Source organism: Phyllostomus hastatus, unplaced genomic scaffold (genome assembly GCF_019186645.2).
Source record: "Phyllostomus hastatus isolate PE091 unplaced genomic scaffold, TTU_PhHast_1.1 phas_scaffold_501, whole genome shotgun sequence".
Classification (NCBI taxonomy): domain Eukaryota; kingdom Metazoa; phylum Chordata; class Mammalia; order Chiroptera; family Phyllostomidae; genus Phyllostomus; species Phyllostomus hastatus.
In genome coordinates, this window is record NW_025334033.1 from 458,989 (window position 1) to 580,099 (window position 121,111).

The window sequence follows — 121,111 nt, forward strand, 5'->3', positions numbered from 1 at the left end:
GGCATATTAAATACTTTTAAAATAAACTGCAATGTGGCAATTGAGCTGAGCATTAAGCATGTTAAGGATATTTTTCCTCTGATTACTTATTCAAAGTTGACAATTTGGAAAATAAATAACACAAGGAAAAAAAAATCACACGCAGTTTCCCCACGGGGAGAGAACCATTATTAACATTTTAATATACTTTTTCTTACATGCTATTCATTTTTGCTATTTAATTTAGCCTAAAGCAATACTCACAGGCACGAGGCAAAACAAAAACAAAAACAAAACTCAGTAACAGTATAGAAAGGCATACAACTGAAAAAAGTTGTTAGCCAAGTTCACTGCCACCAATCCAATGCCAACAGGATGCCCACATTTGGGATGTGGTGAAGGGGAATTTTATTCAAGTGAAGCTGCTCAAGAGTTACAGCTTCTGCATTACAGCCAAAGAAGGGGAAATACAGTTTAAAGTGTGCTCCACAAAACCTTGGTGAGGCTGGCTTATATAGAATGAAGGTCCTGCCTGTGGTCCCTGAATGATACATTTCTATGCAAATGAGGCCTCCAAATTCAAACAGTTTGATTGGTCCAAATAGCACTATTTGCAATTGATCAGTACTGCTCATTCTGATTGGCCATTACTGGGCTGCTCAAATTAGTCTTTATTGATGTGAATAAGGGTATAGCTGTGAGGTTCCAATTGAATTGAGAAGATTTTAGTCTCATTGGTTCAAATACAATACCAGGAGCTTCTTTGTAAGAGTCAGATCAGATGGTTAGGAATACAGTGCAAGAGGCTTGGCTGCCCAGTTTGTGGTTTTTCTCTGAAATGCAATGTGGAGTGCATGAGAGGCCCTCTGCAAACAACAGCTGCTAGACCCTCATTATAAATTTGGGCCCAGTTAACCATAAGGAGTCCTTTTTTCTTTTTAGTTTTGTATTGATTTTTAAAAATTTATTGATTTTAGAGAGAATGGGAAAGAGGGGGAGAGAGAAAGAAACATTAATTTGTTCCTATTTGCATTCATTGATTGACTCTGGTTATGTGCCCTGACCAATGATCAAACCCCACAACCTTGGCATATGGGGATGATGCTCTAACCAACTGAGCTATCCGGGGAAGGCCACAGAATCCTTTTGACAGACAAATTCCTTCTTAGGGCTCAATAAAGTAAACATTTCACTCCCCAAATGTATGTTGAAATAAATTTGTAGGCTCAAAATGGAGCTGCTCCTGCCAGGGTGTCCCCTCAGCAAACCTGAGTTTCCTCTGCTTGATCAGAAATCCAGTCCTCTAATCACCAAGGGCCACACAACTCTTGGCACTTTGTTTTTCCTTGATTTTTCTAAGATCAGATAATCAACTCCAGATATTATACCTTGTTTCTGCTTTGCCCGTTTTTAAAAATTTATATTTTTATTTTAATTGTTGTTCAAGTACAGTTTTCTGCCTTTTACCCCATCCCAGCTCACCCCCCAGCCCTCCCCACCTCCCTCCCATTTCCACCCCACCTTGTAATTGCCCATGTGTCCTTTAGACTTGTTCCTGCAAACCCTTCCCCTTTTCCCCTGAAATTCCTCCCCCACCCTCTGGTCACTGTTGGCCTGTTCTCAATTTCAGTGTCTTTGGTTATATTTTGCTTGTTGTTGTTTTTTAATTATATTCCTGTTAAAGGTGCGAGCATATGGTATTAGTCTTTCACTGCCTGGCTTTTTCCTTTAGCATAATGCTTTCCAGTTCCATCCATGCTGTTGCAAAGGGTAGGAGCTCCTTTCTTTCTGCTGCATAGAATTCCATTGTGTAAATGTACCATAGTTTTTAGTTTCCTTGTGAATCTCTCTAGAATTTGTAACTAATTAAAAATGAATGCATCAAACTGTACGCACATATACATATATCTCTTAAAATGTATACAGGTATATTTGCATTATCAAATGTTCTGCACCTTGCTTTCCCTAACAACACAGAAATCTCCCTCATTCCTAGTAGAGCTGGTCCTCCTATTCCATTGCCTGGACAACTGCTATAATATAACCAGAGGGACTAGCAGGGGCCAGACGACCTGAGTGAGTTGGTGGGAGACAAGCCATTTCAGGATGAAGGAAATCAAGTCCACAGATTGAGGTGGGGGGAGGGGGAGACAGAGTAGGCCAATTTGATTGCCATGTATAGGATGAGGGGGCCAGAGGATGGGTATTTCAGGCTAGCATTTTAGACTTGCTTTACTTTTTGTACTGGAGAGGAATAGGGAAATTAGTAGGTTTGGGTGAGATATGGGTTGTCTTAAGATGGGCTTGACAGGCCAAGTGAAGTTTTCCAGGAGGGAGTCTAGAACTGAGAAGAGATGAGGTTAGAAAAACTGCAAGGCTGATTAGTTTTCTACACATGGCTGTGTCTTCACCGTTCCCTCCTCGCTCTAAGAAAACTTTTTATCTACACCTAACGATGGAAGATTCGCTGGGTGATTCTCCTTACTCCTAGGGCCTAAGCTAAGGCAGATCTTCACGGGTGCGCTAGCTACAAAAACCCCACCCTCCTTCCCTGCCCCCGCGCAGCGGGAATTCTAAGATTTGGGAGGTCCTTCTATACAGCGCTCCAAGGAGCGAAGATAGGATACTGCAGCCGCCAATCACACCTCTCAGATACCCGGATGTGAAGAGGTACGCGATACAAAGGCGAGTTTTTACCCAGCGCTTCCTCAAGTGCAGTGGCCAATAAGCATGTCTTAAGACATGAATGACAGGAAAAATAACCAGTTATAAGCTGGTTTTTCTCACGCATGTGGAAATTCTTTTGCTTAGCCTAACCCACTACTGGTTGTGATTGGATAGAATTGTGAAGGGCGGTATAATTGTCTAATTAGAAGCGGGAGCGAGAAATAGTACAGCCAATAGGAAAATTCCCAGTAGTGGGGCGGGGATTAGGCCTTCTCCTCGGCGGCAGAGGAGACTCGGGGGCCATTTTGTGAAGAGACGAAAGCCGAGCAGTTGTGGCCGCATTTCTGACCTCCATCAGCAAACGTCTACTCCGCGTAGTACCCGGGAGTAGGAGATTCAGAATCGAATCTCTTCTCCCTTCTCCCTCCGGGTAAGTGGAGAAGACGGAAGCAGGGGAGACGGCCTGGATTTCTTAAGGGGGGGGGGCGCTAGGGGGTGTTCAGGGAAGGCGAGGGAACCTTCCCCTCGGTTATCAGGCCTCCATTTATTCTATTTTGCAGTAGGGGATTAGGTTTTATGCGGAAGACAGTTTTGTAGGCCTCCGCCCTTATGTAGAGTTAACGTAGCGTGCTCTAGGCCACCGCCAGCAGGGGAAATCCCTTTTTTTCGTTTTCTGTGTTAACGGCTGCTTCCCTTTCGTGTTCTACGGCCATGAGGACTCGAGAGAGATCACGAAAGGGAAGATCGAGACTGGTTAATGCAGTTGAAATTCATATAGGGCTGATGCCAATTTAAAAATTGGGCGGGGTTTGGGGAAAGAAAATTACCAAGTAGACGTTGCACCGCAAGCCTCTAAATTCTAGAGCGTACCGCAGGGCATAAGAATAATATTATAACAATAGATTTAGGTATTTTACTGATGAATCTTTATTTTACTTCTCCCTCTGAGAAAATGATGGGCTCGAAGTTGTTTTTAATTGTTTTTTCAAAAGATTGTAATCTCATTTCTATATTAACAGTAATAATTAAAGCTGACTTTTTATCTGCAGGTTACAAATCACTTGAAACGTAAGTTAGTGGAACTTTGCTTGAGGTAGGTATTACTATCTTTCTAAGACAGAAACTAAGGCATAAGGTTGTTGGTTGCCAAGGTCGTATTAAATCAGGAGCAGAACTAGTAAGGACTGTGACCACTAGGTTAGTAGTTTTACCCAGCTATTGGAATACTAGGCATTGAAAGTACTGTATTTGAATCCTTACACGAAGTTAATTACAGCTACCACTGGCAGTGACTGGAACTTCCCAAACTTCATTTGGGAAAAATACTTAAGAGAATTGTATTTATTAGTATAAGGTCCTAAGATGATAAGCTTAAAGTTTAATTTTCAGGATATTTTGGCATTAATTTTCCAAACTACCTAAACGGGCAAGATTCATAACTGTACTTTCAATTAAGCAAGTATCATAGTGCCTACTTTTTGCTAAGTTTATCAAAATCACAGAGGTTACTAAATAGTATCACATTCCCTTGTACAAGAAATCACTTTTTAAAAAATCATTGGGTAAGATTGAGTTGATTCTAATTTTCATGTCTTAGTTTCACAAATAATGTTATTAACAAGTGTAAACCAATACTGCAAAGTAAATTCACCCCTTAAACTTAACTTGATAAGAACTAAAAGTACTCTTTTTCTAGATACCCATGCATTTGTTGATTCTTTACCTTGTAGATAATGTAATAGGGATCAAAAGCATTTCCTTAAACCTCAACATGTATATTATTACATGAGCTTAAAACTAAAGTTTATTACTGAAGAATTGTTAGAAATGAGATAAGGGTGGTAATTGCTTAATTTAGGTAATTGTTTACCTAATAAAAGTAATGTTACAAATAAAGAGTATTGTCGGGAATTAATATTTAAGAGCAGTTCCTGGTGAGTTGAAATTAATTGAGGGGTACTTTACTTGCCTTGCTTGAGGTGTTATATCAACATGTACCAAGGTAACAATTCCTTTGAGTTAATGTCCACCTGGAATGATTTGGCCACAGACTTAATATCTGAAACAATTCTAGGTGTTTTCAAGTAGGTGTGCATTAGCAACATTTACATGTTGGACCTAGAGGAAGGGTTTAAGAAGGATGACTAAATTACAGGTCTTCTGACCTTTCTGATGCCACGGGAATGCTTGGTGGTGTTTCCTATTCCTTCTGTAGAGAATTCAAACATAGCTTATATTTGTAATTAGGTCTCCAGAGGGTTTCAGATAGCATGCAACCTTGTTGTGGATGGAATTACTGTTAGGAACAGACAAGTAATAAATTCCAAAATAATTACGATTATTCTAATCATAAAGATTATTTTAGCTGGTGAAATTGTGAGATGTTAACTGGGGAGTATAACAGTTGAAGGAATCTTGAGCTAGGAGTTAAGAGAACTGAATTTTATTCTTCCCCTGCTGATTATCTGTCAGGCAAATGAGTTAAACTTTTTTGGATTTCAGAGATGTATCTGACACAAATGAGTTACAGGTGTAAGAGATTAAAATAGAAATTTAAGCAATTTCTTTTTTAATTTCTGGTTTCTATAGCTCATTTGTTGCCAGAAGGCTGGAAATGATATGAAATAATTTTGCTATCAAGGCAGTTTTTGTATGTCATTAATATTAACTGCCGTTAATAAAAGTATTTCAGTCTTTAATTTTATTAGTAGTTGTCTTTGGGACAACTTTATAAGTATTTGTTCATATGTAATATGTATATGCATTCATTCTCATTGGGATCAGGGAAGATTATGGTTTTGTACATAATTAAATTTGCTAGAGAATTGGATTGGTGAGAACCAGAACTACTAGATGCATAACTGCATGTGTTCTTTTAGATACTGGAAATTTGGGGGTTATATAAAGGGGAAAAGGATTACTGTACTATTGGTGTATTTACCATGATAGGTTATAATTTTCTTGGATTTATGTGAATAATAACAGGAACACATACAAAGCCTTGGTGCCCAAACCTGCTGTCAGTACACTGGAAGGATAAGGCACTTTGTTTATAAAGAATTAGTCTTTAGGTTAATAGAAGTTCCTTGTTAAAGTTTAGTTAAAGTCTTCGCAGGTCTTAAATATGTGCTGATAACAGAATCAGCAAGAGGACTACTTAAAATATTCTGGGCTCTTTAGCCCCAGAGTTTCTAATTAAGTCAGTCTGGAGTGGGCCCTGAGAATTTGCATTTCTAATAAGTGCCATGTGATACTAGTTGGCAGACCTTTTGAGAATACCCCTTTAGAAGGGATTCAGACCTCCCAGAGGATTGTCAAAGTACAGTATAACTATAACTTAGGTATATGGTTATTTACAAAGCATTGGAATTATGAGCTAAAGTAGTTTGTTTTTTCCAATCTCACCCAAGGATACGCTTTTAATTTATTATTAGACAGGAAGGGGGAGAGAGAAATATCAATTGGTTGCCTCCCATATGCACCCCAGGGATCTAACCCAAAAGCTAGGTGTGTGCCCTGACCGCGGACCATACCTGCAGCCTGTAGGTATAAGGCATGACACTCCAAACAACTGAGCCTTCCAGCCAGGGCAAGTAGTTGGGTGTTGGTTTTTTTGTTTGTTTTGTTTTGTTTTTGTAATGAGTGGTAGCTCATTAATTTATCGTAACATCTTGGGAGACATGTTCTTGACTTTGAAAGATGTCAAAATTTTTTAATATTAACTGCTTTTTAAGTTTATGTCTTGTGACGCATGTGCAAAGAATTTGTAGATGAGCCACAGAGTGAGTTTACATATTACGAAAATATTAAGTTCTTGGTTCAGGCTATGACTCCAAGAAAGGCCATTGACTAGACATTCCAAACACTGATTTGAAGGAGTTAACATTCAAAAGGGTGTCCATTTTTCTACAACTTTTTCTGTAGTTTGTACATTTCCAACTTAACACATCAATCCAAGGGTAAAAGTAACTTACATGTTAGGCCTGAACTGGTCTACTTTAAAAAAATTTACAGTTAAAATTTTAGACTTACAGTACCTATTCCCATTGCTGTAGTTAAATTTTTTAAAAAATTTTATTTTTAGAGAAGGGAAGGAGAAAGGGAGAGAAACATTGATGATCTTTTGCCTCTTGTACACAGCCTGTACAGGGACCATTCCCTGACTAAGGACCAAACCCACAGCCTAGGCACATGCCCTGACTGGGAATCAAACCAGTGATATTTCACTTTGTGGGACAACACCCAACCAACTGAGCCATACTAGTCAGGTCTCAGCTTAAAATTTTTTAGTTTACTGACATTTGGAGATGAGGATAAAACCTCATGGCTGAATATTGAAATGTAAGTGCGAGTAGTTCTTTCTTATTTACTCAAAGACCTACAATCTCAATGTATGTAAATCTTGTTTTCACTGATGACACAGCCAGTCTGTCATGAATGTTGTCTTATAATTCATTCTTGGAATTAGCTACATATACTAGTCTATAATAGTGGTACCACAGAAACAAGAAATTTCTTAAGGAGCATAATTTATTTTTCAAATGTTTTATGACATTAAATATTTAGTAGCCATAAAGATTTTTTCCCCCTTCATCTCTGGTTTTTCATTCAGTGACTGGGATATTGTGCTCCTTGTTTAAAGCATCTTGTTACTGTAGAGCCTATCAGGTGTTGTGATTTGTTCACTGATTGGATTTGAGACTAAGTGGTATCTTATGCATCTTCATGGTAGGGCATTTTCCTTCAATCTATATTGTAGGGAAAACTACATGGACTTAAAAAAACCTGTGAATTTGCTTACCTTCACTAATCTTTTTTTTTTTTTTAAGATTTTATTTATTTACTTTTAGAGAGGGAAGGGAGGGAGAAAGAGAGAGAGAAACATCCATGTGCAGTTGCTAGGGGCCATGGCCTGCAGCCCAGGCATGTGCCCTGACTGGGAATCGAACCTGCGACACTTTGGTTCGCAGCCCGCGCTCAATCCACTGAGCTACGCCAGCCAGGGCACCTTCACTAATCTTGATAAGCTCACTTCTTTATTTCTGTTGGCCTGGTTTTTCCATATTTCCCTTGCCCAAACTCGGGATCAAGATGAATGTTTGAACTAAGACCTTATATGAGACCCTTAAGGGAATACATGTGCATATTTTAATTTTAGTTACCTGCTTACTGATTTTGGAGAATTGTGGAGACAGTCCCTGGTAGAAGTGATTCTATAGAGGCTCTCCCCATCCCAGTGAATGTCATGCTTTACCAAAATGTGTTAGATGCAGTCAGTGGACAGATGTTTCTGTCTTGGGGTTTAGGGCACAACATTTCTGAGGAACTCTGACTCAATCTGTCCCTTCTCCTTTCACAGGGCAGCAAGGCGAACCCCATCCCTACTCACTGGAGCTCAGCTTTGATTTTTAACCTCCCTATCCCACCCTTCCAGAACACACACATTCCCATTCCAAACTGATTTTATTAAAAAAGACAAAAATCCATTTTAAACATAATGATGCAACTTGGTGTGCACTACGGCAAATTTACAGGTGTTTTTTTTTAATTGTTTCCAAAAACGGGACTTGGATTTAAGATGTAATTTTTAAAATTTCTATTTCTATTTTTCTGCAGCAGTTGGGTTAGAGGAGGAGTCTTTTAGCCTCTCATAAACTGACCTCTCTACTTCCTCGTGTATTTTTAAGATTGATTGATGATGTGGAAAGGGCTTTGCTTGTCTGCTACTGAGAACTTTACCCTTGCGGTTTTTGTGGAAACTGCTTTTGGAAAGAGAAAAGAAATGAACTTTACTGACTTGACATTTTTGCACCTCCCGTTTTTCTAATCTGGGCTATTTTTATTTTTGTTTTTTTACAGTGAGATTTTTTTGATCTTCAGCTACAGTAAGTTATTCCAATTTTTTTTTAACATTTTTCCTGACTTTCCGCTGATTTCCTTTTTATTGTTGTTACTAGTTACTATTATTTATTATTATTATACTTATGATGGTGATGATGGTGATGATAATGACTGATGATTTTTAACCCGATTAAAATCCAGTTTTTCTGAATGTTCATAAGAATTTCTCCAGCCTCCTAAATGACTTTGGAGTTTTGCATCTTGGGAGAGAAAGTGACGGCATTAGCATTTTTAAGTGGATTGATCACATAAACCTTTTCTCTCCCAACCCCACCCTTGCCCTCATCCCCTTCCTCACGCTCGAAAGAATTTTACTGGCTGTTTAAGTCTGTGATCTTATTTTTCCTGATCTTTAACTTAACTGTTTTAGAGCATCTCTGGACGTCTGTATTTTTAATTTTTTTATTTTTGTTTTTTTATTTTTAATCTTTCATTTGTTAAATTTTTAAACTGTGCTTCAATAAAATGTGTGTGGTACTACTTAACACCTATGAAGGTGATGGCATTTTCCCAGAAAGCCATCTTCCTCCTGTTTCCCTTGAAATCCCATCCTGATTTTCCTGTACACTACTACCCCTTCACAAACCACAAGCTGCAGCAACATGGATGCCCAGCCTGGAGCAGCAGCAGCCAGGATGACCTGGAGCCAGGGGGGCCTTCGGAACAGATGCACACCCTTCCTGGGTGATGGTAAGAGGTGTGAGGTCCACTGGTTTCATTGTGAAGACTGGGAAATAACACCAGTGTAAGTTTAGTTGAGGTGTAGGTGATAGCTTCTGGGAATTTTAGGGTTAATCCCTCCGTGTGTTTGCGAGTATCTCAGACATGTTTCCAAGGGAGGCCACTACAGTTTTTTTTGTAAACTAATGGAATTAGGAGTATCTAGGTAACTTGGGCTGACTGAGAATTTTTGATAATTGAAAAAAGCAGCTGCACGTTTACATATACTTAATGAAATGGCTTGTTTTAATGATTAGCAACAAAGTGGTTCTGTACTGAACCACTGTCTTTCTGTTGCAAATTAATAAAAATTTTCTGTCATTTAGAGTATTTCTTGGGTTTGTGACAACAATTTTGGATTGTATTCTATTGAGACTACTTACTAAAATTTAACATGAATCAAACCACAAGCTTGCTGTAATATTAAAATGCTGTCTCACTGGAAGGTTTTTTAAAAAGAAAAGGATAGGAGGGCTTTTTAACCTCACAAAGCAGGGAAATCCCTTTAATCTTTGTATACAAATCTAGGAAGATCTAGGGTTGACCTCTTTCAGTAATGACTTGTGGCCTAGCTAGATAATGGGCAATAAAGTGTGTTCCTGAGGGTCATAGGAAGGAGTGAATTTGGGCTATTCACAGGAGTATTGTAGAGATTAGTAAGAATGTGGATAGCCAGAGTTAAGAATTTTTGTAACCTATAGTATTTTACTGACAACAGTGGAATATTTCGATAACTCTCTCTAATAGATTTTGAGCTGGGGCAGAATGATTTTTAAAGGCACATCAGTGCTGTGGTACTAGAATCACGTACTTCCCTTGTACTGAAATGGTAAAATCTAGTTAAAGTGAACACTGAAGGCAGCCTTAAAGGAAGACAGAATGGAGGAAAAAAGTTAGGTAAAATTTCCTGAGGTTATCTGGAAAAGGAATGGAAATTTATCTTTTATTAGGACCAAGTTTTATTAATGCTCTCTATTCTCTGAAATCTGTTCAGCCGTTCTCTGTTACTGTGTGGCTGCTGTTCACTATAGGTTTAGTTTAATTTAGTCCTTTTTAATTCTACCAATGCATTACTTTATGGGTCATATTATTCTGGTTTTGGAGAAACAAAAGGTGTAATAGTCTTAGAGACTCGGTCCTAGGGAGGGAGACAAATGAGTGAGATTTGTCATATGATTGGAGGTAAATACAGAACCTATAGAAACATGCAAAAATGGGTGCCTAATTATTAAGAGGCCAGGAAACACTAAGAGAAAGGGAGCTAAAATGAGTTTTAGAGAAGGCCAGATTATAAATGTTTTAATGTCATGCCAAGGAGTTTCTATTTTATCCAGGAACCAGTGGTCAGCTATTGAAAGATTCTAAACTGGGGAATGACATTAGATATTTTGGTGTGGAAATGGCTTAGAGGAGAATGAGATTTGAAGTAGGTGATAAATGAGGAAGATACTAAACTACAAGGAAGAACAATGATCCCAAAAGCAGTGGTATTTGGATTAGAGAGGATGAGTAACTTCAGGAGGATCCTGTGGTGGGTGTGATGTGAAGAGTGGGGGATTTGGCTTGATGGCCAGCGTTCCAGCTTCTGGGATGAGAATAGTTGCTAGGTAAACAAAAGGGTTAGGGTTAAGAGTAGGAGAAAGCTGTTTAAACAATGATCTTTGAGATGCTCATGGACACTCAAGTAGAGATGATACGTTCATTAAACATGTGAGTGCTTATTCTGAAAATCATTAGGCATGTAGAGATGACCAAAACATACTGTCCCCTGCCCTCTTTGGTATTACAGACTATTGAGGAGAGAAATAGTGAAATAACACTTTCATAATGTAGTGTATTTTGCCATGTATAACCACTTACCTGTGCATAACACACACCCACATTTTCGTACACATTATACATGGGATTATTGTACCCATTTATAGTGTGCTTCCTTATTTTTTCCTCAAAAAATTGGGCAAAAAGTGCGCGTTGTACATGGCAAAATACGGGTAGTTCCACGAAGTGAAAGGACAGGGTGAAATGATGGTAGGGGGATCAGATTTACAATGTGGAGGTGTGAGTTTTCCACCAGTGAAGAGACCCTAATGGAACTGATGGAGAAATGGAAATCTGTAAATGGATTACCATATCTGAATGCATATAATGAGAGAAACAAGCCTCACAGCAAGAAACACTGCTGGAGAATAGTTGCTAAAAATGCATAGGATAATACCAGGCATAGTGTACAGGTCCTAATCAGGTCCTGTTTAAGACCTAGGTTATCTGTTGAAGGACTTGGGATAATGGAGAGATCTGATATCTTTGGAATTTCCTTCTGGCTGTTATCTGGAGAATGTTAGTAATAAGGACAAAGTACAAGTATTACAGTAAGTTACAAGACCTACTGGAGTAGTTGATCACTTGAAAGTAGTGATCCTAGGCCTGAGGTTACTTGCCCTTATTTTTCAAATGAGTTTTCTTTGTATTAATTAGGGAACATAATTTATTTGAAGAGGGTAGGTTGGTCAGGCTGTTTCTTATTATTGGTTGTTTCTCTGTTGGGTGTCAAACTCATTTTCACCGAGGGCCACATCAGCCTCATGGTTGCCTTCAAAGGGCCGAATGTAGAGCCTCTTGCCCCTAGTTAAGGAGTAGTTACACTTATACAGTCCTATTATTTTGGCCCTTTGAAGGCATCTGTGAGGCTGTTGTGGCCCCCCTGTGAAAATGAGTTTGACACCCCTGCTCTTAACAACTTGGATCAGGCATGATATAATTGTTTCCCAATAGAAAGGAAAAAGGGGGTAGAACTTGAAATCCTTTCTTTTGGATGTAATAATCTGGACATTTTACAATGTGTTCACTTAATCTGCATAACCTTATGTAAATAATATTCACATTCTGGAGATGTGAATGTTGAAGTGCAGAATTTAAATGATTACATAATAAATGGTAAAGCATGGGTTCAGTCCAGACAGTTAAGCCTGGAGATTTCAACTTTTAATCATACTTGATTGACTAGTTTACATATGAAGTATTCAGTACCCCCCCCCCCAAAAGAAACTGCTTTGGACTTTTAAAAAATCTTTAAAGGGTTTTAAACTAAATATTGTTGTATATTTTAATTCACAACACTTTCAATGGCATGAAGAAGTGACAGGTGATAAATTATTGAGGTTAGGTAGATGTAGCTTTGTGGTATAATTTTACAGAATTTTTGGATTTGACAGCATTCTTTTAGAGAAGTAAATGTATCTAAAAATTTCTTTAGTTAATTGTATTTATGGGTTTTTGCAACAACCCCAGAGGGATGTTGCTAAATCCACTGGTCATTTTTTAATCCTCATCACACTTGACCTGTTTGTGTGACCTTACTAGTCAAGTCACTTTTCTCCCTGAAATATTTTTTACCTTCAGGTTTTTCTTCTCCCACTTGGAGTTCCTTCTGTGGTTCAGTACTTCCACTTCCCTTTTCTATTCACACTCCTTGGGTCATTTCATTCAGTCACATGATTTTACGTGCCATCCGTAAGCTGACGATCCATCTATTTTATCACCAGCTTGGGTTTCTATTTTGAATAACGCATAGACTTACCCAGTTACTTATCCACTCAGACTCTTGAATGTTAAGTATATTAACTTAAAAGTCCAAAACTGGGACTCATGCTCTTCCTTCAGACCAATTGCCTCTGCGTTGTTACCCACTTCAGTTCATGAAACTGCAGTTTTCATGACATTTAGGCTAGACTTTGGTTCGCCTCGACTTTTTTTTGTCCAATACCTCATCTTTGGCCTTGTAGAAAATCTTGTCAGCTTTTCCTTTAAAATATAATGAATTCCCCACCTAGACTTCCATTGCTTGTTCCATTTTCAAGCCACCATTGTCTTTTGTGCATTGTTGCAATAGATTTGTTTCTTTTGCCCCTCCCCACCAGTGTAGATCAATCCTGTTAGAATGGAATGCTTGAAGTTATATAAATGTCTAATCACTGTTTACTTGAAACTAATACAATATTGAATGTCAGCTGTGCTTGGGGGGAAAAAATAGGGGAAAAGGTATTGCTTGCCAGATGTATTACCTGAAAGAGTTTCTGCTTGAAACTCATGTAATAGCTGCTTATTTCAGCCTTACAGTCAAAATTTTTATTGTGATTATCAAGACGCCCTATGTGATCCCTTGTGCCCCTCCTCTCTTACTAATAGTACTTTCTGCTCCAGTCACATGGCCTTTTACTGTGTCTTGAACACGCTAGATGTTCTTATCTCAAAGCCTTTCCTTGGGATTTTCTTCCCCCAGACATTCATAAAGGTTCTCCAATTTTAAGTACTTAAAAGCTATGGGTGATATTTTCCCTCGTAGCGCTTCAAGCTTGCCCCTCCCCCCAAACACACTAGCACTTTTATTTATTTATTTTTTTTAAGATTTTGTTTGTTTATTTTTAGAGAGACGGGTAGGGAGGGAGAAAGAGAGGGAGACAAACATTGGCCTGCAACCCAGGCATGTACCCCGACTTGGGAATCTAACCCAACGACCATTTGATCTCCAGGCCTGCTTTCAATCCACTGAGCCAAACCAGCCAGGGCTATACTAGCTCTTTTACTAGATCACCTCTTACAGAACTTTATTTTCTACTGTGTAAAATGGGAAACAACATTGATTACCTCTGGGCAAGGGAAAGGACTTAGGAAGGTGGAAGGAAACTTGCTCTGTGTGCTTAAAGACTGATATTATAATGAGCAACACAGTGTTATTTTGCTTCTAATTTAAAAATTTGTAGAAATATTTCAATTCTTTTAGTATTCTGGGTATAAATAGTATAACTGCAGGCTCTGTCATAGGGTTTAATAGCAATTTTGGTAATTTAAAAATAGCCTTAAACGAGGTTTGGCTGTGATGAAATGAGTTAACATTTGAGGGCATAGGCTGCTGCTGTGTTATGTGTGATGGGGCTGTAATCAAAATTTGGGTGAACTTTTATCATTTTTAAAAACTTACATTTGCCAGTGAGAATGTATAGCTGTTTCTAAGAGATAGCCATAACAAATTAGAAGGACATCTGACTTCTTCCTGCCTACCTAATATGATTTCCAATTTCACCAGTCTGAAATATTCTTCCTTTTTCCCATTTAGGTTAACTTACGACTTTTGATTTGATTTTAGAAATGAAATATTGTAGCTCTGGGAGTTAATGGAATCAGTCTTTGGCTTTTCTGACTAGTTCAGAAAAAAATTTAGGAATAGGTTAGTGGAGTACATGTTAAATGGAATTTTTCTAGTCCCCTTAGTAAAATTCTGTATTCTGCAAATGATGTAATATTCATAGTGCACTATCATTCCTTGTATTAATCCTTTAAGCATAGTCATCTTCATGTATTTTTTTTATTTTGGTATTAACTTTAAAAACTTCATGGCTAAAATCAGGGTAGGAAAGTGTGCCTTCCAAAGAAAAATGTTCCCATTTTCCTTGAAAGTGTGTTGGCTTCTTAAATTGGAATTATGTATTTATTTGTGCTCTAAGTTGTAGTTTTATAAGAGGAAGACTAATCAACTGACTTAATATGATGTGAGGTTTTAAAAGAAAGTACTCCACCTTTATTTTACCTTTAAATTAAGCAAGCATGCATGCTCATATAACATTTAGAAAATGCAAACCAGCCACATAAAAGGGACATACTTCAAGCAGCCAAAAATAAAAGTTTGGGGTTTTTGCATTTATAGACTTTTTTAAAAAGCCATGTCATACAAAGTAGCATTTTTTTACTTAACATAAACATAATATTAACCTAAGATCTCTTAAAATTTTAATAGCTACATGTGCATACATAGTACCATGTTGCCTACTTGTAGTACGGTATTTTACTTAACTAAAAGTCTATTGTTGAGTCCTTATGGTTTCCCACAATATTTCCCTTTTATAAACAGTTTCATAAACAGTTGTACAGTCTTAAACTGAAATTTTCTAAATGCTATTATTTTGTAATCCCCAGAAATAATTGTTCAAGGGCATGCATGTTCTAAAAACTTTTCAGTCTAGGTTGCTTTCTGAAAAGGTAATAAGTTTATCCATTTACTGGCAATGTGACTACTAATACGTACTTTTTCAAGTTGAGGGGAATACACTTTATTTTTTATTTTTTATCCTCACCTTAGGACATGCTTATTGAGTTTAGAGAGAGGGTAAAGGAGAGGGAGAGAGGAGGGAGAAACACTGGTGTAAGAAACATTGGTTGTCTCTCGTACATGCCCTGATGGGGAATAAAACCTGTGACCCTTTGGTTTATGGTGTGGCGCTCTGATGACCAACTGAGCCGTACAGCCAGGGCATTGACTACTAATTAATTTCTACTTTTGTGAATTATCTGGATCTTTTGCTTATATTTACAGGGTTAGACACTGAATTTCGGTGTTAGTAGTGTTTGATAAATACAAATTGAAGTATAAGAATGTTTTATCGGTAACAGATATGCGAAGTGAAAAATTGTTACCAGGTTGAGTATATTTCTGTGTGTAGTTTGAGATTCACATTTAATTTTTATTCTCAGATATGTGTGCATATGTTTGCTGCTATCTTAATTTTATTGTGAAAAATTTCCAAACATAAACAAAAGACAATTTTTCATTCTTTAACAAGCCCTCAGTAATCTCGTTTCATCTATACTTGCATCTACCCCTCATATTTTGAGGTAAATCCTTCATATATTTCATCAGTATTTCAGTATGTATTTTTAAAAGGTAAGGACTTTAAAAACATAACCACAATCATCATTTCACACCAGAAAACCCCCCAACTTTTAATAAATATATTGTAAGCCTAAAGTATTATTTTGAGGACTGAGTATGGCATTCCCAATTGTGTTTTATTTCAACAGGAGTGGTAATATGGATAATGATGGTTTTTTGCTTACATGTTTTTTACTTAGTCCTTTCTGGAATTTGGGGAGTTTTGTTTACTAGAGATAAGTTTTTAAATAATTGAGAAAGAATCCCTGACCAGGTAGCTCAGTTAGAGTATTGTTTGATATGCCACGGTTGAGGGTTTAATCTCCAGGCAGGGCACACATCCAAGAAGCAATCAATGAATGAATAAATAAGTAGAACAGAAAATTGTTTCTTCTAAATGCAATTTTTAAAAAGTGAGAGAATTGTGGCACTGTTGTCTTCATACTGGTAGATAAAAATCAAGTTCAGGATAACAAAAGATAGAATCCTGCTATATATGCATTTTACTGTTAACTATACAAGTTCAGAGTATAATTATATGTTTTGGCTGCTTAGGTCTGAGTGATGGAAAAAATACAGTAATTTAAGTTAGATTTACTTTTTATTTATTTATTTTTTTAGAGCGGTCAGGGAGCGCAGGGGAGAAGGGGAGAGAGAACATCGATCAGCTGCCTCTCACAGGCCTCCTGTTGGGCCTGCCACACACCTTGGCGCATGTGCCCTGACTAGGAATTGAACCAGTGACCTTTTGGTTTGTGATACAATGCCCATCTCACTGAGCCACACTAATCAGGGCTGGATTTACTTTTTAAAATTACTTACTTGTAAAACATTTCTTTTAAAGAATTTACTTTTTTTAGAGAGAGGGAAGGGGAACTAGAAAAGACATGGAGAAACATTGATTGGTTGCCTCTCATACTCCCTGACCAGATATGAAACCTGCAACCCAGGCATGTACCTTGACTAGGAATCAAACTGGAGATCTTTGGCTTTGTAGGACAGTGCCCAACCAACTAGAACAAACTTGTCAAAGCTCCTTATAAAATTTTTTGTTGTTCTGGTCCAAAATTTGTTTTCTTTAAAGATTTATTTATTTTAAGAGAGAGGGGAAGGGAGGAAGAGAGGGAAAAACATCAAGATGTGGTTGCCTCTCATGCACTCCCCACCTGGGACCCGGCTCACGATGTAGGTATGTGCCCCAACTGGGGACCAAACCAGTGACCCCTTGATTCGCAGGCCACTGAGCCACACCAGTGAGGGCACTGGTCCAAAATCTTTTATTCACAATTATGAAATTTAAAAATATATGGCAACAAAGTTTTTCATTAGTTTAATAGATGGGGAGACCAAACCTGACCTCAGTTGATGTGAGATTGTTTACATTTTAGTGGCTCTGCATATCTATTATGGAAATGTTAATGTAAATGCTTGATTTGATAGTTGGGTACCTCCCCAATCCCATTTGGGTGTCACACAGCAAGAAAGCATAATATTACATTAGTAATATATGAAAAAATTCTGATTTTTCTGAACACGTCTCCAAGGCACCATGGTAGACTGGAAAAGTATACATTGTTGGAGCTGAATACTCAGTTTAAAGGAGTTTACTGATATAATTGAAGCTTTCTACAAGATGTTAAGGAAGTGGGTGTGTTGTGAATAAGTATTGTTGAATTTTGCTACTCAGAGTATGGTTTGTGGTCCATCATCATCACCATCACCACCATCACCACCACCACCACCTGGAAGTTTCGTAGAAATACAGAATTTCATACTTCATCCTGGAATAATTATGGGCACATTTAAAGAGAAGCACTGGTCTATGCCACTTCGCTCCTTTTTATTGGTTACTTAGGAATTAGAAATTTTGGTGGACTTCCTGGCAAGAATGTTTTTGATGTTTGAGTGAGGGGATTTTGAGAATCGGACTGTAGCCACATTTTGTGTAAATTTGAAATAATACTGTACAATAAAAAGACAATTTTATAGCCCTGGCTGGTGTAGCTCAGTGGATTGAGCGTGGGCTGCGAACCAAATCATCGCAGGTTCAATTCCCAGGCAGGGCACATGCCTGGGTTGCAGGCCACGGCTCCCAGCAACCGCACATTGATTTCTCTCTCTCTCTCTCTTTCTCCCTACCTTCCCTCCCTAAAAAATAAATAACTAAAATCTTTAAAAAAAAAAAAAAAAAGACAATTTTACATGCAAAATTTGAACTAATGACTTCTCCAAATTACAGGTAGAATTAAGAATTGAGTAATTCCAAACAGGCAGACTGGATAAATGGTGATGACACTTAAGCTACTAATTGGGAATAAATGCCATGTTGAAATATGTGTATTTTGAATGTTCTGTGCTCTTGGGCAAATCATATGCAGTACCTGGTAAAATGTGATAATTTATAATTTCTTGGTGATAAATGATAGCTAGAAAGAGTCATATTTGAAAAATAATCTTGTAGTTCAAGTTGTGGCTGTGACTATAACAGTTATGACCATTTTTCCTTTTCCCCAACTATTTAAAGAAAATTATCTAAACATAGAAAACAGTATAATGAATTTCTATCTACCTTCCACCTAAATTGCCATGTTTGCCCCCCCCCCTTTTTTTTAATTTTATTTATTTTAGAAAGGGGACAGAAAGGAAAAAAGAGGGAGAGAAACATCAGTTGGTTGCCTCTTGTATGCATCCTGTCCAGGGACCAAACTTGCACCCCAGGTGTGTGCCCTGACCTGGAGTTGAACCAGTGACTTTGTGGACAGTGCCCAACCAATTGGGCCACACACTGGTCAGGGCTGCTTTTCCTTTTGATGTATTTTGCTGAACTATTGAGAGGAAAGTGCTAATTTAAGACAAAGACCTAATTTTTTTTATTATCGCCTAAGGACAATGCTTATTAATTTTTAGAGAGAGTGAAGGGAGGGGCAGAGAGGAGAGATGTATGCATTGGATTCTTTCTCCTACTCTCCCCAACTGGGTAATTGAACTTGCAACCTAGGCATGTGCCCCAACTGGTAATTGGACCCTGCAACCTTTCAGTTTTCAGAATTTAGCTCAAACCAACCAAGTCAAAAAAGCCAGGGCAAAGAACTAATTTTTTTTTTAATCCTTGTCTGAGGACATTTTTTTTAATATATTTTATTGATTATGCTATTAACAGTTGTCCCATTTCCCCCTTCACTCCCCTCCACCCTGTACATCCTCTCCCACCCACATCCCCCCCTTTAGTCATGTCCATGTGTCATACTTATAAGTTCTTTAGCTTCTACATTTCCCATACTATTCTTACCCTCCCCTTACCTATTTTCAACCTACAATCTATGCTACTTATTCTCTGTACCTTTTCCCCCTCTTTCCTCCTCCCACTCCCCTGTTGCTAACCCTCCATGTGATCTCCATTTCTGTGGTTCTATTCCTGTTCTAGTTGTTTGCTTAGTTTCTTTTGGTTTTGCTTTAGGTGTGGTTGTTAATAATTGTGAGTTTGCTGTCCTTTTACTGTACGTGTTTTTTTTAAACCTTCTTAGATAAGTCCCTTTAACATTTCATAAAATAAGGGCTTGGTGATGATGGACTCCTTTAACTTGACCTTATCTGAGAAGCACTTTATCTGCCCTTCCATTCTAAATGAAAGCTTTGCTGGATAGAGTCATCTGGGATATAGGTCCTTGTCTTTCATGACTTGGAATATTTCTTTCCAGCCCCTTCTTGCCTGTCAGGTCTCTTTGGAGAAATCAGCTGACAGTCTGATGGGAACTCCTTTGTAGGTTACTGTCCCCTTATCTCTTGCTGCTTCTAGGATTCTCTCCTTCATTTTTACCTTGGCTAATGTAGTTATGATGTGCCTTGGTGTGTTTCTTCTTGGGTCCAACTTCTTTGGAGCTCTCTGAGCTTCCTGGATTTCCTGGAAGTCTATTTCCTTTGCCAGAATGGGGAAGTTCTTTATTATTTGTTCAAATATGTGTTCAATCTGTTGCTTTTTCTCTTCCCCTTCTGGTGCCCCTATAAGTCGGATGTTGGAACGTTTAAAGATGTCCTGGAGGTTCCTAAGCTTCTCGTTTTTTTGAATTCTTATTTCTCCATTCTTTCCTGTTTGGTTGTTTTTTTTTTTTTTCCCCCTCTGGTCCACTCTATTGTTTTGAGTCCCAGTTTCCTTCCGTCATGTTGGTTCTCCGTGCATCTTCCTTCATCTCTTTTATGGTAGCCTGCATTTTTTCACCTAATTTGTGCCCAAAATAAACCAATTCTGTGAGCTTCCTGATCACCAGTGTTTTGAACTGTGCATCTGATAGGTTAGCTATCTTTTGGTCACTCAAAAGGATGAGTCCTGGGGCATTGATCTGTTTTTCTGTTTGAGACATGTCTCTCTCTTTTTTTTTTTTTTTTTTGGTCTGGTCGCTCTTGTTACGGTGAGGGGTGGAGCCTTAGGTGTTCACTGAGGCTGGGCACCCCAGTCGCCAGACTGTGACATTGTATGTGGGTGTGGGGGTGGGGGCGGAGGTGGGAGGGAACAATGGCGGTAGCTCCGTTCTCCTGGGACCTCAGTCCCTTCTCTCGGATCCTGGGTTGTACACTCTGCCCTGGTCCACAATCGTCGCCTCACTGGGTCCGCCAGCTACCGCTGGCGTACTCAGGGTCCACCCGCTGAGATCTTGTGCGCCCCAGATGCCTTAATGCGCTCCCTCCTTGTTGCCTTATGCACCCAGTTCTTCCTCTTCTCTGGGAGCCATGACCCTATGCTGACCCTGCGCCTGCTGCTTGTCTCCGCCCCTCCTACCAGTCTGGATGAACGGGTCTACTTCAACTTGTTGGCTGTCCAACTTCCATTCAGATAAATTCTCTGTCAGTTCTGGGTGTTGTTCTGCCTATAAATTGTTGTAGTTCTAATTTTGGTTGTGCGTGGAGGTACAGTGTGTCCACCTATGCCTCCATCTTGCCAGAAGTTGACATTTTTTATTGCATTTAGAGAAAGATACATTTTTGTGAGAGAGAAGCATCAATTGGTTGTCTCTGCAATCTAGGCATGTGCCCTCATGGGAAATCGTGATGCTCTAGCCAACTGAGCCACAACTGTTAGGGCCAAAGACTTAGCTAACCATGAATATCTAAAGCAGGGGTGTCAAACTCATTTTCACCAAGGGCCACATCAGCCTCACAGTCACCTTCAAAGGGCTGAATGTAAATTCAGCTCCTTAACAATTAACGAGTAGTTACATTTATATAGTTGTAAAATTATTTTGACCCTTTGGGGGCAACCATGAGGCTGATGTGGCCCCTGGTGAAAATGAGTTTGACACCCATACTCTAAAGAGACTACTCTTCCCTTGAGTAGGTGCTTGTACACTGACCATTTTGCTACTCTTCTTGTTTACATGTTTTCAGTTATATTAGAAATTATAAATCCTTCATATATTTTTGTTTATTCACAATTTTTGTAAATTGATTAGGTCCTTTTAATTTCCATTCAAGATTTATTGATATTACTGAAGTAATTTTGAAATGTTGATTTTAGGGGATTTTTTTCCCTGTGAGAAGCAGGAAATTTTACATGTTTCTAATATTTATTTGGTTTAGATTTAGGGGTTTGTTGATGGGGAGTTTTACTATATAGAAGCTACTTCAGTTAAGAATTTGATGGACTCTAAAATGCTGGGGGGTTTTCCACTGAAGTCTGATGCAAAACTGATAGAAATAGGTGACTAATATTCAATAACAGCAACTTGATTGTGAAGATTGAGAATGTAGAGAGAGATAGCTGTGTTTGTTAGGACTTTAAATAAATGAGAGACCCCAATTATTGAATACAATACTCTGAAATTTTTGGTGCCCTGGAGATGATTATTTTCTTGATTGTATATAGTTCTGAATTGCTTTTGAGGAAAGGAAGTGAGTGCTTGACTTTTCCACCTTCTGTTTTAAGAGTTTATAGAAAAGCTTTGCAGACTGTAGTCCAAGCTATTTCTCATAATCATTACATTCCAGGGTAGCATTAAGGTGTCTTTGCATAGTGAAAAATTATAAAAGCAATATGTCATTAAGGAAAATTTTGGGGAAATTAGTGCTTAAACTTCACAATCCTACCACATCATGAGATATCTAACACTTTAGTGTATAACCATCTAGATAACTATATTATTGCATGTGCTCTGTAATCTCTTGAACATCTCTCAGTGTTAATATGTTGTCATTTAAAAGTAATTTTTGCTATTAGTACACAATTGAATTGATGTGCTGAAATGAAATTAATTTAGCCAGTCCCATTGTCATGCACATTTTCTAATTTTTTACTGTTAATATGGCCACATTCTTGTTTCTTTCAGATGAGCTCTCAAAAGTGAGATTATTCAGTTAAAGAATATGCAGAGTCTTCAGGCTTTTGAATAAAAAAAGTTCAGGTGGCCTCTGAAAATATACCAGTTTATACTGTCAGAAATAATGTATGAAAAGGACCGTTTTAATTTAAAATGGTTTTATTTGGTAGGTGAGAATGGTATTTGGTTTCATTTATGTTTCATTTATAGTGATGTTGAATTTTTAAAAATCTCCATGAACTTTTGGTATTACTTGTTAGTCACCTGTTTTTGTCTCTGGCCCAGTTTTTGTGGTATGTACCAATAATAGTAAATGATCTAGTAGTAGCAGCAGCTGCAGCAGCAACACTTGAAATGTACCAGGCTCTATGTCAGTGTTTTCTGTACCTTCATTTATACCCATCATGTGAGACAAATGATACTCATTTTACAGTTGAATGATCTGATTTTTGATGGGATTGGCTTGCCAAGGGAAGTGTTTGAGCTTGGAATTGAAACAGGTCTGTTTGACTCCAAAGCCTCTGAACCCATAACTGTAAGGATGTATTTGTTTAATTTTTAAAAAAGGTTTTATTTATTTTTAGAGAGAGGGAGTGAGAAAGGGAGAGAAATGTCATTGTGTGGTTGCCTCTCATTCCTCAGGGTATGTTGACCAAATCAGTAAAGGATATGTAATTGGGGGAGACTGTTAGTATTACACACAATAAAATCAAAGTCTGAAATTTTCTTTAAGCTAGAACCAGGGAATAGGATAGATATAAGATAATAAAATGGTATTGGAAATGTAAAATTCTGTCCTGTGCTTGATGTAAAGAAACTCAACAAAATAGTTGTCCAAATGCAGGAACTTAACATGTTTTAATAACCGAACAAGAATTAAAGGTTTTACTTAAGAGTGATTTCTGCATGTGGTGACAGTGCCCGAGTTGGCAGAACTAATAGCATCTTGATAGTATCCAGAATGTGTTCCACTCCTGCAAGAGCAGCCACTTTGGACTACTGTGTTCCAAAGGACATTAACAAATGAAATAAGGTATAATAACTTATTTTCATAGAAAATGGTCAGGATAATGAACAGTTTGAATGAGATATTTTAAACAAAGGAAAAATAATTCAATCGCTTATGAATGGTTAAAAGAGAAGAGCTAAGCCAATTAAGTTTTAGAATTGAGTTTTCAGGTTGTGAATTCCTTGGCTTTTCTCGCATTTGAAGAGGCTTGGTCAACAGTGAATGAGCAGTGATGTTTTAAGGGAAATTTAACATTCTTTGAAGAAATTAGAAGGCACTGAGCTACATAATTTAGTTTTTGTATCATTGAAATTCTGGGAATGTTTTTTGTAAAGACCTTCATTTTAAAATTTTTCTTGCATTATGTTACCCATTTTTACTTTGAAAGGAAGAGTTTTTTGTGTTTTGTTTTGTTTTTTTAATTACAGAAATGCTCATTGAAGAAAAGTTAAACCTGCAAGCAAAATATTTACTTAAAACCTCAGCACTAAGCCCTGGCTGATGTGGCTCTGAAAGGTCACTGGTTTGATTCCTGGTCAGGGGGTGTGCCTGAGTTCAGGGCCAGGTCCCTAGTTGGGGGTGGCTGAGAGGCAACCATTTGATGTTTCTCTTCCTCTCTTTAAAAAACAAAACAAAACAAAAAAAAACTTCAGCTCTGAGAGATAACCACTGTTAATATTTTGAAGTTTTGGTCTATTCTTTCTCATGGATAACTATTTACTTACTAATATGTTTTATACTATATTTTTACTAGTATGGAATTATTATTATTTGTTTTAGAGCTTACATTTTAAACATTTTCTACTTGGGAAATTTATAACATGTTTCTAAGTGGCTTTCAAATATTTTTTTTGTCACGGGATTTTCAAAACTTAGAGTCACAGTTTCTCTTTCTATGCCAAACATAGAATCACCTAAAATTTATTTAACATTGTCAATTGCTTAATTAATACAAGTAAGTAGACCCTGCCTATTGTTTGGCACTTATCCTCTAAGAATTTTCATGTGAACCTACAGAAACATGTACTGGTTTACTTAGTTAGAGCAGTGGAAGTGCCTGTTCCCTTCTGCACCCCATTCGATTTTCATTCTTTTGTTAGCAAATTTGACAGGGAAAAAAATGTAATTTTGTTGTTTTCTAGGAGCATGTTAAATTGTGTGACCTGTCATACATCATTTTTCTATTTGCTATAATAGGATCTTTAAAAATTATTTGAACAGGTAATGTGTTATATGTACATGTGTAAAATAACACCGTTCCCATTTCAGCCTCTGTGTTTTGGTAGCAGCTGTCTAGATTGGTGTGTTTGCTGTCTACACCCCCCCCCCTTTTTTTTTTTTCTGAGTGGTTTTAAAGTTACAGGCTTAGTATTTCACTTCGTTACTTCAACATGGTTGTCTCCAGGTACTATCAAAACAAAAATTAACATTAGTTCAATATTATCTTGAATGCAGTCCATGTTAAAGCTCTAGTTGTCACAAAAAAAAAAAAAAAAGTTCCTTTGTTTTAATCCCGTATCCAGTCAGGTTGCACATATTGCTTTCTTAATCTAGTAAAAGCCCCCTACTGCCTTTTTGAGGAATTGCAACCACTCATGTTATATAATGTCCCCACAAACTTGAAGTTGTCTGTTTTTTTGCCGGGGGGGGGGGGTTGTTTGGTGTTTTGTTTTTTTTGTTGTTGTTGTTACTACTACTTTTTAGAGTGAGGGAAAGGGACAAAGAGCGTCACATCACATGTGAGAGAAATGTCAGTCAGGGCATTGCTTCTTGCACATGCTGTGCCCAGGCACCAGATGCACAACTCAAGGCACATGCCCTGACAGGATTCAAACCAGCAGGTAGTCTTGAGCTTTTTGGGACAATGTCCTACTAACTGAGCCACACAGGTCAGAGCTGAAGATGTCTGTGTTCCTGTATGTATATTCAAGTCAAATGTTTTTCCAAATATCACAGAGGTGGTAGATATTTCTTATTTTTTTCACATCAGGAGGCATGTAAGTGATGACCTCCATGTCCCCATTCCTTTATAATCAGTCAGTAATTTGTTGGGTAATACTTGGAGATCATATAATTTGTTTACCGTGACACAAAGTTTCAGTCAGTGATTTTAGCATTGACATTGACATTTGCCTGCATCAATTGTTGATGTGATGTTTACCAAACATATTTTTAAGTGGCATTTTTAAATCTTTTAATTTCAGTATTTTCTTAAAGCAGCTTTTTGTGCTTATGATTTGTTTTTTCTGCCTTTTATCTGTTATTCTTATATCTTTTGGGGGACTCCTGAGATTTTTCTTTAGGGTTTAATGTATAATTTTTTACATTTAAACTTTGATCCATCTATAAATGGTTTTGGTGCACAGAGTGAGATTTGAGATTAGTTCCCCACCCCCCTTATTTTTGGATGGCTACTTGGTACCATTTACTGAATTAATCATTTCCCCTATTTATAAAATATTTTGAGTATTGTCTTAGTTTTACTTAAACTTTTTAAAAGGCTTTATTTATGAGAGGAGGGGAACGAGGGAGAGAAACATGGATATGCAAGCAGTTGGTTGCCTCTTGTACGCCCCCAACTGGGGATCTGGCCTGCAACCCAGGCATGTGCCCAGACTGGGAGTTGAACCAGTGACCTTGAAGTGCACAAGTGGGCACTCTGTCCACTGAGCCACACCAGCCAGGGCTTAGTTTTAATTATTAAAATTAGCAGTTAACATAATTTATCTAAAAATTGCCAACTTTGGTGTGTGTGTGTGGACTGGAAATGTCCTAAGAATACAACTGTATGCTGTTTTCTCATTCTGTAGTCTTAGCATGATATTCTACCTTGAGATCATGTCTGGGTTTTGTTTTCTTTCTTTCATTCTTTTTCTTTCTTTCATCATATCTGTGTTTTGATGAATAATAAGCTTTCAGGTTGGAGCAAATTAATGTACCTTGTTCTCTTTGTAGACATACAGGCAGGTCATTGTTGGCCTCTCTGAAGAGGCCAGAAGGAAATAGTTGATGTGCAATAAAGATATACATAGATCCCTGGCTGGTGTGGCTCAGTGGATTGAGTGCTGGCCTGTGAGCTGAAAGGTTGCTGGTTCAATTCCCAGTCAGGGTACATGGCTTGGTTGCTGGCCAGGTCCCTGGTTGGTAGTGGGCGTGCAAGAGGCAACCACTCATTGATGTTCCTCTCCCTCTCTTTATCTTTCTCTTCCCCTCTCTAAAAATAAATAAATAAAATCTATTGTTTTTTAAAAAACGATATGCATAAAGAAAAATTATGGGCTATATAAATATGAAAGTAGTATGGGAAAGGGTACCAAAAAGGATTTAAAGGGACAAAATAAGAACTCTTTAAGTGTCAAAGAACAACAGCTCAGGTCAGATGATGATGCTGTAGGTGGAGCAAATACAGTGTCGAAAAGCTGAGAAGCTGTTGACAAATTGTGAAAGACAGTGTAAAATAGAAAGTCTTTGGACTCAAAGATCAAACGTCTTTTTAAAAAATGGCCAACTCATTGCTGCCATCTAGTGACACTTTGTCTTTTAAATCATAAGGAAATAGATTAGGCATATGGCAGTTGCATCTAATTTGAATTAAATGTAGAGTCTAGTCTAGGTTTTAAGAGATAGTAATGAAATAAGGTAGGATTCTAAATTTCCTAGTCTGTGGCAAGTTACTACATTTTTTGCTCTCTAGTATGATTTAACATCTGATAAAAGCCATACTTGGTGACATCTTCAGTTTCTTTTTTTGAACCAATATATAATGTTATATGAGTAAGTACAATGTGATTAGTCTGGGAATAGGGCGAACAGGTAGAAAACTGGCTGAAGTGTCCAGTAGAATCATCTTACGGCTTGTTTACTTACTTTCTGCTCCCCCTCACTTGCAGTAAATATGCCCAGATACAATATTGAACACAGTATAACTAAGTGGCACTGGTTTGTCAAGTATTTATCTTCCATCCCCTCAATCCCTTTCCACTAAAGATGGCATAATAGTTAGTGGCCAGTACATAAAGGCAAGGGAGCTGAAGGCTTGATTCCAATTATAAATTGATTTGGCCCAGCTCCCAGCAAATTCCAGGACCTTTGTAACCCGTGTTTCTGGACCATTTGAACCATGTATTTCTCATACTTGTCAGCTCAGTCTGCCTTTCCTACCTTGCTTGGTACCTCTTCCTGGCAGAATTTTCTTGACATTTAATGTAAACTTAGTAATGACTAGTTGTTATAAATATTTCCCAAGTGTTTAGCTAGATTAACAGTCCAAGAAAGGGTTGCCTGTCTTAAGAGGGCAGTCAGAATAACTCAGACTTGAGAATGAACATCTGGAAATACAATTCAGAGTTTTGATTGTAGGATATGACTGGTATGTTAGAAGTGTAGGAATCAACACATTTCTGTATCCACTAATCTTGTCCTTTACACTGCCACTAAAATCTGTTTTTATTGCTTTTACATAAAATATATGATAAAATAGACACATAGATTCTTTGGTGTGTAATAAGGCAGTAAAAGTAACTGAATACTCCTGGGTTTTAACTTTTACTATCCAGGTAAGAAAAGCCTTAGTGATTCTTTAATGATAAAAATCATGGGAATAAGTACCTGGGGTGAAAAAAAAATACAGTAATACAGACACATGCATGCACACTCAAGTATGAGAGGCTTTAGTGCTGCCACTCAGTAACCTTTAGATAATAGTCTCCTGCCCGCTCCCCCGCCCCCCTTTTTGTACCCTGGCAGAATTCTGTTTTTCCGGAAACCATATCCTCTTGATCTCCACAAGTGAATTAAACAGGATGTAGAGTAACCAGGGGGACATTTTATGTATTGACTTTACTCAACTAATTTTAAGAAAGAAACAGATTCTGTTTTTTAATTCTATGCTCTTTAATATTGAGTTTAAGAAATAATGACTTTGTCTTAAAATGAATTTGACTTTAAAGTGGCTGCTGAGAAAACTTAAAGGCTGTAACTAGACTACTTTCATCTTTGAAGAATTAGAGTATGTAGGATGTGCAAGAAACTTTGGATAACTCAAAACACGGGAGAAGTTAGAATTTATATACTATATACTAGACCTGTGAACTGTACATTATTCTCCATCAAGATACTAGACTATTGGTTAATGTTAAAACTAATTCATGTAGATTAATGTCATTTCATTATTTTAAAGCATTATTAGACCATTAGTACATATATTGGTACGTTTCTCAAAACATTTGAATGCTTTTATAAAACAAAATTTTAAAGCCAGAATTTTTGTTTTAGATTTTATTTATTTTTAGAGAAGGAAGGGAGGGAGGGAGAGAGAGAGAGACATCAATGTGCTGTTGCTAGGTGTTACGGCCTGCAACCCAGGCATGTACCCTGGCTGGGAATCAAACCTGCGACACTTTGGTTCTTAGCCTGCGCTCAGTCCACTGAGCTACGCCAGCCAGGGCTTAAAGCCAGAATTTTTAATATTTGTTAATAATTAACCAGAAGCAGCGTACCTACAGAACGTTTTAAAATATTTTTGCTGTGTTTCCTAAGCACAAAATTTTTATATATATATATATATATATATATATATCCTGTTATATATTGTACAACTGTGTATACTGCTTTCTGACTTAAATACTTTTTCACAATTTCCACATTTAAAATGATTTGTAGATTTTCTAAAGACGGCAGTTGCTGGTAATTAGACTACTGGATTATTAAACATTTATTTTTAAGATATGTGTGTAGAATATGACTATGTGCTACATATGTATATAAGATAAAAAGCAAAAATTGACCCATTCCTTCTGCAGCTTGCTTTTACATTTGAAATCTGATGTATTTAAGACTATGCCATTTGGTTGGATTTTTAAGCTGGTCAGAGCAGTCTCTCCCATTTTTCCCTTTCCAAGTACTTTAAAAAGTTAGGAGAAATTAGCCCTGGTTGGCGTAGTTCAGTCGATTGAGCGCGGGCTGCGAACCAAAGTGTTGCAGGTTTGATTCCCAGCCAGGGCACATGCCTGGATTGCAGGCCATAACCCCCAGCAACTGCACATTGATCTCTCTCTCCCTCTCTCTCTCTCTCTCTCTCTCTCTCTCTCTCTCTCTCCCCCTCCCTCCCCCCCTCTCTCTCTCCCTCTCTCTCTCCCTCCCCCCTCTTCCCCCCCCCCCCATCTTCCCTCTCTAAAAATAAATAAATCTTAAAAAAAGGAAAAGAGGAGAAATTGACCTTCTTTGTCAGGGCAGATTTTCCAAAGTGTAAACCTTTATGACCCATGAAGCAATCTCAAATATATTCATTTCGATCTGTACCATTTCTATTAGTCTATTTTAAAAACACTATTGAATTATTATAAAGCAAAGTCCCTTGTAACTACTACTTAAGTTGGGAAAAATAGAACTTAGCCAGCAAGGTTTATACTTTAGAATGATCCTGTGACAGTCCAGAAATAAATGGCAGAACACTGAAAGAAAGAAAATGTGATCCAATGATTTTACACCCAGCAAAACTAACGTACAAATATAAGGAACAAAGGCAAACCGTAATAACATGCAAGAACTGAGAACCTATTCTTATGAGTTCTTTCTAAGTAATATATTTGAGATAAACTTGGGACATCATGGTACCTATAAGATAGAACTTACAAATACCACAAAAAGACATGTATAGAAGGGTCACGCATGAGTCTAAACAAGTCTTTTGTCCTAGATTCTTATGTCAGGATATACAGATGACAGAAAAGTATGTAGAATTGTACTAAGTATGAAATTTCTGAAAAGGTAGACTGGGAACTGCAGGTCAAATGCTCTGGAGTCTTCAACATACAAATTTTAAGTTAAAGGGATGGGAGGGGAACTTATAAGGAGTTTTGAAAGACATCAAATGTTTTAATGTTAGACTGTACTGTCCAGGAATACACATTTAGATGATAGAATTACTTAAAAAGGAAGAAAGGGATAAATACAGAGCAGTAGTTACTTTTGGGAGAGAAAAAAGATTGAGAATGAAATGATGGATATGGGGCTTCTGTGTTAGGTTTAAGATTACAATTGCAGAAACTAAGCTGTTCTTGCACCATTGAACCTTTTTACTGCAGTACCTTGTACTCACTATTGGATCAGGCAAAACACTCCTTTTCTCAAAATTGGTTCTTTCCAATAAATACTAGCAGGATATTTTGGGACTCGATTTCTAGGTCTTTTAATTTAGACTCCTAGTTGCTTCTTCCTCAGTCAGTGATAAACCATGCATATTGGCTTGCTTTTACCAGCTTGCATTTTGGGAGTTTTAATTGTGATACCTTGACACCAGAGTTTGTTGTAAATACTGTCCATGGGTTTTTGGCTTTATTATGTGGTTGTTTTTATGTAAGGATTCAGAAACATTCCAAAACTATGCCACGCTGTTGCTGCTTTCTTCCAGGAGTCCCAGTAGTTTATGTGCATTTAGGGTATTTACCATTTTTTTCTACCCCAAATAACCAGAGATAGGGTGAAGTATGACCCAAAATCATTTGGTTATCTCTAAAACTTTTGGAAATCTGTTCTTTCTCTTTAATAAAAGTTTAAACAATAGTACTGCCCTGACCGGTGTAGTTCAGTGGGTTGGACATCATCCTGCAAACCTAAAAGTTGCCAGTTCAATTCCTGGTCAGGGCACATGCCTGGGTTGCAGGCCAGGCCCCCAGTTGGGGATGTATGTGTAAGAGGCAACCAGTTGGTGTTTATCTCCTTTCTCCCTCCCTTTCCCCCTCTCTGTAAATAAATAAAATCTTTTAAAAGTAAATAAACAGCAATACCACTAGAATCATCTGTTCCTCTTTGCTTCCTAAAGTGGCTCTGGTGCCTGGTACTTAGCAGATTCTCAAGAAATGTACAATGAAGACAGAGTAATTTGTAGTAATTACAGAGTAATTTGTAATTTAATTCTTTAGGAGGATGTGTTTCTAGGAGTGGGATTAATGGATGTTTGGGGTTCACTTGTCTTTACTATTGTTCCTATCTTGATTAATTCTTATAGTAACTATGGGCATTGAAAGCTAAACTATTGACCTTAGCCCAGCTTTTGAAACTGGGATCATATTATTTTTTCATTAACCATTCATGATTTTTGTATTGAATTTGGAAACCATGTTATCAAAAAAAAATGAGAAAGTCCTATCCTTAAATTTAGAAATGACAACCATTGGTAGTACCTTTTTATTTTGTTTATATGGGAGAGAGACTGATTTGTTCCACCCATTAATGCATTCACTGGTTGATTCTTATATGTGCCCTGATTGGGGATCAAACCCAGAACCTTAAGGTATTGGGACAATCCTCTAACTAACTGAGCTACTGTGCCACGGTTATTTTGTATACCTGCGTGTCTTCTCTACCAGTCTTTTCAAATAGGGTTCCTTGAGAGAATTGAGCCCTAATACATTAAGGCAGCAATTTGCCGAAGCACGCTGGTGCACCACAAGAATTTTTAAAACATGAAATACCTGACTATTTAGTTGGGGGTACTGGCCTCAAATGACAACAGCCAGCACAGTAGCCGTCCATTGTGAATGAATCAAAATTATACCTTTTTTTTGTTGTTCAAATTGACTAAACTATTTTTTGGTGTGCCACAGAATTTTAGTAATTAATTAGTTTATATGTGCCATGAGATGAAAGAGGTTGAAAATCGCACCCTAAGGCATTTTTCGTATGTAACGAATTTTGTTCTGTATAACTTGGTATTGGCTATGTAACATATTTGTGAAAATTGAGAAAACAGTTATTCAAAGCCATTTCTGATTTGTGGTTCAAAGAAGTATATGTGAAGGGGATGAGTATACATGAAAGGGATATAAATTTAATGTCAGTTCTTTGGTGTTTTCACTTAATGTTCAGTATGCTGGTGGCAGGTAGAACTACCCTGTTTGGTAGGTTTATATTTTAATTCTCAATGTTACAAGGATTTTGGGCAGTCAAACTCAGGTTGAAAGGCTATGGGTGATTCTCACTGCCTACTGTGGGTAAGTTTGTATTGTTTAGTCTAAAAAAAATGATAGGAACTACTCTTTATAAAGCTATAGTTTAGAAACAAAATAGATTGTCTTTTGAATTTCAGAGAAAATAGGATGGAAAAGCAGTTCTTACATCTTTCAAATTAGTACTGCTTATGAAATGACTATATATTTTAAGGGTCAGAATGGGAAGGGTCATGTATAATTGATGTTAACTGCTTATTATATATGTATATATGAGGCATTTTAACAATCCATGAGAACTAGTTTGTTGTGATTTCTCTTGAGGATTGGAAAAATAACATTAGGCACTGGTATCTTTAATCTTAAAGACTGTTACTCTAAATCTAAGGTGGATCTATCATAATTTTGAGTTGAGTTGGTGGTTGAGTGGCAGGGGCAGGAGACATACAAAAGCTAAAACAATGCCAAAACATTAAGATTGAACCTACCATACATAAAGATAATTTTTGTTTCAAAATGGCCTGTGGAAATGTGTGCTCTTTTCCTTAGTTCCTGTGGCCTTTTGATTTCATGCAGTGTTTGTTATCACCATCCAGTATTATTACATGTCCCAGCTGTATTTTGTAGGTTATTACATAAAAAGGAAGTAAAGAGCCATCACATTCTATAAAAAGATGATACTATACTTCAGGTATCTGGCATATTGTAAATCAATTGAAGTTCCTGGAAATAAGTATTTCCAGAGTGAATGAATTGCCTTTTTCTAGTAAGGTTAATTATACTTGAAGGGTATAGTGTCAGTTGTCCACATTAATCTTAACTAATGGTTTGTGGGCAGAATTTGGAGTTTTTTTTATATCTTTGGGAGACTGAGACTCTTTAGTAAAAGCAGTGTGCAAGAAAATGGAATTGTTGATGACAAGCAATGGTTAGATTAACATGACTGGCAAGGTAAAAAACAAGTAGAAATTGTTAGTAGAGAGCTTAGGGCATTCTAATTTGCTTGAGGCCTTTAAAACAGAGGAGTCATTTGGAATTAATGTTCAAGAACATTGTGTTGCCAAGAGTCAATGAAGATTCTTTTGTCCCCTTAAAAGGATGAGTCTAGTACTGTTCAAATATACTAGAGAAGGGAAAATTGAATTTCTGTAAGGGGATATATTCAGGGGATGTAAAATATGAATAGTAATAGACTGAGGTTGACTGCTATTGCGCTCTAGTCACAGTGGTTCAAAATAAGGGTAGAGAAATTTTTATCTTGTTTTTAGCATCTTTTCACCTTTATGCATTTTTTTCTTCCAGTTTCAGCTTTGTGAGGAACCTTATCATCAAAGACAATGGCCAGCAATGTTACCAACAAGACAGATCCTCGCTCCATGAACTCCCGTGTATTCATTGGGAATCTCAATACTCTTGTGGTCAAAAAATCTGATGTGGAGGCTATCTTCTCAAAATATGGCAAAATTGTGGGTTGCTCCGTTCATAAGGGCTTTGCCTTTGTTCAGTATGTTAATGAGAGAAATGCCCGGGCTGCGGTGGCCGGAGAGGATGGCAGAATGATTGCTGGACAGGTTTTAGGTAAGATCTGGGTTGAGTTAATTTTTTCATTGATTATATAATTCATATATAAGAACTTTTCTGTTTGTATTGTTCTCTCTCCCATGCAATAATTTTAATAGCCTGAAATATTCTGGATGTTGTGGCTGACTTCAGTGTAATAAGAATGTTAGGTTTATAGATATAATGGGCTAAATATGGATTTTATTTGTTGTTATGCCATGTTGAGTAGTTGAGACTAGATAACCCTCAGTTGGTAGTCTTGAGTAAGATAGAGGAGGCAGGAATGCTATTTCATAAGGTACAGTTGCTGCCGTAATAAATGGCTATGCCCACTGCTCACAGTGGACTGGAGGAAGACCATATAACCTCTTCACTCATGGGCTCCAGAGTCAGATTGCTTGGCCGTGTATTGGGGCTTCACATTGTATATTGGACAGCTTATGTAGTTTGGCTGAGTCTTAAATTTTTTTTAAGATTTTATTTATTTTTAGAGAGGGGGAGGGAGGGAGAAAGAGAGGGAGAGCAATATCAGTGTGTGGCTTCCTCTTACATGCCCCCCACTGGGGAGCTGGCCCGCAACCCAGGCCTGTACCTGACTGGGAACCAGACCAGCGACCCTTTGGTTTGCAGGCTGACACCCAGTCCACTGACTCACACCAGCCAGTGCTTAAATTTTCTCTTCTGTTAAAATGGAGTTAGTAGGACCTCAGAGTTTATACTTGGGGTTGTTAGGATAATTTAGATAAATTTAAAGAATTGAGACAATTTGTGAAAAGCTTCTAGTAGTTCAACATGTTTTAGCAGTGTAAACTCTGGTTGTGTAGTTTTAGATAGTAGTTCAACCAGTAGTCTTTTCTCTGATGTACCATGTTCAAATGTTGAGAAATGAGGTCTGAGCTCTGCTTAGATAGTTTATACTCTAAACTTTAGACCTCATTACCTATTAAGACTGTTACAGATCCTAAGTATGTTTCTAATGATTACAGAACTTCATTTTCTTGAATTTCTTTTTAATCCTCATGCAAGAATATGTTTATTGATTTGAGAGAGAAAAGGAGTATCAATGCAAGGTAGAAACATCAGTAAGTTGCCTCTCATATGTGTGTACCCTGACCAGAAATTTTTGAATCTGCAACCTTTTGGTGTATGGGAAGATGTTCCAGCCAACTGAGCCACCTGGCCAGGGCTCTGGAATAATTTATTAATTGCTTATGAGTTTCTAGGATTTGTTGTCAGTCGTATAATCTGATATAGTTTATTATTTTCTGGGATGTGAGTATTATGGAAGCTGAAGTGTTTGTAATACAAGTCCATTTCCGGTCTTTGGAATACTGTGGTGGCTTAAATTTTTGTTTTGTTTTCAGCATTTTCCAGGAGTTTGTATTTAGTGTAATTTTTTTTTTTTTAAGATTTTAAAAATTATTTTACTTTTAGAGAGACAGGGAGGAAGAAAGAGAAACATCAGTGTTTGGCTGCCTCTCGTGCGCCCCCTACTGGGGAACTGACCTGCAACCCAGGCATGAGCCCTGACTGGGAATGGAACCAGTGACCTTGTGGTTTGCAGGTCACTGAGCCACACCGTCCTGGGCTGTATTTAGTGTTTTAAAAATGCATAATGTACAACAAATTTGAAGTCTGACTTCATATTTATCAACATTTACATAGCTTCTCTTCAGGTTGGAGTAAATTTTTTTCCCCTTAAGCATTCCCTTGTTGATGTTTCCCTATAACAGATCTCAGAACCTCAGCATTTCATGATTATAACATTTAATAAATGTTTACAACAAACAAAGTGTAGAAAAGTCTCAACAGCTTTTGAGACCATTTTGGTCTGGATTTTTGGTTGTAGATTTTTGATGACTTATTATAGCTCTTTCACTCTAGAATACAATTTTTGTGTGATTTGTATTTTATTTACAAATATTTCTCAAATGCTATATTTTAAAAAACCCCAGTGGCAGTGGATTGCAACCCAGACATGTCCCCTGACTGGGTATCAAACTGGTGACCTTTCAGTTCTCAGGCTGGCACTAAATCCACTAAGCCACACCAGCCAGGGCAAAAAACTTATAATCCTTAACATTCAAGATAGAGCAGTTGTGATTGAGAATACACAAGAAATTTTCATTATCATTTGTCCTTCACTCAAACAAAGTACAGGAAAACTCAATATATAAACTTTGACATTTATAAAATTGTTGTGGTAGAAATGAACTAAGACAAGTTTTGTGAGATGTCTGAAAATAAAGCCACATTTTTAAAATTAATTTCTCTCATAGAAATTTTTAACACCAAAGCAAGAGAAAAAGCAGCCTGTATGTTATGTACGTCTCTCTTAGATGAACAGATACCAACATGTGGCTGATCTTATGTTTATCAGTCTTTTCTGTTTTCACAAAATTTTTTGTTGAGTGTTTTTAAGACTTCAGTATATATCTAACAAATGAAAACTTTTAACAAAATGCAAACCCCACTTCCATACACACATTAAAATATTTGTAGTGACATTTAATCTGTTGGAGGAGTCTCTAGTGTTTTCCCCCAAACTAAACTGATTGCTTCCTTGTGACATTATTTTTTCTATTCCTGTTTTGTATAGTGATCTGGAGTGATGTTGTCCGGTAGAAACAATGTGAGCCATGTATATAATTTTTAAATTTGTGAACAGCTTTATTAAAAGAAGTAAAATAACAAGTGATAATTATTTTAGTAATATACTTTAACACCCAGTACACCCAAAATATTGTCATTTTGTTATGTAATCATTGAAAAATGTGATTGGGGCATTTCACATTCTCTTTTCATACAAAGTCTTTGAAGTCCAGGATGTATACTTCAGACATAATATATTTCAAATGTTAAATAGCCACTTGTGGCTAGCAGCTTACTGTCTTGGAGTCTGCAAATCTAAAGACTTGATTTAATTCAGATTCTATTTCATTTGCTGAAAATATTTAATGGGTAGTGTTATATACTTCATACTGTACAACATCAGATGGCCTAACATGGTTTATCATTTTTGGTGAGATTAAGAAAAATTTATCACCTGTCTGTGATGAAGTTCCCCATGCTTAGGTAGTTCATTAGGGGTTTCAAATAGATTTTCTAATCCCTTTTGCACTACTGTAATTTTTGTAAACTGAACAGCTTGTTGTTAATACTTGATTTTTCAGAAAAACTCTTCAGCCCTGACTGGTATGGCTCAATGGATTGAGTATCAGCTTGCGAACCAAAAGGTCGCTGGTTTGATTCCTAGCCAGGGCTCATGCCTGGGTTGTGGGCCAGATCCCCAGTTGGGGGCGTGTGGGAGGCAGCCAATCGATGTTTCTCTTGCTCACTTTCTCTTCCTCCCATCAAAAATAAATAAATAAATAAAATCTAAAATAAAACAAAAAAATACTCCTCAAATTGGAAAGGCAGGATAAATCTTTTCAAATTTTGGTGTAATTAGTTGATGCTTATAGCATCCTTTAAATATAGTCATTGCTTTCGCTTAGTGTCATTATGAATTCATGTATTTTAAATAGGTGTGCTTTTAGTCTGTTGCAAATTATTCTTAGGAGCTCAGAATATTTTAGCCAGTGGATCATCTTTAACTTGGTCCCTGTATCCTTGAGACTTTCCTAATGGAATAATGTATTATTTCCTCGTTTTCTGGCACCACAAGATATTCCAGGTCATGTGGTATGTATCTTGACCTTAACTTGGAATTTGCCACTTTTGCCAAAGAACCTTGGCTCCTTTTAATGGGAATAATTTAGAAACCACTATCTGTGTATCAGGAGTGTTTATTTTTACTGCATTTGAATTGCTACTGGCTAGATTCAGTGAGCAGACTAGGGGGTACTTAACACTTTTTAAGAAAACATAATTTCATGTGTACTTTGTGCCACAGTTTTAAAGTAACTGTACCTATATTTTTACTAAAATTAAAATTACTAAATACAATTTATGTATGACTCAGTACTATAGTTTCAAATCACATGAAATAATTTCTCTATTAGATTGTGTAATCAACCTTGATACAGTTCTATTTTAAAATTTTTACATCTTAAAATTGTTTTTTAAAAATTTTAATTCTGTAATGTTATAAAAACTTATGATTCCAAAGTCAAAACTGTAAAAGCAGAGTTGTTACAAACTTTAGATGTTAAAACTTAGATATGAGTTTAGTGAATCAAGAAATTAAGACTATTAATAAGTTGTTTAGTAAGCAAATAGACAGTGTACTGACTGTCTTTTTTAATTTGTCATTTGATGAACTGAGTTTTGGAGAGCCTAGCCATTGGCTAATTGATTTTTGACGAAATTGCCTCCTTTGTTAAAGAAGGGATTCCACTGAACTCTTGTTTGGTAGGCAGTGGATAGTAGGGCAAGTAGTTGGCCACTGGCATGGGTATTTTAAAAATTAATGTTGTAAATAGAAATTGGGGTTTTCCCTTTGCTTTTTTATTTCCTTTTTCTCTGTGTGTGGTTTTGTACATGCATATATAAAGGGTTTTTGTCCTTCATTCCTCACTGGAGAATATGTTTGTGGATTTTGAGAGAGACAGAGAAAGACAGAGAAGCATCAATTGGTTGCTTGCCATATGTGCCCCAACTGGGGATCAATTCCACAACCTTTTGGTATACAGGACAATGCTTCCAACCCACTGAGCCACCCAGGCAAGGCTGCATAGTCTTAACAAGCATTTTTTGTGCCAGTTTACCGTTGATTCTACTTTTAAGAATAAAGATTTGCCTTCAGGAGAATTTAAGGGTATCATACATTAACCATATTAATTTATGAACTGCCATATAAAATCTCTGGAATACATTCATTTTTAATATATTTGTCTGTGCTAATTTAAAATTCATGGAATTATTCCTACAAAGGCAACCATTAATTATTGATACTTTTCTCCTGTGAATAGTAACAGTGAACAGAATGGGGTTCTCTGAATGGTGACAGTTTCATTGAAGTAGGAGCTGAGGTGGGGAGGTACCAAAGATATTGTGTTACATGTAATGAATGCTTCTTTTGCTAGAGAAGAGAGGACAAAGGAATGGAAGATTAAGTCTTAGCCTTATAAGAATTCTTGAATTTTTTAAGTGTAATAAAGAAAGATGAGAGACAGTGTTAGACTTTTGATTTATATGACTTATGTACACTTAGAAAGCTGTATTATGAGAACTCCCCTATCCCTGATTTATGAGTTGTCACTAAAATTTTTTGTTCCTGTTTTTTTGTTTTTGTTTTTTTCAGATATTAATCTGGCTGCAGAGCCAAAAGTGAACCGAGGAAAAGCAGGTGTGAAACGATCTGCAGCGGAGATGTACGGGTCAGTACCAGAACACCCTTCTCCGTCCCCTCTACTCAGGTCCGGAACTTTATTGTTTATAACTGCATTGTGTCCATCAGTGGGCATCTTCTCTATCTGTTTTTCTGGGTGTGGGGAGGGTTAACTATCGTATATTTTTCTGAGTAAAAGTAATGCTTTATTAACTTCTTGTTAATGTACCTCCTTTTTGCCCATTTCCCAGAGAATTATTAGAATTCTTTGGTATTTTTTACTATTAAAGAGTAATTTGGTATTTATAGCACAAATTAAATTCTTTAAGAGGAGTTTAGCTTCTAAGAAGCTGGGGAGTAAGAAAGGGAAGAAGGTGGCCTAAGAATGTTTAATTTACTATTGTAATTTTCAGTGTTCTTATTTTTAGCAATTATGCTATGTGTTGAAATTTTAGCTAACTTTAGCCTATATTTGCTATTTGGCCACTGCATGCTCAGTGGCGTAAGGTACTTGAAATTTAATGTTGTTATTTGAATGATTGTGGATTATTCCATGCTAATCAGTTGATCTGTTTGTTGTGGTTGGTTTGGCATGGGGGTTTTTTCCCCCATCTGCTGTTGTGAATTGATATTAACAGCTCCAAATTAATACTTTTTGTTATTCATTTTTCAGCTCCTCTTTTGACTTGGACTATGACTTTCAGCGGGATTATTATGACAGGTATGTTCAAAGTGTTTTGTTTTGTCTATCTTGGTAAAAAGCCACCTAGTGAGAACCATTTTATTTTTCCATTTTGTAGTAATGAACATTCCCTTTGTAGTAATGAACAATACAAACATTTCAAACAAAGTCCCCTCTTTCTGCCAAAGCAAAATGAAAATACTTTCCTGCAAATTGTCAGAGGTAGACTAGGTAAAGTGACATTTCTATTGGTTTCAGAGAATTAGTATATCTTTCAGTTGTATTGGAACATGTCCAATATTTTGTGGACTACTGTTTTTCTTGACACAGCAGATGTTTTTTGTTTTGTTTTAATTTGTATGCCAAATAAAAGGACTAACTGACTTGCCTAATGATGAAATGGGACTTAAATACTAATGTAGTTCCATTTTCTTTTCATTAATTCCCTATTGCGTACTTGCCACTTAACTTTGCTTTGTATGGCATTACAGCAAAACTAAAGTTATTCCTACCCTTAAATATTTTATAGTGACCTTTAAGCAATCCAAATAATACAAAATAGGATACAGTCAGAAGGTATAGTGAATTAATACAAATTTCTTTAGGAGTTAAAGTGTTAAGATTTGTATTACAGATTGGAGAATGTGGTAATCTAGTTTTAAAAGGTAAAGGAGTTTGGAATAATGATTATGATTTTTTCTTGTGCCTTCAGAACAGCATTAATATTTGTTGGAGAGTCCTGAGAAATAAAATTAGAAGATGTATGAGTAGGGATAGGTTATGGGTGGCTTTTGAATGATGGATTTAGATATAGGGATTAATTATTGAGGAATGGCACGATATGCAAAAAGGATTGGTATGACATTGGCTTCTGATATATTAGTCGTCATGGAATGTTAAGGAAACATTAGGTCTGTTTGGTTTGGTACTTTTGAAACTGCATTATATGGAAGTATTTGAGCTTATTCATACATTGGACTTGATAAATGAACATGATTTTCCTCTCTGAGAAATACTACATAGACTATGGTAGTTACTAAAAGGACACAAGAATTAAGACTGGCAAAATTGTTTGGGTCTCCATTGTATAATTTGAATCTCTTTCATACAGCACCAAGTGATTATTTCATTTGTCCTTAGAGATTTCTTCAGATTTTTTATGTTTGAACACATTTTGAAAAATAATTGGATTTGTACTTTGAAAATAATAAAATATAAAAATGGCAGGCCTTACAGTTGAGAGAACAGATACGGGAAAACTTGGTCACTGGTAGAGAAACTTAAAGGCCCTGAAACCTAGTGAGTGTGTCTGAAGCAGCTGTTTTTTACCCCACTCCCTTCTTGCACATAGATCTCTTGGCTACATTTAAAAGATACTTGTGCTCAGTTACACCTGTAGAGATTTATATACAGCTGTTCTAGGTAGGCTCTTTATGAGTGTATTTTTTCAAGCCCCGAAGGAATTCTGTGTCCAGGTAGGATTGAGAATCATTGTTAGCAAAGAAAAGGAAGTTTTATTTCTATGACTTTTACCCTATTTCTTGATGTCATGGCTTCTTTTAGGAAAATTTTAATACATGAATTTTTAAAAATTTTTTATTTTATTTTTTAGAGAGGGAGAGGGAGGGACGGAGAGAGAGAGAGAGATCAATGTGCAGTTGCTGGGGGTCATGGCCTGCAACCCAGGCATGTACCCTGACTGGGAATTGAACCTGTGACAGTTTGGTTCGCAGCCCGTGCTCAATCCACTGAGCTACACCAGCCAGGGTGCTACACTAATTTTTTAAAAATAATTTCTGGGGTATCATGGAGACTAGCATAAGAAACTCCATGTTTAAATTCTGTGTATAGAAATTTTAACTAATTCTATCTCCATGAGAGTGGTCTTCGGAAATTTTTCTTTTAGTTGTCTTAGTAAGGCAGCAAAGCTTTGTCCCTATCATCTCACTGTAAATATGTTTGGGGAAAAAATCCTTTTAAGTGAAGAATTTCACAAAACTTGATAAAAAGATACAACAAGGAATAGCGAAGAAATTAAGATGTTTGTAGAACAAAATCTTCACATTGCTTACCGCTGCCTTTTAGTTCTAAAAATTGGTGGCAACATACTGTTGGCCTCACTCTTCAATTTTTAAAGAAGAGAAAAAAATTTCTGAAGGCTAAATGGAGCAAGCAGGCAGAGCTGTCAAAGAGCTGATCAAGTAGTTATCTGTGGTGGGAAAATGAATAGGTTTAGTGAAGAATGGAAAAACTACTCTGGAGAATGGTGTTTGTTTCCTCTCAAGTCGTTTTGAAGATACTTTATTCACAAATTAAGGCTAAGATTTTTGTTATTATCCTAGTGATCCTAAATCAACTATCTAGGAATTTTTATTTAAAAAAGATGGGAAATTCTCTCTGAGATACTGCTAAAAGCTCTTGAGCCTGGCTATGTTAATGGAGATTAAATTATTGTCTACTTATTCACTTTGGTTCTAAGCATGTCCTTCAGAATATGAAATTCACATACTAAATATTTTAAAACAGATCTGGCTTTACTTTAGATGATTTCTTTATTCAGCTTTCTGGGGTCTTGAGGTTTAATGCCTATTGTTATGTTTAGGAAGGCAACTGATAATGAAGCAGAGAGAAGAACACCTGAGAAATCTAGAGACTTGTCATTTAACAAAACAGATCATGACCAAAGCCATATGCATCGTATTTTTCAGACTATAAGACACACTTTTCTTTCTTTTTTTTTTTCCCTTCCCCAAATTTGGGAGGAATAATGGTTGTTAATGCTGCTGTTGAGTTCTGTTTACATTTACATTGGTGAAATATTGTGTTATTTATGTTACTAAATATTTTACCACATTTTTTGCTTCAAAATTTTTTTCCTATTTTCCTCTAAAACCTAGGGTGCGTGTTATGGTCCGAAAAATACAGTAATCTGATTTTTTTTATCCCTAAAATGGAAATAGTGCCTACTAATACAACTGCTATGGAGACTGGAGAAAACATAAAAGATGAGAAAATTGCATTATAATGACCTCAAAATATTATTTACATTCAGGAATTCCCAGTCATTTTAGAGCATGAGGATTTCTGTTTATCAAACGCCCCACAGATTCTTACATGCTAATGGTACTACATATTACACTTCTGAATTAGTATTTTATTAACCCTATTAATACATTATTACTACTATATATTTTGTTGACACTAGTTACATATCAAAATGAAGGGAATCATGGACACCCCACCATTCCCCCCCAAAACTAACACCTTTAGCATAATTAGGGTTCTTTATGTATGACAACAGTTTTTTAAAGTAATGCTTAGTGAAATGAAGAATGGTTGGCATTTGTTTTTTAAACATCCTTTTTAATAGTTATTTCATTTTTATTCTATTATGGAACATTTTCAATTCAGATATATAAAAGAACAGTATAGCAGTAAAAGCTAAAGACTACTTTTATAAACAAACACTATCATTTACACTTAAATAATAAAATCCCTTAATCTGATCAATTTTGCAGACCTGGTTCTGCAGGTTGTATTTTGTGTTGTTCATCATGTTCCTCTACCAGCTGTATTTCCTATGAATTAGTAGATAAATTTGGAGGCTTGATCAGATTTGTGTTGTGTTTTCTTTTTTTCTTTAATTATGATTATTATTGTTTTCTCTTTTTTGGCATAGTGGAGTTAGGGGGAGTAGACCAGAGTGCTTCATAAAGGTATCATGCCCTGTAAACATTATTAGCCTGAGTTTTGACAGAAACTTGAAGAATGTAGGCATTGTTTTGTGAGGAGAAACAAATTTTAAATGTAAGGGAAGTTATTAATGACCTTTTGTTAGGAGAATTGCAGTGATTTGTATTTTTGCTTGGATATTAATGGGTGTTAGTGATCAAGTCCCAAAGATTGTAAATACCTTTAAAACTGGAGGATAATCAAATGATAAAACTTAGATCTGAGTTGCTTGTATTTTAATATGCTATCTTCTGAGAAGGAGACAACAGAGGATTAGATTCTGCTGCTGCTTGCACCTGCAGTAAGGTTATTGATTTTTGATGGGGATGGGGAGTTAAGAACTATTAACCTGAAATTATTAAAATTACCTTAGTTTGAGCTGTGGCTGGTGTGGCTCAGTGGATTGAATGCCAGCTTGCAAACCAAGAGTCACTGGTTAGATTCCCAGTCTAGGGCACATGCCTGGGTTGCAGGCCAGGTCTCCAGTAAGTGGGTGTGGTGCATGAGAGGCAACCAAATATTGGTGTTTCTCTCCCTTCCCCTCTCTAAAAATAAATAAATTAAATAAATAAATAAATAAATCTTTGTTTTAAAAGATTACCTTAGTTTGGAAGAATTTTTAATGAGAGTTTTTGTTATTACCATCTTGTGGAATTTTGAATTCCAGTTGTTACAGCCATTTCTCAAGTTACAGGTGTGGAAGTTAAGAATTTTAACAAATTGTCAATAAATGTGAAACTACCATTTTAAATAGATTTATTAGTATCTGACACTCAGATGTACTGTCAGCTATTTCAAGTATTTTATAAACTCTTATCATATATAGTTTATAATTACCCAAAGATTAATTAACAAACATAATTTTTTTTGTGGTAGGAATATAAGCCCAAAGTAGCCTTTGCTTTTAGGATGAATATTTGTGGGGGGGGTAATTTATTAAATTGGGCGAGTTACATAAGTCACCCTTCTGTTCAAAACATTATTTATTGACGTTAAAAGTCTGCTAAATCTAGAAGCTCCTGACAAAGATCCAGTTCCATTTTATGTCTTAGTTGAGAGTCTGTTGCTTCTAGAAAAACTGTTGCTTGAAGCAGCTCTTGAGAGAGAACTTCTGTGAGCAGTTTCTTTGAAATAACTTTGCAGTAGTTTCTTTTTCAAATTCTTCAATTTCTGTAGTTAAAATTTTTTCACATTAATTTTCATTCATTCACTTATTGATCATTAGAAGGCAGTATAGTATTGTAGGTGGTATAGTATATGCCAGCACACCATGATTAGAAAGAGGAATGAATTTATATCTGCTCACAGATCAAATATGACATGTAAATAAATGACCAGCAATATAATATACAGTGAGGATAGTACTGTGAAGTTAACAGGGGCTGTTAATGTGTCATGCATTATACAGGATTGTCTCATAAAAAGATAAATTGTGTTATCCTGCCCTGGCTGGCGTAGCTCAGTGGATTGAGTGCGGGCTGAGAACCAAAGTGTCCCAGGTTTGATTCCCAGCCAGGGTACATTCCTGGGTTGCAGGCCATAACCCCCAGCAACCACAAATTGATCTCTTTCCCCCTCCTCCCCTCCCTTCCCTCTCTAAAAATAAATAAATAAAATCTTTAAAAAAAATTGTGTTATCCTTTGGGTAGCAATAAGCTTCCCTGTTGAGATTCAAAGCGCCCCATTTAGTTTCACAAAGGGCTATATTTGAACTTGCCTTTGGTGTAATAAGTATAGGGGGCTTTTAAGCAGAAAGGGTGAGGGTACAGCTTTAATTAAAGATGCAAAGTTGTGAATATCTCTGGTGTGTTTGGGGAGGCACCCAGCTATCGTTGGAAAGAATGAGGGTTGTAAGGGGCTACTATCTATGGCGTATTAAGGAGTTGTGTGCTTAGAAACAGCCCAGTGGCTAGCAAAGAGAAATGGAGGAGGGGAAGGTGTTAAGTATTGCAGTTATCATTGTAATTGTTGGAATGGAAAGGTAGACTGGTCTTGATGTGATTTATTGGGTTACAGTTTTGCAAGTGGGTCCTTTGGGGAGAGAAGTCAAATATAGCTGAGGTTTTCTTTTATGACTAGGTTTATGCCATTAAAGGTTACATCAAGGAAAGTTAAGGGACTTGAGTTGTTAAGAGGTGTGGGAAACCAGCAAATTCTTGTTGATTATTACCCTACAGGTCTTTTCCAGGAAGGTATACTGATCAAAAATAGAGAAAAATAGTTTGTACAGTGCTGGACACGAGTTTCCATTGAAAGGGCAAGATGGGTGGAAGAAGCTAACCATCATATTCCTTAAACTAATACTTGAGGCTTTATTTTGTTTTAGGCACACAAAGCTTTGTTTATTTTTGCATTTTTTTTATGTTTTAAAGATTTTATTTATTTACTTTTAGAGAGGGGGGAAGGGAGGGAGAAAGGAGAGAAATAGTAATGTGTAAGAGATGTATCTATTGGTTTCCTCTCAGCTGGTGACCTGGCCTGCAGTATGGGCATGTGCCCTGACCGGGAATTGATCCAGCTACCTTTTGGTTCACGGGCTGGTGCTCAGTCCCCTGAGCCACACCAGCCAGGTCACAAGAGTTTTAGGTTTTAGATTAAACCAATTTTATTGAGGTTAGAGGAGCTATTATTTTGCACCCATCCCTGCCCCTTTACATTTTTCTGATATTCCTGAGCAGCATTGGACTTAGTAGTTGGAAAGCTATGTGATTCAGAGAACAAGAGGGTTCTTGCCTCCTTGGAAAGGCTAAGAGATGCCTCTTCATGCATCACTTAAAGTGACATAAATATCACTTTAGGCATAAGGTAAAATTTTACATTTGCTCAGAGCCCCCTTGTTGGTTGTATCTTTCTTGTAGGAACCTGATTATGTTAACAGGAGGATTTTAGATGAGGGCATAAGATTAATTATTTCAATATAAACTTGATTATATATGGACTTAATTTTTTGACAGTGGTATGTTCTTTATTTCACTTAGCAGAGTTGTTTTCTTATTTCTGTTGTTTCCTAGATTCTTGTAGTCAGGAGACATTTTTTGAAGGGTATGGATTTGAACTTCAACCAGAAAAGCTGCTATTTGGCCCTGGTGTTCTGGTTATATTACTATCTAATTCAAAGGTAGCTTCTGCTGTTTTAGGAATCTATTGTATTTTAGGTCATTCTTTCATCCAGATAGACCTTGTCAAGCTCTATGATGTTGTATCCACCCCCTCCCCCTTTTAAAGATTTTATTTATTTTTAAAGAAGGGGAAGAGAGGGAGGGAAACATCTGTTAATTGCTTCTCCTGCCACCCTGACTGGGGACCAAACCTTCAACCCAGGCATGTGCCCTGATTCTCACCAACTCCCCCCAAATTTGGCTTTCTTGGGATATATAATTCACATACTTACAAAAGTCATTTTAAAATACACAGTTCAGTTTAGAATATTCAGAGTTGTGCAGTCATGACTATGATGTAATTTTAGAACATTCAGTATGTCTTTTGTGACTGATTTCTTCCACTTAGAATAATATTTCATGGTTCAGCCATATTGTACTATGTATTTGTACCTCATTCCTTCCTATTACTGAGTTGCATTTTATGATATGAATGTTACCACATTTTATTTATTTACTCATTAATTTATGGATGCTTGAGATGTTTCCACATTTTAAATAATGCTGCTATGAATATTTGAATGCACATTTTTGTGTTGGCATATGTTTTCATTTCTCTTGAATATATACCTAGGAGTAGAATTGCTGGGTCTTAAGATAATTCTGTGTTTAACCCGAGGAACTGCTATACAGTCTTCCAGTACATCTGTAACATTTTATGATCCTATCAGCCATGTCTGAGAGTTCCAATTTCTTCACATCATTGCTGACACTTGTTTTATTATCTTTTTTAGTTAAGCCATTCCAATTCAAAGATTAGTATGCCATTGTGGTTGTGATTTGTGTTTTCTTAAAAACTTGATGCTGAGCGTATATGTGTTCACTGGCTGTTTATTTTTGGAGAAATGTATTCAGATCCTTGGCCTATGTTTATATTTGGTCGTTTTTGTGTCATCATTAAGTTGTAAGGCTTCTTTATATATTCTGGATATAACTTAAATTTTTTAATTTTTTTATTTAATCTTAATTGTATATTTCCATTACCATTTAATCCTCTTATACCCCCCCCCCTTCCCCCAGCAATCACCTCACTGTTCATGTGTCATTTTTCCTTTTAGCTTAATCCCTCCACCCCACCTCACTCACATAAGTTTTTGGATATATCTGACACAGTTTTGAAGTTTATTACTGTTTTTTAGTTGTTTATAGTGTCACCATTCTGCTTTGTGATCCTAGGAGATGTGTAACTATCAAATTATACTAAGGACATTAATTTGGTTTGTAAGGATTATATATTATAGACTGAAAAAATAGTCTTCTAGGTGCTCTTTGGAAGTTACGTCGAGGCAGTAGATAGATGTCTTTGGAAGCAACAAACTCGGAAGCAGTACCGTTGAGTAGAACTTTCTGGTGATGTAAATACTGTATCTGCACTGTTGGTGTGGTAGGCATTACCCACATCTGGCTGTTTTGCACTTGAAATGTGGCTAGTGTGACTGAAGAACTGAATTTTCTCTTTAATTTACCCACGTTAGTAGTGACTACTCAGGTCTAGAATGCTGCAATTGTAGTCTTACTGGGTTGGGTGAATTGTGAATAGTGTTTAGTGTGAGAATTATAATGACTAAAGACTGCCCTTCAGGCAAGAAGTTAGAGAACCCAGACTGCCTTTTCAGAACAAAGCTGACAAGGACTTTTGAAATAGTATCCAAGAAACTAATGGGTTTTTTCCCAGGAAACGCAGAAGGTACAATTCAGATAAATAGGATAAGATTGCCCCTTTAATGAAGTGTGCATGTGTCAAAAGGGCAGAGGAATGAATTGACAAATGTTGATAGTTTAATCATCCAAGGAACAAGAAACAAAATATACTGGAGAGAATTTGACTTATTCTTACAGTGATATGTGTATTATTTCTGAGGCTAATGGAGTTTAACAAGGAGAACAGATTATTATGGTGCAATTAATCTGTGGAAATTTGTGTTTGTGATTTTCCTCAGAAGAAGCAGGACATTATAATAGTCTCAAATCACATCCATTATAGACACAAAGCCTGATTTTTATTTTGCAGTAAATAGCTTGAAAACTGATCCAGTTTTATGGAAGATTATTTATTTGGCTTATTTTTTATGAGTTTTCTTAGGGTAAAACACCCAGTAGTCTTTATACTAGATAAAAGGCAAACTAGTACTCCCAGAAGTCCAGCTGTAAGGATAGGTTGGGCGTGTTATCTGTTATTGATGATGTAATTTGTGATTAATTCTTTTCTAGAAGTCAGTTTAGGAAATTGCTGATTTTCTCAAATATTTGTTAAGACCTGGCTTGTGTGTCTTAGTGGTTTGAGCACCAGCCTGTAAATGATCCAAGTCGCCAGTTTGATTCCTGGTCAGGGCATATAGCCTGGGTTGCAGCCCAGGCCCTGGTTGGGGACGTTTGAGAAGCAACAGATTGATGTTTTTCTTAGACATCAATATTTCTCTCCCTCTCTTTTTCCCTTCTTTCCCCTCTCTCTAAAAATAAAAAAATCCTCCCACTGCCCAAAAAACCCCAGTAAATATTCGTTAAGAACTTAATATGAGGCATTATTGTGTGCACTAGGTATACTATAGTGGAAGGCCTATGAGAAAATGAGTGTGTTGAACACAGCATGTAGAGTATGTTAAGCTGTTAAATATCTTCAGGTTTTCATCTGAATAAGATGAGAAGCCATTGGTGACTTTTGAGCATAGGATTGAGGATCTTTTTTGTATTTTAACAAAATTATTCCGAGAAAGAATGGCTGATGAAATTATCTAGGCAAACATTTGAGGTAGGCCCAGGGAGTGACAGGAGTGGTAAGAAGTGCTTGGATTTTAAAGTTAAGGTAGATAGATTTGCTTACAGATTAGTATGAGGGCTAAGGAAAGATCAAAGATGTCATCAAGGTTTTAGCCTGGCAAACTAGAAACTTGGAATGTACAGGCACTGATGAAGGAAGAACACTGAAAGAACTAGACTGAGAGGTAAATCAGTTGTGGATGTGTTAATTTAGGCTCCTTATTAGACATGTTTAAGAGATGTTAGGCAGGCAGTTGTTTCTGCTTATAAAAGTCATGCAATCATAAAGATGAGTACAGATGAAAAAGAGATTATGGCAACTTTACAGACCAGGAAGATGAGGAATAAATAAAGATGGCTGAGCATCCCACCAAAAAAAATTTTTTGGAGAAAAACCAGAAGCACGAGTATCCTGGAAGCTATGTGCATATGTGTCTAAATAGTAGAGGAGGGTTAACAGTTTTATATAAATATTTAGAAATGTCTGTTTGTTTTAGCAATTTGGAAAACATTGGTGACTTTGACAAGAGTAAGTTTTAATAATGGTGGGGGCATACACTTTACAAGAAGATTCAAGAGAAGAAAATGGAAATACAGAAAATGGGACAACACAAAACTTTTATGTACAATAAGATACATGCTTTCAGTGTACAGTTTTGACATGCATAGCCATGTTACTTGCTGGTGAAGTTAAGTTACAGATGGTGCCATATCTCCCAAAAATTTACCACAAAGCTCCTTTGTTGTAGTCAACTTTATTCTATTCCTTGGCAACCACAAACCTGTTTTCTCAGCTCTTCAGAAGAACTTTTATTATAAATTAAATGAAAGAAGGACCTCTTTTGATAAAAAGAGAATATAGGAATGAATGGACTTATATGTTCTTAATATGATGTATAAACAATATTCTTCATAAATACTTCTATAACTGGACCACTCTGTTCAAGACATAATCTTTGTACAAGATTCAAAGTGTGACATTTTGGAGAGTGTGTGTGGAGAACATCATGACAAATGAGTGATGTTGTAAATCATTGGAAATTTAAGGAGTCAAGAAATTATCTGGATGGAAGGTTTTGTAAGCAGAAGCAAAGCTAGGAATTTTTAAAAATATGTTTCTTAACATAGTGTTGGGTCCAGTCTCGTTTCTTTTTCTTTTTAAGATTTTATTCATTTATTTTTAGAGAGGGGGAGTGAGGGAGAAAGACAAGGGAGAGGAACATTAATGTGTGGTAGCCTCTTGAGCATTCCCCTGCTGGGTACCTGGCCCTCAACTCTGTCAGGTGCCCTGACTGGGAATAGAACCAGCAACCCTTCGGTTCATAGGCCAAAACTCAATCCACTGAGCCACACCAGCCAGGGCCAGTCTTGTTTCTGAAAGGATTGGTCCTAGGATTTAAAGCAACCTGTGTATTATTACCCAAATTAGTTTTTGTTTAGAAATTGTTCTGCTGAATTTTCAAATTGTTTTCTCATGAAACATTTAGTTTCACGTTAACATAGCTTCTCAATCAATTCAACAAGACAAGTCATTGCATTTTCTTAAAGATGCAGCTTTTTTTTTTTTTCTTTTAATTTGTAAAAGGGCATGCATCTTCAAATGAGTACACGCTTAACATTTCACTTTTGTGGACAGCTGTTGTAAATACATCAGTGGGATAGTTTTTAATCAAATATGTCTTTGAATTAGCAAACATACCTCTCAGTACTAATATCACCATTGGTTCTACATCTTTTGGGGCTGCTCATTGATTCCTGCTCTTCAAGGAGTGTGTGTTCCTAAACCTTGATCATTATTCTTTGGGTAAGGTTCTTAAACCTACTGAGGCAGTAGTAACCTCTGTTTCCATATTTATTCTTTAGTTACATTTTTTAAAAATAGTCTGGGTGCCCTTGTATATGGAATTAGGATCCTGTACTTCACATCATACTGGTTATTATTTAGTCCCATTATCATTTAATTAAGCAGTACTTGCTGTTTTTAATTTAGCTATCATGAAGATAGATGATCGATCTATATCCTTAATGCATTATTGGGTAAAGGCAATACAAAGTTGAGGAACATAGCTCTGGCTGGTGTTACTCAGGTTTGGCACCGGTCTGGGAACCAGGGGGTCGCTGGTTCCATTCTCAGTCAGGGCACATGCCTGGGTTGCGGGTCAGGTCCCCATTGAGGGAGGCATGTGAGAGGCAACCACATATTGATGTTTCTCTCCCTCTCTTTCTCCCTCCCTTCCCTTCTGTCATAAATAAATAAGATCTTTATTGAAAGAAAAATAAGTTAAGGAACATAAAGTGCAACTGCAAATTTTCCTTGGCAATTGGTACTCCATCCATAGGTTACATTAGCAAAACACGTGTAACTTAATGCTTGTTTTCAGTTTGCATTCTGTAGAGCTCAGCAAGGCCAGCATGTTTGTGAAGGGATGCTTCAAAATAACTTTAGACATTGTCTCTTAATTTAGAGGAAGAAAACCACAAATTATTTTAAAAATTTGATAATTCATTTTTTTAATTACCCTCTCTTTCTTTAAAGATTTTTATTTTTAGAGAAAGGGAGGGAGAAGGAGAAAGGGGGAGAGAAACCTCAATGTGTGGTTGCCTCTCGAGTGCCCCCAACTGGGGAGCTATCCTACATCCCAGGCATGTGCCCTGATTGGAAATTGAACTGGTGACCCTTTGGTTCCCAGGTCTGCGCTCAATCCACTGAGCTGCACGAGCCAGGGCAAAAAACTTGATAGTTCATTTTATTTTTAGACACAAGAGAAGAATTTTAATGGCATCATGAAAATGGGGAGCATTGGGTCCTTTGTTGACATGTAATTTTATATTTGTATTGTAATATAAACATGTTGTATAGACATTTTTAGCACATTTTTTCCTTATATAATGAAGGCAAAGTCAGTCAATTCACTTGTAAGTTGAACCTTTGAGAGTTAATGAAATAAATACTATTGAAATTATATTGGGGGAACTTCAAAGTTTTTGGTTTTTATTACTTTGTATGTTAAAAAGAATTTTTGTTATGTTCAAAGATACCAGTTATTAAAGGTGTTGATACTTGAACAGTTTGTTTTATCCTCATGTAAGACCATGCTGATTGATTTTTTAGAGAGGGGGATGCAGGGAGGGAAACATCGATGTGAGGGAGCAGCATTGATAGGAGATGGGCTGCCTCTTGTATGTGCCCAGACTGGGGACCAAACCCCGCAACCCAGGCATTTGCCCTGACCAGAGATCGTGCTCACTACCTTTTGGTCTGTGGGACAACACTCCAACCAACTGAGACACATCAACCAGGGTGACACTTGAACAGTTTTAGAAACTCTGGTATTTGTGAGTATCATAAGTTGATATTCTTCTCATGCAATATAACTGCTTAGATTCAGTCCACACAAGGCCAGATATAAATAAAAGTTGAAAGTCCTTTTCTACAAAATTATGTAATACAATTATATAATGTTAAGGTTGTGTTCTGAAGGTTTACTCTGAATGATATTTTGGGAAATCTATCATTGTAGATTGTCACAGGTTGTAGCACATTGGCAAGAACCAAACTTACAAAACTTTTACAGTAGCAGATCTAAACTCAGTGCTTTAGTTTAATTTCAAACTTTTTTTTTAGAGAGAGGGGAGGAGGAGAGAGAGAGAGAGAAACATCAATGTGTGGTTGCTGGGGGTCATGGCCTGCAACCCAGGCATGTACCCTGACTGGGAATCGAACCTGCGACACTTTGGTTCCCAGCCCGCCCTCAATCCACTGAGCTACACCAGCCAGGGCCTAATTTCACACTTGTTAAAAATATATATATTTTTATTGATTATGCTATTACAGTTGTCCCATTCCCCTCCCTTTTATTCCCCTCCACCCTGCACACCCCCTCCCACGCACATGTCCCCCGTTTAGATCATGCCAATGGGTCATACATGTAGGTTCTTTGGCTTCTGCATTTTCTGTACTATTCTTAACCTTCCCTTATTTTCTACCTACCATTTATGCTACTTACTCTCTGTATCTTTTCCCCCTCTCCTCCTCCCCGATAGCCCTCTCCTGCTGATAGCCCTCCCCTGCTGATAGCCCTCCATGTGATCTCCATTTCTGTGATTCTGTTCCTATTCTAGTTGTTTGCTTTGTTGTTTTGTTTTTGGTGTGGTGGTTAATAACTGTGAGTTTGCTGTCATTTTATTATTCATATTTTTTATCTTCTTTTTCTTAGATAAATCCCTTTAACATTTCACATAATAAGGGTTTGGTGATGAAGAACTCCCTTACCTTGACCTTATCTGAGAAGCACTTTATCTGCCCTTCCATTCTAAATGAAAGCTTTGCTGTATAGAGTTTTCTGGGATGTAGGTCCTTGCCTTTCATGACTTGGAATACTTGTTTCCAGCCCCTTCTTGCCTGTAAGGTTTCTTTTGAGAAATCAGCTGATAGTCTTACGGGCACTCCTTTGTAGGTAACTGACCCTTTTTCTCTTCCTACTTCTAGGATTCTCTCCTTATCTTTAATATTGGGTAATGTAATTATGATGTGCCTTGGTGTGTTCCTCCTTGGGTCCAATTTCTTTGGGACTCTGAGCTTCCTGGACTTTCTGGAAGTCTTTTTCCTTTGCCAGATTGGGGAAGTTCTCTTTCATTATTTGTTCAAATAAGTTTTTAGTTTCTTGGTCGTTGTCTTCTCCTTCTGGCACCCCTATATTTGGATGTTGGAAGTTTAAAGATGTCCTCGAAGTTCCTAAGCCTCTCCTGATTTTTTTCGAATTCTTCTTTTCTTCATTCTGTTCTGGTTCAATGTTTATTTCTTCTGCTCCAAACCGTTGATTTGAGTCCAGGTTTCCTTCCCATCACTGTTGGTTCCCTGTACATTTTCCTTTGTTTCTCTTTTCATAGCCTTCATTTTTTTTCATCTAATTTGTGACCATATTCAACCAATTCTGTGAACATCCTGATTACCAGTGTTTTGAACTCTGCATCTGATATGTTGGCTATCTCTTTGTCGCTTAGCTGTATTTTTTCTGGAGCTTTGATTGTTCATTTGGGTTCTGTGTGTCTGTGTGCTCCTTACATAGTAAGCGGAGCCTTAAGTATTCACCAGGGTGGGTACCCCATGTTGCTGCCTTGTGGCGTTGTATGTAGGGGAGGGGTCCAAGAGGGAACAATGGAGATTGCTCCACTCTGACAGTTTTCAGTCACTTCCTTGGCTACCCACTAGCAAATTGGGCCCTTCTGGTGCTGATTCCTGAGTGGGTGAGTTTGTGTATGTTCTAGGACCTGTGGGTATCTCCAACGAATTCTCCTGTGAGGCTGGGAGTTTGTCCCACTGCAGCCTCAACCCCCGCTGGTGGTGACAGTCAGAGGTTTGAGGCTTTATTTCCCCACGCTGGAGCCCTGGGTTGTGTGGTCTCTCTTGCTTCCCAGTAGTTCCTCCTGATTTATCAGGACACAAATGTGGGACTGCCCGTTCACCAACCACTCCCTTGCCGGTCCACCAGCTGCAGCCTTCCCTGCCCCACACCACAGTCTGCTGTCTTCGCTGTGTCCACCAGCTGCTGCCTTGCCCACCCTGGTCCTCCAGCTGCTGCCTCCCTGGAAGTCTTCTCTGCCTAGCTGCCTGTCTCTGCCCCTCCTACTGTTCTGGATCAGTGTATCTTCTTTAACTCCTTGGTTGTCGCACTGCCATACAGTTAGATATTCTGGCAGTTCTGGTTGTTTTGTTTGTTTGTTTGTTTGTTTTTAAATTGTTGTTGCCCTTCTTTTGGTTGTGCGAGGAGGCATGGTGTGTCTGCCTATGTCTCCATCTTGTCCGGAAGTCTAATTTCAGACTCTCTTAAGTGAACTTTTAGTGTGCTGCTTTTCATCTATACTTGCTCGTCCTTATGGCTAAAAAGTTTGTGACAGGAATCTATCATCAGTTTGGGAGTTTACATCAGGAAAACCTGATCTTTTGGCTCTTAAACTTCATGAACTTCAGCAGTTATGTCACATTGTTTTCTTTGGTTTTCTCTATGTGTTCCACAGATTACACTGTGCTCCTTTTTTTTGTCCACTGGAATCATGTTTATCTTCACTTTCTTAAAATCATTTTAGTCTTACCATGGATTTGTGTACATTTTTCTCTGTACCTCTCTAAATATAAAGCATGTTTCTCAGAAATAAGCACATTGTGTTTTATCTAGATTTGGTCCTGATTAGCTCAAATAGAATGAAATATTCCTTTTGTTTTTGTATTAGTGAGTTTTGTTTTTTAACTTTTTTATGAGTACATTTGTATAATTTTAGCATACAATTTCAGGGATTCTCAGACATTCTAAAGTCCAAATAAAGTACCCTATAACAACAATCCCTTTTCTAGGATCATCAGAGGCAAGCAGTAATAAAATCACGTGCATTTTTAAACTGAATTTGATAAATTAGTAAATACTGTACTGGGGAGAAAGTAATCTTACTAGGTTGCTCTTACCTGTAAATTATTTCATGTGCGTTTTTTTGTAGGCAGTAATATCTGACAACTAGTTTCTTAAATTACCTACTTGATAATTAATATACCTAAAATAACTTTTAATGTATCTAAAATTTTAAGACAAAACATCTATGGTATGTTAAATAAATGTCCCCAGGAGAGTATAGATTTTCACTAATAATGTTGATTATAGTTGTTCATTGGTAGTGATTGAAATGTATTAGAGTTTTTGAGACCCAAAGATCATTGTTGCATCTAATCATTTAAGAAACTTGCCTTTGAAAACCTGTGATTTTCATTTAGTTAGTTAGTTATTTTTTATTCCAGAGAGAGAGAGCGGAGTGGAAGGGGAAAAGAGGGACAGAAACAGCAATGTGATAGAGATACATCAGTTGGTTGCTTGTTGCACACGCCCAAACCAGGGACCAAACCTGTAGTCCTTCCTTTTGCAGGATGATGCCCAAATTAACTGAGCTACCCTAGCCAGGGTGAAAACCTGTGTTTTTAATAAGTGCCTTGTAATGTTTATTTTAGCTTGAGAGTCACATTGAGGTTCTTTGACTTATCTGTTCAGATAATAAGTAGCTAATATGTGTCCTGAAATGTTTTAATTTCTTTAAAATGGTATTTTAATAATTTCATTCTGACTAGATTTTATACCAATAGTGTCCAGATTTCTTATTTAGTATGCAGTCATGGTTCTCTTGGGCATTGTGTTTGTTCTGGTAATAACGAGATTTTTATGAAGACTTTTTAATGACTTGGGATCTGTCAGTAAGGGATCAGCAGCTGCTGCCTTATGTGGCTGGCTTACTGCATGGCTTTCTCATAGGAAAATGGTTGGTTACTTAATTTGTAGCTGGTTTTGAAGCTGTCATACTGAGCTTGCTATTACCTATCTTTGAAGGGTTATCACAGTAGGTATGGTTTTTGTCTTTGTTTTCTCAGCCTTGTGTTTTCAGAACCATGCAATTCAACATTTTTCGAGACAAAGTCAACTTTTGTGAAGCAGCAGTTCAGTTCTTTGGCACTGAAAGTCCTTCAGCATTACTGGTTGATGTTTTTAAATATATTTTTCTTTTAAAACTAGAGTGTTTGGCTCCTGTTTGTGTTCATGGAGTCTTGCACAGACTCAAAGCTGCATTTTGTGCCTCTTGTTTTAATTATATTTTATTGATTATGCTGTTACAGTTGTCCTGATTTTTCCCCCTTTCCCCCCACTTCACCTAGCAAACCCAATTCCCTCAGGCAAATAATCCCACCATTGTTGTGTGTATAAGTTCTTCGGCTACTCCATTTCCTATACTGTACTGTACCTCCCCATGGCTATTCGGTACCTACCTATTTGTACTTCTTAATCCCCTCACTTCCTGACTCATTCCCCCACACTCCCCTTCTATCTGGCCACCGTGAAAATGCTCTCCATATCCATGATTCTGTTTGCTTAGTTTGTTTTTTAGATTTCAATTGTTGAAAGATACGTATTTTTTGCCATTTTTTTGTTCATAGTTTTTATTTTTTTCTTAAATAAGTCCCCTTAACATTTCATATAATAATGGTTTGGTGGCGATCAACTCCTTTAGTTTTTTCTTGCCTGAGTAGATCTTTATCTACCCTTTGATTCTAAATGACAGCTTTGTTGAGTAGAGCACTCTTGGCTGTACGTACCACTAATTTCTCTTGTTGCTTTTAAGATTCTCTATTGTTAACCTTTGGCATTTATGATGGGTCTTGGAGTGGGTCTCTTTGCATCCATCTTGTTTGGGACTCTCTGTGCTTCCAGGACTTGCATGTCTATTTCCTTCGCCAAATTGGGGGATTTTCTTTCATTACTTTTTCACATAGAGTTCCAATTTCTTACTCTTTCTCTTTTCCTTCTAGCAACCCTGTGATGCAAATGTTGGGCCTCTTGGAGTTGACCCAGAGGCTGCTCATACTATCCTCATTCTCTTTCTTTCTTTTTTTTTAAAGAAGCTTCTTTATTCCCTTTAGATTTTATTTATTTATTTTTATAGAGGGAAGGGAGGGAGATAGAGACAGAGAGAGACAGAGACAGAGACAGAGAGAGAGAAACATCAATGTGTGGTTGCTGGGGGTTGTGGCCTGCAACCCAGGCATGTACCCTGGCTGGGAATCGAGCCTGCGACACTTTGGTTTGCAGCCCGCGCTCAATCCACTGAGCTATGCCAGCTAGGGCTCACTATCCTCATTCTTTAGATTCCTTTTTCTTCTCCTTGTTCTGATAAGTTGTTTTTTTGCTTCCTTGTGTTGCAAATCATTTATTTGGTTTTCAGTTTCATCCATTCCACTGTTGTTTCCTTGTGAATTGTTCTTTATTTCAAACAGTATCCTTTATTTCTGACTGGATCTTTTTTATGCTGTTGAGGTCCTCACTAAGTTCCTTGAGCATCCTTACAACCAGTGTTTTGAGCTCTGCATCTGATAGATTATTTATCTCCATTTTGTCTAGCTCTTTTTCTGGAGTTTTGATTCTGTCCTTTCATTTGAAAGGTGGCCATGTTTCTTTGTCTCCTCATTTTGGTAGCCTCCCTGTTTTTGTTTCTATGTATTAGGTAGAGCTGCCTTGATTCCATGTCTTGGTAGTGTGGCCTAATGTAGTTGGTGACCTGTAGGGTCCAGTGGCACAGTCTCCCCTATCACTCAAGCCATGTACTTGAGGTGCATCCTTCGTGTGGGCTGAGTTCCCTGTCTTGTAGTTACACCTTGATTCCTGTTGGCAGGTCAGTGAGAAGGATTTACTCAGACCAGTCAGGTACAAGGATTGGCTGTGACCACTTACTACCACCTCTACCCTCCGTGGAGGATCAACTGTGCAGGGGCAGGGTGGTGGTACTCCTGTGGTCTATAGCTGTCCTAGCCTTGGGGTTTCCCCAGTGATGCAGGCCAGGGTCATCTCTCAACTGTGTTTTGCCTTGGGCCACCCTGTCTGGCTATAAAGCAATCCAAGATGGCTGCTACTTGTGCTGGATTTGGAGATTCCTAGGTGAAGCTGAGCTGTGAATCTAGTCTGGCTGCTGCTAGTGGCAGGCCTGGGACTCACAGAGTTGGAGAGGATTTAGGAAGTTGTGAAGCATGAGCCAAGACCAGCCATTCGTGTTGAAAAGCAGCTTGGGTAGGGGCAGAGTCTCTGGGGAGCTCCAAGGAGGGCAAAACCGTGTTAGCCAGGTTGCTGGAATCTCAGATTTGGCACCAGCTTGCTGGCTCTGTGCGGGGAGAGTTTAGAAAAGGGACAATGGCCTCTGTTCACCTTGATGCCAGAAACTTCATTCAGTTCTCCCTTCATACCACTAGTGCCTTTCAAGTTACTACTGCAGTGCTGGAACTCAGAGGGAGTGAATCTGAGTAGGTGAGTCCCTGTGTGGGCTCTTTTTTAAGAGGAACGGCTTGGGACATCAGCACTTTCTTCCACCAGCTTCTGGCTGCAAAATCCAATCCCCATTGGTTTTTGCAGCCAGAAGTTGTGGGGATTTATCTTCCTGGCACTGGAACCCAAGTCTTGGGGGTCTGGGGGGATTGAGACTCCTTGCTACTAAGATAACTCTCCCAAGTTTTATCTACTACTGCTCATGGAGTGGATACTATTCTGTTTCTGCACCCTTCCTCCTAGTCTGGATGGATGTGATTTATTCAATTCTATAGTTGTCAGACTTCCATTCAACTCTATTTCTGGTTGTTCTGAGTGATGGTTGTTCTAAATTTTAGTTGTAATTTTTATGTGGTTATGTGAAGAGGCGAGCCATGTCTTATCTACACTGCCATCTTGACCAGAAGTCCTGTGCCTAGTTTTTATTACGGCTTTGTACCTGAGTCAGGTGAAATAGTGTGGTTCAAAAGAGAATTCCAGTGCCATGAAGTATAGGGAATCTGGAATGCCTGGCTCACTGGTTTGGAGGCTGGTACCAATTAGGGTGAGTGGGTTGGGGGAGGTAGGTTAGATTTAATCTCTTAAATCCAGTAGGACTGGGGTATGAGCTGTTTCATGCCCCAAAATCCAGATAACTAACTCACTTTCATTTACTTCTAGAAATTATTTTTCAAGTATTTGTCTTGCACAAAGGACAGTGATTGCTGAACACTTGATATTTTAGTTTCTGAATCATACTCAGGAGAATTTAGGTCAAAAGAGGAAAAGCTCTATAAAATAGTGAAAATTTGTGTTAATTTCCATAAATTGATTAAAACTGACAAATTAACAGCTTAGTTGACAGTTATCTACTGAGGAGAAATTAAGTGCCAAAGCCTTCCTGCTTTTGAAGCACAGATTTTCTTATTTCCTGGTTCTCAGACTTAAGTGTTCCTTATTGGAGCTTAAAACAAGACATTATGTGAAGGTTTTCTTAACCTTCCACATCATGGATTCTTTGGCACATGGCAAGTCAAGTACTGTTTGGTTTCAAGGGGAAAATGGTAGGTTGGTCAGTGCCTAAAAACTGCTTAAATGAAGGCTAGTCAATCATTTTATCACTTGTTTTACAGTGTACATATGTTCTTTCTTAAGAAACTGTTCCTGTCACAACCACTCCTAGAAAAAGATAAAGTATGACTGTGTTGGAACAGGATGGAAACATTTTAGATTGGGTTGAAAAGAATACAGAACTATCTATGGTTCTCTGCCTGTAACAGTTTCAGAACTGTTGAATATATCACGTCTGTTCCTTAAAACATTTGAAGTTAGGTAGAGAAGCAGTTGGCAGATTGTTTTTATTTTATAGAATACCTGGGCTTTGGAGTTTAGTTAGTTACTAGAAGGTACAGCAGAAGATGATTATTTCCCCTTACTGGTGTGTCTTAACCTTCTTGTGCTGCCACAAGCTTTTGTAGAAATGACACGGAATGTAGAGACTGTAGAATTGGTGTTCTTGTAAGAAGTTTTTGGTTAAACTTTGAAGTTTGTCTTTACCAAATATACCAAGCTGTAACCTGGGAACTTGGGTGTATCTTCAGCAACTGCTGGGATTCTTACCAGTGGAAGCAGCAGTTCAGTAACCAGTGATTTGATTTGATTTGATTTATTTTATTTATTTTTTGGAGAGCAGAATGTGTGCTGGGTAATGGATTTAGGTATTAATGATTAGTGAATAGTGAATAAGACTGACAATATTCTTTGCCATTTTGGAGCTGAGTAGAGCTTATGCTTAAATGTTGTTAGAATTGGTAGTGGTATTTTATACCCAGCTAACATGCATGAGGTGGCTGTTTGTTTTTATAAACCAGAAATGGTTAATACTGTCAAGTTTTTATATGGTTCACCCTAATAGTCACTAGTAATGATGATTTTTTATGCTTCTGTGGTGCAGAGATTAGGAATTTAGCTAATAATATGTCTGTTCACAGACTCAGTTAATTACAATCCCATTTTGTATGTATGTACTTTTGGCTTACATGAATTGTTTATTGTAGCATATATATGAAAAGAATAAGGGCAAGATAAAGGCCATTCACTGTAAAAAAAAAAATAGCTTTGTTAATACTACAGAGGAACCTTTTTTATGTCCACTGCATAAGGCCATCCAACCATATCATTTGGTGTTTGTGTGTATATATAGTATTTTCTTGAAGAAAAGTAGCTTAGGTATTTAAAATACCAAAGGAAAATTTTACTGGCCTTTTGAATGAAATTAGCAAAAAAGAAATAATTTAGACTATATAATAGATATTAATTTATTTTATAAGTCACTGCTCTTGGATCTTGCTGACTTAATTTAGTTGTGAAGGCATTCTGTTTTCTTCTTATCCAATAGGATGTACAGTTACCCAGCACGTGTTCCTCCTCCTCCTCCTATTGCTCGGGCTGTAGTGCCCTCGAAACGCCAGCGTGTATCAGGAAACACCTCACGAAGAGGCAAAAGTGGCTTCAATTCTAAGAGTGGACAGCGAGGATCTTCTTCCAAGTCTGGAAAATGTACGTATTATTATCACACCTTTGTGGTATTTCTTCTGTGTTGAAATAGGGAAAATAATGCCATTACTGTGCAGTTTTCTGCAAATGCCTTTGCATAATCAAAATAATAAAAGAGAAGATAGTGATTAAGGGAGCAATTCTAGACTGCCCTCTATCTTTATAACCCTGGTAATTTGAATGAAGTTATTAGACTTCAGGGAGTTGAGGCACCTGTTAAATTTATCAAATATATGTCAGTAAAACTGTACTGAGAACGTATTTTAAATGGGAATTAAGGTCTTGAGCAAGGCGACAAAAGTTAGAATGTTACTGGTAATGAAGTAAGCACATTAGATTCTGTTTTCCTTTTTCAACTATAAAATACCAAAATGTCAGACTGAGACAGTCTGACACTGGTGCTGTTTCTCCCCAGGCATCTCCTGTTGACTACTGGTGTATAATGTAGTGGGAATGTGTTTGATTACTGGTAGCTTCTGGTACACTTGATTCTTACCTATTTTTGTTTATATTAAAAGTGAAAGGAGATGATCTTCAGGCCATTAAGAAGGAATTGACCCAGATAAAACAAAAAGTGGATTCTCTACTGGAAAGCCTGGAAAAAATTGAAAAGGAACAGAGCAAACAAGGAGGTAAATGTTACTGCTGCTTCTGGGTATAGAGTTGGGTTTGTACCTAAGAGAGTTGAAAGTATCTGTTGGAATAGTGGGGTGTAAAGCAATTGAATATGAAACTTGGGGAGTGTAATTGGGGAAGGGCATTTGTGTGGGAGGATTTAGACTTGTGCTGCAGTTCTGTGATTACTAGTGGGGATTGTCTACATCCTGGGGACATTACTTGGCCCTAGACAGACTTGTCCTTCTCATCCGCAGTAGAGATGAAGAATGATAAGTCAGAAGAGGAGCAGAGCAGCAGCTCCCTGAAGAAAGATGAGACTAATGTGAAGATGGAGTCTGAGGGGGGTGCAGATGACTCTGCTGAGGAGGGGGACCTACTGGATGATGATGATAATGAAGATCGGGGGGATGACCAGGTGAAAACCACGGGAAAGGAAAGAAAGAGGTGGTGGAGGGGGGATCAGGGACACATGGAGTGCCTCTAACTCCATCCTATTTGTGTCTGTTTCTCACAGCTGGAGTTGATCAAGGATGATGAAAAAGAGGCTGAGGAAGGAGAGGATGACAGAGACAGCGCCAATGGCGAGGATGACTCTTAAGCACATAGTGGGGTTTAGAAATCTTGTCCCATTATTTCTTTACCTAGGCGCTTGTCTAAGATCAAAATTTTCACCAGATCCTCTCCCCTAGTATCTTCAGCACATGCTCACTGTTCTCCCCATCCTTGTTCCTCCCATGTTCATTAATTCATATTGCCCTGCGCCTAGTCCCATTTTCACTTCCTTTGACGCTCCTAGTAGTTAAGTCTTACCCTGTAATTTTCGCTTTTAATTTTGATACCTCTTTACGACTTAACAATAAAAAGGATGTATGGTTTTTATCAACTGTCTCCAAAATAATCTCTTGTTATGCAGGGAGTACAGTTCTTTTCATTCATGTATGAGTTCAGTAGTTGCTTCCCTAACTGCAAAGGCAATCTCATTAGTTGAGTAGCACCTTGAGAGCAGCTTTGAGTTAGAGGTGTATGTGTTAACCCCATGTATGTAGCATACATGGGGCTCTTCAACACAAATGTAACGATGTATTTTTGTGAATGAGAGTTGGCATGTCAAATGCATCCTCTAGGAAAATAATTAGTGTAATAGTCTTAAGATTTGTTTTCTAAAGTTGATACTGTGGGTTATTTTTGTGAACAGCCTGATGTTTGGGACCTTTTTTCTCACAATAAACACATCCTTATTAAACCAGGAATTTGGAGAGAAAAACCCTGGTTTTTTTATTTTTGTATTTTATAATTGTTTATTTCAAATTCTTTTGTTTCACTGTGGCCTCCACAAAACCCCTAGAATGTATATTTTTCTTTGAGTCTTAGTCACTATTATGCATACCAATACACACTGCTCAAATTATACTTCATTGGGGCGGGTGTTCTTATTAAGGAGACAAGGAACTTTGGTGTGGAGTGGAGAGTGTTGCAAAATTGCTTTTGTGTCCTAATGAAAAAAGTTGGGAAATACATTAAGCCTTTTCATCAATGCTTTGTGGTCTAGTTGGTGCCCTTTTTGAGATTTTTGTTGTGCTAAATTGTTTCATCCTTAAACAGATGAGGTTCGAACATGTTAAGATTTTAGGGAAATTGAAATAACTGAAGAATAAAACTTATTTTCTTCCATTTTGTCCTTTTAATTGCTACTTATCAGCCCTATTTATTTTCTGGATTCTGAGGTTTTTTTCCTTGGTGTTACTGAAAATAGAAAAGTTCTTTCCCAGGTAACTATAGTGAGGGTTATACATTTATTTTATTTCCAATTAGTTCAACCCATATGAACTAACTTTTTGTGCCCCTCTCAATTAATTGCAATGATTTTATATTAACAGGTAATAAAGCAGAATAGAGAGAGGCTGAATTATGGACTGCCCTTAGATCTGAGATCCACAGTATAATAGTAGTTTGTGTGTTAATTTGGTCAAAAATACTTTTACCCACCTTGTTTTCTAAGTGTCATTTCATATGCTACACAAACTCACTTCTGGCACATAACTAACTCATGAGAAAATAAAACTGGAAGCTTAGAAAGGGTTAAGGCTCTAAAGCTCTAATAAAACCTATTTAGGATTATAATGTTAGTCATCAGTATCTAAAAGATACTAGACCGACCAATTAGTCCAGGCATGAAAGTGTCCAGTTTTAATTCCATTTGAAATCAAATATTGGAAGAAACTGGGGAAGGGCTCGGCTCTTTTTTAATAGCTAGAGAAGTGGTAATACACTCTCAGAAAATCTACATGCACACAAGATTATTGATAAAAGTACCAGGGTGAGTCTAGGTTGTCCTGATAGGGAAGAATCATTTTATACTCTAGATCTTAGGCTATTCATTAGGCTAAATGTCTTCATAGTTGAAAAGAGGATTCCTAGTATATTTTAGTTCAGATATTACCCTAACACCTGAAGCCTGCAAAGATTATAAGATTAGCGCCAGTCAGTGCAGGATGTAAAGCCTCTTACAGAGGGAAGTAGGTATAACAAAAGAAAAATATCGCCAACAGGAACAAGAAGATTGTGGTAAATTGGAAGGGAATAAATGAGGATTGAGAATGTAATGGAAGGAGTAGAAGCAAAATGGCTATCATTTGAGCCATACAGTACCATAAAATGTTGAAGGAATCTATTGGACATTTCAGCAGCCAAGTCCAGGACTATGCCAAGGAAAGTAAAACAACAGATGGCAAACTGTACAAGTAACTAGTGTTTAGGTAATGTAGATGAAATGGTGGTTTCATTATAGAAATACTTGGGGAATAGGAAATAACTATGTATTTAATGAGATTGGTTGAAAGACTCACTTTGTTCCAAGACTATGTAGCTGGCCTGTGATGTACTAATTTTCAGGAGAAAACCACAAAGTGTCGTGATTAACTGTGACCTGGGAAAATGAAGGACTTAGCCACATAAACATTCCTACTGACATCTGACCTTTTATGTAATACAAGGAAAATTAACTACACCAGCAATTTTCAACCTTTTCCATCTCATGGCACACATAAACTAATCCCTAAAACTCTGCGGCACACCAAAAATATATTTTTTTTGTCAGGGTGACAAGAAAATTGGTATAATTTTGATCATTCACACTGGATGGCTATTGCTGTGTTTGTCGTTTTTTTGTTTGACAATCTATGGGGGGGAAATGTCAGAACCCCCTGACTATTTAAATAAGGCGCTGCATGTTTTAAACATTCTTGCAGCACACCAGTTGAAAAAGGCTGAACTACAATAATGTCGAATGGAGTGTGAATATTTGGGCCCTGGTTCAGATCACTTTGACCAAGAACATGCATTTCAGTTGAATTTAGCAGGACTAAAGAAACGGCACCCTAATAAATAAAGGAAACCAGTTAACAGTAAAACAGCTATGACAGAAGTGAGAGTGACCAGTAAATAAGTTATGTGTAATATGCAGTATGGACTAAATAACTTTAGAAGTACCTCAGTTTATCAGTGCTGTACCTTAAAGAGAACAGCATTGATTATACTGTGGTGTTTGACTAATAAATGGTCACTACGTTGGAGAGTTTTTACTGTTTAGAAAGAGTGGTATAAATTTAAAATGTAGTCAAATTATAGAGAAAGGGCTGGATACAGATTTATATCTTGACTGGGATGAGAGAATTCCAGGTGTTTGAAGGAGACTAAATTAGGGGTGTTGGAAAATTCCAAGTTTGAATTTTTGTTAAATTAATACTAATGAAGTAAAGTAAACCAAAGAGAAGGCCTGAAAACAGCATGTGGTTGTATAAGTGGCTTTAGGGGTTAACAAACACCCCAATTATGAAGAGCAGAATCTGTTTATAAAGTGTTAAAGTTAGTCCTCTTCACTTCCCCACTGCTTAAAATAGAAATACAAGACAATGGGAGGAGAGAAGGGATAGTATGATGGGGTAAACGCCAACCGAAAACGGTACCTAACAGGAGTTGAAGCCCAAGACAAATCAGGTTAAGGAGGCATGGTTCTCACCGTTCCAGTCCTGAGCATGCCATACTATTTTTTTTTTTTTAAGGTCACACAGGAATAAAAGCTTGAGTGAAAAAAGTTGTTTTGAAAGAATGGCAGAAATTGACTTGTACAAATACAATTCTTACAGGCCTTTCACAAACCTAAAATTTTAATTAGAACGATTATTAGTATTCTGTCAGATTAGTTGTTGAGTGTTTCTCAATCTTGGTTGTGCATTGAAATTACCAAGGGAGCTTTAAAGTCCTGATTCCCAGGTGTGTGCACCAGACATTGTCTTGGTCATTGGGACTCTGGCATCATCGTTCAATTGCTGTAATTTCAGTTTGCTACCGACATGGGGAACCACTGCACCAAGAGGCAAAACGTTGTGCCCTTTCTGTAGTAAATATGGTAGAAGGGAAGAATTTGAAAAAGGGCTTTCAGAGAGCTTATCTGTGGGTGACTACTGATACAAAAGTAAAAGAATGCTCATGTAATGTGTGGCGTGTGTTGAGTGCTTGTAGTAAGAAAAAACAGTGGTGTTGATTTTTTTTTTTATAATCTGTTCAAAGGGTGAGAGTATCTGCATTGAAATCTGTGGCTAAAGTATAGAAAGCACCTAGGGAGGCGTGTAGAAAGGAGTAAAGGTGAGAAAGAAGCTAGTGTTGAGGGAGAGACAAAAGTCCTTACTGTTTGAGGTTTCAGGGAAATGTGTTAAAGCCCAACTTGATTGGCCCACCACTCTTGAAACTACTGCACTTCCCAGTAGAATTTTCTGATGATGAAAATGTTCCATAATGCATTGACCAGTGTAGTTAACCCTGTGGCTAGTGTGACAGGAGTTGGCTACACAGAGACTGGTTACTAATTCAGAATTATATGAACAAATGTGACGGTTTCCAAGGTAATTTTATGTGCTGAGTACATTGAAAACATATTTCTAGGACCTTAACTGAAGATTTTAACTAGTGTGAGGACATCTACAGCTGTAGGCCTAGTCCATGTTGGTCACACCTTTATAACAATTTAAGTGGGAACCCATCTTGTCAGGTACTACCTGAAACCCAAGGCAGGTATTACCATTTACAGAGGGTTTTATATATGTGCATCCAGTGTGATGCTTGGGTAAGCATTTAAACTAACATTGTATATATAGTCTTGAGTCTCATAATATGGTCCTGTGACAGATGTGTGGGAGTAGTAAACTCCTATGTCTCAAAGAGTTTCAGAGATTAAGTACCTTGTTTAAAGCCCCATAGTTATTAAATAGTAGCACCAACATTTCAACTTACGATCTGATTTAGGATTTTTGCACCTTAGAAGGAAATGGTGTGTTCTGTACCCGCTTCCTGAATCCTAGAAAATGATAGTAAGACTCTAGGATACCAGCACCTTCTCAAACTTCAAAAAATTCTCACCATTTCTGTTATGTACCAGAGTGGTTTCATAGACTTAACAGCTGCAAAAACAACAACTAAACAAAAAAAACATGGAAAATTGCCGAAGAGCTGAAATGCTATTTTATGCAACATAGTTGGGCTTTAGCGATGTAGCGATCTAGAGTATAGTCTCTTCCATCCATTTTCCTTAGCTCTTCCTGGGGCACCCAGAACTGTTATTTTAAGCCATCTCTTCTACCTAAAACAACATAAGCTTTCCAGCTGTCTTGTAACAATCCCTCTTTATTGGGACAATACTTGTATCACACAACTTTGGCCCTGTACCTTGATGCCTGTGTGGCCCATTAGAAGCCCCTGGCAGTGTCATTGCGAGAGTCCTAAGAAAGATTGATCTTTATACTGAAAGGATCGATTAATGGGAAAGGGGTTCAAGGAGACAAATTGACTCAGCTTGCCACAATAATGAATTTTTGGTGTGAATTTGAACATGAGTGGTGGGGGTGGGGTGATGTGAGCCTGAAAACCTACCTGTTCAATGACCCAAACTTCCACCCATTTCCACCTAGCTTGGTCCTTGGTTAACATCTGATGAAGAGGCTACTTGCTCCAGAGAGGTGTGAGATAGCTTCAAAGCCCCTCTTGGCCCTGCAGGGGGAAATTACCCAACCAGGGTACTTAAAGGTTCAGGTGATCTGCTAAGTAGCCAGCCAGAGCCAAATACCAGTTCAACCTCATGCAGAATATTTCTCTCCCTATTTAGACAGTACTTTTTGTTAGTTTCTTCATCCAGCCAATCCTGCTCCTTCCCCAGAACTTTGAGCTCTCCACAAAAGCTGTTTGGTAGCAGCAGCTAAGTCATTCCCAAGGTCCCAGTAACCACTGGGGTTTGGTTGCCAGAAAGTTGACTATGTAACTCCTGGAAGTGCTGTGGACTGCTCTGTCTTTGGCTGGTCCCCACCCTGGCTGGACTGACCCCTCAGCAATTTTCCGGCATTCTCTGTGTCTGCCTTGAGCAGAAAGAGAAGCAGCCCTTGGTAGAATCTATATCCCAGGGGAAGTAGCAGTCTCTTCACTTCCCCACCATTATCTGACTGCCTCGGTGCCTTGGTGTGCTGTTAACTGTTTTCATTCCCTCTGACCTGGACATACAGTACCGATCCATTCTGGTAGGGCCCAGCAACTACCTGGGAACATAGCCTGGGCCTCACTGTCTGCCCCTCAGCCTGTGGATCAGGCTCGTGGCAGCACTCCTGAAGTTTATGTTAACTTACCCTCTTAAGCACTCACCTGAGAATAAGAATATACATCTTTACTTGAAAATATGAATGCGCCCCCCCCCCACCCAACAAGCAGAGTCCCTCACTTTGCCAAAGAGTCTGCAGTCTTCATGTAGATGACTCAAAGGTTAATTTTCCCTACATCTCTACAGACATCAGGAAGCATTATCTTAGCTTGGGTGTGTCTTGAGGAATTCTGTTTTAACCTACACCAAGCCTCGTGCCTGCCTCCTGTACACTGGTTTTTCCGTTTGTCTTCCTTGCAGTGCCCTTTAGGTATTATTTCTTCACTGGCGATTCCATAGCCATGTCCTCCCCTACCCTGCACCTTTTTGCAACTTTATGGTAATTTTCAGTTCCATTCTTCAAAAATTTTGTGCTTAGCAGCTTAAGGAAATTTCCAGGCACAACATGGCCTGGAACGATTTTCAGTTGCAACGTGGGCACACACCTATTAACAAAGAAATGGACTAGTGAAATAAGGCTAATGACCAAGGTTAACAAAATGCATTCTCCTGTATTTGCTGATGTAAACACACGAGTATACATGCTCAGGTCAGAAATAAAGACATGTTCTATTTTACAGCTGTAATTAAAGTTCGTTCATGTGCATTCTAAATATCTGTTCAATTGTTTTCATCTTGAATGCTGCCATCCCAGTCCAAGCTACCAGCACCTTGCCCCCGGCTCGCTGTAGTAACCTGTCTGTCCACATCCATGGTGATCCTTTTCCACTCACTTCACAAAAGAGCCATAGTGATCTTTTCAAAACACCTATGGTACTTCTCAGCCTAAAACCCTTTTGGCTTCATTGCCCTTAGGGTAATGACAAACTTAAAGTTTATGTGGCCAGAAATGGCTCCCCTTGCTCATCTGCCCAGCCTAACATATGCTGCCTCTTCCAAAGCATATTGGACTTGGTCCCTCTTACTCTCTGTTCTCTCCCCCTCCATCTTTGTTCACCTACTTGATTTCCTAGTTAACCTCTGTTCATCCTTAGAATTGAGCTCAAGTGTTGCTTCCTTCAGGAAGCCCACCCCACCTCTCTTAAGTAGGTCAATAAACTATGCTAATAAACTATGCTAGTGCTATGGTAATAGCACTAATTACCATTATACTCATCAGTTTGTATATTTGATATGTTTTCCTTATTAGAGTAGAACTCGATAAGCAAGAACCACATCTATTAGTGTTCACTAATATCCCAAGTGCTTAACATAGTGTCTGAAACATAAATATATGCCTAATGGGAAAGGGGAAGGAAGAAGAGGAAGGCTAGCCCAGGGTGAAAGTCTTGAAAATAGACCGCAGCAGGAATGTCAAGGCTGAAGAAAGTCAACTTATAAAACACACCTGGTGGTGTAATGCCCTGTGCCTGTCTCAAGGGGGTGCATTCTTACAGGTGAATTTCAGTGGCCCTGTTTTCATTGTAATGTAATTTCACACTCCTCTCCCAACATCCACTTCCAACAAATACCTTAATAATTTGTATCTGATACCAAGGATGAGAGAATGGACATTATCCAAAAAAAATTACAGTATACATATAATAAGATGCATATACTTAAGCATATAGCTCAATGAAGATTTACAAAGTGAACATGTCTATTTAAACACCATCCTGCTCAGGGTAGAGAATATTACCAGCACCCCAGAACCCTCCTTTGTGCCCTCGCCACTTGTTGCCCCACTTGGCAACCCTTACTCTGACGTCAGTCACCATAATAGGTTTTGCTCGTTTTTGAGTTATATGTAGATGGAATAGTACCTTATTGTTGATGTTTGGGCTTCCCCTGAAATGGAGTAGTTTGGGGGATGATTCCAGGAGACAATGAGGAGGTGAGAAAAGTGAGTCAGTTTTGGAGGGAAATCCAATATAAGGGTTTGTTATTGAGATTGGATACTAATGCTTCCCAGAATTGGTATTCCTGTCTAAAGGATGGGAGAACAGGAAGCTGGAGTATTTATCTACTGGCTCCTGTTCCCCATTGACTGAGGGGTGCTGCCACAAGGAGGTTAACTTCCCTGCAGTTCTGGGCTATAACTGATCTTAGAAGGCTCCAGCAGCATCGAAGGACATTTGGGTTTTCAGTCCGGGAGAATACTGCTATGAACATTCTTACACATGTCTTTTAAGAACATATGTACAGCTTCCTGTTAGTTATATAATCAGATGGAATTGTTGGGTATGTGTATATTCAGCTTTAATAGATATTTCCAAACACTTTCCCAAAGTGATTGTACTAATGTATATTTTCACTACCTGTAAATGAAATTTTAAGTTGTTCCACATACTTGCTAGTGTTTGGTATTGTCAGTCCTTTTAATTTTAGGTTTCCTAATGAGTGTGTAGTGGTTTCTCATTTTGTGTTTATTTCCTTTTTGGTAAACTTTTCATTGCAGTATAGTTTACATACAGAAAAGTACATAAATCATGTGTTCAGCTGTTACTTTTCACACACCGAACACACACACACACACACACACAACAGCAAGAAATCAAGAATTGGAAGATCACCAGCACTACTGAAGCCCCATGCATGTGTGCCCTCTCCCCACCATTACACCACCATGCCAATGACCTCCACTGTCCTGACACCATAGGTTCTTCTGACCTGTTTTTGAACTTCAAATAAATGGAATAATATGTAGTTTTTTGTGTCTGGCTTCTTTGACTCAACATGATGTCTGTGTAATTCATATTTGTTGCATGATGTGGTTTGTTCATTCATACTGTTGTGTAGTATTACATTGTATAAATATACTGCAGTTTATTCACTTTGTAAATAGGCATTTGGACTTTTCAATTTTGACTATTACGAATAAAGCTGCTATAAACATTCTAGAGCATTTTTTTTATTGTATGTATCTGTATCTCCTGGGTAGAAACCTTAGAGTAAAATGACTGGGATATAGAGTTTTACTCCACACATCACCTACCTGCTATTTTCTCCCTTAATTGTAACCATTCTCATAGTGGTGTTACATTTAAAAAAAAATCTTTGCTATTTTAAAAATAAGGTTTTTAAAAAAGATTTTAGTTTTTTATTTTTAGAGAGAGGGCAAAGGAGGAAGAAAGAGGGAGAGAAACATCAATGTGTGAGAGATACATAGATCAGTTGCCTCTTGCACACCCCAAACTGGGGACCTGGCCAACATCCCAGGCATGTGCCCTGACTGGGAATCAAACCAGCGACCTTTTGGTCCACAGGCTGGCACTCAATCCACTGGGCCACACCAACCAGAGCCAAAAGTAAGTTTTGATGTTGGAATAATGCTAGACTTACAGTAACAGTAAAGTTGCAAAAGCAGTAGTAGAGACCTCCTTGATTACTCATTGTTCAGTTTCCCCTAATGTTAACATTTTAACACTACCATGGTACACTTGTCAAAACTGAGACACCAACACTGGTACATTAACACTGAACTGCAGACCCTACTTAGATTTCACCAGTTTACACGTGTGTCTGTGTGTGTGGTTCTGCACAATTTTATCAAATGTATAGATTCACGTAACCACCAACACAATATACAGAACTGTTCCATTGTCACACAAGAACTCTTGTACTATTTATTGTCACACCACATTCTTCCACTACTGCCCCTAACCCTTGGAATCCACTATCTGTTCTTCACTATAATTTTGCCATTTCAACTAGTTTTATAAATGGCATTAAACACTATGTAATCTTTTGAAAATGACTCTCCCCTACTCCCACAGAGTAATATGTGCCCGTAAACCATTATATTATTACATTGTTACATGTATCAATGTTTGTTTCTTTTTATTGTTGGGGGCATATCAGCTTGTTTACCCATTCATCTGTTGAAGATACTTGGGATGTTTCCACTTTGGGGCTATTACAAATAAAACTGCTATGAATATTTCTGTATCAGTTTTTGTAAGTTCTCATTTCTCTGGCTGTGGTGACTGGTGGGTAGTGTATTATGTATATGCTTAGTTTTATAAGAAACTACCACACTGTTTCCAAGTTGCTGAAATTATTTTACATCCTCACCAACAATGTATAAGAAATCCCAGTTTCTTGACATTACCAGGATTTGGGATTGTCACAAGTTTTTGTTTTTACTTACCTAGCAGGTGTGGAGTGGATTTTTGTTTTGTAGTTTTTGTTTGCTTGTTTTGCATTTCCCTCATGGTTAGTGATGTTGGTCATCTTTCATGTGCTTATCTGCCATCCATATATGCTCTTTGGTGAAATGTCTATTTATGCCTTTTATCCATTTTATTATTAGATTCTTTTTAATTGTTGAACTTGAAGAGTTCTTCAGGTGTATATTCTAGACACAGGTTCTTTGTGAGACAGTTTGCAAATTTTTTCTCCCAGTAATTTCAGACAGTGGAGAGGGAGGGAGAATGAGGAGGAGAGAAACATTGACGTGTGAGAGAAACATCCATCAGTTGCCTCTCACATGACCCAAATGAGGACCTGGTCCACAACCCAGGCATGTGCCCTGACAGGAAATCAAACTGGTGACCTTTTGGTTCAAAGGCTGGTCCTCAATGAACTGAGTCACACCAAGTGGAGGTCAGTCATTTCATTATTTCTTTGGTATTGTTTATTTATCAAAAGAGACTTTTTCTTAGCTCAAATATTCATGTTTCATAGTTCAGGAACACAGGCCAGTGACAACTTTCCATGGAATTCACCCCAAAGAAATTCTTTACATTCCAAGATCACTTTGCACTCTGAAAGATACCAGCCTTTTTCATCTCCTCAAAGTCTTTCCTGGAATCATAATTTCTGCAGAAATCTGCATATGCCTTCTTTCTTTTTTCAGCCAGACCAAACTTACAGGAAGCTACAACCCCCAGGGATACAAGCATAGCTCCAAAAAGATGAAATTGCAGATGCTTGGCCAAGAGGCCACACATCTCAGGTTGTGTCAAAGCACTGGAAGACATGATAGTTGTATTCTCCTCAACACCAACGTCCTTGCAGATGGAGAAATGGGTCCATTTAATTATTTTATTTTTTTATTTTTAGAGAGAAGGGAAGGGAGAGAGAAGGGGAGAAACATCAATGTGTGGTTGCCTCCCGTGCACCCCCAACTGGGGACCTGACCTGCAACCCAGGCATGTGCCCTGACTAGGAATCCAACCAGTGACCCTTTGGTTTGCAGTTCGGCACTCAATCCACTGAGTCATACCAGCCAGGGAAGACCCATTTTATTCTTAACACAAAAACTTTTAATTTTGATGAAATCCAATTTATCATTTTTTAAAGTTGTATGGGTTATTATAGGGAATCTGTCAGAATGGCGGTGGGGAATGTAGCCCAGCCCCTGATTCAGAAAACTGACAGGGAGCAAGTGGGCACACAGGACCCACACCCACAGATAGGTTCTCCCGTGGGGAATCAGGCCTGCATTGTTTACCTAGGCTGCTATGAAACTTGCTTTTGCTAAAACTCCTTTCCCCTGGATTGAGGCAGCAAATGTTTACTGCATATCTCTAAAGTAACTTCCGAAAGTCTATGCTAAACCTCCCAAGTATGGAGTGTAACCAATTCAACTACTTTTCCCCTTGATCTGCAACATCCTTCTCTTTTTTTTTATTTTTTTTAAAATTTTTTTAAAGATTTTATTTATTTTTAGAGAGGGAAGGGAGAGAGAGAGAGAAACATCAATGTGCGGTTGCTAGGGGCCGTGGCCTGCAACCCAGGCATGTGCCCTTACTGGGAATCGAACCTGCGACACTTTGGTTCGCAGCCCGCGCTCAATTCACTGAGCTACACCAGCCAGGTGAAACATCCTTCTCTTTGAAATAATTAGCAACATTCTTTCCTTTGTTATCTGTAAAAGGTAATCACCTACAGCAAACCAGTGCCTAGTAAATGAGGACCATCCTCGATCTAATGTACCCAGAAAAGCAATAAAAGCCTGTCCAGGCAGGGGTCAGGGCCCTCTCTCTCACTTAGAGAGCAGCCATGCCATCCCTTTTTCTCCACAGGACGTCTGTAGTCCGTGTGGATTTGTTCATTGCAGCCACAACGCACAGATCCCAGGGGCTGGAGTCCACATCAGGTTATGCCTTTTTTTTTTTTAATTGTACCTTTTGATTATGCTATCACAGTTGTCCCAATTTTTTCCCCTTTGTCCCCCTCCACCCAGCACCCCCACTCAGGAAATCCCCACACCACTACTTATGTCCATGGGTCATGCATATAAGTTCTTTGGCTACTCTGTTTCCTGTACTGTACTTTACATCCCTATAGGAATTCACTAACAACTTACTGTACTTCTTAATTCCTTCATCTCCTCACCAATTCCACAATACACACGTCCCATCTGGCAACCATCAAGACGCTCTGCATGTACAAGATTCTGTCTCTGTTCTTCTTGTTTGCTTAGTTTGGTTTTCAGATTCAATTGTTGATAGATATGTATTTGTTGCCATTTTAATTTTCATAGTTTTGATCTTTTTCTTAAATAAGTCCCTTTAACATTTCATATAATAATGGTTTGGTGATGGTGAACTCCTTTAGTTTTTTTCTTGTCTGGGAAGCTCTTTATCTGCCCTTTGATTCTAAATGATATGATTGCTGGTTAGAGCAATCTTGACTGTAAGTCCTGCTTTTCATGACTTTAAATATTTCTTGCCAATCCCTTCTATCATGCAAAGTTTCTGTTGAGAAATCAGCTGACAGTCTTATGGGAATTCCTCTGTAGGTAATGAACTGCTTTATCTTCTTGCTTTTAAGATTCTCTGTTTATATTTAACCTTTGGCATTTTGATTATGATCTGGAGTGGGCCTCTTTGCATCCATCTTGTTTGGGACTTTCTGTGCTTCCTGGACTTGCATGTCTATTTCCTTCACCAAATTAGGGAAGCTTAGTGTCATTATTTTTTTCACATAAATTTGCAATTTCTTGCTTTTTCTATTCCCCTTCTGGCACTTCTATGACATGGGTGTTGGATTGCTTGAATTGTCCCAGAAGCTGCTTACACTAGCCTCATCTTTTTTTATTGTTATTCTTTTTTTTTCTTGTTCTGATTAGCAATTCTGCTTCCTTATGTTTCAAATCATTGATTTGATTCTTGGCTTCTTCCTGTCTACTATTGTTTCCCTGTAAATTGTTCTTTATTTTAGTCTGTGAATCCTTAATTTCTGACTGGATCTTTTTGATGCTGTTGAGATCCTCACTAAGTTCCTTGAGCATCCTTATAACCAGTGTTTTGAGTTCTGCATCTGATAGATTGCTTATCACTTTTGCTTAGTTCTTCTTTTTAAGTTTATTTTATTGATTATACTATTAAAGTTTTCCCAAATTTTCACCTTTTATCCCCCCTCCACCCTGTACCCCCCAACCCTTTAGCATTCACCACCTTAGTTCATGTCCATGGGTTGTATACATAAGTTCTTTGAGTTCTGTTACCTATACTATTTTTTTACCTCTCCCCATCTATTTTATGCCTACCAATTATGCTTTTTCTTCCCTGTACCTTTTCCCCCCTGTTCCTCCCTTCTCCCTCCCCACTGAAATCGCTCCATGTGATGTCCATTTCTCTGATTCTGTTCCTGTTCTAGTTGTTTGCTTAGTTTTTGTTTTCATTGTTTTTCTTTTTTTGGGGGGGTGGTCATGTGTTGATAGTTGTGTTTGTTGTCATTTTACTGTTCATAGTTTTGATATTCTTTTTTTTTAGGTAAGTCCCTTTAACATTTCATATAATAATGGCTTGGTGATGGAGAACTCCTTTAACTTGACCTTATCTGAGAAGCACTTTATCTGCCCTTCCATTCTAAATGAGAGCTTTGCTGAATAGAGTAATCTTGGATGAAGGTCCTTGCCTTTCATAACTTTGAATACTTCTTTCCAGCCCCTTCTTGCCTCCGAGTTTTCTTTTGAGAAATCAGCTGATAGTCTTATAGGCACTCCTTTGTAGGTAACTCTCTCCTTTTTTGTTGCTGCTTTGAAGATTCTCTCTTTATCTTTAACCCTTGGTAACTTAATGATGATGTAACCCTTGGTGTTCCTCTTTGGGTCCAATTTCTTTGGGACTCTTAGCTTCCTGGACTTTCTAGAAATCTATTTCTTTGGCCAGATTGGGGAAGTTTTCCTTCATTATTTGTTCAATTTCTTGTTGTTGTTCTCCTTCTGGCACCCGTATAATTAGGGTATTGGAACGTTTCAGGCTGTCCAAGAGGTTCCTAAGTCTCTCTTCATTTTTTGAATTCTTGTTTCTTCATTCTGTTCTAGTTGGATGTTTATTTCTTCCTTTTGCTCCAAATCATTGCTATGAGTTCTGGTTTCCTTCCTGTCACTGTTGGTTCCCTGAATATTTTGCTTTTTTTTTTTATATTTTATTTATTTATTTTTAGAGAGGGAAGGGAGGGCGATAGAGAGAGAGAGAGAAACATCGATGTGCGGTTGCTGGGGTTTATGGCCTGCAACCCAGGAATGTACCCTGGCTGGGAATCGAACCTGGGACACTTTGGTTCCCAGCCCGCGCTCAATCCACTGAGCTACGCCAGCCAGGGCTGAATATTTTGCTTTATTTCATTTTGGGTATCTTTCATTGGTTCTTTCATTTTTCGGTCAAGCTCAGTCAGTTCTGTGAGCATTTTAATTACCAGGGCTTTAAATTCTCCATCAGATAGGTTGGCTATCTCTTCATCACTTAGCTCTCTTTCTGAAGTTTTGATTTGTGCTTTCATTTGGGCCCCATTTCTTTGTCTCGCAGCACCTGTTAAGTTGTAAGGGGGTGGGGCCTTAGGTATTCACAAAGGCAGGGCAACCCTCCTTGCTGCACTGCTGCGCTGCCTGTGGGGGAGAGGCCAGGGAGGGAACGATACAACTCTCCTGTTTTGCTCTATCCCACTTTCCAACAAACTCTCTTGTGAGACTGGAAGTTTCTCCCACCACAGCAACCACCATAGTCCACAGTCAGCGCTGAGTCTCAGTTTCCCATTCAGTCAGCCCCACCTGCATGATCCACTGCCTTGCTGAGTGTTCTGTCCATCTGCTGTCTTACCAGTCTGGTTGTTCTGGTTGACTGTTTCTTTAATTCCCTGGTTGTTGAAGTTTCATGCATTTTGGTTTTCTGACACTTCTGGTTGTTTATGGATTTTAGATTGGTTGTTATCCTCTTTTTGGTTGTGTGAGGAAGTGAAGGGTTTCTACCTGTGCCTCCATCTTGGCCGGAACTCTGTTTAGTTCTTTTTCTAGAGTTTTGATCTGTTCTTTTATTTTGGGACATGTTTCTTTGTCTCCTCATTTTGTCATCCTCTCTGTGTTTGCTTCTATGTATTAGGTAGACCTGCTTTGACTCCCTGTCTTAGCAGTGTGGCCTAATGTGGTAGGTGTATCCTGTAGCGTTCTGTGGAAGAGCCTTCCCTATCACCCAAGCTGGGTACTCAATGTGCGCCCTTTGTGTGGGCTGAGTATATTCTCCTCTTGTAGGTGAGCCTTGGTTACTGTTGGCAGGTCAATGGGATGGATTTATTGCAGCCAGTCAGCTTCAAGGACTAGCTGTGACCACTGACCCCTAGCCTCCACCATATTTGGAGCATCAGTTGTGCAGGGGCGGGGTGGTGGTGCTCTGACATGTCAGTAATAGTCCATGGGGTGCATAGGCTTTAGAGTTTCTCAGTTGTGCCGGCCACGGTCAGCCCCCACCTGTGTTTTGCCTGGGGCCAACCTGCCTGAGTTACAGAGTAATCTGAGATTGCTACTACTTGTGATGGGCTTGGAGGTTCCCAGGTGAATCCAAGGTGTGAATCTAGGCTGGCTGCTGCTAGTACCAGACCTGAGGCCACTTAGCAAGAGGTAGAGGGGATGGCAGCTCACTGAGGCTGGCTGTTGCTTGTTTGATAGGATTTAGGAAGTTGTAAGGCATGAGCCAAGATCAGCCATTCAGTTGGAAAAGTCATGGTTAACATTTTGGGTGGGCCTGTACATTCAGTGGGCCAGAGTCTCAAGGGATCTTCAGAGCAGGGCAATGTTGGTGAGGTTGATGAAGTCTCAGATATGGCATCCACCTGCTGGCTCTGTGGCTTTGTGGGTGGAGGGCTCAGAAAAAGGACAATGGCTTCTGCCCACCTTTCTGTCTGGGAGAAAGCTGTCCCCCAGTTTCTGCCTTGATATCAGACACTCCAGTTCCTCCCTGTATACTGCTCGTGCTTTTCAAGTTGCTACATTGGTGGTAGAGCTCAGGGAAAGTGAGTCTGACTAACTTCGTGTGTGGTGTCTCTAAGAGGAATGGTCTGAGACTCCAGAAGTTTCTCCCACCTACTCAATCCCCACTAGTTTTTTTGCATCTAGAAGTTATGAGGACTTATATCCCTGGCACTGGATCCCTGGGCTGAGGGCCCTGATGTGGGGCCTCATGTGGATGTGGGACCAGCCTGTTCCACATCTCCACCCCTCCAACCAGTCTGATGGGAGCATTTTGTTTAATTCCGTAATTGTTAGACTTCCATTCAACTAAATTTCTGATGGTTCTGAGTGATCAGTTGTAATTTTGATGTGGTTGTGAGAGGAGGTGAGCCATGTTTACCTATGCTGCCATCTTGACTGGATGTCTTATTATGCTTTTAGTACCATTTCTAAGAACTCTTCACCATGACCTAGGCCCTGACGATTTTGTCCTGTGTTTTCTCTAAAAAGTTTTATAGTTTTACATTTACATTTAAATCTATGATCCATTTTTAGTTATTTTTTTGTATAAGATTTCAGGTTTAGACTGACTGTTTTTTGTTATTTTGGTATTTGTTTTTACCTATGGCTGTTCAACTACTCTAGAACTATTTGTTGGAAAGACTAACCTTCTCCCACTGAATGGCTTTGGCATTTTTGTCAAAAAATAAATGGATCACCTTGACTGGTGTGGCTGAGTTGGTTGGACATTATCCCACAAATTGAAAGTTCACCAGTTCTATTCCCAGTCAGGGAACATGCCTGGGTGGTGGGGTTCAGTTCCCACTGGGGCACATATGAGAGGTAACCATGTTTCTCTCCTGCTCTTTCTGTTTTCCTTCCTCTCTCAAAAAAATCAGCTGAGTGTATTTGTATGGGCTATTTCTGGATTCTCTATTTTGCCACATTAATCAATGTATCCATCTGTCCATATTACCCTTTTTTAGCTGTAGGTATATAAAAAGTTTTAAAATTAGGTAGGATGATTCCTTCCAAGCTCATTTCAATTCCATCTCCATATATATTTTAGAGTATGTTTGTCTATATGTAAAAATTCTTCAATTATGATAGTAAACATGTTAAATCTATAAATTAATTTGAGAACAATTGACATCTTTACTATGTTGCATCCTCTAGCCCATAAACATGGGTGTCTTTCCATTTGTTGAAATCTTTTTTTTTTTCAGTAATGTTTTGTAGTTTTGAGCATACAGATTCTTTACAGGTTTTTCTAGATTACTAAACACCTAAGTATTTAGGAGCAATTGCCAATGGTATTGTGTTTTAATTTTAATTTTTACATGGTCAATTTCAGTATATAGGAATATTTCTCTCTTATTTTTCAATTACAATTTACATTCAACATTATTTTGTATTATTGGTAGTTTCAGGTGTACAGCATAGTGGTTAGACAATCATATACTTTACAAAATGATCCCTCTGATATGACCAGTACCCACCTGGCACTAAACATGGTTATTACAATATTATTGATTATACTCCCTATGCTATATTCTGTATACTTTACATTTGCATGACTGTTTTGTAACTATCAATCCGTACTTCTCAATCTCTTCACCTTTTTCACTCACCACTTTTCCCTCTGGTAACCATCAGTCTGTTCTCTGTATCTATGAATCTGTTTCAATTTTGTATGTATGTTTATATTGTTCTTTCACATATAAGTGAAATCATATAGTATTTGTCTTTCTCTGGCTGACATGTTTTACTTAGCATATACTTCGCTCTTTTTTTGGAGCGGGGAAGGGAGGGAGAAAAGAGGAAGAGAAACACTAATGTAAGAGAAAAACATCAATTGGTTGCCTTTCTTATGTGTCCCAACCAGACAAACCCACAACAGAGGTATGTGCCCTGACCAGGAATCATACTGGCAACTTTTCAGTTTGTAGGACAATGCTCAACCAACTGAGCCACACCACCCAGGGCTATATAATTCATTTTTATATTTTGATCTTATATCTTGCAACCTTATTGAACTCTCTAATTCTACTTTTATTTTTTGTAGCTTCATTGAGAAATAAATGTTCTCTATACATTGAGAATTTTGTAGATTCAGCTACCAAGACTGTCATGTCATCTGTAGTTAGGGACTATTATATTTCATCCTTTCCAATGTGTATGGTTTTTGTTTCTTTTTCTTGCATTATTGCACTGGCTAGAATTTCTAGTACTATTATGTATAAAGGTGATAAGATCAGACACCCTTGCTTTGTTCCCAATTTTAGGGGTGGAGTATTCAAATTTTTACCATAACTATGATATTATTTGTAAGTATTTTTGCAGATGTTGTTTATCAGTGTGTTCACCAACCCAGAAACTCATGAACCCTGTTGTTTAGAAATTTTTATAGAGGTTTCATTACTAGGCATGATTAATTAAATCATTGGCCACCTGTGATTGAATTAAATCTCCAATCCCTCTCCCTTTCCCCAATGTTAGTTGTAGGACTGAAAGTTCTAACACTAATCACCTTGTTAGCTTTCCTGGTCACCAGCTCCCATCCTAAAGCTGTTTGGTCTCTCACCCCTTCCATGAATCATCACATTTACATACAAGAAGCACTCTTTTCACTAAGGAGATTCCACAGGATTTAGAAGCCCTGTGTCAAGAATTAGGAAGAAAGCCCAAATATTATTTTTATTATATCAAATATATATACTATATAATATTACATATAATATAGTATATTATATAGTATATAATATTATATAGCACATATATAATATGTACTATATAATATAGTGTATATTATATATCACATTATATATAATATGCAACCTTATATATAATATATATATAATGTGATATATAATATACACTATATTATATAGTGTATAGTATACACTACACAACATATATATACACTATAGTATATAGTGTGTGTGTGTGTGTGTGTGTGTGTGTGTGTGTGTGTGTATATATATATATATATATATATATATATATATATATATATCCCACATTTTGTTTTTCTATCCATTGGTCAGTAGACACTGGGTTGCTTCTACCAATTGACTATTGTGAATAATGTTGCTATGAACGTGTGTGTGTGTGTGTGTGTGTGTGTGTGTGTACACACACAGGATTTAGGGTCCAGCACACATAATGCCCCTTTTTATTACAGAATCACAAGCATGTGATTCTGTAACATAACAATATCACACTCAATCTCACCATATGATATTTTACACAAAACATTCAAATTAAAACTATAAATTATTATACCCACATTATTACCCTACCAACAACACTGAAACATACATTACTTCTGCTGGACTCTGTTCATATATTTTTCTTTCTCAACTTTCATTTCTTGTAGACATGTACTTCAAAGTGAAAATGTTGGATCATATGGTAATTCTATGTTTAATTTTTTGAGGAATTGCCACACCATTTTTTATGGTGCTTACACCATTTTAAATTCCCACCAGGAATGCCTGAAGTTCAAATTTCTCCACATCCTCATCAACACTTCTTTTACTATTTCTACTCCTCCTCCTCCTCCTTCTTCTCTTCCTCCTCCTCCTTCTTCTCTTCCTCCTCCTCCTTCATCTTTTCCTCTTCCACCTTCTTCCTCTCCTCCTCCTTTTTTTTGTTAATAACCATCTTATTAGGTATAAAGTGGTATTTCAATGTGGTTTTGATTTGCATTTTTCTAGGATCTTTTTTTGTGCTTATTGGCCATTTGCCTGTGTTCTTTGGAGATGTCTATTCAAGTCCTTTGGCCATTTTTATTTGGGTTGTTTGTTTTATTGTTGTTGGGTTATAGGGATGCTTTATATGTTCTGGATATCAATTCCTTATCATCTATATGATTCTCAAATATTTTCTCCTATTCCATGGGTTGCATTTTCACTTGTTAATAGATTCTATAGTGGTTTTAGTATATCTATTTTTATAGTTATTTTTAGTGGTTGCTCTAGGTATTACATACTATATACAAAACTGATCACAATCATCACTTTGAGTGAAATTCTGAAAACTACCTTATTTAGATAATGTTGCCCTCTTTCTTTGTAATATAATTGTTATAAATATTACTTCCACGGAAATAAAGAACCACATCAGACAATTTTATTTTTGCTTCAACTATCAAACAATTTTTAAACAACTCAAGAAGAAGATAGAAGCTTTTGCTGAGTAGTCAGTTGGTTAGAGCATCATCCTCATATTCCAAGCTTGTGAGTTTGATCCCCAGTCAGGGCACATACTAAAAGCCACCAATGAATGGATAAATAAGTGGAACAACAAATTGGCCACTGCCTGCCCTCTCTCTCTCTCCATGATTAATAAAAATTTAAAAAAATCCTTATTTAAAAAGGAGTCAAGATGGAGGTATAGGTAAACATGGCTTGCCTTCTCACACAACTACAGCAAAAATTACAACTAAATTCTTAAACAACCCAAAATCATCAGAAAATTGATCTGTGTGGAAATCCAACCACCAAAGAACTAAAGAAGTCACATTCATCCAGACAAGTAGGAGAGTGGAGCTGCAGAGACATGGAATGGGTGGTCCCACACCCACATATGGTAGATAAAAATTGGGAGGGATACTTCAGGAGCAAGGAATCTCAGTCGCACACCAAATGACCTAGTCCAGGATTCCAGTGCCAGGAAGATAAGTCCTCATAACTTCTGGCTACAAAAACCAGTAGGAGTTGGGACAGCAGAAGAAACTGTGGGATTCTCAGGTGTCTCCTCTTAAAGGGCCAGCAATGGTCTTGGGACTTATGCCACTTACTCCTGCTGGGTTCTAGCACCAGGACAGCAGCTGGAAGGGCACAGTGGTGTATGGGGAGAAACAAAAGTGTCTAGCATCAGGGTGAGGGCCTCCCAGACAGAACTCCAGAGGGCAGGCAGTGGCCATTGTTCCTTTTCTGAGCACTCCCCCACACAGAGTCACAGAGCAGCAACACCATATCTGAGACTCTAACAACCTGGCTCACACAGGTTTCCATGCCCTGGCAATTAGCTAAGGCTCTGCCCCAACAAACATATGGGTTCACTTTTCTATAATATCCCATGTTACTAAGACAGGGAGTCAAAGCAGCTCTACCTAATACATAGAAACAAACACAGGGATGCTGCCAAAATGAAGAGACAAAAATATATGACCCAAATGAAAGAATAGATCAAAACTCTAGAAAAAGAACTAAACAAGGAGATAAGCAATCTATCAGATGCAGAGTCCAAAACACTGGTTATTAGGCTGCTCAAGGAACTCACTGGGCACCTCAACAACATAAAAAAGACCCAAGAAGAAATGAAGGTTACATTAAGTGAAATATAAAAAAATTTACAGGGAATTAACAGTAGAGTGGCTGAAGCCAAGAATCAAATCAGTGATTTGGAACATAAGAAGGCAAAGAACAACCAATCAGAACAAGAAGAAAAAAGAATCCAAGAAAACAAGGATAGGGCAAGGAGCTTCTGGGACAACTTCAAATGTATCAACATTTGAATCATAGGGGTGCTGGGAGGAAAATAGAAAGAGCAAGAAATTGAAAACTTATTTGAATAAATAATGAAATAACTCTTCTCTAATTAGGTGAAGAAAATAGACATACAAGTCCAGGAAGCACAGAGAGTCCCAAACAAGATGGACAAAGAGGCCCACTCCAAGATATATCATAATTAAAATGCCAAAGGTTAAAGATAAAGAGAGAATCTCAAAAGCAGCAAGAAAAAAGCAGAGAGTTACTTACAAGTGAGTTCCCATAACACTGTCAGCTGATTTCTCAAAACAAAACAAAACAAAACAACAACTTTGCAGGCTAGAAGGGACTGGCAAGAAGTATTCAAAGTGATGAAAAGCAAGGACTCACAACCTAGATTACTCTATCCAAAAAGGTTATCATTGGAAATTGAAAGACAGATAATGTATTTCTCAAATAAGGTAAAGCTAAAGGAGTTCGTCACCAACAAACCATTATTATGAAATGTTAAAGGGACTTATTTAAGAAAAAGAAGATCAAAACTATGTACATTAAAATGGCAACAAATTCACAACTATCAACAGCTGAATCTGAAAAACTAAGCAAACAAGCAGACAGAAACAGAATCATAAATATGGAGATCATTTGGAGAGTTATCAGCTGAGAGGTGGAAGGGGGAGGATGGTAGAAAATGACCAGGGATTAAGAAGTACAAATTGATAGGTACAGAATAGACAGGGGGGTGTTAACAACAGTATAGGAGATGGAGTAGCCAAAGAACTTATATGCATGACCCATGGACATGAACTAAGGCAGGGGATTGCCAAAGGGAATAGGGGGTATTGGGGTAGAGGGGAGCAAAGGGGGAAAATTGGTACAACTGTAATAGTGTAATCAGTAAAATATATATTTTTAAAAAGGATAGTGTACTGTGTTTAACCATTGTCCATTCTTCATTACTAATGCTTCCAGATATCTCCCTTATTATTTTCTTTCTGTTTCAAGAACTTTCTTTATCTATTTTTTAGGGTAAGTTTGCTAGCAACAATTTTTAGTTTTCCTTCATATGAAAATGTCTTTCTTTTATATTCCTTCCTGAAGGTTATTTTCTCTGTATATAGAATTTAGTGTTGGCCAATGTTTCAGCATTTGAAAAAGTGCCATTTCTTTATGGCCTTCATGGTGTCTCATGAGAGGACTTCTGTCATTTCAATTGCTGTTCCCCTTTAGGTAATGCATCTTTGCTCTCTAGCTGCTTTCTAGATGGTTTTTTTTTTCATTCTTAGTTTTCAGAAATATGATTATAATGTTCTAGCTATTGATTTCTTTGGATATTCTTGTTAGGTGTTTATTAGGCTTAAGCTTCTTCAGTCTCTAGGGTTATGCTTGTCACCAAATTTAGGGAAAATTCAGCCATTATTATTATTTGTTATCCTAACCCAAGGACATTTTTTTTATTACTTTTAGAAAGAGATGAAGGGAGAGAGAAAGAGAGAGAGAGAGAGAAACATTGATGTGAGAGAAAATGTACCAATTGGTTGCCTCCTATATGTGCCTGGGCCAGGCAGCAAACCTACAAGCCAAGTATGTGCCCTGACTGGAAATTGAACCGGCGACCCTTCTGCGGGATGATGCTCCAACCACTGAACCACACTAGCTGGGGCTCAGCCATTATTTTAAAAAAATTATTTTCATTCCAATTCTATTTCTGTTGTCTTTTGGAGACACTAGTCACACAAACATTAAATCTTTGTTATTGTCCCACAACTACCTGAGAATTCTTTTCAGTCTCTTTTATCCCAGTATGCTGACCAAATAAGGTAATTTGTTTTCCTATAGAATATTCTGTTCACATATCCTTTCCTCTGTTATCTCCATTATACTATTTAGCCCATCCAGTTAGCTTTAAATTTCAGTTATTATTGTATTTTGTTTATTTTTTAATTATTTTATTGTTGTTCAATTACAATTGTCTGTATTTTCTCCCCCCACCCCTCACCCCTGCCAAACCTCCCTCTCTCCCTTGCTTCCACCCTCCCCCTTGGTATCAGTTACTGTATTTTTAACATCTAAAATTTTTATTTGGTTCTAATTTATATCTCCTTTATTTTTTACTGAGATTTTCTATTTTTCACTTGTTATAAGCACATTTGTAATTGCTCACTGAAGTAGTTTTATGAGGGCTGCTTTAAAGTGTTCATCAGATAATTCCAACATTTGTGTCATCTTGGTGTTCGAATCTGCTGCCTCACTGAAATCAAGGATTTCCTTTGTTCTTGCCATGACATTGTTTTTTTATGGTACCCTGGACATAATGAATATCATTTTATGGCTCTTTTATGGACCTTAATTAAATCTTGTATTTCAACAGGCCTACACTGGCACCTTGCTGCTGGGGGAAGGGAGGACACCTGTCTTTACCACTGAGTGGGATTGCAAATGCATGCTCCCCACCCAGCCTCTGCTGTATGGGGAGAGATACTTCATTACTGATGGACAGAGTTAGAAATTTAGACTCCTGATTCAGCCTCCACCACCACAGGTACAGAGTGGGGGCACTTTGTTACTGTCAGGCAGGGATGAAGTCTAGACTTCATTAAGCCTCTGCTGACACTGCAAGGGGAATGGTGCCTCATTAGTGTGAGATGGGGTGGAAGTCTGGCTCCTCATTCAGTTCTGCTGACTGTAGTTTTTGCCTTGGCATTTTGCTGGAGTGGTGTGACTGTTATCAAACATTTTTCTACCCTACTAGGCCAACCCTTTGCCAGTTCTTTGGCTTAAGAGAGGATTTTTGGAGGGCTTCTTAAAAAACATCTGCCTTAAAATTTTTAATTCAGCTTGCAGCTTCTGGGATTTTAAGTGGAATTGAATGGAATCTATAGATCAAAATGGAATGAATTTTTATAATTTTGAGTCTTCTAATCTATAAAAAAGTTTGTCTCCATTTATTAGGTCTTTTCTAATTGTTTTAATATTACTTAGTTTTCAGCATAGAAGTTATGTATATCCTTCATTAGAATTTATATACTTTGGATACTGATATACATGCTATCATTTAAGATGTTTCATATTCTAATTGTTTTGCCCAATGATTTATTTTTTAATGTGCTGACTTTGTATTCAGATCCTTACTAAGTTTACTTATTAATTCTGTAGATTCATTTTGGATTTTCTATGTATATAATCATGTTGTCTATGAAAAATGAAAGTTTTATTTCTTCTCTTTCAATACCTCTATATTTCTTCTTTCCTTATTATATACTACTGAATAGACAATGTTCTATTTTAATGTTGAATCAAAATAGTGATAGAGGGCCCTAGATGGTGTGGCTCAGTGAATTGAGTGCTGGCCTGCGAACCAAAATAGTGATAGAAGATAACACTGTTTCATTCCTTTTAAAAAAATATTTTATTTATTTATTTAGAGAGAGGGGATAGAAAGGAGGAAGAGAGGGAGAGAAACATCAATGTATGGTTGCCCCTCATATGTCCCCATCTGGGGATCTGGCCTGCTACCCAGGCATGTACCCTGACTGGGAATTGAACCAGCAACCTTTTGGTACACAGGTCTGTTCACAATCCACTGAGCTACACTAGCCAGGGCACACTGCTTCATTCTTGATCTCAGGGGGAAAACTTTTATTGGCTTCAAAAGCCAAAAAAATACAATGTTTTCTCTAAGGTTTTTGTAGTTATGTTTTGTTAGATTAAAGAATTTTTTAATCATTAGTTTGCAAAAATTTTTAAAATCAGGAATGGGGCCCTGGCTAGTGTAGATCAGTGGATTGAATGTGGGTCTGCGAACCAAAGGGTTCCTGGTTTGATTTGCAGTCAGGGCACATGCCTGGGTTGCTGGCCAGGTCCCCAGTAGGAGGCATGTGAGAGGCAACCACACATTGGTATTTCTCTCCCTCTCTTTTCCCTCCTTCCCCTCTCTCTAAAAAGAAATAAATGAAATCTTAAAAAAATAAAATAAAATACTTAAAAAAAGAAAAAAATCCTAATAAGATTCATAGAAGACTCTCAAAGTGGCAGAACCACCAGCAGCTTGAACTGTAAGACAGCAGAAATTGAAAAGGAGCCTTTCAATCCCCAAACTTCTCAGGCATGAAGCAAGCTGAGACTACTCAGCTACAAACACAGACTTGCTTTCATATAAAATGAAGGATGGGCAGAGCCAGGATTTCAGAGGTATAGCCAAAAGCCACAGAGAATTGTTCCCAGGACTTGAATCCTAATCAAAGGATTACCAACAAATACCCTAGTGGATTTCAAAATTTTTATTTATCAATGACTCTTGTCTACCTGCCTTGCCCCTCCCATTTTTCCCATGTTGTTTATCTTATAACTGTCCTGGCATTCTAAGTATGCATGTAGAAGCCAGACGTAACTTGTAGGTTTAGCTCACTAGTTTTATGACTGAGAGGAATTGTACTGGAGTGACTCTGTGTAAGGAATCATACCTGATGAGCTTTCATCCATACCTGTACATGATTTAGATCATGTAATTATGGACCTTGAGCTGATACTGTAATGGGATGTGACTTTTACGGATCTTGGGAGGGGGTGAGTAAATTCTGCATGTAAGGTGAACATGAATTAGTAAGGGCCAGTGGGCAGACTATGATAGCCCGTCTTCAAGATGGCCCTTCCCGTTACTAATGCCTTTGTATAGTTCACTCCCATGGTTAATAGAGCTGACCTGTGTAACCAATAGGCTATTGCAGAAATTAGACTATGTCACTTCCACAAAGTATAAGGTACTAAATGTTTATTGATTTAAAATGCTAATATTTGGGATAATTTGTTGTGTGTCAATAGGTAACTAATATAATTAATTTATTTAAATGTCATTATGAACTCATGGATTAAGCATATTTGATAGACTTTATTAAATCAAATATGATTGTTAAATATTTAAGGATAGCTACTAATAGAGAGGAATCAGTAGAAGGGGAAAATATGTGCAGTGAAAAACAGAGAAAAGTTATCCAAAAAGAATCAGGAGCAGGGTCAGAGAGTGAGAGAGGAAAGAAAATTGGAATAATTATGACAAATGGAAAAATCAAAGTGAGTTGTAAAAATGAATTTAATATGTCAGAAAACCCTCAAAATTATAAAAATACGAGGCAGAGAAAGATGAACAAGAAGGAGGAGGAGGAAGAGAAGGAGGGAAAGAGGAGGAGGAGGGAAAGGAGATGAAGGAAAGAAAAAAAAGGTGGTCCCCTCCAAAATAAGTCCATGTCCTTATACTCAGACCCTGTGAATGTTACCTTATTAAGAAAAAGAGCCCTGGCTGGTGTGGCTCAGTGGATCGAGCATCAGATTGGGAAGCAAAGGATCATTAGTTTGATTCTCAGTCAGGGCACATGCCTGGGTTACAGGGGGCATGTGAGAGGCAACCACACATTGATGTTTCTCTCCCTCTCTTTCTCCTTCCCTTCCCCTCTCTCTAAAAATAAATTTTGAAAATCTAAAAAAAAAGAAAGAAAGAAGGAAAGAAAGAAAGAAAGAAAGAAAGAAAGAAAGAAAGAAAGAAAGAAAGAAAAAGAAAGAGAGAAAAAGAGTCTTTGCAAATGTAAATAAATTAAAAATCTTGAGATGGGATCATCTGAATTACCCAGGTATGCCCCAAATCCAATAATTGAGAAAAGAGAAGGCACACACACAGAGGAGAGGCCATGTGACGATACGGAAAGAATGAAATGATGTTGCCACAAGCCAAGAATACCTGCAGCCATAAAGAGCTGGAAGAGATGAGAGAGGATTCATTTTCTCCTAGAGCCTTTGGAGGGGCTATGGCCCTAAAGACACCCTGACTTTGAACCTGTAACTTCCTGAAAAAAAATTTCTATGAAGAAATACATTTCTGTTGTTTTAAGTCACCAATGATAAAAATTTTAAAATAATAATGATATATATACAGAAAAAAGCCAACCCTCCCAAGTCTTACCTATACAAAAAGAGATACTCTGATTAGTTAAAAGAGAAAATTCCAGATATGTGCTATTTACAAAAGCCACACCTGAAACTTTGAGTGTTGGTTCCCAAAATGAGCTTACTGTGAAACAAGCTAACAGACACAAATAAAGGACACAAATTCCTTTACCATAATACATAAAAGACATGAAAAAATAACTGCATGAAGATAGTGGCTGCATAGAGAAGAAGACACAGCTGCACTTTATCAATGTAACAATTACCCCTGTTCAGATCTCCACAGTCATTTAGTCTCCTATTATACCATCTGACTGGGATGAGAACCCCATTCCAACCTTTTCAAAGTTGCCATTCATGAGGTTTGTTTGATTTCTGCCCAGTGCACACCAGCTCTTCTGCTAAGGCCGCTGAATTTTTACTGTGTGACAAGATAGATCTGAGGTCCATATTCCAAGCATATCACTATCTTAGAACATCTAGATTTCAGGTCTGCTTGGGGAAGTTTTACAAACACAATGGCACAGAAAAGTTGAAAATAAAGGGATTAACAGTGAAGAGATGGAAAAGATATACCATGCTAAAAATAATAAAAATAGAGCTATAGTGATAATATTAATATCAGAAAATACATTTTAGAACAAAAAATATTAGCAGGTATCAAGAAGGTCATTTTATAATGATAAGTGGGTAAATTTATCAAAGAGGACTGAGGAAAAAATTCTGAGATGACAAAAATAAAATTACAGTGGCAAGAGAAAGAGACAAAACAGCCTGTGAATAGCTGTGAACCAGCTCTAACAAAAGACTGCTCACACCCTGTATATCTGTTAAATTTAGGATTAATTTCCAGGTAGCTACTTCTGTGATTACCCACAAAAAAAGAATAGCTGGGTGCTGTCAAACCCCAGGAGCCTTTGCTTCTTTTTTGCTTGCACATGAGTTTTGGGGACGCTGTTGTGCCCTTCCCAGAACTAGCTCCTCTTCATCTTCTCCCATCCCTGCTGTCTATAGCTAACGTAAATTCTTTCAGAACAGCTTACATCTTTCTCCCCACTACTTGATGTATAAAAACATTGCAAAACTCCTGGATGTTGAACACACATCTTTCCTATTTAGCCATGTTGCTGGTGGTTTAGACTCCATGCCCCAAGACTGGTCTTCTCCTTCTTCTTTAGCTAGGAATGGCTTAATAAACCGTTTCTTTTTCTTTCTTTCTTTCTTTCTTTCTTTCTTTCTTTCTTTCTTTCTTTCTTTCTTTCTTTCTTTCTTTCTTTCTTTCTTTCTTTCTTTCTTTCTTTCTTTCTTTTAAAAGATTTTATTGATTATGCTATTACAGTTTTCCCATTTCGCCCCTTCTCTCCCCTCCACCCTGTACCCCCTCTCCCACTCACGTTTCCCCCCTTTAGTTCATGTCCATGTGTCATACTTATGAGTTCTTTAGCTTCTACATTTCCCATACTATTCTTGCCCCCCCCCCATCTATTTTCAACCTACATTCTATGCTACTTATTCTCTATACCTTTTCCCCCCCTCTCCTCCTCCCACCCCCCTGCTGCTAACCCTCCATGTGCCCTCCATTTCTGTGGTTCTGTTCCTGTTCCAGTTGTTTGCTTAGTTTCTTTTGGTTTTGCTTTAGGTGTGGTTGTTAATAATTGTGAGTTTGCTGTCCTTTTACTATACATGTCTTTTTCTTTATCTTCTTTTCTTAGATAAGTCCCTTTAACATTTCATAAAATAAGGGCTTGGTGATGATGAACTCCTTTAACTTGACCTTATCTGAAAAGCACTTTATCTGCCCTTCCATTCTAAATGAGAGCTTTGCTGGATAGAGCAATCTGGGATGTAGGTCCTTATCTTTCATGACTTGGAGTATTTCTTTCCAGCCCCTTCTTGCCTGTAAGGTCTCTTTGGAAAATCAGCTGACAGTCTGATGGGAACTCCTTTGTAGGTTACTGTCCCCTTATCTCTTGCTGCTTCTAGGATTCTCTCCTTCGTTTTTACCTTGGCTAATGTAATTATGATGTGCCTTGGTGTGTTTCTTCTTGGGTCCAACTTCTTTGGGGCTCTCTGAGCTTCTTGGATTTCTTGGAAGACTGTTCCCTTTGCCAAAATGGGGAAGTTCTCCTTTATTATTTGTTCAAATACGTGCTCAATTTGTTGCTTTTCCCCTTTCCCTTCTGGTACCCCTTCTGGTTCCCTTCTGGTTCCCTTCTGGTATAATTCGGATGTTGGAACGTTTAAAGGTGTCCTGGATGCTCTTAAGCTTTTCCTCAATTTTTTGAATTCTTATTTCATCATGCTTTCCTGCTTGGTTGATTCTATCTTCCTTCTGGTCTACTGTATTGTTTTGAGACTCAGATTCCTTCCTTTCACTATTGACTCTCCTCCGCGTATCTTCCTACTTCTCTTTTATGGTAACCTGCATCCTTTCATCTAAATTGCGCCCAAAATCAACCAATTCCGTGAGCTTTCTGATCACCAGTATTTTTGAACTGTGCATCTGATAGATTGGCTATTTCTTAGTCGCTCAAAAGGATGAGTCCTGGGGGACTGATCTGCTCTGTTGGATACATGTCTTTCCCTGTCTCTCTCCTTTTTGGTCTGGTCGCTCTTGTTACGGTGGGGGGCGGAGCCTTAGGTGTTCACCGGGGCTGGGCACCCCAGTCACTAGATTGTGATGTTATATGTGGGGGCGGGGGCGGGAGCGGGGACGGGAGGGAACAATGGTGATAGTTCCATTCTCCTGGGCTCAGACCCTTCTCTGGGATCCTGGGCTGCGAGCTCTGCCCTGGTCCACAATCGCTGCCTCACTGGGTCCGCCAGCTGCAGCTTGCATACTCAGGGACCACCGCTGCGTTCTTTCACCCCGGATGGCTGTCACGCCGATTTCGCGCCATATTTTCCCCAACCTCCGCGCGCTGCTGACCTGTGCCAGCCCCGCACCTGCCTCTCTTGTCTTCTCCTACCAGTCTGGATGTGCAGGCCTACTTCAACTTCTTGGCTGTCCGACTTCCATTCAGATAAATCCTCGGTCGGTTCTGAGTGTTATTCTATCTGTAAATTATTGTTGTAAATTATTGTTGTTCTAATCTTGGTTGTGCGAGGAGGTACGGTGCGCCCACCTATTCCTCCATCTTGCCAGAAGTCCAATACACCGTTTCTTTTCAGAAGACTTTCAGCCATAGAAGTTAAACATTTTTGTTCAACAGGACATAACAATCTTAAATGTTTATGCACCTAATAACAGAACTTCAAAATACATGAAGCAAAAACTGAAGAACTGCAAGGAGAAATAAACAAATTTACAACTATAGTTAAAGATTTCAGTACACTCCCCTTTCAATGCTTGAGAGAACAAGTAGGCAGAACATTAGGAAAGATATAGTAGACGGACGTGAATAACATGATCAAGCAATTGACCTAACTGACAATTTTAGACGACTCCACGTGAAAACAGCAGACTATACATTCTTTTCAAGTGAACAAGGAACATTCACCAAGATAGCATTCTGGGCCATGAAACAAGTTTCAAAAACTTCAAAAGCGTTCCAACTTTACAAAGTATGCTCTCTGATTACAAGCTATTAAATTAGAGGTCAGTAACAGTGCAATCTCTAGACAATTCCCAAATATTTGGAAACAAAAATCACATACCTCTAATTTTACTATGATGTTGATGGGTGGGCAAAGGTCTCAGCTATAATTTAGGTCACAACCTAAATTGGCTAACTGGCACAGAAGAAAGGAAAACTAAAAACTTGGTTTTCCAGTGTAGAGAATTAAGTTTGGAATTAAGGAAGAGCAGTCCTGTGGGGCTAATGATCAGCAGATTGGCAGGGTTCTGGTGTGGATCCATTCCCTTCACTCCCAATCTCCCAGTCCCTGATTCCCAGGAGCAGAGACTCTCGGAGTTGCTAATAATTTTGCAAACACATTAATGGGTCTACATGGGGCCAATTATTCTGACTTCCTCTCCTGCTTCCTAAACCCTCATCAATGAGTCATCCTCCCTATTGGTGAGCTGTTGGGCTGGCTGCCCCGGGGAAAAGATGACTCTGGCATGTCTCTTGTCAGAGGGGGATCTGTTGTAAGGACCTTGCTAGAGCACCACTGCCTCACTGCTCTCACCACCAGAGCGGTTAAAGTCGGTGGCAGGCTCTGATCCCCAGACTTTATCTTTATCGTATTTCTACTGAGGGACTGTGTTCTGACCCCCAGAGCAGTAGCTCTGCCATCAAGTAATGTGCTGTGCTGAAATTAAGTGGCTTGCTTAAGAACATCTCAAGCAACTTTGAAGGAGAAAATTCTCTGGTATTTGATGTGTTTATCATCAGGTAATACTCAGATTCTGGGAATTGTTAACTACTGATACATATTCTGGAAGGAAGAGAATGTCCAGGACAACCATGCTCCCACAGGCTGTTTTTTCCAGGACATGAAGAATTTTAGCAAGTTTTTATGAAGGACATTTACATGAGGATCAGGAAGATATGATTGCAGGGGTGTCCAACCTTTCGGCATCTCTGGGCCACACTGTAAGAAGAAGAGTTGTCTTGGGACACACATTAAATACACAAACACTGATGAAAATGATGAGCCAAAAAAAAAGGTTTTAAGTAAATTTACAATTTTGTGTTGGGCTGCATTCATAGCCATCCTGGGCTGCATGTGGTCTGCGGGCCTCAGGCTGGACACTCCTGAGCCTCACTGAGAAACTGTAGTGTTCCTCAAAGTGTGGGTCAGAGACCACCTGCTTCAGAATCACTAGATTTTGGGGACCCAGCTACAAATTTATGGGAATAAATAGGTCTAGTTCCTTCTTCAGTGAACCTTGGGCAAGGCACTTCAATGTGTAAGAACTCTTGTTTGGGATCTTTGTTGATTAGAGACCCTGGCTTCCTCCTCTCTATCTGTTCTCTCACTCTGCTATCCCAGGAAGAAGGCAAAGGGACAGATGTAAATAAAGTTTATTCCTCCCTGATCTACAGGTCACTTATGTTTTATTTTTTATTTTAGAGAGGGCAAGAGAGAGAGATAAACATTAATGTGAGTGAGAAACATCGATTGGTTGCCTCCTTTGCCTTCCTGACGTGCCCCAACCAGATAGGACTTGCAACCCAGGCATATGCCTTGACTGGAAATCGAACCAGTGACCTTTCAGTTTGCGGGAATATACCCAACCAACCGAGCCACACCAGCCCAGACAATTACCCTTATGGCTTTTTTCTAGTTTTTATTCACAGGTACAAACTGCAGCCAACAGAAATAGCAGTTATTCCAGCATCCTTTTAAAAAACTGTCAGAGATGTCAATTTCTCCACAGTTTCTTGCTTGACTAATTTTACATTCTGAGTAATTTTTAATTTAGTGAAGATTGGAGAAGAGTGATGATAGAAAAAAGGAGAGGGAAAGGGAGAGATTGGATTTAAAGCAAGTAATACATCTGGAGGATGTGACCAGCTATCCACTGTGTTACCCACCACCCTACATGGCCCCCTCTCACCTCCCCACCTCACTACCCTACCTTGAGCAGTGGTGGACTGTTTTGTTTTCTCTGCTTTTGTCCCCTCTTTTAATTTACAGAGAAATTTGCAAACCCATTACCCACATGGAAGCAGTCTGTTGCGGAAAGAAGATGGAAAACTGGGTCTCAAGAAGTTTTACTCCACTCTTAACCATTTCTCAACTTCCTTGAATTTCTTGTAAATTATGCCATATTGAAATTTTTACAGTCATTTCTCTGAAGTCCTTATAATTTGCCTTGAAGCTGAACTGACTGTTGACACCAATGAGGCCAATGACATTTGCAACCCAAATCTAGAGTTGCCATATCACTGCAATAATGGGGTTTATTATAAAATAGCAGCTGTTGGGTTAAGAATGACTAAATGTTACATCTCAGAGACATCAAATACATCAGAGTTATGTTCCATATGCTCTAAAAGAAGTTACCAATGCCCTGTGTCCAAATTTGCACTTATATTTAGAGTGTTTCTATTTTATTAGGGCATATCACCTCTCTGGGCATTACAATGCTTTATTTCTTGTCACCATTCACAGTGTTCTATCAGGCCACAGTGCCTTTGTTATCTACTTGACAGCTAAAACTAGTTATCTGTATGTCCAGCTCTTTCCCTGCACCGGCCGTTTGCTGATTCTGGAAAATCCACCAGTGGAACTATCATCTTTGTCAGTTCAACACAGCTCTTTCTTCTCTGGAATCCTCCCAACATCTTTCACAGTTGTGTCATTTACTCTTGTGAGGGCAGAAGGAGGGGGCTCATGAGTGTCCTTTTCCATCCCAACCCAGTCACATCTGCTGACTTCAAAGTCTTCACAATTGGGGGTCTTCACCAAAGAGGATAGAGCACTTACCCAACTCTAGAACCCAGGGGAATTCAGAAACATGGGTGGCAGAGTGATGCATGCCCACCTGCCTGCAGTGAGCACGGAATGCTGTGGATGGTTCATCGAAACACAAGAAAAACATACACAGAGACAGCCAGGTCCTGTGGGGGAATAGGGACAGAATGGCCACCCTCTCTCAAGTGGGGAGAGCACCTTTGGCCACCCTGTCTCCTGGAGGGCGCCCCGTGTCCATACCCAAGCAGATTTTTATTGAGAAAACAGACTTAGTTTGTGGATTCAGTCTGGCAGAAAAGATCAAAAGATGCAGGCAACTTACAAAGGTGGGGAAAGAACTCCCACTGTGATTCTGGGCAAGGTTTGTGGTCTTTAACATATGAAAGGGCTACAGGTTCCAAAAGTTTCCTGCCTGTGCTTTTAAATTCAAAGTTAATAACATCCTCCAGCAAACAGATCTCACAGGATCTTGCATATTCTATGTCCCAGGCCTGATTACCCTGGGGGTCCGCTGTTTCTGGTCTGGGCTGTTTCGCCCCTGCAGGCCTGAGGAGTGCAGGAGACAGAGGCAGCCAGGATTTCTCACATCCAAGAACAAAGACTCAGGCTTTGACAAAGCCAAGGGGGCAGGGGTTGATGTCCATCACCCCTTCATCTCCACAGCCCCATGAGTTTCTTCCCAGAAGCCTCCACGTGATCATGCCTTAGGCATTTCCCTCCGTGGGAAATCTTACCCATCATTGGCTAACTGATCAAACTAGGAGGTTTCAGCACAGAACAGGCAGCATTCATGCCAGGGAAATAAGTTTTTGTCTCCTTAGTGGCTCCTGGTCTGGAGGTCTTTTAGTCAGCCTAAGTCACAGGGGGTTACAGCTTCCTGATACCAAGCAGGACGGCCCCCAACAGCAGAGTAACCAATAGAACAGAGGAGAATGTGGTATTTAGGTGATGCAGCTACAACCTTATTCATTCTTTGAACAGAAAAGGCATTTTTACAAAGCCCCAGTCCTGGGATGGGGCTGTTTCTTCTCCTGTGGCCACAATGGCCCTTGAGTTCAGTGTGATTCTAGTCACTGGAAATGACTGTGCCTTTGTGAAGAAAGGGTGGCTGATGCTCTTGAGCGCAGGGTCTCAGTTTGCTCTTTACAGCCCTACCTCATCCCCATCTCTCTACACCCCCAGCCCTCATCACCTTTAGAACCTACAATAGCGCTTGGCTTATGCCAAGTTCACAGAGGCAGTTTTATCACTGAGCCAATGAACCACCCTCGATTCCTCTAGAACCTTCTGAATTTCTGTTTAGTCACTCTTGCTTAGTACCTGTGTCTCTGTCCATATTATTTGGTCATCAATTGCTTGCCTAATTTTGTTGTTTCATTTTATTATGTTTAGTTATGTGTTGTTAGGTCTATCCCCCTACCAAGAATAATCAAAGCTGACATTCTTTGAAATTTTCCCATGTGACAGGCTTTGTTTAAGTGCTTCATATGGATTAACTCATTGAATTTTTACAACAATGTTTTGAGATTAAAGCTATTATCCCTATTTTACAGATGAGAAAACTGAAACTCAGAAAGGTCAAATAACATTCCCAAGAGAACACAGATAGTTTGTGGCAACGTCCTGGCTTGGAACCTTGGCAGCCTGACACCAGAGCCTGTGTGTTTAAACATGAAATATACTATCTCTAAAATACAAGCTTCCTGAAGTGAGACACTCTTGAATTCCTGACAGGGGAACAGGAAGCTAAGCATGTGGAATGCTGTCAATATATATTTGGTAAGTAATTGTTTCATTATTTAGAACTTTTTAAGATCCCTGAGAGACTAAATTTTATATATTTCTTTTACATTTTCCATTGCTGCTCAAGTAATGCTTCCTAACTAATCTTCTCTATGACAGAGTTCTATCTACAAAACCAGACTTCCTCAGTAAGACCAATCCTCAGAAGGCTGTCTGCAGGTCAAAACTAAACCCAGGGACACTCCTTGGGTGTGCCACCTCATTTCTGGTGGTGATCACTTTTCACACCCCAGAGCACTTGAGAAAGATGGAAGAGGCAAACCTGAGCCACGGGACTGAGTTTGAGCTCTTGGGCCTCACCAGTGACCCCCAGCTGCAGACACTGCTCTTTGTGGTGTTCCTGGGCATGTACATCATCATTCTGTTGGGGAATCTGATTATGTTCCTCCTGATCCACATGAGTGCCACCTTGAATACACCCATGTACACCCTCCTAAAAAGCTTGTCCTTCTTGGATTTCTGCTACTCCTCCACAGTTGTCCCTCAGACACTGGTGAACTTCTTGGCCAAGAGGAAGGTGATCTCCTATCTTGGCTGCATGGCTCAGCTGTTCTTCTATGCTGGTTTCGCCACCAGTGAGTGCTATCTCATTGCTGCCATGGCCTACGACCGCTATGCTGCTATTTGTAACCCCCTGCTCTATGCTGTCACCATGTCTCCTGAAGTCTGTGCCTCTTTGATTGCAGGCTCCTATAGCGCAGGATTCCTCAATTCTCTTATCCACACAAGCTGTATCTTCAGTCTGAAATTCTGTGGTGCTCACGTGGTCACTCATTTCTTCTGTGATGGGCCACCCATCCTGTCTCTGTCTTGTGTGGACACTTCGCTGTGTGAGATCTTGCTCTTTATTTTTGCTAGTTTCAACCTTTTGAGCTGCACCCTCACTATCTTGGTTTCTTATCTCTTAATTCTCATCACCATCCTGAGAATGAACTCAACCCAGGGCAGGTTCAAGGCCTTTTCCACCTGTGCTTCCCACCTCACTGTTGTGTGCCTCTTCTATGGCTCAACACTTTTTATGTACCTGCGCCCCAGGTCCAGCTACTCCCTGGCCCAAGACCGAAGAGTTGCAGTGATCTACACGGTGGTGATACCAATGCTGAACCCCCTTATCTACTCTTTGAGAAACAAGGATGTGAAGGAAGCTTTAAAGAAGCTTTGGGGCAGGAAAATAATGGAATGATCTTCTCAACTCATTACCACATATCTGTAGGAAGCCGAGGGCACTTTATCTTATGTGGTGCTAATCTGAGCACGTTTCTACACTCGCCCAGTGAATAGTGCACATGCTCTCTGGTCTGCACGTGTTTCTGTATCAACCTGCTGGCCTGCCATAGAGAGTTGGTGGTGTCATAGAGACTAGAAAGAAGTGAAAAGGGAGTGTCTGCTTGTTGCATAATGGAATCCCTTGACAAGATTTAGTCATGCCTGTGTTCAGATGATTCATTCATATGTCTGTATTTATTAATATTTTGTTCCATTATTAAAAACTGACATTTATATTCTTCATAATAAAGTTTCCCCTTAACTAATTTGAATATCTTGGCTGCTTGGGGGAATCCTTCCCATTCTTTACAATCTCCTCTTTGTAAAAAATGACTCCTTAGCGTAACATTTTTAAAAAATTCTTGAATTACTTGAATGATACTGTAACAACAACTTCAAAAGTTCACATGATGTTTGTCTTTGTTTACTTTTTCCCTGGCCAAATAGCTACTTGGTCACTTTCAAACTGTAAACTTGGGCAAATTACTTAACTTTTCTGAGTCACAGATGTCTCGTCTGTTAATTGCTGTGAGTTTTAAATCACTCAGATATTGCAGGTAAATCATTTAGCATATAATAGTCATTCATATGTTCCCTCGCCTTTTCCTTTATACCAGTGCCCCTAGGTTCTAACAAAGTGAGAAAGAGGACATACTCTGCTTTTTTCAAAGTCTTGTTTTTCCTGCTAGTATTCTATTCTTGGTAATTTCTAAGTTGTGATTGAATTGAACTAATCATTTTCAAATAAGAAGAATCAGGTAGAGGGAACTCAATCCTGCATAATATTCCTGCGCTCTCAGTCCTCATTGATAAACTTGAGGAAGATAAACAAGGCATGCTTGGCTAGTCCCCTCACAAAGGGAGACCTGCCCTGGTTCTATGAATCCATGTCTCAGTCAGCAAAGTCTGCCTAACTCTGGGGTTCAGTTGCATAAAGACCATTTCCCCAGATACAATCCATGTGCTTTATTTATCCTTTAATAGTAACACAAGTGATATTTTGCTTTCTATCTGATTATATTTTATCCTTGTTCTAAATTGTTCAGAATCAGGAGGGAAAGAATGGTGCACCCAGGAAAAAATCCTGAAACTGAACTTTTCCCTGAATTTAATGGCCATTTCTCCAGTTATCATAGAGTTTACTGTTAGCTTTTAATAATTAATGTTCATCACATTAAGTATAGTGATACTCTTTTGGTACTAATTAAAGATTTCATTAGAGGTGATGTGGTATGGCTGATAAGGATGTGGGCTCTAGAGCTACACTATGTTGGTTTAAATCCTGACTCCATCATTTCCACATGTGTGACATTATTTAACCTCACTGAGTTTCAGTTTTCCTTTTTGTAAAATAGAGAAATAAGAAATTATAGCAATACAGTTGTTGTAAGGAGAATTAAATAAGGTAATGGAAGCAAAGCCTTTGGAACAAATGCCTGGCACATGTAATTATACTTATTAGAAATGGCTGCTGAATCTTTATCGAATGGCTTTTTAATAATTTGATGTAGTCACGTAATCTTCCTCCTTTATTATGTGCCTGTGGTAAACTGAAGACATACATTTCCTTATGTTAAGCCATTTTTGTTTCTTGGAATCCTACCTGGTCATGAAATGATTTTCTTTTATTAAAAGAAATAGACTGTTGGATTATATTTGCAAAGATTTTATTTAGTCTTGCCATGTATATTAAAAAATAAAGTTGGTCTATGGTATTTTTGTATTACCTTTATTATGTTTTAGTATTAAAGGTAAACTAGTTCTATTAAATTTAAGTTCTTTCGTCATTTCTTAATTATTCTTTTCTTATTTTTTTTACTTTTTAAAATATATTTTATTGATTAGGCTATTACAGTTGTCCCATTTCCCCCCTTTTATTCCCCTCTGCCCTGCATACCCCCTCCCACCAGCATTCCCCAACCTTAGTTCATGTCCATGAGTTGTACACATAAGTTCTTTGGTTTCTCCATTTCCCATACTATTCTTAACCTCCTTCTGTCTATTTTATGCCTACCAGTTATGCTTCTTATTCCCTGTACCTTTTCTCCCATTCTCCACCTTCCAGCTGATAACCCTCCATGTGATCTCCATTTCTGTGATTCTGTTCCTGTTTTTGTTGTTTACTTAGTTTGTTCTTCATTTGTTTGTTTGTTTTAGGTTCAGTTGTTGATAGTTGTGTTTGTTGTCATTTTACTGTCCATATTTTTATCTTCTTTTTCTTAGATAAGTCCCTTTAAAAACATTTCATATAAGGTCTTGGTGATGGAGAACTCCTTTAACTTGACCTTATCTGAGAAGCACTTTATTTGCCCGTCCATTCTAAATGATAGCATGTGCTGGATAGAGTAACCTTGGATGTAGGTCCTTGCCTTTCATAACTTTGAATACTTCTTTCCAGTCCCTTCTTACCTGCAAGTTTTCTTTTGAGAAATCAGCTGATAGTCTTATGGGCACTCCTTTGTAGGTAACTGTCTCCTTTTCTCTTGCTACTTTTAAGATCTTCTCCTTCTCTTTAATCTTTGAGTAATGTAATTATGATGTGCCTTGGTGTGTGCTTCCTTGGGTCCAACTTCTTTGGGACTCTGAGTTTCCTGGACTTCCTGGACATCTATTTCCTTTGCCAGATTGGGGAAGTTCTCCTTCATTATTTGTTCAAATAAGTTGCCCATTTCTTGCTCTTCCTCTTCTCCTTCTGGCACCCCTATGATTTGGATGTTGGAATATTTAGAGTTGTCCTGGAGGTTCCTAAGCCTCTCCTCATTTTTTTGAATTCTTGTTTCTTCCTTCTGTTCTGGTTAAACGCTTATTTCTTCCTTCTGCTCCAAACCATTGATTTGAGTCCCAGTTTCCTTTCCATCACTTTTGGTTCCCTGTACATTTCTCTTCATTTCACTTTGCATAGCCTTCACTTTTTCCTCCATTTTGCAACCATACTCAACCATTTCTGTGAGCATTCTGATTACCAGTGTTTTGAACTCTGCATCTGATAGATCGGCTCTCTCTTCATCACTTAGTTCTATTTTTGGAGCTTTGACCTGTTCTTTCATTTGAGCCATATTTTTTTGTCTTGGCAGGCCTGTTATGATGTAAGGGGCGGAACCTTAGGTGTTCGCTAGGGTGGTGCAACCCCCTTGGCTGTGTTGTGGTGCTATATGTGGGGAAGGGGTCAGAGAGGGAACAGTGCCACTTGTTTGGCTCTTGGCTGGCCTTCAGTCACTTCCCTCACCACCCACAAGCAAATTGGGCCCTTCTGGTGCTGATTCCCAGGTGGGTGTGTTTGTGTGTGTTCTAGGACCCTGTGGGTCTCTCCAATGAACTCTCCTGTGGGGCTGGAAGTTTCTCCCACTGCTACAACCCCCTACAGATTTTTTAAGCCGGAGGTTTTGAGGCTTTATTTCCCTGCACTGGAACCCTGGGTTTCATGATCTGTCTCACTCCCCAGTTGTTGCTCCCAGTTCATCTGCATGCAAATGTGGGACTGCCTGGTCCTCCAGCTGCTGCCTGGCTTGAACCACCAGCCACTGCCGTGCCACGAGTCCTCTCCACCTGGGCTGCCCATCTCCACCCCTCACTCACCCCTCACCCCTCCACCTTTCATCCAGACCTACCAGTCTGGATGATGTTTCTTCTTTAACTCCTTGGTTGTCCAACTTCCATACAGTTCGATACCTGGCAGTTCCGGTTATATTTTTGTTTTTAAATTTGTTGGTGCCGGACTTTCCGGCAAGATGGAGGCATAGGTGGATACACCGTACCTCCACACACAACCAAGATTAGAACAACAACAATTTAGAAGCAGAATTACACCCAGAACTGACAGAGAATTTATCTGAATGGAAGTCAAACAGCAATGAAGTTGAAGTAGACCCATTCGTCCAGACCGGTAGGAGGGGTGGAGAGGAGCAGCCGGGCGTGGGTCACAGTGAGGAGAGCAGAGAGAGTTGGGCGCATAAGGCAACTGGGGGCACGTAAGGCATCTGGGGCGTGCAAGATCGCAGCGGGTGGACCCTGAGTACACAAGCAGCAGCTGGCAGACCCAGTGAGGCGGCGATTGTGGAGCAGGGCAGAGTGCGCAACCCTGGATCCCAGGGAGGGGACTGGGATCCCGGGAGAGCAGAGCTACGGCCATTGTTCCCTCCCGCCCCTGCCCCCGCCCCCGCCCCGCCCCCCCACGTACAACGTCACAACCTAGCGACTGGGGTGCCCAGCCCTGGTGTACACCTAAGGCTCTGCCCCTCACCATAACAGGAGCGACCACACCGCCCCCCCCACCAAAAAAAGAGAGAGAGAGACATGTCTCATACAGAAAACAGATCAATGCCCCAGGACTCATCATTTTAAGCGACCGAGAGATAGCCAATCTATCAGATGCACAGTTCAAAACACTGGTGATCAGGAAGCTCACAGAATTGGTTGATTTGGGGCACAAATTAAATGAAAAAATGCAGGGTACCATAAAAGAAATGAAGGAAAATGCACAGAGAACCAATAGTGATGGGAAGGAAACTGGGACTCAAAACAATAGAGTGGACCAGAAGGAAGAAAAAAACAACCAAACAGGAAAGAATGAAGAAATAAGAATTCAAAAAAACGAGGAGAAACTTAGGAACCTCCAGGAAATCTTTAAACATTCCAACATCCAAATTATAGGGGTACCAGAAGGGGAGGAGGAAAAGCAACAGATTGAACATATATTTGAACAAATAATAAAGGAGAACTTCCCCATTCTGGCAAAGGAAATAGACTTCCAGGAAATCCAGGAAGCTCAGAGAGTCCCAAAGAAGTTAGACCCTAACTACATTAGCCAAGGTAAAAATGAAGGAGAGAATCCTAGAAGCAGCAAGAGATAAGGGGACAGTAACCTACAAAGGAGTTCTCATCAGTCTGTCAGCTGATTTCTCCAAAGAGACCTTACAGGCAAGAAGGGGCTGGAAAGAAATACTCCAAGTCATGAAAGACAAGGACCTGTATCCCAGATTACTCTATCCAGCAAAGCTTTCATTTAGAATGCAAGGGCAGATAAAGTGCTTCTCAGATAAGGTCAAGTTAAAGGAGTTCATCATCACCAAGCCCTTATTTTATGAAATGTTAAAGGGGCTTATCTAAGAAAAGAAGATAAAGAAAAAAACATGTATAGTAAAAGGACAGCAAACTCACAATTATTAACAACCACACCTAAAGCAAAACCAAAAGAAACTAAGCAAACAACTAGAACAGGAACAGAACCACAGAAATGGAGATCACATGGAGGGTTAGCAACAAGGGAGTGGGAGGAGGAGAGAGGGGGAAAAGGTACAGAGAATAAGTAGCATAGATTGTAGGTTGAAAATAGATGGGGGAGGGTAAGAATAGTATGGGAAATGTAGAAGCTAAAGAACTTATAAGTATGACACATGGACATGACTAAGGGGGGGATGTGGGTGGAAGAGGGTGCACAGGGTGGAGGGGAGTGAAGGGGGAAATGGGACAATTGTAATAGCATAAACAATAAAATATATTAAAAAATAAATTATCTATTTCAAAAAAAAAGAAAAAAAATTGTTGTTGCCCTTCTTTTGGTTGTGTGAGGAGGCAAAGTGTGTCTACCTATGCCTCCATCTTGGCTGGAAGTCTTAAGTCTTTCTTCCTTTTCTCTAGTGTAGAATAATTTAAATAAAATAGAAATGTCTGTTCTGTTTAATTTTTTATTTTTTTGAGAGAGAGAGGGAGAGGGAAAGAGAGGTGTAGAAACACTGATGTGTGAGAGAAACATTGATCGGCTGCCTCTCGCATGCCCCCAACTGGGAGCTTGCCTGCAACTTAGGCATGTACCCTGACCTGAAATCTGATCAGCAATTTGCAGTTTGCAGGTCAGCGCTCAGTCCACTGAGCCACACCAGCCAGGGCAAAATGTCTGTTTTTTAAAAATGGTATATACTGTACTCAGCTATAAAACCATCTGGGACTGGTTCCTTTTTAATGGGTAGCTCTTTAATTACCTTTCCAACTTCCAATATGATTCTTGGTTGTATTTTAGTTTTCTTCTTCTTTATTAAATCAACTTAATCATTTGTCATTTGCTCAAAATGTATTTTCTTCCTCTAGGTTTTCAAATTTATATACATGAGTTGCATATAATATACTGATAATTTTTTAAAATTTTATTTACAGATCTGGCTGGTGTAGCTCAGTGGATTGAGCTCAGGTTGCAAACCAAAGCATCACAGGTTCGACTCCCAGTCAGGGCACATGCCCAGGTTGCAAGCCAGGTCCCCAGTGGGGACCACGTGAGAGTCTACCACACATTGATATTTCTCTCTCCCTTTTCTCTCTCTCCTCTTTTTAAAAGATTTTACTTACTTATTTTTAGAGAGAATGGAAAGGGGAGAGGAAGAGAGGCAGAGAAACATAAATATATGAGAGAAATATCAATTAGTTGCCTCTAGCAGGCCTCTAACAGGGGATCTAGTCCACAACCCAGGCATGTGCCCTAAATGGAAATTGAACTGGCAAACTTACGGTTCACAGGCCGGTGCTCAACTCACTGAGCCTCACCCTCCAGGACCAGGGTTATACTCTCATAATTTTTGCGTTTGCTGTCTAGCTCAGCACCACCTACACCAACTCCTCTTTTTAGAACAATGTAAAAAAATGGTCTTCCATAAAATGAAAGAAATAGATTAAATGGTCTGTAAGGGTCTTCTGGACTTTAACATTTTATGAAATGAGAATTTGAGGAAAGGCAATGTTGAGGAATGATTCAACACATATACTGAAGTGCTAAACTGCCTAGATTCCAGTCCCAGCTCTGTCACTCACTGCTATGTAACCTTCTAACTCTGTGTGCTATAGTTTGTTTTCATCTATGAAATAAGGAGAACAATGAAGTAAATGACATAATACTTGTGGAAATTAAATGACAATATCTAACACTGTGCCTACCACATAGTAACTCTTTTGTGTTAGGTACTTTCATTCCTTTTGTTTATATCTGTGGTTATATTGCCCCATATATATATATATATATATATATATATATATATATATATATATATATATATATATATATATATATATATATTTGAGAGAGAGGGAAAAACATCGATTTGTTGTTTTACTTATTGATGCATTCATTGGTTATTTCTTGTATGTGCCCTGACCGGGTATCAAATCTGCCACTCTGGCATATTGAGATGATGCTCTGGCTAACTGAGCTACTTTAGTCAGGGTCTCTTCATATTTTTGTTTTTTTTCTTTTATTTCCCTTAGTAATATTTGACAGAGGATTTTATCATCCCTTTAAAACATTCATTCTGTTTTATGGTTTTCCTTATTTCTATGATTTATCAGTTTCCCATTTCATTAATTTCAGATTTTTCTTTATTAATGCCTTCTTTCTGCATTTTTTCACTTCTTTTGTTTTTTTTTAAAGATTTTATTATTTTTTTTTAGAGAGAGGGGAAAGGAGGGAGAAAGAAATATTAATGTGTGATGTGTGGGACAAACATCGATTAGTTGTCTCCCGCACACCCCCAGTAGGGTCCTGGCCCAAAACTCAGCATGTACCCCAAACCAGTGACATTTTAGTTTACAGGACAATGCCCACCTCACTGAGCTGCACCAGTCAGGGCTGCTTTGTTTTTCTTTTGTCAAATTGTTATTAAATACTGAAAATCTACAAAAGAATATTTTAATATATTTGTGTCTGCCTATCTATCCTATAATGATTAAAAATAAAATGCAATCACTCACAATCCAGCTGAGGAGAAAATATTACTAATCCACCACTAGGAACTGTTCCTGTTTTATCTTCTAGGGGTGCTTATTCATATATTTTTGCTTTTAATTTGTACAGTTTTTTGTATGCTGAAAATTGACATTTTGTTGGTTAAATGTGTAGCAAATACCTTCACATAGTTATGCATTTTGAAAATGTAATTTATTTTCTTTATGATATGTTGATTAACAGGAGGTCTTAACTTTAATAGCAGTTGATTTATTAATCCTTTCCTTTCTGGTGTGATTATTTTTAATGGGTGTCCTAAGAATACTTCCCAACTAAGATCATAAAAATAATCTCCTACATCTTCTTCTAAATGTTTTTTTTTTCCAATCCTCCCCTGAGGACATTTTTCATTGTTTTTAGCAAGAGAAAAAGGGAGAGAGAGAAACATTGACTCATTGCCCCTCAGACGTGCCTGGACTGGGAATCAAACTCACAGCCTTTTGGTTACGGATGATACTCTAACCAAATGAGCCACATTGGCTAGGGCCTTCCATATATATAAATATATATATAAATATATATATATATTTAAGTTTTGCATTCATATTGTTTTGCTGTTAGGGTGGGATTAAATTTCTTTTTATTCAAAATGGATACCTAGTTGTTCCAGATCATTTCTTGCATAGGCACTTAATACCCCACTGATTGCAATGCCAGTTTTGTCCATAAATTAAGTTTTCACACCTGCATGCACCTTTCTCTGGGTTATCTATTCTTTTTCATCAGCCCATTTGTATTTCTCTGCATCAGTACCACACTATCTTAATGACCATGTCTTCACAATAAATCTGTACCTCATGGGCATATATGTCACCACCGCCACCACCATCACCATCACCTGGCCTGTAGCTTAGATCTTTCTCTTCATGAGTATTTTGGTAACTATGGCTGATTTTGTTGCATTCTTTTGCATTTCTTTAAGTTTAAAATATATTAGGCTGTCAAGTTTCATGAAAAACCTTGTTGGAATTTTTATTGGAACTGTTATTGAATGCATAGATCAGTTTGGGAAATTTATATTTTTGTGTGTCCGGGAAGCTGCTTCCATTTCTTCTTTTGGCAAGCCCTGATTCTCTCATCCTCAAAGCCCCCGACCTTTGGCCAGTTTTTTTAATCTGCCCCAACCTAGGTGGTCACTTTGGAATTTGTATTATCATCTGAGTTGACATAGTTTGTTGAAGAAAATAAGTGCTTAAAATAGTGTACTAAATCAGTTGTGACTTTCACCAACACTCCCTTTTGGTTCTTATAAAATTCTCATGCTTAGAGACCACATAGAAAAATATCACATCCAGCAAGAGAATCCTAATGACAAGGTCTTCGGTATGGCTCTGCAGCAGAGTCAAAACTTGCAGTTGATTGGAACTCTGCCTCACCTGCGTGACCATTACCACCTAACATTACAAGGAAACTTGCCTCCAGGTTAGCTTTGATCTGGTATCTATTTTGCACTCTGGAGTCACATGGGTCTTTAGATATGGTGATCACTTTATTTCCCCAAGTCGTCTATTTAGGCTCAACAACCATTACACCAGTTTTTTAGTATAAAAAGCTTTGCTTGTTCAGTATATGATTAGTCGATTTTTCACTTGAGAATCAACTTAACGGACTCTGGCAGGTATTGCTCAGGGGGCTGAGCAGTGACCTGGGAACCAAAGTGTTGTCAGTTTGATTACTAGTCAGGGCATATGCCTGGCCTGCAGGTGTGTGAAAGGCAACTGAATGTTTGACTCCTTCTCTTTCTCTCTAGGGAAAATAAAGTCTCCCTTCTCTCTAAAAAATAAAATCTTAAAAAATATATATACATTGAAAAAGGAGTAAAAAGAATCAACTGAACAGCATTGTTTAAATAATGAAAATTCCTGAGTCCCATCCCCTAAAAATTGAGTATGCATTTCTCAGGACATAGCCCCAGAATTTGTACTTTTAATTAGTTTACCGAGGGATTCCCATGCACCCTATCATTTTATGACCACTGCACTAAACTCAAAGAGTAAAGGGACCAACCCATTCTTGTCCACCACTGTAACTCCGACACCTGAAATCATACCTAGAAGACAGTACTCAATAATTACTGAATTAATTAATTAACTAACTACTTAATTAATTCAGTCTTTTAAAAAAGATTTTATTGCCCTGGCTGGTGTAGCTCAGTGGATTGAGTGCGGGCTGCGAACCAAAGTGTCGCAGGTTCGATTCCCAGCCAGGGTACATGCCTGGGTTGCAGGCCATAACCCCCAGCAACTGCACATTGATGTTTCTATCTCTCTCTCTATCTCCCTCCCTTCCCTCTCTAAAAATAAATAAATAAAATCTTTAAAAAATATATTTTATTTATTTTTAGAAAGAGGTGAAGGGAAGGAGAAAGAAAGGTAGAGAAACATCAATATGTGGTTGCCTCTCACGTGCACTGTACTGGGGACCTGGCCTGTAACCCAGGCATGTACCCTGAGTGGGAATCAAACCAGCAACCCTTTGGTTTACAGGCCAGTGCTCAATCCACTGAGGCACACCAGCCAGGGCTAATTCAGTCTTTATTATTCCTTCAGAAACCATGTCTCCTTTACCTTAGGGCACTGATTTTCAACTGGTGCAAATATTTTTAATATATGCATTGCCCTAACCAGTGTGGATCACTTGATTGGGTATTGTCCTGCAAATTGAAAGGTTGCAGGTTCAATTCTCAGTCAGAGCACTTACCTGGGTTATGTACCCCTTGGGGTGCATACTAGAGGCAATGGATTCCTATTTCTCACATTGATGTTTCTCTCCTTCTCTTCCTCCCTTCTTCTCTCTCTAAAAAATAAATGAATAAAATCTTTAAATGAAAAATAAATGTGATACCTGACTAGCCAGGGGCACTGAATAAACTTGAACACCTAGAGGAAGGAAATACATTTTGAGCAAATGACAAATGATTAAGTTGATTTAATAAAGAAGAAGAAAACTAAAATACAACCAAGAATCATATTGGAAGTTGGAAAGGTAATTAAAGAGCTACCCATTAAAAAAGGAACCAGTCCCAGATGGTTTTATAGCTGAGTACAGTATATACCATTTTTAAAAAACAGACATTTTGCCCTGGCTGGTGTGGCTCAGTGGATTGAGCGCTGACCTGCAAACTGCAAATTGCTGATCAGATTTCAGGTCAGGGTACATGCCTAAGTTGCAGGCAAGCTCCCAGTTGGGGGCATGCGAGAGGCAGCCGATCAATGTTTCTCTCACACATCAGTGTTTCTACACCTCTCTTTCCCTCTCCCTCTCTCTCTCAAAAAATAAAAATTAAACAGAACAGACATTTCTATTTTATTTAAATTATTCTACACTAGAGAAAAGGAAGAAAGACTTAAGACTTCCAGCCAAGATGGAGGCATAGGTAGACACACTTTGCCTCCTCACACAACCAAAAGAAGGGCAACAACAATTTTTTTTTCTTTTTTTTTGAAATAATTTATTTTTTAATATATTTTATTGCTTATGCTATTACAGTTGTCCCATTTCCCCCTTCACTCCCCTCCACCCTGTGCACCCTCTTCCACCCACATCCCCCCCTTAGTCATGTCCATGTGTCATACTTATAAGTTCTTTAGCTTCTACATTTCCCATACTATTCTTACCCTCCCCCCATCTATTTTCAACCTACAATCTATGCTACTTATTCTCTGTACCTTTTCCCCCCTCTCTCCTCCTCCCACTCCCTTGTTGCTAACCCTCCATGTGATCTCCATTTCTGTGGTTCTGTTCCTGTTCTAGTTGTTTGCTTAGTTTCTTTTGGTTTTGCTTTAGGTGTGGTTGTTAATAATTGTGAGTTTGCTGTCCTTTTACTATACATGTTTTTTTCTTTATCTTCTTTTCTTAGATAAGCCCCTTTAACATTTCATAAAATAAGGGCTTGGTGATGATGAACTCCTTTAACTTGACCTTATCTGAGAAGCACTTTATCTGCCCTTGCATTCTAAATGAAAGCTTTGCTGGATAGAGTAATCTGGGATACAGGTCCTTGTCTTTCATGACTTGGAGTATTTCTTTCCAGCCCCTTCTTGCCTGTAAGGTCTCTTTGGAGAAATCAGCTGACAGACTGATGAGAACTCCTTTGTAGGTTACTGTCCCCTTATCTCTTGCTGCTTCTAGGATTCTCTCCTTCATTTTTACCTTGGCTAATGTAGTTAGGGTCTAACTTCTTTGGGACTCTCTGAGCTTCCTGGATTTCCTGGAAGTCTATTTCCTTTGCCAGAATGGGGAAGTTCTCCTTTATTATTTGTTCAAATATATGTTCAATCTGTTGCTTTTCCTCCTCCCCTTCTGGTACCCCTATAATTTGGATGTTGGAATGTTTAAAGATTTCCTGGAGGTTCCTAAGTTTCTCCTCGTTTTTTTGAATTCTTATTTCTTCATTCTTTCCTGTTTGGTTGTTTTTTTCTTCCTTCTGGTCCACTCTATTGTTTTGAGTCCCAGTTTCCTTCCCATCACTATTGGTTCTCTGTGCATTTTCCTTCATTTCTTTTATGGTACCCTGCATTTTTTCATTTAATTTGTGCCCCAAATCAACCAATTCTGTGAGCTTCCTGATCACCAGTGTTTTGAACTGTGCATCTGATAGATTGGCTATCTCTCGGTCGCTTAAAATGATGAGTCCTGGGGCATTGATCTGTTTTCTGTATGAGACATGTCTCTCTCTCTTTTTTGGTGGGGGGGCGGTGTGGTCGCTCCTGTTATGGTGAGGGGCAGAGTCTTAGGTGTACACCAGGGCTGGGCACCCCAGTCGCTAGGTTGTGACGTTGTACGTGGGGGCGGGGGCGGGGGCGGGGGCGGGGGCGGGAGGGAACAATGGCCGTAGCTCTGCTCTCCCGGGATCCCAGTCCCCTCCCTGGGATCCAGGGTTGCGCACTCTGCCCTGCTCCACAATCGCCGCCTCACTGGGTCTGCCAGCTGCTGCTTGTGTACTCAGGGTCCACCCGCTGCGATCTTGCACGCCCCAGATGCCTTACGTGCCCCCAGTTGCCTTATGCGCCCAACTCTCTCTGCTCTCCTCACTGTGACCCACGCCCGGCTGCTCCTCTCCACCCCTCCTACCGGTCTGGACGAATGGGTCTACTTCAACTTCTTGGCTGTTTGACTTCCATTCAGATAAATTCTCTGTCAGTTCTGGGTGTAATTCTGCTTCTAAATTGTTGTTGTTCTAATCTTGGTTGTGTGTGGAGGTACGGTGTATCCACCTATGCCTCCATCTTGCCGGAAGTCCGGCACCAACAAATTTAAAAACAAAAATATAACCGGAACTGCCAGGTATCGAACTGTATGGAAGTTGGACAACCAAGGAGTTAAAGAAGAAACATCATCCAGACTGGTAGGTCTGGATGAAAGGTGGAGGGGGTGAGGGGGTGAGTGAGGGGGTGGAGATGGGCAGCCCAGGTGGAGAGGACTCGTGGCACGGCAGTGGCTGGTGGTTCAAGCCAGGCAGCAGCTGGAGGACCAGGCAGTCCCACATTTGCATGCAGATGAACTGGGAGCAACAACTGGGGAGTGAGACAGATCATGGAACCCAGGGTTCCAGTGCAGGGAAATAAAGCCTCAAAACCTCCGGCTTAAAAATCTGTAGGGGTTGTAGCAGTGGGAGAAACTTCCAGCCCCACAGGAGAGTTCATTGGAGAGACCCACAGGGTCCTAGAACACACACAAACACACCCACCTGGGAATCAGCACCAGAAGGGCCCAATTTGCTTGTGGGTGGTGAGGGAAGTGACTGAAGGCCAGCCAAGAGCCAAACAAGTGGCACTGTTCCCTCTCTGACCCCCTTCCCCACATATAGCACCACAACACAGCCAAGGGGGTTGCACCACCCTAGCGAACACCTAAGGTTCCGCCCCTTACATCATAACAGGCCTGCCAAGACAAAAAAAATATGGCTCAAATGAAAGAACAGGTCAAAGCTCCAAAAAATAGAACTAAGTGATGAAGAGAGAGCCGATCTATCAGATGCAGAGTTCAAAACACTGGTAATCAGAATGCTCACAGAAATGGTTGAGTATGGTTGCAAAATGGAGGAAAAAGTGAAGGCTATGCAAAGTGAAATGAAGAGAAATGTACAGGGAACCAAAAGTGATGGAAAGGAAACTGGGACTCAAATCAATGGTTTGGAGCAGAAGGAAGAAATAAGCGTTTAACCAGAACAGAAGGAAGAAACAAGAATTCAAAAAAATGAGGAGAGGCTTAGGAACCTCCAGGACAACTCTAAATATTCCAACATCCAAATCATAGGGGGTGCCAGAAGGAGAAGAGGAAGAGCAAGAAATGGGCAACTTATTTGAACAAATAATGAAGGAGAACTTCCCCAATCTGGCAAAGGAAATAGATGTCCAGGAAGTCCAGGAAACTCAGAGTCCCAAAGAAGTTGGACCCAAGGAAGCACACACCAAGGCACATCATAATTACATTACTCAAAGATTAAAGAGAAGGAGAAGATCTTAAAAGTAGCAAGAGAAAAGGAGACAGTTACCTACAAAGGAGTGCCCATAAGACTATCAGCTGATTTCTCAAAAGAAAACTTGCAGGTAAGAAGGGACTGGAAAGAAGTATTCAAAGTTATGAAAGGCAAGGACCTACATCCAAGGTTACTCTATCCAGCACATGCTATCATTTAGAATGGACGGGCAAATAAAGTGCTTCTCAGATAAGGTCAAGTTAAAGGAGTTCTCCATCACCAAGACCTTATATGAAATGTTTTTAAAGGGACTTATCTAAGAAAAAGAAGATAAAAATATGGACAGTAAAATGACAACAAACACAACTATCAACAACTGAACCTAAAACAAACAAACAAATGAAGAACAAACTAAGTAAACAACAAAAACAGGAACAGAATCACAGAAATGGAGATCACATGGAGGGTTATCAGCTGGAAGGTGGAGAATGGGAGAAAAGGTACAGGGAATAAGAAGCATAACTGGTAGGCATAAAATAGACAGAAGGAGGTTAAGAATAGTATGGGAAATGGAGAAACCAAAGAACTTATGTGTACAACTCATGGACATGAACTAAGGTTGGGGAATGCTGGTGGGAGGGGGTATGCAGGGCAGAGGGGAATAAAAGGGGGGAAATGGGACAACTGTAATAGCCTAATCAATAAAATATAATTTTTTTTAAATCCTAGGAGGCACAAGACAATACAAACACATTTCTATTAGTCATTAGAGTGATGATGTCAGTATACTTGCTGTAGCTTCTGGAAAATTCCTGTGTATGTTCATAAGAGAATGTAATGAAAAAGGAAGAAAAACCTTTATAATATTAGGAAAATAGTTTTGGCCTCTTGAACTCCCTTTGTGAATCACTGTTGAAGGGGTGACAGAGGCAGTATGATATGGTGGTTAAGTTCATGAGCACTAGAATAGGGCTTGTGGATGTAAATTGGTTCTTTCACTTACTGGCTGGGTGATGTTAGTATGTAACATTAATATGAACATCCTGTGCTTCATTTTCCTTATCTGTGACAGGGATAACAGTGCCTGCTCTTAGGATTCTTGTGAGGATTGAGTTAAAAAAAACTATAAATGTTTCAGACAGTGTCAAGTACACAGTAAACATGACAAAGGTACATGTAAATATGATTACACATGAAGGCATTATTATGATTAAGTGCTACATGATTGCACATAACTGCTATTTGCTCAGGCCCCCCTTTTTATTAAATTTGTTGGTAACATTGGTTAGTAACATTATATAAATTTCAGGCATAAAACTTTATAATACGGTATCGGTATACTCTATTGTACATTTACTACCAGAAGTCTAGTCTCCTCACATCACCATGCATTTGACCCACTTTACCCTCTTCATCCTCTCCCACCTCCCTTTTTCTCTGGTAACCACCATTCTATTGTCTGTGTCTATGAATTTGTTTTCTTGTGTGTTTGCTTTGTTTGTTCACTTACCTTTTATTTTATATGAATGAAATTACATGATTCTTGTCCTGTTTTGCTGATATAGTTCACTTAGTATAATGTCCTGAAGATTTATCTATGTTGTCACAAACTGCAATATTTCATCTTTTTAATGGCTGAGTAGTGTTCCACTGAATATATGTACCAGATATTCTTTATCCAATCATTCATCAAAGGGCACTTAGGTTTTTTCCATGTCTTGGCTATTGTGAATAATGCTGCAATGAACATAGGGGTACATATATCTTTATGAATAAGTGTTTTCAAACTTTTTAGGTAGATACCCAGAAGAGTAAATGCTGGATAATATGGTAACTCTATTCTTAATCTTCGGAAGAACCTCCATGCTTTTTTTCATAGTGGCTATACCAGTTTACATTCCCACCAGCAGCACATGAAGGTTCCTTTTTCTCCGTGTCCTCTGCAGCATTTATTTCTTGTCTTATTTATAATAGTCATTTAACCAGTATGATGTGGTATTTCACTGTGTTCTTTTTAAAATTATTTATTTATTTAGAGAATAGGATTTCTTTTTCTTTTTTGTTAAGGTTTTATGTATTTATTTTTAGACAGGGAAAGGGAGGGAGAAAGAGAGAGAAAGAGAAGTATCAATGTGTGGTTGCCTCTCACATGCCCCTTATGGGGGGCCTGGCCTGCAACCCAGGCATGTGCCCTGATTGGGAATCAAACTGGCAACCCTTTGGTTCTTAGGGCAGCACTCAATCCATTGAGCCACAGCAGCCAGGGCTAAATTTTTATTTTTGAATTATAGTTTACATTTAATATTATTTTGAATTAGTTTCAGGTGGTACAGCATCATAGTCAGATAATCATACACTTTACAAAGCGTTCCCCCCAATGTTTTCAGTACCCACCTGGCACCACACAGTTATTACCCTATTATCGACTGTCTTCCCTATGCTGTACTTTACATCCCATGACTATTTTGTAACTATCAATATATGCTTCTTCATTGTGGTTTATTTTTATTTTTTTTTATTTTAATCATTGTCAGGCAGTGAAAGACAAATATCATTGTGGTTTTGACTTGCATTTCCCTTTTAGCTATATCTGTTATTTCCCTTATAACTCTGTATCAGGAATCTGTTGTTCAGGTCCCTTTTTATGAACTTGAACCCCCGTATCCTGCAACCCAGTGTCCAGCTGTAGTCACAGGTCACAGGGTGCAACAAGTTTTCTAATTCCTTCCCTGAATTCTTTTTAAATTCCCTGAAACTGTTTGTTACAATATATTACAAATGCAACTTCTGGTCTGTACCTCTTAATATGACTTCATTGTACCCTATTCTCTTCGCTTGCCTTTCCCTTTTTGAAGGGTATCTCTCCCCTACTATATTTCCTTGACTCTGTTAGTCATGCAAGAGATTTTTCTAAGTACATGCTCATTCATCTCTCTGAAACTCTCTTCTTCCTTTGCTTTAAGTTTCCAGATTCTTTGGTGTTATTTACTTTAAAACTCTAACTTACCATTTCTCCCCCAGCTAGTTTCCATTTAAGAAGAGTTTTTGGCTCAATATAAGAATAACCTTTCAAATATGTTTAGAACCCAAAATTCCTCACTGAAGACGACATTTTGAAAGTGTAGTTTTTAAAATCTACTTATAATCACCCCACTGAAATATAACCGTTAATAGGTTGGCACATACACTTCCAGGAGGTTTTGTTTCCTATGCAACAGGTGTTTTTTTACAATGAAATTGGGATCATTTAAATACAGTTTTGATTTAATAATATATGACTATATGGTAAGCACTCTTTTATTTCATTAAATATTATTCCATAGCATGTTCTAAAAAGGATTTGAGTAATCCAGGATTATTGTAGAATAATTAGAACATCAGTCCTAAATGACCACCCAATGGACAATAGACTAATTTGATTTTTATCCCCCTATCATACAAAATGTGGCCTTTTGTCTGGTTTCTTTCACTTAGCATAATATTTTCTAGGTTCATCCATGTTGTAGCATAATGGAACAAGAAATATTCCATCATATGGACATATACCACATTTCATTTATCTGTTCATCAGTTGATCAACATTTGAGTTGTTTCCACCTTTTGGCAACTGTGAATAGTGCTGCTATGAACATGTATGTGCATTTTTTTGTTTGATCACCTGTTTTGTATATATCTGTGAGTGGAATTGCTGGACCATATGGTAATTCTTTGTTTAACCTATTGAGGAACTGCCTAACTAATTATTTTCCACAGCAGCATTTTATATTCCTACCAGCAATACATTAGAGTTCCAATTTCTCCACATCGTTGAAAACACTTGTTATTTTCTATTGTAGTTTTTATAGCTACAGGTGAAGTGGTAGAGTGGTATCTCATTATGATTTCTAATTGCATTTCCCTAATAACTAATGATGTTCAACATCATTTTCATGTGCATATTGGGCATTTGTAAATTTTTGAAGAAATGTCTATTCAAGTGTTTTGTCCATTTTTTAATTTGATGCAGTGTGTGTTTTACTTAGAAATATACCATGGACATCTTTTACTCCTCGCTTATTTTTTTTACAAAAGTTTATTTTTAAATGTACAGCAGGCTCCAAGACAAAACTTGATTCTAGCTATAGGTGGCAACAGATGTTATGACAGGGAATCCAGAGGTTAAAACTGGAATGGAATTAAGGATTGCTCCAGGTACAACGAACAGCTCACTTTTGCAAGATTTCTTAATTCCACCTGCGGCCAGGAGCCTTTCACTGTGGCCTTTGCTTTTAGCTCCTCAAGTTTCTTCAGTTCCTTGTTTTGTTTCTGCTTGAATGCCTTATCTTCCTCGCCCATCTCCTTGGCCTGCTTCTTACCACCTTTGTGTGTGGCCACACATGGCACCTGCCACTTGTTACCATTTTTGTGCCAGTTTAATATTTCATTACCTTAGTTTATTATACTTTAAATATCAATCCCTTGCTGTTATTTACACTGTTTGCACTTATAAATTTTTAAAATTAATGCTGTAATAAATGCCTCAATAGGTAACTCCTTACACATACCCAAGAGTATTCCTTAGAAAAATTCCTAGAAGCAGAATTGCTGAGGCAAGGGTAGGCAATTCTTTTTTAAAATCTTTTAAAAAATGTATTGAGAGAAAGAGAGAGAGAGATTTGTTGTTCCACTTAGTTACGCATTCATTGGTTGTTTCTTGTATGTGCCCTTACCAGAGAGTAAAGCTCACTTTGGTGTATTGGGACGATGCTCTAACCAACTGAGCCACCTGGCCAAGGCAAGCATAGACAATCCTTAACCTGTAGATATATTAAATGGCTTCCCATTATGGTGTACCAATTTACAGTCCTATCAGAGGTATAAGAGAGTGCCTATTTTAAAAAAGATGTTATTTATTTATTTTTAGAAAGAGGGGAAGGGAAGGAGAAAGAGGGAGAGAAACATCAATCTGTGGTTGCCTCTCATTTGCCCTGCATGGGGAACCTGGCCTGCATCCTAGGCATGTGCCCTGATTGGGAATTGAACTGGCAACCCTGTGATTTACAGGTGGGCACTCAACCCACTGAGCCACACAAACCAGGGCAGAAAGTGCCTATTTTTGTGTGTGTGCACTCAACAATTGGTCTTATGCATATAAAAATGTTAATGTGTCCCTGGCCAGGTGGCTTGGTTGGTTGGAGTGTTGTCCCCTACTCCAAAAGGTGGCGGATTCAATCCCAGGTAAGGGCACATGCCTAGGTTGCAGGTTCCATCCCTGGTCAGAGTGCATACGGGAGGCAACTGATCAATGTTTCTCTCATATAGATGTTTCTCTCCCTTTCCCGCTATCTAAAATCAATAAGCCTTTTTTTTAAACTTAAATAAGGTGATTGGCACAAAATGACATCGTTTTAAATTCCATTTAATCACTATAAATATAAATAATCTTTCAGAGGTTTATTGGCCATTTAAATGTATTTTTTATAAATTGGCTTTTTAATATCAATTTTTCTATTCTTTTCAATGTTAATACTAATAATATTTTAGCTTTATATTGCTCTGTCATCCTTCCTTAATTTTTCACTTGAACTTTACCTTTATTTCTTGTGATTTTTTGGATATAAAGTTTAAAATTTCAATGTAAAATCAATTGCATTTTTAGTCTCTGCCAGTGGTGTTATATTCAGAAAGATCTCATCTGCCCCAGATTATGTAAATATTTACTTATGCTTTTCTCATATTTTTATGGTTTTGATTTTTTCTATTTTAAGTCTTTGCTTAGAACTTATTTTAGTGTGTGGTATATGATAGAAATGTAACTTAATTTATATGGAAACAGTTATGCAATTATTCCAACGTCATTTATTTTTTTAAAAAGATACATATATACAATGGATTATTACTTGTCTATGAAAAAGAGTGGCATCTTGCCATTTGCAACAGCATGAATAAACCCAGAGGTTATTATGTTATGTGGAAAAAGTAAAACAAGGAAAGACAGTAACATATGATTTAACTTATATGTAGAATATAAAAAAACCAAAATGAATGAACAAAAATAGAAACCAGCTCATAGATACAAAGAACAAATTAAATTGATGGTCACCAGATGGGAGGCAGGTTGGCAACAGGGGTGAAAAAGGTAAAGGGATTAAGAAGTAGAAATTGGCAGTTACAAAATTGTCATAGGGATGTAAAGTATAGCATACAGAACATAGTCAATATTATTGTAAGAACTATATATGATGTCATATGAGTACTAGATTTATTGGGGTGATCACTTGGTAAGTTATATAACTGTTTAATAACTATGTTCACCTGAAACCAATATAATATTGTATGCCAAGTCTAATTAAAAATTTTTTTTAAATGCAGAAGAGAAAAATCAGCCCTGACTGGTGTGGCTCAGTGGATTGAGCGCCTGCCTGCGAAGCAAAAGGTTGCTGGTTCGATTCCCAGTCAGGGCACATGCTTGGGTTGTGGGTTGGGTCCCCAGTTGTGGGAGTGTGTGAGGCAAGCGACTGATGTACCTCTATCTCTCCCTTTCTTTCTCCCTCCCTTCCCCTCTAAAATACATTAATAAATAAACTTTTTAAAAACAAGAATCAGTTTACAATTAACTAATAAAAAAAAGTGGCATTAAATATATGTTATATATACCTGAGCTCTTTTTGTCCCCCAATATTCTGTTCATTTATCTGCTTATTCTGGTGCTTGTACCACAGTTTTAATTTTTTTTAAAGATTTTATTTATTTAGTTTTAGGGAGGGAAGGGAGGGAGAGAGGGAGGGGGGAGGGAGAGGGGGAGAGGGGGAGGGAGAGAGAGAGAGAGAGACATCAATGTGCGGTTGCTGGGGGTTATGGCCTGCAACCCAGAAATGTACCCTGG

The 121,111-nt window shown here is 38.4% G+C and overlaps 3 protein-coding genes across 12 annotated transcripts; 2 read left to right on the top strand and 1 right to left on the bottom strand.

Annotated features, from left to right (window-relative positions):
* Positions 1-2,921: 2,921 nt before the first annotated feature.
* On the top strand, positions 2,922-64,065 carry HNRNPC (heterogeneous nuclear ribonucleoprotein C). 10 transcript variants are annotated; one of them, XM_045823869.1, is made up of 11 exons: positions 2,922-3,076; positions 3,696-3,739; positions 8,006-8,180; positions 8,506-8,531; positions 33,538-33,813; positions 39,041-39,155; positions 39,741-39,788; positions 61,592-61,779; positions 62,295-62,408; positions 62,649-62,809; positions 62,909-64,065. In XM_045823869.1, exons 5-11 carry the CDS (start codon positions 33,573-33,575, stop codon positions 62,990-62,992), a joined length of 951 nt encoding a protein of 316 aa, XP_045679825.1. In that variant the 5' UTR covers positions 2,922-3,076; positions 3,696-3,739; positions 8,006-8,180; positions 8,506-8,531; positions 33,538-33,572; the 3' UTR covers positions 62,993-64,065. The 10 variants fall into 10 exon arrangements, with proteins under 10 accessions (XP_045679825.1, XP_045679824.1, XP_045679823.1 ...); XM_045823868.1 differs by lacking the exon at positions 8,006-8,180 and adding an exon at positions 9,140-9,237; XM_045823867.1 differs by lacking the exon at positions 8,006-8,180.
* Positions 64,066-73,767: 9,702 nt separating this feature from the next.
* Positions 73,768-73,995, bottom strand: LOC123808926 (cytochrome c oxidase subunit 6C-like). The gene has a single exon (XM_045823884.1). The coding sequence runs from the start codon at positions 73,993-73,995 to the stop codon at positions 73,768-73,770; it is 228 nt and encodes a 75-aa protein (XP_045679840.1).
* A 24,891-nt stretch (positions 73,996-98,886) lies between these two features.
* On the top strand, positions 98,887-99,977 carry LOC123808921 (olfactory receptor 5AU1). The gene has a single exon (XM_045823865.1). It carries the CDS (start codon positions 99,042-99,044, stop codon positions 99,975-99,977), a length of 936 nt encoding a protein of 311 aa, XP_045679821.1. The 5' UTR covers positions 98,887-99,041.
* Positions 99,978-121,111: the final 21,134 nt, after the last annotated feature.

What these genes read in the sequence shown, in the direction of transcription:
- HNRNPC (XM_045823869.1), top strand. Translation starts at nt 33,573, where the DNA reads ATGGCCAGCAATGTTACCAACAAGACAGATCCTCGCTCCATGAACTCC. An exon ending in GATTGCTGGACAGGTTTTAG is followed by an intron (nt 33,814 to 39,040) that starts GTAAGATCTGGG and finishes TGTTTTTTTCAG; the next exon opens with ATATTAATCTGGCTGCAGAG. An exon ending in AAGATCGGGGGGATGACCAG is followed by an intron (nt 62,810 to 62,908) that starts GTGAAAACCACG and finishes TGTTTCTCACAG; the next exon opens with CTGGAGTTGATCAAGGATGA.
- LOC123808926 (XM_045823884.1), bottom strand. Translation starts at nt 73,995, where the DNA reads ATGTCTTCCAGTGCTTTGACACAACCTGAGATGTGTGGCCTCTTGGCC.
- LOC123808921 (XM_045823865.1), top strand. Translation starts at nt 99,042, where the DNA reads ATGGAAGAGGCAAACCTGAGCCACGGGACTGAGTTTGAGCTCTTGGGC.